Genomic DNA, 144179 nt, shown 5'->3' with positions numbered 1-144179 from the left:
GAAATAGATGGGAAAACAGTGGAAACAGTGTCAGACTTTATTTTGGGGGGCTCCAAAATCACTGCAGATGGTGACTGCAGCCATGAAATTAAAAGACGCTTACTCCTTGGAAGAAAAGTTATGACCAACCTAGATAGCATATTCAAAAGCAGAGACATTACTTTGTCAACAAAGGTCTGTCTAGCCAAGGCTATGGTTTTTCCAGTGGTCATGTATGGATGTGAAAGTTGGACTGTGAAGAAGGCTGAATGCCAAAGAATTGATGCTGTTGAACTGTGGTGTTGGAGAAGACTCTTGAGAGTCCCTTGGACTGCAAGGAGATCCAACCAGTCCATTCTGAAGGAGATCAACCCTGGGATTTCTTTGGAAGGAATGATGCTAAAGCTGAAACTGCAGTACTTTGGCCACCTCATGGGAAGAGTTGGCTCATTGGAAAAATCTCTGATGCTGGGAGGCACTAGGGGCAGGAGGAAAAGGGGACGGCCGAGGATGAGATGGCTGGATGGCATCACGGACTCGATGGACGTGAGTCTGAGTGAACTCCGGGAGATGGTGATGGACAGGAAGGCCTGGCGTGTTGCGATTCATAGGGTTGCAAAGAGTCAGACACGACTGAGCAACTGAACTGAACTGAACTGAACTGATACATAGCCCTACTTCTATTAATTTCAGTATAATAATTTTGGGGGTAAGATTGCTTAGTTGCTCAGTCATGTCTGACTCTTCATGACTCCATGAACTTCAGCCCATCAGGCTCCTCAGTCCATGGGGATTCTCAAGCCCAGAATACTGTAGGTATGGGTTGCCATACCTCTTCTAGGAGATCTTCCCAATCCAGGAATTGAACCCCGGTCTCCCACATTGCAAGTGGATTCTTTGCCATCTGAACCACCAGGGTTTCCTCCTACTCCTGCTTATTTGATCTTTTAAAAGCCCAGCAAAAGTGAACTTTCAGCACCCTTCAGTACTCTGTCTGCCATGATGTCTTGGTTCTCAAAATGTTTACTGTAAGTTTTTATAACATGTTAACAGAAATAGAAATTGAAACAAGTTCATTGTCAAAAGTCTATGTGAATGTTTAACTCATGTGTTCAATCTAAAAGTGCTTTTTAAAAAAATTTTACAGTGTAATAATTGTTTTTCAGTCACTAAATCATGTCTGAATCTTTGCAACCATGTGGTCTGCAGCACACCAGGCTCCTCTTTTCTCCACTATCTCCTGGAGTTTATTCAAATTCATGTCCATTGAGTCAGGGATACTATCTAACCATCTCATCCTCTGTCATCCCCTTTCCCTTTGCTTTCAGTCTTTCCCAGAATCATAGTCTTTCCCAGAATCATAGTCTTTTCCAATGAGTCAACTCTTCACATCAGGTGGCCAAAAGACTGGAGCTTCTGCTTCAGCAGCAATCCTTCCAATGAATATTCAGAGTTGATTTCCTTTAGGATTGACTGGTTTGATTCCCTTGCTGTCCAAGGGATTCTCAAGAGTTTTCCCCAGAACCACATTCCAAAAGCATCAATTCCTCGGTATCTAACTCTCACATTTGTACACGACTACTGGAAAAACCATAGCTTTGTCTATCTGGACCTTTGTCGGCAAAGTGATGTCTCTGCTTTTTAGTAGCTTTCTGGGTTTGTCATAGCTTTCTTTTCAAGGAATAAGCATCTTTTAATTTCATGACTGCAGTCACCACCCCAAGTGTAATGCTTGCAATGTCATTTAAAAATGACAATAAGCTAGCTGAATAAATGAATCATCTAATCAATGGACCAACCAATGTCCTTATGATTAACCAAACAATCAATGAACTGAAAGTGGAAGTGTGCTCAGTCGTGTCCGACTCTTTGTGACCTCATGGACTTTACCCTACCAGGCTCCTCTGTCCATGGGATTTTCCAGGCAACAGTACTGGAGTGGTTTGCCATTTCCTTCTCCTGGGGATCTTCCCGACCCAGGGATCGAACCCAGGTCTCCCTCATTGTAGACAGACACTTTACCGCCTGAGACTGAGGACCCTCCATTATCTGGAGACCAACTTCCGAACTTGACTTGTCACATCCCTCCTCCCTCTGTTGACATTGGTGCCTTCATTGGAATGCCTTCCATCACAATTTCTGTCAGTTCAAACCTTACCATCCTTTAAGCTGCATCTGAAAGTTGGTCTGGCAAAGTGACAAACACCCAGGCTAAGGATTCAGAAAAATCTAGTTCTCAATATCTGCTCAGTCACTTTTACAGGCTATGGGCTTGAGCATGTTTTCTATACAATTTAAGCTATGAAATATAGATAATAATTGTATTAATCTGATAGGTTTATTTAAAATTTGAAAAAATCTAATATATGAAAAATGCCTATCATGTGGTAAATTTTTGATAGTATGAGCTTAAAAAGGTTTTGGGCATTTCCTTCATGATACTTTTCTTAAGCACCACATCCCAATAGCATAGTGAAGTAGTTCCCACAATTGTTTGTTCCTCAGAATCACCTGGGTGATTTTTAAAACTCTAAATTGCTGGCTAGGCCTCAGAATAATTAATCAAAGGACGATCTCTGGGGGCGGGAAAGAAGAATTATTAGCTTTTCAAGTTCACTAGGTGATTCCAATATGCAGACAAACTTGGGAAATATGGCAGTAATGTCTACACAATCTGCCCAATCATAAAAATGATCTGGAATATTAATTAAAAATTAGAAGAACCTTCACTCCAGATCTAAGAATCTGAATCTCTAAGACAGAGACACAGGATTCTGTATTTCTAACATGTCACAGGTTAATCTCATTATCAGGCAGGTAGGGAAACAAGCTATTGGTATATTAGAGGTACTTCTGTATTAGACTCTTAATTGTTTATAAACTCCCTTTCAATGCAAGGACAGTGCTTCTTTTAACTTTGCTCCTTAACATAGTGCTTATGTATATTGGGTATGGGGAAAATGTTCTGAGTTGAACTGAATTAAGAATCATCAAAATAGAGTAATTATTATAAATGTTTCTCCAAACTGAAACCCTTACAATTTGTATTTTTTAAAAAAGTGAAGGTGGGCTATTAGTATCCAAAATATAAACCCTTGAATATAATCTCACATCTGAAAAGTGTTGCCCTTCGTTTCAGCTTTGCCACCATCTAGCTTCAGGACCTTGGAAAGCTACATCACTTCCCTGTACCTCAGTTTCCTTCTGTGTATAATGCTGTGAATGGGCCCATAGGTAACATGTTTTCAAAATTCATCCCTACTGAATACCAAACTAAGTCCAAGTTTTATTAAGACTGCATGAGGAGAAACAGAAGCTACTGTTTCTCTATTTTTAAATGCCTCTTAATTATTTCTTCCTGAAAACAATTCCGTCACTTTTCTATAACCAAACATTCTTTCACATTTTAGGTTGCTTTTTACCATCTGCAGATGAAATGTGCTCTTAGCCTTGATACCTCCGCCTTCCCATGAGGGCGACAGCCTCTGTCGGTGCACTCTGCCATCCACACACGCGTCTATCTACCCTTATCTTTATTCTGAGGCTTCTCTCCACTGTCTGGTTCGTGAATTATGTGTCTGCTTTCTGTTTCCTGCCAGAGTGTTCACTCCTCACCAGTTAGCCGTTTTTCATCAGTAGAAGTACAAAATCATCGCCCTCATTGGTAATCCTCTCACTGTACCAAATGAAAAACGTATTTATTTTTGTTCCTGTATTTAACCCCATCTCTTTTCACTTTTCAGTTAACTGGCTTTAAGATTATGATGACAAGACTAAGAGAATAGGTATAGAATGCTTATTCTCTGGTCTTATTATTATTCACTGATTATAACAGCATCATCTTCAGAAAGGGTAGAATAATTAGCTGTTAACTGCCAATTCATTTTTCACTAATTATACGGAAAAAATGTATTGATATTGAAATACATTTGATCTCAATAAACTTAAATGATTTGAACACTATGCCTAAGAAACAATGTGTTAATGAGTATAATATTTATAGAAAATTGATAGAAATAAAACTGTTATTGTTTATATTTTTTAAATATGCACTTAAAGATAAATTTTTAAATACTTAAGAAAAAGTGAATACTAAAAGAAATAATAATGACAAAAATATAATATCTGATATGAAAATAATTTTAAAAGAAAAATAACTTAAGACTACAACCATAGTGCATGTCTCTTCAATAAGAGTATGCTTTTTTCAGTACTGCCTTTTAGAATATGTGATTGAAAGAGCTATCAAAAATGAGTTAAATTTTTATTACTAAATCTAATCCTGGATTGGGACCAAGATCTGCTTCATTTTGTCAACTGATGGTCTGAATGTTAGGTACAGGTCAAATGTCCATGATCTTTCTGTAGGTCATTCAACTACCTACAGTCACAGTGAGTCATATAGCTTGACAGAACAGATGGAGATATTTAATGGTGATGCTGCTTCTGTAGCCAGATAAAACTATCAGAGAGATTTTCCAGCCAGACATCTGTAATCATTACCCTAAGTCTGAATAAATCAATAAATCTCTGTTCAGTGCTAGTAAATAATATAGATGATAAAGTAGAAGATGAAGAACAGCAAAGAATAACTGCCATTTCAATTTTTAAATGCATTTTGAGGACTGATCATACAAGAATGGTTGTTGAAGATACAGAGATAACTGGCACATGAGACAAATGGCTTTAATAAACTTTAGAAACGTAATGTAATTGAGCCCTGTTCCCACATCCATTTACTGCTGGTCCTCAGGATAATCACTTTGAACATGTTTATAATATTCTCGTTCATTGCTCTCTTTTAAAACTGTTTTGAAATATCTCTTTTGGTAGAGATATGTATTTTCCATATGACAGAATGACTTGCTTGTGATGGGTCCTAATTTTCTCATTGTCTTTGGTAAATGGATTATTAGCATATATAAATACATAGCAAAATGGTTAAGAGCATGGAATCTGAATTAAAAATGCTTGGAGTTAAATCCCAGTCCAACCAATTTCTACCTGTAAGATCTTGAACAAGTTACTTAACCCATCTATACATAGATTTCCTTTTCTCTAACTCTACACATAATTTATTGAGAGTTTATGAATTGATTGAACATATATGTCTGGATATATGTATATATCATAGGTATGTATATATGACAGACTAAGTAAGTAGTTGCTATTATTATTATTATATAATTAGAGAATATCCTTCTTTTTATTTTTTTGGTAAGAAGTTTTCTTTGAAGTTATTTATCTTTCACTTTGTAAATAATGCCTTTAACCATGCCAAGTATATTTTCAAAATACTGTAAGATTTATTAGAAATAAACTTGATATAACCATTACAATAACAATTTTGACATAGTAATCTCAGTATGATGAATAGTATTATTATGAGTTAATTTTTCCAAAACTTTTAGAATAATTTTGAAACAGCTTTAATCTTTATATAAATTTAGGAGAAAATATTTATATGATATTTAATCTTTCTATACCAGTTCATAGCCTGTATCTCCATTTTCAAGCCTTCCTTTAAATGATACTCACTAGTATTTTGCAGTTTAATTCATATTGTTACTTATAGGCATTTTATATTTTTGTTCTGATTTATTATGAATGGAATTATATTTTTCCATTATATTTTCCAATAGGTAATTGCTGGTATCTTAGGTTCATTTCCCCAAAAGCAGATGCTAAGTCAAGGATTCACATGCAATTAACTTTTGAGTGTTTCCATGGAAAGCTAGCAAGATAGTGAAAAGAAGGAGGATAGGGAAAGGGAAAGGGTAAAAGCCCAGCAAGGATACAGTCTCAGATCAAATTCTGCATAAAGTAACTTCAAGTTGATCCCACAGGGAGCAGTGATGTGTAAACTAAAACCCAAGGCACAGAAGCTAATGGCTTTCATATGCCCGAACATGTCAGAGTACGGTTACTGAGTACATGCAAGGAAGTATAAATTCCCTGACATTCCTTGATGTTCGCTCAAGCAATGTAAGGCACAATTAGCCTTAAGGCAGCTATAAAAAAATAAGGACCATAATTGCTGGTTTTTTGAAACAAAAAAGTGTAAGACTATGGCACATAAAACAGTGAAAAGTGATCTGGAAAGATCTTGGCAAAGCACCAAATGGTTCACTTTGGTCCCAGCATTGCACTTCTCTGATCTACTCCCACCACACCATTCAGTGCAGTCTATCCTATAATAGATTCTTCAAAATGATGGCTGGAATTTCTGAGGAAAAAGAACGTAGGGGAAAAATCCATATCTGGAACAGTAGCTATAATCCCAGTTATGCCTGATTAAGTTAAAATAATGCAGTCATTTCCAAAGACTCATCACCTTCTGTACAAGCCAACAGGAAGAGATAAATGGGAGTATGAACATATCACCACCGTGCATCTTTCAAACATTTCATGGTGGCACTCATGTCTGCAATTCTCTGCAGAGATGCAGTGTTGCTTTCAGTTAAATATCCTGGTGGGGAGGGAAAGTTCAGAGGCTTCCACTTGCCCTTCCTGCCATAACAGCCCTCACTTCCTGGACCACTGCAGAGATCCTGTCAAGTGCCAAGTGTGTCTGCCAGAGGTCAATTACACATTTAGGAACTGGAGAAATAACTGCAGGATGAGGCCATGGACCTTTTGGGTACTTGGTGATTCAAACTTGGAGCATAACTTCAATTATTACCTGATTATCATAAGTTCCATACGAAATATCTAAACTCTTGGGGATTGACTAAGCCTTGGGGATTCAGAGTTTAGATATTTCATTATTTCCAGTGCACAATTACTCTAGTAATTGGCCTCAGATCTCTTTTGACAAGACTGAAGGAAAGATAAATGGTAGATCCCAGTGGCGGGGTTTCAGTGGACCCCAAAGACTTTTTCAGTCTTGGTCTGTGAACTGTCTTTAGTCAGGAATTAAGAAAGAAGACATGATTTTCCTTTGCAGTTACTCAAATCATGAATTTGGCACACTGCTTGACATGTTTCCCTGAAAAATCCCCTGATTAATGGAATGGCAAACCGCTCCGATGTTCTTGCCTAGAGAATTCCATGGAGCTGGTGCACTACAGTCCATGGAGTCGCAGAGTCGGATATGACAGAGCAACTAACACTTTCACTTCGGAATTTTTATTGTTCTACATCAAGTAATGTTTTGCTAGTCTGCACATTTACCTTATTTTTAGGAAGATGAGATTTATTATCACCTGCAAAATATTTCTGTGGATTAAAACTTCAGTTTAAATATACACTTAGTCTCTGGCAGTTAAATATTGCATTATTCTCATGAGGAGCTCAGCTCAATGACAGCATCTTCCAACATTATACCTGGTCCATCAAAGATATTCCTGTATTTTAAAGATATAACTGTTCCTCTCACCTCTGTAATTTCTCAGTAATCTAGTGAAGGGAGTGCCCTTTTAGAAAAAGCAATATGGGAAGGACCCGTTGCACATGATAAATCCATTCCAACTTGCCTATTTCCTTAAGCCCTTGGATTCTTTCCTCTATATTATACCAACGAAGTTCTGATATCTCAACCTCATTGAGTAACCACTGAGTGACCACTGAGTCAAAAATTTTTACTCAACCAACCAGGGTAAAATGCTAGAGACCTTTCCACCTGCTGCAGCCAACACATTACATTCAGATTCACTGGTAGGTGCAGCCATATCAATAAATTTGACTTTTTTCCATGCACAAACATTTTGCAATTCATTTTGAAGTACGGGATATTTTCTCCCAGGTTACTGTGAGCATAACTGCTTGGAGCATGTTAAGAACTGACCCTAGTTATAATACATTTGAGGCGAATCTTGAAGAGAAAAGATGTATTTCTTATAAGATAACTGTACCAGGAAAAGTAATTAAAGAACCTTAATAAAAGAAGACTAATCAAAAACACAGAAGGGAAGGCTTCTTCCACTAGAAAAGAAACTTCTGAGTGTTCAGATATTCAACATTCTTAATATTATCCAAGTCTTCCCAAATGCTCTATTCCAAATCTCAGCAAATTTTCCTCCCCAAGTGATGCCCTGACTTCATATGAGAGATTTGATGAGGCTCTAAATTTATTTTCTGTAACCCATACAATTAAGTTTTGTTTTCGATTTTCCAGAGAGATTATCGTAGAACTTTAGGAATGAGAGATGTTGTTTAGAATCATCATAGAAGTTCTGTGACTCTCTGAATGTGAGTTGGCTGAGAGTCACATAATTCAAGAGAGTTTAAGGATCTGAGATATAATTTTCATTCTGAAAGTCTCATTGCCCTGAGGAGCAGTCATCTCACTCCACATGTATTTGGTCATCATCAGAGTCATAACAGTTAGATATGGCTACTTCCATTTTCCAAACGTGTACTTTCTTTTTTCCTGAAGTATAGTTGATGTACATTATTATATGTTACAGGTATATAATATAATGATTCACAGTTTTTAAAGATTGTACTCTATTTATAGGTCCTATCAAATATTGACTATATTCCCATGTTCTACAATATATCCTTACAGCTTACTTTATAGGTGATGGTTTGTACTTTGCAATCCCCTACCCCAGTATTGTACCTCCTTCCTTCCCTGTCCACGATGGTATCACTAGTTTTTTCTCTATGTCTGTTAATTTGCTTCATTTCTGTTTTATTCTCTTTTTGCTATTGTTGTTGTTTAGTCACTAAGTCATGTCTGACTCTTTTGCATCTCGTGGACTGTAGCCTGCCAGACTCCTCTGTCCATGGAATTTTCTAGGTAAGAATACTGGAGTGGATTGCCAATTTCCTTCTCCAGGGGAATCTTCCCAATCCAGCGATCAAACCCATGTCTCCTGTATTGGCAGGCAGATTCTTTACCACTGAGCCACCAGGGAATCTAAAAAATACAACAAGCTAGTGAATCATATATTCAGTAGGTAATTTTTAAGATTCCACATATAAGTTATATCATACACTATTTGTCTTTCTTTGTTTGACTTATTTCACTTACCATAATAATATCCTCCAAGTCCATCCATGTTGTGAAGGGCAAAATTTCATTCTCATTTGTAGCTGAGTAGTATTCCAGTGTGTGTGAGTGTGTGTGTGTGTGTGTGTGCACGCGCACGCCACATCTCCATCTATTCATTTGTTGATGTACACTTAGATTGCTTCCATATCTTGACGATTATAAACAATTCTGCTAAGAACATTGGGATGCATTTATTTTCCCTTTTCTCCACTTCCTCACCAACACTTATTATCTGTGTTCTTTATGATGATAGGCATTCTGACAGGTGTAAGGTGATATCTCATTATGGTTTTTATTTGAATTTTGCTAATGATTGACAATATTGAACATCTTTTCAAGTGCCTGGTAGCCATCTGCATTTCCACTCTTGGAAAAATGTCTATTTTGTTCTGCCTGTTTTTTAATTGGGTTGTTTATTTTTTTATGTTGATTTCTATCAGCTATTTATATAAGTTGGCTATTAACCCTTTATTGGTCACATCATTTGCAAATGTTTTCTCCCATTCAGTAAGTTCTCTATTTATTTGTAAAGATCCCTTTACCTTTGGTGATCTCTTATGAAACTGATGCATTTAGGTATGATATCATCTTCCTTTTACCTGCCTAAGATTCAGGTTTGCTTCTTGAATACAGAGATTCACGTAGTCAATTACAGAAAATCTTAAGCTTTATCTCTTTAAATAGATTTTTTTCCTTCATTGGTTCAATTCTCTTCTAAAATTCTTAATAGTGTGAATAAACATTTCATGACAAGTATGTTTGATTATATTTTTCATTGCAAATTTTGTTTCCTTCTAAAATGTTTATTCTTTTTATTATTTGTACTTCTTTCTCATATTTTCTACGTTGCAGTTGTTCTCATTCACTCTGCCTAATTTCCTTGTGTATTACTTTTAATTGCAAATTTATATTCAGTGGACTTTTTCTGTGAAATTTTCATCTTGCCTGGGATAAGTCATCCCTCTTTGGAAGACACATATCTTTTCTTACAGCATATGTAAGCCATCTTATTTCATGCTGTTTATTTTGTCCCTTTTTATGTTTTATTTGGGTTTCCCAAGTGACTCAGCTGGTAAAGAACCCACCTGCCAATGAAAGCAGGAGACACAAAAAATATGAGTTCAATCCCTGGATCAGGAAGATGCCCTGGAGAAGGAAATAACAACCCACTCCAGCATTCTCGCCTGGAAAATTCCATGGGCAGAGGAGCCTGGTGAGTTACATTCTATGAGGTTGCAAAAAGCTGGACATGACTGAGCATGTATACATGTTTATTATTTGTCTTTTGCTATGCACATTATGTTTTGCTGCTTTTGAATCAACTTAAATTCAGTTTTCAGCTTGTGGTTCTCTTAGACAGATGAGAAGCGTAAAATTAAACTCCAATGTGGCTGCACATTTGCAATGGAGACCTTTTGTTCATGGTTTGTCTTCTTTCTTTGTTCACAAGAAATGTTTCTAGATTGTTGTTTTTATTTTTTCCATCTAATCTTTTACTAATAATTACTTTAGGCCTTTTGATTCTCAGCTTTCTTCAGGAGCTTCACTTCCAAGCTCCTTCTCCATATATAGGTCCAAGGCCTGGTCTCCTAGGGGAGCTTCTAGCTTTTCTGGAACTCTTCTGCAGGAAAGTTGTGGATGTCAGTTTTATTTTCTAATCAGTTTTCTCTCTCTTCTTTTTTTAACCTCAAGGGATTCACTTCCATTACAGTGAATACATTAAAAACTGATTTGCTATATTTTATCCACATAGAAATGCATGTTTCTAGTGAGACTTTTCAGGGTATGTATTATGCATTATTGCCAAAATTACAAATCCTGAAATTTTCATTTTAAAACTTCATCTTTGATCTGAAGCCTCCTTAAAAATAATTTTTAATTTCTAGCACTTGTGAATATTTTTGCTTAATTTTGAGATTTATGGTTGAAGGGTTGAAGGGTTATTAGAAAATATGACCCAACTGAGGAATTTACTGATGTTTCCTGTGTGGCCTAGTATATCATTGATTTGATAAATGTAAGGAAAATGAAAATGTTGAAATATTTTTAAAGGAAGAAATGTCAATTATCAATTTAATAATTAAATCCACTAAATAGACTGTTTAATGTCTTTACTTTATGTCATATCACTTGTCAAAAATTGAAAGTAGTCATGTTCAAAACCATTGCACTGTCTTATTTCCTTCCCATTTCCTCTAGCAGTTTCTACTCTGTATATGTTAATATACTGTTATTTTCTGCATAGATTTTGATTCTTTGTATCTTCAGTGTGAATAGTAGCTTTTATCTTTCTTCCATTTACTGGTTTTGTTTTGTAATTATGCCTCAGTGGATATTCATAATCTCACGCCTAATATATAATAGAATTTGTTTGCTGAATATGCCTTTGCCTATCTTTGTATTGTTTATTTTTCTTCATATTTTGTTTTGGGTTCTCTCTTGTGTGTACATGTTTAGATATTTTGGAGTGTGTTTTAATGGTGACCTTAGCCTTTTTTTCATTTACGATTGTGTATGAAATATTTAGTCACATGAGTCTCACTGTGTTTCATGCTCTGTTTATTTTGTGCTTTCTTTCTGTTTCCTTTTCACTGGTCTTTCTCCATACAGATATTTTCTTCGCTTAGTTTCTATAATAATTTAGAAGCCACTCTGTTTTTATTTTTCTACTGATTACTCAAAATTTAACATTTGAAAAGTGTACTGTAATATATATAGTTAAATTTTCTACATCAGCGCAGAAGTGTCATTCACTGACTTCCTCTAGGAAAGATAACAAACTAGGAGGCTTCACTTCCATGCCTCTTGCCATCAACCTCATTCCATTACCTAGTTTTAATAAAAGATAATCTGGATTCAGCGGTTTGATTTGTTATTAGTTTTGCTATGTATCTTCCCTTAATTTTTTTATATTTACTTGAAATTTTACAGCTGTCGATAAAAAGAAGCAATGTTCAAATAGTTTCAGTGCTTACTGGTTGACATTTTATACCGCAACTTCCTCATTTTTGTGATCTCTGTTTGAATTAATCTCTTGTTTGACTGGTGAATTTCTTTCTTTTTTTCTTGAAGTGAATGTTGGCAGCCTATTTTCTGAGAGTTTGCATATGAGAAAGGAACTTTCTGTTGACAAAGCACATGACCAATAATCTGGCTGAGTATAGGATTTTTCATTGCAAACACTACCCCTCAAAAAACACTATTACTCCATTTTTTCCCTAGGCATTTAGCAATGGAGGATTAATTCTTATATCCTGATGTGGGTGTTTTGGTTTTTATTGATCTTTTAAAAATATATATTAGGTCAGAGATCCAGTTGTCCTTGGAGAAAAAGTGAGGTTATCAACTCCCTGCATAAATCAAACAGAGCCTCTGCTTCTCTTCAACAGTTTTCCCGTTGTCTTTGTCTGGAGTAGAAACAAGCCCTGACAGGATACGACTTATCATTTGCCCAGCTTCTCACACCAGACAGATGGCTCGGCCACATTGAGGTCCATCGATGTCAGGAGCCAACCTCCATGTTGTAAACTCTCTGCTTGGTTGAAAATATTCATTCCAGGAACAAATTCTACAAATCTCTAATTCTACTGATGGAGCCCAAAACCACATGTTTGAAAAGGAGAAAAGCAATTCAAGTATAATTGCTACAAGTCTACTTCACCTCCATCATTCACCTGCTGATTTAGGTAGTAAAAATTATTTTATTTCCTAGCCTCATTTTTCCATATTCATGTATATTTCCCAATCCAATCATTGCTTTTCATAAGAAGATGTATATGGCCCACAGCCTCTTAATTCTCAATATCAACACAAAACAAAAACTCCTTGGCATAAAAGTAGATTGTGCATATCCATGAAATACATACTAAATGGCCCTGCTTTGACTTTTGCTGAGCTGAACTTGATTACCTATGCCTTCTGCTTTTGTGAAGGTTATTAAAGGAAATCATCTTGACACTCATAAGTGCTTTTGGTAAAAAAGTGTACATTACATGGTACAGTAAGGCTGTCATCTATAAGTTTAGCCTTAACCTAAGTTTTCCCTAAGATGGAACATTTCTCATTTTGTTCTCAAGGTATATCTTCATCTCTAAACTAAGGCTATTGTCTTGTAGCTCAGTTTCAGTAACTGCGTTCTGCGCTAGTAAAGCTGTATCTTTTCTAATAAGTCTTTGTGCTGCCTTGCCTAGTTATTAGAGTGCTGCCCCAAGCTCTAGTCCTTGTGATTGAACAAGGTCTATCTGGCATTAGCTAAACTGCTCTGAGATAGACTCTTCCTACACAAGAATTCTCAGTCTAGTATTCTCTTTGCATTTCTTGGCCATTGCCACACCTTCTTGAGAGCCTTCTAATTTCCTTCCAATCACATACTTTAGAGGCTTTCCCAAAAAATCTCCACACATCAGTGGGCCGATGTGACCCTAAGAACCTACGTTCCTAAATTCAATCTGTCCTACCATTCCACAAGCCCACAGTTCTAGCACAATACTTCTTTTTCCTGGAAAATGTTTTGGTGCTGAAATATGAAAACTAAAGGAAAAGAAGAAAATATGCACAGGGAGAAATTTTTTCAAAAATTCTATCCAAATATCTTTTTCTTTTAACCCCAAAGAGCAGAAGCTACCATTTGTTAGGAACATAGTTTGTTCTGATTTTTTTCTTTTTTTTTTAAGTTTATTTATTTATTTTAATTGGAGGGTAGTTTCTTTACAATATTGTGGTGGTTTTTGCTGTACATCCACCTTACCTGCCTTCTGAGAAATTTGTATGCAGGTCAAGAAGCAACAGTTAGAACCCAACATGGAACAATGGATTGGTTCCAAATTGGGAAAGGAGTATATCAAAGTTGTATATTGTCACCTTGCTTATTTAACTTCTATGCAGAGTACATCATGCAAAATGCCAGGCTGGATGAAGCACAAGCTAGAATCAAGATTGCCAGGAGAAATATCAATAAACTCAGATATGCAGATAACACCACCCTTATGGCAGAAAGTGAAGAGGAACCAAGGAGTCTCTTGATGACATGGGAAAGAGGAGAGTGGAAAAGCTAGCTTAAAACTCAACATTCAAAAAACCAAGATTGTGACATTCAGTCCCATCACTTCATGGAAAATAGATGGGGAAACAATGGAAACAGTGACAAACTTTATTTTCCTAGGCTCCAAGATCACTGTAGATGGTGACTGCAGCCATGAAATTAAAAGACATTTGCTCCTTGGAAGAAAAGCTGTGAAAAACCTAGACAGCCTATTAAAAAGCAGAGACATTACTTTACTGACAAAGGTCCGTCTAATCAAAGCTGTGGTTTTTCCAGTAGTCATGTATGGATGTGAGAGTTGGACTATAAAGAAATCTGAGTGCTAAAGAACTGATGCTTTTGAACTGCAGTGCTGGAGAAGACTCTGAGAGTCCCTTGGACTGCAAGGAGATCAAAGCAGTCAATCCTAAATGAAATCAGTCCTGAATATTCATTGGAAGGGCTGATGCTGAAGCTGAAGCTCCAATCATTTGGCCACCTGATGCGAAGAACTGACTCCTTGGAAAAGACCCTGATGCTGGGAAAGACTGAAGGCAGGAAGAAAAGTGGGCAACAGAGGATGAGATAGTTGGATGGCATCACTGACTCGGTGGACATGAGTTTGAGCAAGCTCCAGGAGTTGGTGATGGAAAGGGAAGCCTGGCAGTGCTGCAGTCCATCGGGTTGCAAAGAGTTGGACACGACTGAGTGACTGAACTGAATTGAACTAACATGAATCACCCACTCTCTTTTGAAAATAGAGTGAATAGTTCTAATATGAATCTGATAAATCAAAGAACAAAACAATCTAAATATTTTAATAAATGAGTATATCATTTCTGTGATACTCATTTTATCTCCTTGAATCTTTATACAAGTTTTTGAGTTTTGCTGATGACTTTGCACATAGTTATTTCTATTTATCATGAGAATTTATTGCATGCCTATTATAGCCATAACTTTTCCCAAGCATTTCACATGTACTGCCTCACTCCATCTCTTATCAGATCTCTGAGACAAGATCATCATCACCATTTCATAGATGAGAAAATTAAAACACACAGCTCCCAAAGGCATCTTATGTCAAATGAACTTTTAATACAAACATTCTGGATGGAAAAGGAAAAGGAGACCAAATCATTAGTATAATAATGTTGACCTAGTGCATAGTGATGCTATGAAAAAATACATATGTGTTTTATTTAAACAAATGCAACTGCCAGACACTTTTCTATTATTAAATAAATACCCATAATTAACAAATATCAACTCAACCCTCAGAACAATATGCTAAATACTATTATTATCTCCATTTTACAGATGGAAAAACTGAGACAAAAAGAAATTATAGCATGTTCGAGATAACTCAGTAAGTGGTGAAGCAAAATTTCAGATCCTAGCAGTCAGGCTTCGCTGTTCCTGTACATCACCATTCTGCTAAAATTAAAGACAAGACAGCATAGGCAAGTCTGTATAGAGCAATAACCAGTAATGTAATACTTCATAATGCTTTCCATACATCTGAGATTTTTTACTTTGGCATATAGCTTATTTCATTGAAAATAACAATGCTTTATGTGTCTTTGCTCAGGTTTTTAGAAAGAAAAGGATGAAAACCAATGACTGGCAATGGGAGTTAAAATGAATGTTCATGGGATTTCTCCCTTGGGAAAGATATTTTCTAAAAATGTATTATTCATTGTGGGGGATTATAACATCTGAGCAAAACATATTCATAGAATTATTAAATTTGAAATATGAGGTGTAAAAAAGAGAATACTATCCAGAAGTATTTTTCTGCAGAAAAATTTTATCACCCTAGCTTCAAACCTTCAGCTCATGCATATTTAGCATTAGTGAAGAGCTCTTCATTTTTAAAGAAGTAAAATAAACTCCATTTCATGTGATGCACTAGTAAGATGGCACCAGAATACACATTTTGAAATTTATCATTTTCATCTTTCTACATTTTTGTAACTCCTTGCTTCTCCTTGGGAATTTGTTTCTTTAAATGCTTTATTGGTTGGTGTCTGCCCCCTGTGGTAAGCTAAGGAGGCAGCAGCCATAATACATGGGTTATGTGTATTTCAGTTCAGGTTACAGAGTATGTATCATTGGGGACCCCAGTATTTCAGCATAAAATCAATCCTGACACTTTGGGCTTTGTAAGGTGGGGCAATGCCAGTGGAGGATGAGGGGAGGGGAACATAGCACTCAGGATGCCCCAAGCTTCTGAAGGAGCTAGAATATTGTAGGGTCTGATGGTGACAGATTTCCTAGGCATCAGTGACTCTGGCTGTGTAAATGCTGGTCCAGAATTATGGGATAATCATCATGGGCCTCAGAGCTTAGTACTTTCTTGGGCACCTGGGAGAACTTATGTATTTAATATTTCACTTGATTTTCACAAACACCTTTCCAACTATATAGTTCAGTTGCAGAGCTACCCTGAAATCAAACACAATATATATTTTTTTGTCCAAAATGCTAACATTGAGGCAGTGCCATTGTTAAATCTTGTTATTGATATAGTGAATGTATTTGCAAGCATCCTTGAAGAATCTGCCTGCAATACAGGAGACCCTGGTTCAATTCCTTGGTCAGGAAGATCCACTGGAGAAGGGGTAGGCTACCCACTCCAGTCTTCTTGGACTTTCCTTGTGGCTCAGCTGGTAAAGAAACCACCTGCAATGCGGGAGACCTGGCTTAGATCCCTGGGTTGGGAAGATCCCCTGGAGAAGGGAAAGGCTACCTACTCCAGTATTCTGGCCTGGAGAATTCTATGGACTGTATGTCCATGGGGTCACAAAGAGTCGGACACGACTGAGTGACTGTCACTTCACTGGAGAGAGTAAGAGGTTAAAGGAGGTGAGTAAGGAAGACTATATCAATGCTGAATCTGAATGAATATATTTCACCACTATTCTGGGTTTGTAATTTATTTTTTTAACTTTTTATTTTATATTGAAGTATATTTGATTAGTAATGTTGTGTTAGTTTCAGTTGTACAGCAAAGTGATTCAGCTATACATGTATATCTATCTATTATTTTTCAAATTCTTTTCCCATTTATGTTGTTAGGTAATATTAGGTAATTAATTAGGTAATATGGAACAGAGTTCCCTATGCTATACAGCAGGTCCTTGTTGGTTATCCATTTTAAATACAGCAGGAATTGATTTTTTTTATAGAGACAATATGCTAGTTATGGTGGTGAAACACCATTGACTTCCACTCAGAAATGTGAATTAAAATATTTGATTCTCGGCGAGAACAAGATGGCAGAGGAGTAGGTGGACATGGAGTACATTTCTCTCCACGGATACATCAGGAACACATCTTCAGATGCAGAAGTGCATGCAGAACACCATCTGAGAGCGGACAGGAGTAACTGACCAGTGGAAAAGAATATATAGAACCACGCACAACTCAGTAGGAGGAAGGAACTAGAGGGAAAAACGGAAGTGTTGGTAGGACTGGACCTGCCCTCAGCGAGTGGGGGAACTGAAGCAGGGGTCCAATCGCCACATCAGGGCAATGGTCTGAGTCAGAGGAAGAACATTTAAGGCTGAGAGTGAAACAACTGATCTGTGACAGCTAAATGGAATGAGAATCAGACAGTCCTTGCCACAGCCCATACATACCCTGGGCAGGGACGCAGGTCCTCTGGAAGGCACAGCGGCTGGGAGCTGGAGTTTAGGGAATGTGGAGCAATCCCAGAGCGAGGGCTGCTGTTGACTGGGGAGAGACAGACTGAGGTGATGTGAGGGAGGAGATTGTGGTGGGAAATGCCTGTGGAGGAAAGCCAAGCAGCTATGGAAGCAAGGCAATACTGCTGAGTCACGCAGAGTGGGTGGAGCCATCCCCAAAGCCTTTCTTTCCACAGGCCAGCATTGGGAGCTAAACAATAGAGAGGCTGGCCCACCAAACCTCTGACGCACTGAACTACAGGGTATGGCCCCACCCAGGGTGCCCCTTTAAGTGCCTGATGCTCTGATCTACAGAGCAGGACCCCAACCAGGGGTACCCTCTATGTGCCTAACATGTGGAACAGAGAAGGACCCCAGGCAAGGGAGTCCCCTAAGTGCCTAAACAGGCAGAGCTACAGAGAAAGACTAACCAAAGAGGCCTTCTGAATGCCAGCAACAAGAGGTTCGAAAAAAAGACTCTGATAGGGCCATAAATCCTACAGCAGAGACAGTCCATGTCCCTGCACATTTGGCACCTTCAGGATCTCCACAAGCCAAGCAGCTGTGCCACCTTCACACTCAAAACTCTCACTGGGGAAGAGCTGCCACAGGCAAAAAAAGTCTTGCGCCTAAGCGCACAGGGTCGCTTTGGTCTTGTCCGACTCTTTGCGGCCCCGTAGACTGCTGCCTGCCAGACTTCTCTGTCAGGGACAGGGAATCTCCAAGCATGAATACTGGAGCATATTGGCCAATACTGGTTGCCATACCCTTCTGGAGCACTATATTTTCTGCTGCCCTAGCCGCCAACTCCCCTGAGTACCTGGTGCTAACAGAATCCCTGCAACCCAAGCAGCTGCACCACCTCCACACCTGGCTCTCACAGGGGCAAACCCAAGTCCTCCAGGGCAGCCTCAGGAGCAAACCCCAGTGGACGACCCACGTGCAGATGTGGAAGTAAAACCACACGTGAAACCCAGGGTCACTGTGGCTAAAGAAGAAGACCCAAAACTTTCCCACAGGCTGTACAAGCTGCAGATTAAATACACACAATCAACTAGGCAGACTCTCTGCCTATGGAATATATAAAAGGTCGCTGAGAGCTTCCACAAAAGAAAAAGCACTAGTTCTGATAGCTGTGGACATTGGAAGCAAGAACACACAGGAGTAGGTCCAGATTAGACTCTGAGCTGCACCCACAGCGGGTCCAGAGATCAGCACAGTGTTGGAGGACATCCGAGGGAGGTGAGGTGGACTGTGACTCCAGTGAGAAAGGACTCTGACAGCTGTGACTCTAGAAAAACGTTTATTATTCTTATGTTTTGACTTGTTCTATAGATTTTTTCTTTTTCTTTACTTTTCCCCCCTCTCTGCTGTAGTTGTCAATTTTATTGGCACTATGAAATATAATTAAGCTTTTGAGCATTTTTCCCCCCCAATCACATTTTTTATTGTTGTTAAAAATCTCTGCCTTTACATTGGGGCTTTGCAGTTCTATGGAGTTTTCCTTTTTTTCTTTCCTCTTTTTTTAATTTTAATTTTTTTAACCTATTATTACTTTTTCTACATTTATTCCTTTGTTTGCTTGTCCTACTGTTCTTTTCCCCTTGCAGTTAATCTTTAATGTATATACATCTTCTTTACCTACCTCTATTTAACTTTCCATATCTATTCTTTATTTCTTTTCTTTCTTTCCTTTCCTCTTAACATATTTGTCAGTTCTATTTTCATTGTTTTATTTCCCAATTGGCACCTTGCTTTAGTTTTGTTTTCCTGTTTGTGCTTTAGTTAGTTTTGTTCTGGGAGATACAGCTTTTGGTTTCCTTTGTTTGCCATGTCAATCTCTTGCACCTTATTTTTGTTAGACTGTTTTGATTTTGCTTATGGGTGTATATGTATGTGTGTATTCAGTCACACTTTTTTATTGTTGTTATAAAACTGCTACTATGTTGGGGTTTTGCAGTTCTGTGGAGTTTTCCTTTTTTTCCAATTTTTCTTTCCTTTTCCATTTTTTTCTTCTTTTCTCTTTTTTATAATTTTAATTTTTAACTTTTTAGGCATATTATATTTTTCTACATTTATTCTTTGTTTGCCTTTCCTACTGTTCTTTTCCTCTTGCAGTTAATCTTTAATGTATCTAAATCTTCTACATCTACCTCTATTTAACTTTGCATAGCTATGCTTTCTTTCTTTCCCTCTTAACATATATGTTAGATTCGTTTTCATTGCTTTATTCCCCACTTAGCTCCTTGCTTTAGTTTTGTTTTCCAGTTTGTGCTTTAGTTAGTTTTGTTCTTAACTGATAAATATAATTTTTTATTTCCTTTGTTTGCCGCATCAATATACTGTATTTTTGTTGGGCTGTTTTGACTTTGCTCATGGTTGTATATGTATATGTGTGTAGTCCATTATTTTAATTATTAATTGCCTGATTTTGTAACTGTCATTTGTCTGGGGTTCATGTTTGGTTTCCCAGTTTTTGGGTGTTTGTTTCAATCTCACTTAATGCCATAACAAACCACTTGTGGAATCTTCATTCCTGACCAGAGATCAAGCCCTGAGCCTTTGGAGTGGGAGCACTGACTCCAAGACCCTAGACTACCAGAGAGCTAGGGAGTATCAAATAGTGAGAACTCACACAAAGGAAACCACTTGAATACAAGACCCAGCATCACCCAACCACCAGTAGCACCCTGTGCAGGACAACCCATCTAAACAACAAGGAAAATAAACATACAAACCCAATCATCAGCAGACAGGATTACCATCTCAGCCTTGCCAATCAGAGGAAAAATAAACAAAGAAAAACTCAGCACAAATATCACCTTATATGATAGCTTACACAAACCACTGGACCAACCTTAGGAGGGCAGAAATCAAAAGGAAAAAAAGAATTCAACCTTGAAGCCTGAAAAAAGGAGACCTCAAACACAATAAGTTTAAACAAAAAAAAAAAAAAAATGAAAAGGCAGAGAAATGCTACACAAATGAAGGAACAAACTAGAAACACAGAAATCCAAATAAATGAAGAGGAAATAGGCAAACTACCTAAAAAAGAATTCAGAATAATGATAGTAATGATCAAAAACCTTAAAAACAAAATGGAGAAAATGCAAGAATCAATTAACAAAGACCTCAGAGAAGGCAATGGCAACCCACTCCAGTACTCTTGCCTAGAAAATCCCATGGGCGGAGGACCCTGGTAGACTGCAGTCCATGGAGTCGCTAAAAGTCAGACACGACCGAGCAACTTCACTTTCACTTTTCACTTTCGTGCATTGGAGAAGGAAATGGCAACCCACTCCAGTGTTCTTGCCTGGAGAATCCCAGGGATGGGGGAGCCTGATGGGCTGCCGTCTGTGGGGTCACACAGAGTTGGACACGACTGAAGCGACTTAGCAGCAGAAGAAGAATTAAAGAATAAACTTACAGAGACAAACAACACAATTACTGAAATTAAAAGGACTCTAGAAGGAATCAATAGCAGAATATCTGAAGCAGAAGAATAAATCAGTGAGCTGGAAGATAAAATGGTGGAAATAACTTCTGAAGATCAAAATAAAGTAAAAAGAATGAAAAGAACTGAGGATAGTTTCATAGACCTCTGGAACATTATCAAACACACCAACATTCGAATTATAGGGGTCCCAGAAGAAGAAGAGAAAAACAAATGGTATGAGAAAATTTTTGAAGAGATTATAGTTGAAAATGTCCCCAACATGGAAAAGGAAACAATCAATCAAGTGCAAGAGGCACAAAGAGTCCCATACAGGATAAACCCAAGGAGAAACACACCAAGACACATACTAATCAAACTAACAAAGACTAAACACAAAGTAAGAATATTAAAAGCAGCAAGGGAGAAGCAACAAGCAGCATACAAGGGAAATCACATATGTTAACCAGTTGATCCTTCAGCAGAAACTCCACAGGCCAGAAGGGAATGGCAGGATATATTTAAAGTACTGAAAGGGAAAAATCTACAGCTAAGATTGCTGTATGTGGCAAGGAAATCACTCAAAATTGATGGAGAAATAAAAAGCTTTTCAGACAAGCAAACGTTAAGAGAATTCAGTACCACCAAACCAGCCTTACAACAAATGTTAAAGGGACGTATATAGACAAGAAAGGCAAGAGAAGATCTACAAAATCAACCCCAAACAATCAAGAAAATGGCAATAGGAACATATATATCAATACTTACTTTAAGTGTAAATGGATTAAATGCTTCAACCAAAAGATACAGACTGGCTGAATGGATTCAAAAGCAAGACTGATATATATGCTGTCTACAAGAAACCCACTTCAGACCTAAAGACACATATAGAATGAAAGTGAGAGGATGGAAAAATATATTCCATGCAAATGGGAAGCAAAAGAAAGCTTGAGTAGCAATCCTCATATCAGATAAAGTTGACTTTAATATAAAGAAGGTTACAAGAGATAAGGAAGGACACTACATAACTACATCGATCAAGGGATCAATCCAAGAGGAAGACATCACAATTGTAAATATCTATGCACCCAACAAAGGAGCACCTCAATACATAAGACAAACACTAGCAGACATAAAAGGAGAAATTGACAATAACGCAATCATAGTAGGAGACTTTAACACCCCACTCACACCAATAGACAGATCATCAAAAGAGAAAATTAAGGAAATACAAGTCTTAAATGATGGATGAGATGAGATGGATCTCACTGATATCTTCAGGACATTCGATCCAAATGCAGAAGAGTACACCTTTTTCTCAAGTGCGCATGGAACATTCTCCAGGATAGAAGCACATCTTGGGTCACAAATCAAGCCTCAGTAAATTTAAGAAAATTGAAATCTTATCAAGCATCTCCTCCAACAACAACACTATGAGACTAGATACCAATTAGATGAAAAAAACTGTAAGAAATACAAACACATGGAGATTAAACAACACATTTCTACATAACCAACAGGTTACTGAAGAAATCAAAAACTTTCTAGAAACAAATGAAAACACAACAAATCAAAACCTATGGGATGCAGCAAAAGCAGTTCTAAAAGGGAAGTTTACAATCCTACCTCAAGAAACAAGAAAAACATTGAATAGACAAAACAACTTTACACCTAAAATAACTGGAAAATTATGAACAAAGGAAAAAAAATAATAGGAAAGAAATCATAAACATCTGAGCAGAAATAAATGAAAAAGAAATGAAAGAAACAATGGTAAAGATTAATAAAACTAAAAACTAGTTCTTTGAGAAGATAAACAAAATTGACAAACCTTTATCCAGACTCATCAAAGAAAAAAAAAAGAGAAGAATCAAACCAACAAAATTAGAAATGAAAAAGGAAAGGTTACAACAGACAATGCAGAAATACAAAGGATTATAAGAGACTGTTATGAACAACTATGAAAACTAAGATCATGGCATCCAGTCCCATCACTTCATGGCAAATAGATGGGGAAACAGTCAGACTTTATTTTTTGGGCTCCAGAATCACTGCAGATGGTGACTGCAGCCATGAAATTAAAAGATGCTTACTCCTTGGAAAGAAAGTTATGACCAACCTAGATAGCATCTTCAAAAGCAGAGACATTACTTTGCTGACTAAGGTCCGTCTAGTCAAGGCTATGGTTTTTCTAGTGGTTGGACTGTGAAGAAAGCTGAGCACCGAAGAATTGATGCTTTTGAACTGTGGTGTTGGAGAAGACTCTTGCGAGTCTGTTGGACTGCAAGGAGATCCAACCAGTCCATCCTAAAGGAGATCAGTCCTGGGTATTCATTGGAAGGACTGATGTTGAAGCTGAAACTCCAATACTTTGGCCACCTGATGCGAAGAGCTGACTCATTTGAAAAGACCCTGATGCTGGGACAGATTGGGGGCAGGAGGAGAAGGGGATAACAGGGGATGAGATGGCTGGATGGCATCATCGACTTGATGGACATGGGTTTGAGTGGACTCCGGGAGTTGGTGATGGACAAGGAGGCCTAGCATGCTGCAGTTAATGGAGTCGCAGAGTCAGACACGACTGAGTGACTGAACGGGACTGAACTGATGAACAACTATATGGCAATAAGATTGATAACCTGAAAGAAATGGACAGATTCCTAGAAAAGTTCAATCTTTCAAGACTGAGCCAGGAAGAAATAGAAATTATGAACAATCCAATTACAAGCAGTGAAATTGAAGCTGTGATCAAAAATCTCCCAAAAAACAAAAACCCAGGACCAGGTGGCTCCACAGGAGAATTCTGTCAAACGTTTAGAGAAAAGCTAATGCCTATCCTTCTAAAGCTCTTTCAAAACACTGCAGAGAAAGGAACACTTCCAAACTCATTCTATAAGGCCCCTATCACCCTGATACCAAACCAGACAAAGACAACACACAAGAAAAGAAAACTACAGGCCAATCTCACTGATGAACATAGATGCAAAAATCCTCAATAAAATTTTAGCAAACAGAATTCAGCAACACATCAAAAAGCTCATACACCATGATCATGTTGGGTCTATTCAAGGGATGCAAGGATTCTTTAATATACGCAGATCAATCAATGTGATACACCATATTAACAAATTGAAAGATAAAAACCATATGATCATCTCAATAGATACAGAAAAACCTTTGACAAAATTCAGCACCCATTTATGAGTAAAACTCTTCAAAAAATGGGCATAGAAGGAACCTACCTCAACATAGTAAAGGCCATATATGATAAGCCTACAGCAAGCATTATTCACAATGGTGAAAAACTGAAAGTATTCCCCATAAGATCAGGAACAAGACCAGGGTGTCCCCTTTCACCACTATTATTCAACATAGTTCTGGAAGTCCTAGCTACAGCAATCAGAGAAGAAAAAGAAGTAAAAAGAATCCAGATAGGGAAAGAAGGAGTAAAGCTCTCACTGTTTGCAGATGATGTGATACTGTACATAGAAAACCCTAAAGATAATATCAGAAAATTACTAGAGCTAATCAGTGAATTTAGCAAAGTTGAAGAATATAAAATCAATGCATAGAAGTCACTTGCATTTCTATATACTAACAATGAAAAATCAGAAAGAGAAATTAAGAAATCAATCCCACTCACCATTGCAACAAAAAGAATTAAATATCTAGGAATAGATATTTGTGTACAAAAGAACTGTACACAGATAATTATAAGACACTAATGAAAGAAATCAAAGATGACATAAACAGATGGAGAGCTATTTCATGTTCCTGTGTAGGAAGAATCAATATTGTGAAAATGACTACTACCAAATGGAGTCTACAGATTCAATGCGATCCCTATCAAATTATCAATGGCATTTTTCACAGGACTAGAACAAAACATTTCACAATTCATATGGAAACACACAAAAAAACAAATATCCAAAGCAGTCTTGAGAATGGAGTTGGAAGAATCACCCCTCCTGACTTCAGATTATACTACAGAGCTACAGTCATCAAGACAGTATGGTACTGGCACAAAAACAGAAATATAGACCAAAGGACCAAGATAGAAAGCCAAGAAATAAATCCATGCACCTATGGGTACCTTATTTTTGACAAAGGAGGCAAGAATATACAATGGGGCAAAGACAGCCTCTTCAATGAATGGTGCTGGCAGAACTGGACAGCTACATGTGAAAGAATGAAATTAGAGTACTTCCTAACACTATACACAAAGATAAACTCAAAATGGATTAAAGACCTAAATGTAAGACGAGAAACTATCAAACTTTTAAAGGAAAACATAGGCAAAACACTCAATGACAAGATCCTTTATGACTCACCTCTTGGAGTAACAGAAATAATAACAAAAGTAAACAAGTGGAATCTGATTAAACTTACAAGCTTTGGCACAGCAAAGGAAACCATAAGCAAGGTGAAAAGACAACCCTCAGAATGGGAGAAAACAATAGCAAATGAAACAACTGACAAAGGATTAATTTCCAAAATATACAGGCAGTGAAAGGGCAACCCACTCCAGTGTTCTTGCCTGGAGAATCCCAGGGACAGGGGAGACTCGTGGGCTGCTGTCTATGGGATCACGTGGAGTCAGACACGACTGAAGAGACTTAGCAGCCTCAGCATACCACTCAATGCTAGAAAAATAAGCAACTCAATCAAAAAGTGGGGAAAAGACCTAAACAGACATTTCTCCAAAGAAGACATACATATGGCTAACAAACACATGAAAAGATGCTCAACATCGCTCTTTATTAGACAATGCAAATCAAAACTACAATGAGATATTACCTCACACCTGTCAGAATGGCCGTCATCAAAAAATCTACAAACAATGAATGCTGGAGAGGGTGTGGAGAAAAAGGAACACTCTTGCACTGTTGGTGGGAATGTAAATTGATACAGCCACTATGGAAGATGGTATGGAGATTCCTTAAAACCACCATATGACCCAGAAATCCCACTCCTAGGCACCAAAACAGGAAACCGATTTTGAAAAAAATTGGTTTACCCTGAGGAAACCAAAATTGAAAAAGCACATGTATCCCATTGTTCACTGCAGCACTATTTACAATAGCTAGAATATGGAAGCAATCTGTATGTCCATCAACAAATGGATAGATAAAGAAGTTGTGGTACATACACCCAATGGAATATTACTCAGCCATAAAAAGGAACACATTTGAGTCAGTTCTGATGAGGTGGATGAACCTGGAACCTATTATACAGAGTGAAGTAAGTCAGAAAGAGAAAGAAAAATATCATATTCTAACACATATGTATGGAATCTAGAAGAATGATACTGAAGAACTTATTTACAGGGCAGCAAGGGAGAAACAGACATAGAGAATAGACACGTATATGGGGAGAGTGGAGGAGAGGGTAAGATGTATGGGAAAAGAGTAACATGGAAACTTACATTACCATGTGTAAAAGAGATAGCCCATGGGAATTTGCTGTATGGCTTAGGAAACTCAAACAAGGGCTCTGCATCAACCTAGAGGGTTGGGATGGGGAGGGAGATGGGAGGGAGGTTCAAAGGAGAGGGGATATATGTATACCTATGGCTGACTCATGTTGAGGTTTGACAGAAAACAGCAGAATTCTGTAAAGCAATTATCCTTCAATAAAAAATAATAAATTAAAAATAAAAAAAATATTTGATTCTAATTAAGCATCATTGGCAGAAGCAGGCCAGCTTGCAGCCTTGTGAAGAAGTGAAAGGCAATATACCAACCAATGCAGCTAAGAGTCTTGGATGCAACCCCAGGTCTCTCACTCATCTGCTGCATGGCTTGAGGTAAGTTGCTTGATTTCTGTGCAATTGCAGCGGCCATGTAATAGGGCTGATGGAGTCACTGTGTGTGAAAACTTGGAGAAGTTTTAAAGTCTGTGAAGAAGGCTGAGCGCCGAAGAATTGATGCTTTTGAACTGTGGTGTTGGAGAAGACTCTTGAGAGTCGCTTAGACTGCAAGATCCAACCAGTCCATTCTGAAAGAGATCAACCCTGGGATTTCTTTGGAAGGAATGATGCTAAAGCTGAAACTCCAGTACTTTGGCCACCTCATGTGAAGAGTTGACTCATTGGAAAAGACTCTGATGCTGGGAAGGATTAGGGGTAGAAGAAGAAGGGGAAGACAGAGGATGAGATGGCTGGATGGCATCACGGACTCGATGGACGTGAGTCTGAGTGAACTCTGGGAGATGGTGATGGACAGGGAGGCCTGGCGTGCTGCGATTCATGGGGTCGCAAAGAGTCGGACACGACTGAGTGACTGAACTGAACAGAGGCAACAGATAAATGCCAGGGTGCTCCCAGGAAGTGTCCCTCCTAAGAATCGTCCTACTCTAAGACACTTGGAAAGCAGCAGGGAAATGTGACTCAGAGGCTTGATATTTGAAAGGGAGGTTTTTCTGGGAGATCCAAGACCCTTCATCTCTGAAGAGCCAGTGTGGTAGGTTTGGTCTGCCTGCAGGAAACTTTTGGATAATTCCCTCTCCCATTCCACACTCGCATAGTATTTGTGGGGGGGAAAAAATACTTATAAAACTTGATTCTTCTAGGGAAATTATCCATAGCCTCTTATTGAAAAACTATTAATTAAACTAATGTGGACTCTCTAGCAGAATGAGGTTTTAGGCTTTTAATGAACCAAAGACTGAATAAGTGAGCCCACATGCCATAAAAAATAGCTGTTTGAATTGTTTATTTTCAACCATAAAATCCATAAAATTTGCTGCTCATTTATTTTAATCTCATTGCCTTTTAGAATCCATAGATTTGGGGACTCCCTCTGGTGGTTAAATAAAATATTATTTTTATATCAATAAAGTTAAACAAACAAAAAGAAAAAAGGTAACATCTATGTAAAATAACTTTCTGAAGAATATGAAAATTTTTTGATTTTTTTAAGGTATGACACCCATCAAGCTATGGTGACGATGATGGTGATGATGACAATGAATGATTTTACTCAATTCTGACTTGGGTTGATTGCCACAATCATAGATAAAAACAAACTGGCAAAAACAAGCAGAAAAGGCAAAGCAAATTATAAAATTTTTTAAATACATGTAATCCACAAATGACCAAAATTCTTGAAAACAATCCAGAAACTGAAAAAAACAATAAAACATCTTGAGGTTCACAAACACCCCAAATTCCAAAGTGCTTCAATATCACTAATGCAGATCAACAACCATACAAAAACAAATAACACTTTCACTGCTATAGCCAAAATATTGTCACTATGACTTTATTATTCTGTCCAATTTTTTTTCTGTTTATTCACCCAGAGCAAAATTATAATTGCTTTACTAATGAAGTCATCATTTGAAAGTCTATTTGATAGATGGATTTATTTCTCCCTCCTTCTTTACCAGTTCTCATAAAAGAACAGGATTTGTTTATCTGCTTTTCCTTGGCTCCTTTCTCCTTTCCACTGATTTGGGACAGAGGACTATTACTGTTATCAATCTCCTTTAGTGAATGTGAAAGAGTGACCTAACTTCTTGTAGTATAATGTGGCCAAAGAATTGATGCTTTTGAACTGTGGTGTTGGAGAAGACTCTTGAGAGTCCCTTGGACTCCAAGGAGATCCAACCAGTCCATTCTGAAGATCAACCCTGGGATTTCTTTGGAAGGAATGATGCTAAAGCTGAAACTCCAGTACTTTGGCCACCTCATGCGAAGAGTTGACTCATTAGAAAAGACCCTGATGCTGGGAGGGATTGAGGGCAGGAGGAGAAGGGGACGACAGAGGATGAGATGGCTGGATGGCATCACAGACTCAATGGACGCGAGTCTGAGTGAACTCCAGGAGTTGGTGATGGACAGGGAGGCCTGGCGTGCTGCAATTCATGGGGTTGCAAAGAGTTGGACACAACTGAGCAACTGAACTGAACTGAAATGTGGTAGCTCAGCTAAAAATTCCCTTCTGCTGAAGTTATGCTGCTGCTGCTGCTAAGTCGCTTCAGTCGTGTCCGACTCTGTGCTACCCCATAGACGGCAGCCCACCAGGCTCCCCCATCCCTGGGATTCTCCAGGCAAGAACGCTGGAGTGGGTTGCCATTTCCTTCTCCAATGCATGAAAGTGAAAAGTGAAAGTGAAGTCACTCAGTTGTGTCTGACTCTTTGGTGACCCCATGGACTGCAGCCCACCAGTCTCCTCCGTCCACGGGATTTTCCAGGCAAGAGTACTGGAGTGGGGTACCATTGCCTTCTCTGGCTGAAGTTACAGGGAGCACCAAATTTCTGCCATTGTCAAGGTTCTTTATCAAATACATTTTTTTGGATAATGACATAAATAGCACTTAATATGGTTGCATGTGGGTGTTCTAGAAGTAAAAAATGAAAGTGAGACAGTGGGTCTTACTTCTGGAAGATCTTCCAGGAATGTGAAGAACCTACCTCTTCCCAATCATCTCAGTCTTCACCAAATTCTTCATGCTTATTTTTTTCCAGTGGCATCTTAAGGGACACCATAAAGAGAACAAATTAGATCAATCTCCTCCTCTTCTGTACCTGACTGAAATGAATTTTTATTATTGTACTTTAGGAACTAAAATTTTTTTCAGAAAGAAATTATCTCAAATATAGACAAATAAACTGATTTTCTTCCAGTTTATAAGATCAGCTTTAAAAAGTTGAGCTTTTTTAGAAACCATCAAGCAAACACTCTTATCTGAGTAAAGCTTATTTGCCCCTCATCCTGAATTCATATATAGTCATATAAGTATATTCAAAGCTATGGTTTTTCCACTAGTCATGTATGGATGTGAGAGTTGGACCATAAAGAAAGCTAGTGCTGAAGAATTAATGGTTTTGAACTGTGGTGTTGGAGAAGACTCTTGAGAGTCCCTTGGACTTCAAGGAGATGAAACCAGTCCATCCTAAAGGAAATCAGTCCTTAATACTCATTGGAAGGACTGATGCTGAAGCTGAAGCTCCAATACTTTGGCCACCTGATGCAAAGAACTAACTCCTTGGAAAAGACCCTGATGCTGGGAAAGATTGAAGGCAGGAGGAGAAGGGGATGACAGAGGATGATACGGTTGGATGGCATCACCAACTTGATGGATATGAGTTTGAGCAAGCTCCGGGAGTTGGTTATGGACAGGGGAGCCTGGAATACTGCAGTCCATAGGGTCGCAAAGAGTTGGACATGACTGAGTGACTGAACTGAACTGAAGAATATCTATTTACACATCCAACTTTATGTGGCCCAGGTCATTTCTAGGGCAAAATAGCGAAAGGAAAATAAGGAAAATCTGTCTCACCAGGTCATATTACCTCAGATTCCTCCTCCCCTGGAGAAATCTACTAAGCTATCTAATATAAATGAGCAATTTGAGAAGAATCTTAAGAGATATTCATAAATTTGAGCTAAAGAGAGGCTGAGAACCACTCCTAAGATGGAAAGTTGCAAATTTATAAGGAGGCAGCCACAGGTAGCAAGGACTACCCTCCAAATGGACATTTCATCCCTTCTCTCAGCCTCTAACTATAGTGTTACATTCCCAAGTATGATGCCCCAGGATGCTGGTAGAGCAATGTTCTAAGGGAGGAAAAATACATTCAAAATCAACTGAGTTAGAAAACGTTCCATAGCGTATGATTGGAATGAAGATGAGGAAGGAAGGAAAGGGGAGGAAGAAATGTCCAGTAAGTAAAATTTATATAATATAAATCATTTTTTAATGAATCTGAAAAAAAAGAGTGAGAGAGAGAACAAAAGGGAGGAAAAAAGTCTAGGAGAAATACAACGTATTTGCCTATATATGACTGTGGTTGAAGTGAGTAGACACAGGAAGTATCATGACCAGAGTATGAAAGCATGGTGTTCCCCACTGTTAACACCAACCTATAAACATCGCATGAACTAGCATCCTACAGACCGTACTTTGGGGGAAGCTTTACAGCAGAATTCATAAAAATGTCATGCGTGTGTGCTAAGTCACTTTAATCATGTCTGACTCTGTGCAACCCTATGGACTGTAGACCACCAGGCTTGTCTGTCCTTGGTATTCTCCAAGCAAGAATAATGGATTGGGTTGCCATTCCCTTCTCCAGGGTATCTTCCTAACCCAGGGACCAAACCCATGGCTCTTATGTCTCCTTCACTGGCAGGCTGGTTCTTTACCACTAATGCCACATAGGAAGCCCCCAAAATGTCATAGCTAAGTGAAAAACTAATAAGAGGATTGATTTGTATGTATAAAGATTTCCCCCAAAGTTTTATGATTCAGGTTCTTGTGCCCAATTTATAATTCTTACATGCCTTCAAAATGCCCTCTTGATAGAAGAGTCACTAGATCTTAACCCTGGCTACATCTTATAATCACTCAAGGAGCTTTAAAAACAGTCTGGTCTTACCCCTAGAATACTGGGTGATCCAACTAATATGTTCTAAGGTGACTAACACATACAGAAGTACGCAGATAGTCAAGTTGTAAACCCAGTGTTACCAGTCAAAGGACACCTCGTTTCCTCTTGGTTACAGCTCCTTGTTTTTCTTCCCATCTTTCCTTTTCTTTTCCAACTTTGTTATTGAGGAAGCATCACCATTTCTCTCCTTCACTAAGAGCTGATTCCAAAGGTTAAGAGTAGTGGTGACAAGAGAAATAAAAACAAGGAGAAAAAGGAGGAACCCAGTGCCCTTCTGGAATAACCTCCTCCACACAACTGTCAAGGTTCTAAGCCTACAGGGTAGTCCTCCTATAATTCTTAAATGGAACCTCAGTTTCTTGATCAGTCTTGAAAGTAAGCAGAATCAGGTATACCAGTGATCTGTTTCTTCACCCTGATATATCCTGGAAAGAGCCTAATGTACACAGGTACATACTCTGCCCTTCAATGTGACTAGGTCTTGTTCTTCAATATACTTTCCTATAGGAGCCCCATCATGACTTCTGGGTTGTGGATTGTAAACAGTGATGCCAAGAAGCATTTTCCAGGGCATAGCCTTGGTGTTTGATCTCCCCAATCACAGCACCCAACTGTCTGCTGAAATGCTGATTCCTTCTCTAGTGTGGCTTGCTCTTCTACCTAATTCTCTTGCTTTCCCTCTAGGACATGAAGTCTTTCCTAGACCTCTGGCCATTCCTCTGAGTCATGCGACCTTGTGCAGTTCTTTTCAAGCCCTTCTTTTTTTGTGCCTGAACCAAGGCTTGACTCTCGAGGAGAGGCACATGCCACCTGGGCTCCAACTTTCCATCCACAATGTGAATCACAGTTGCCATGCCCCACCCTTAGGACTGCAGAGCTTGGTATGCACACCTGCAGACTTAAAACTGGGAGAGATTCATCACTATCTGACTGCCTTCCAAGAATCAGCCCCAATAGCAAGGTGAGTGTCCCCAAACCTGGTTCTGACTCACTTTGCAGCTTCCAGCTAAACCTCAGGAGGCCAAATGCCTTTTAGGATATACTTGTATCCAAGCTTATAACTTTAATTTCTCTACCACAAAAGCTTCGATAACGTGTGTAACAAAACATTCTGCAATACAAAACCCCACACACATTATGCCTTAACATCAATTAGCTTACATTTCCATTAATAGAGCAAGGCCTTCCTGGTGGCTCAGTGGTAAAGAATCCACTTGCCCATGCAGGAGATGCCAGTTCAATCCCTGATCTGGGAAGATCCCCTGGAGAAGGAAATGGCACCCCATTCCAGTATTCTTGCCTGGGAAATCCCATGGACAGAGAAGCCTGGGGGCTATATACAGTCCAAGGGGTCACAAAGAGTCAGACAACTTAGCAACTGAACAACAACATCAGATACATTGTGTATTAATTAGGATCTGTGAGTCTTCCTCATGAATATCATGAAGAGAGTTGTTTCTATGAACAACATGCATTGAGTTCTAAAGCACCCATTGGCATATTTGGTTCCCCAGATATCTAGTTAAACTACAAAATCAGTATCTCTTGGTAGATACAGGTAAAATGTGCTTTGTTGGCAACGTGGTTACCAAAAGGAATCTTGAATAATAAGATCTCTTTATTTTTTTTTTTTTTTTACTGTATCTAAACGAATATGTGCCGATCAAGATAATAATGGGCAATTCAGTGTGGAGACCTGGCAGGTAAAGGTCTATATGGCTCTGTGTTTCTGGCTCTGTCTACAAGAGGGTGTGCCCTCGTGAAATCTGCCCAAAAGGGGCTGTGCTATGTCACAGTTTTATATACTGCAGCACCAATATGCAGGTACAATGGATTTTTCTTGATGTTGGATGCCCTTAAGTTAGCAGAAGGGCAGAACCAGTCTGCCCTTAATCATAAAATCTGCTGCATTGCAACCAAGTAGGAAAGTCACTGTGCCCTTTCCCTTTAAATGCTAAGGCTGACTTATCTTCAGTGAACATGTGTGTTCAGTATCTATTTTCCAGTAAGTTTTGATTTCATCTGCTCTAACCATTAGTTCTAGTCATCTTATAATGTCTCCCCTCTAGGAAACTCTTTAGCCCCAGAAGAAAAATTTAGGATGGCAAAGTGAGGTGGTTTCTGTTAAGATCATTTTAGGCACATAAAAATTCTCCTTAAAATATTCCTACTTCACTCACAGCAAAACTGTGGTAGCCAAGCAAGTGCCTACATCCCAGGTTGTTCATAAGAATATTTGCATAATCTTTGAACTTTCTCTTGAAACATGCTTCTTTCAAGAGCTCTTAAACTCAGTCACTACCATGTGATTCATCCTCTACCACCCAGCCTCATGTGATTATGTCTCAGCAACATTTCAAGCCACTGCATCATGCATTTTGGGAATGTTCTTAATTTACCAAAATGATGAATGTCCACTATTCCCAGGACGGGGTTCTTCTGCTTCAGTTAACAGTCTTTATGTCCTATCCCCATGTGCCACATAGCAAGAACAGAGACAATCCATCCCCAAAGCAATTTCCCAAAGATGAGCTAGATCCTTTCCCTTTTTCTCCCACTTAATAAATTATGTCATAAATCAAATGAATGACACTGATGTTATTTTAAGTATAACCTGGAACACAGTATATTTTGTCTTCAAAAAGGAAACTGCATAATATTACAAATTTGGAAATATTAAGAACTAGCAACATATTTCACAGTGAAGCTCAACACATTACAACTTTACAGCACATTACAACTTTACAGCACATTACAACAGCATGTTTGAAAAGAACTGGTCCATAGGCTTCCTTGTTGGACAATCAGATTTTTATAGCACTTTACATGCATTGCTTCACTCAGTTTTCACAATATTTCTGTAAAGTGGGAGATGAACATATATTTCCTTTATATTAAAACCTCCATATATATATGACATATAAAAATTCTCCTAAAATATTGCTACTTCACTCAAGCAAGATTGTGGTATATAAATATATACATATATATATATATATATATATATATATACACACACACATATGAGAGCCTGAGCCAAGTAAGCAGTTCTGTGTTGCCTATCAGGGGCATTTAAGTATTTACTGCATGAACAGAGGGAAGGAGGGAGCAGTGAGGGAGGGAGAATGAAGAATATTTTATGATTCAATTTGCAAGGCTCAGATGCAAAGGACACTTCCTCCATTCTTAACTTCTTCACTTACAATTAGGAAATGATGTTGCTATACCAATATTTTACACATTCTGTTCTACAAATTTGTTTTTCCTTTGTGATGATTTATGGAAAAAAAGAACTGAATTTAAATAAGTTCTAGGAAAACATCGTATATTATGTCTGTCTTATATGATCACAATTTTCTTTTCACATGTTAGAGGGACTAAAATTTCCTTAGTAAAGAATCCTGTTTAATTTTGTTTCACTTGTGTTATTAACATTTATTTGATCATGAAAACCTATTCTCCTGTAACTCCTATTAACATGTGTAGAACTGGGTTTTGAGGAACATACTTTTGGAACTGCTGCAATAAGGAGTTAACTGTCTCATAGTTCAAATAATTAAGTGCCTTAGAGATGCTTTACTCACTATTATTTGAAAGAAATGACAGTGTCTGATGGAGCCCCCTTATAAAGGCCTCTACTTGGAAACTGACAAAGATAACTAAAAAGAAATAAAACATGAGAAAGAAAATGCTTATCAGTTCTGAAACTAGTAAATACTGCCAATGATAGAGTTTCACAAATTTTTGGCAGGAATTACCAGCAAATACAGTAAATTTTAATCAGTGTGAAGAAAAGCATCAAAGGTTGATGAGCAACTTCCCTTCCTGAAAATGCGGTTTCCAGAGAAATCACTATATATTCTGCCAGTTCTCACTAATAGAAAGTAAATGGAGAACAGGGCTGGAACCAGAGGAGACCTTGAAAGAAGCAGCCTTCTGCCCTAGAATGCCCCTGCCCCGAGGCTAAGCAAATTCAGAAAAACGAACAGCCACTCTTTAGCATAGCATGTTGCATGATTGATGGAACGATGATATTCTTTTGTTGTTCAGCCGCCCAGTCGTGGCCGACTCGGCGATCCCATGAACTGCAGCAGGAGAGGCTTCCCTGTCCTTCACCATCTCCCGGAGTTTGCCCGAGTTCATGATCACTGCATCGGTGATGCTCTCTAGCCCCATCTCATCCTCTGATTCCCTCTTCTCTTTCTGCCCTCGATCTTTCCCAGCATCAGGGACTTTTCCAATGAGTCGTCTCTCTGAAGAGAAGCTTTTCTTAAAAGTAACATATTTCTCCAGCAAGGCAGTGGGGAAAGAATTCTCATCGTCCAGAGACTCTAGAAGCAAGGGTGAATGATTTTTACAGATGGAAATGTGGTTATGCAAAAGAATACTAAAAAAAATGTGACCTTACCAAACTAAAAGCCCTCAGGCCATGTAGCTTTTCTCCAAGCTGATTTAGTTTGGCCTTGTAACTAAAAGCCCTTAGGCCATGCAACTTTTCTCCCAGCTGATTTAGTTCTCTGGCTTAGTTTTCTTGGGCTGCTGGAACAAAATACTATAGACTGAGTAGCTTCAATAACACACATTTATTTTCTCAGAGTCTGAAGGCTGGAAATCCAAGATTGGGGTGCTGGCAGAGTGGGTGTCACAAATGTTCCTGGTCACGGATGGTCACCTTCTCACTGTGTGCGCATATGACCTTTTCCTGGTGTGTATGCTTTCTCCTTCTTTTCTCTTCCTAAGGGCATTAATTTCTTCTCGAGGGTCCTCCCCTCAGGACCACATGGAAACCTAATCACCTTCCCCAAATCCACCTCCAAATACCTCCACATTGAGAGTTCAACATATGAATTTTGAGGTAATACAATCATTCAGTTCATAACACTTGCCTAGTAAACACAGGCGATCAGTCAAATGTCAAAAAAGTACTTCTTCATACCCTTACTGCAAAACATACACAAAATCCATCCAAACCCACCGCCACCTATCTACACACACTGGAACACACACAACACACTAGAAATGAAGTCTTCTGCTTTTTTACCCTGTCACATATAGAGAGCAAAACATTCAGAAATAAAGTTTTCTAACAAAAGAGCACAGTCTTGCCACCGAAATCAGAACAGTCTTATCAAGCATCTGAATCCAGTTGCCAACTTACAGAAAATGCACAAGATAAATTAAAAAATATGATGATTTGTAAAAAACCATTCAAGTCCAATTCCCTGGGATATTCAAGGTATTTATTATGATGGAATGAATGGGAAGGAGAAATAATGTGTAGATTAAAAAAGAAAATACTTGAAAGTAAAATAAAGTTTTAAAAAGTAGGGATGCATTATTGGGTGATAAAATCATAAAGAAAAGCAAAGAAGTACTAACTATAAAAGTCTGAATAGTGGGTAATTTGAAAGGAGAAGAGCCATGAGTAAGATGGGAAAATAAAATAAGTCCTGGAATATAATGTACAGGATGGTGATTATAGGTAATAATACTGTACAATATATTTAAAAATTACTAACAGTAGATCTTAAAAGTTATCACAAGAATTTAAAATATGCAACTTTGTGAAGCGATGGATGTTAGCTAAATTCATGGTAGTTATTTTGCAGTATGTACATCAATGCACTATATCAAATAAATTTTTTTTACCTAAAACTAATATGATACATCAGTTATATCTCAACAAAAAATAAAATTCAAAAACAACAAAAAAAGATAAGAAAATGAAGGGGTTTCTGGAATGGATACTAAAATTCTATTTTTTGATCTAAATAATGGTTATAAGACTATTAATTTTTTCAGATATGTAAGATAAGTTATTGAGATCTATATTGCACAATGCCAATAGCCACTATCCTATTGTTTTACTTAAACCTTGCTAAGAGAGTAGATCTTATAAAAGTACTCTTATCACAGATAAATAAATAAACATAATTAAAAAGGAAGTAGGAAGAAGCTTTGAGAGGTCGTGCATATGTTTATGGCCTTGAAGGCGATGATAGTTTCATGGATGCCTACCTATCCCCAAACTCAGTAAATTGTACACACTAATTATGTACAGATTTTTATATGTCAACAATACCTTAATAAAGTGGTTTTTTAAATTATTCAGCTTTTAATAATTCATTAATCTCTAAATTCCTTTTTTTGCTTTCTTTGTGGTTTATTTTACAAGAAAATATTTTTAAAATGTAGCAGAAAGCACTGCATGCAAAACATAAATGTAGTATGTTCTTTGCCAACAGAATTACTGCAGAAAGGAGAAGAATTTTTAAAGAGGAACTATGGCATTAAGAGAATTTTAAACATAGGAAATAATATAAACTATTATTTACAGTAATTCCTCTCCTTTTCAAGTTCCCAGAGATGGTATTAAATTTATATAAAGTATTCAACACTATGATTATAAGTTTGAAAATCTATGTGAAAGAAATTTTTCCTGGAAAATAAGTAAATTGTCTGAAAACAAGTCAACAGCTAAATAAGGCACTGACGAAGCTGTTAAACAACAACAAAGAATGTGTTACAATAAAATTCTTTCAGAGTTCAAGGAAGAGTTTACTTCTAGGAGCACAAAGAAAGAAAGTTTCACATTATTTTATGTAAAGTTAATTTCACTCTGAAACAAAATCTATTAAAAACAGCGATGATAAAATCATAATTACAAACAACACACATGCTCAGTGGTGTCAGACTCTTTGCAACCCTCTAGACTGTAGTCCATCAGGCTCTTCTGTCCATGGGATTTCCCAGGCAAGAATACTGGAATGGGTTGCCATTTCCTCCTCCAGTGGATCTTCCTGAGCCAGGGATTGAACCCTTGTCTCTGCTTTAGCAGGCAGATTCTTTGCCCACTGCACCATCAGGGAAGCCCAATAAAAATATAGACACATGTCAATAAAAATTTAACAGCAAAAATTGTTAATAAAATGTTAATATTTGTAACATTACTGATTGTAATTCTACTATTATATGACCAACTGATACTCATTCCCAGAATTTAAAAAAAAATGGTTTAATACTAGAAGGTTTATTAATACAATTTCTCTCAAAAAAAATAAATGAAGGAAAAAATGCTCTGTAATCATAATAGGTACCCAAGTCATTAAACAAATGTTTTACATTTTTAAACTTCTACATAAAGATCTTTAACATGATTTTTAAAAGATAGAAGGCAAGAGGAGAAGGGGATGACAGAGGACAAGATGGCTGGATGGCATCACTGACTCAGTGGAAATGAGTTTGCGCAAGCTCCTGGAGATGGTGACGGACAGGGAGGCCCAGTGTTCTGCAGTCCATGGGTTGCAAAGAGTCGGACATGACTGAGTGAACAACAACAACAGCAAAAAGACCTAACACAAGTTTTTACTCTCAACATTACCCTAATATTGTTTTAAAAAATAACAAAGGAATTGTTAAAAGTGCCTTCTAAGAATATGAAATATAAACAACTGAAAGAAGACCTTACATAGTAAGGGCTCAAAATTTGTTAAATAGTTTTGTGTTCAGATAAAAATAATTCTACATGAAGGAAAGAAAATATTAACTAAAAATAACTTACAATAAGAAAGTTTCACAAAGGTATCCAGTTACAAAATTAATATTTTTTAAAAGTATCTTTCCTATATTAGTAACTACTTTAAAGAGAATAAGTATATTCCAATCACAATAGCTATTGTTATTTGAAAGCCTTCAGTTTAATTCAGTTCAGTCACTCAGTCATGTCCAACTCTTTGTGACACCATGGACTGCAGCACGCCAGGCTTCCCTGTCCATCACCAATTCCCAGAGCTTATTCAAACTCACATAGATTGAGTTTGCGATGCCATCCAACCACCTCATCCTCTGTCGGTCCCTTCTCCTCCCGCCTTCAATCTTTCCCAACATCAGGGTCTTTCAAATGAGTCAGCTCTTTGCATCAGGTGGCCAAAGTATTGGAGTTTCAGCTTCAGCATCAGTCCTTCCAATGAATATTCAGGACTGATTTTGAAAGCCTTACAGACATCAAATGTTAATAGTGAGAGATGGGATTGCCTGTGCTTTTATTTTACAACTTTGTTAGTTTTTTGTACTGCTTTTTAAAATGACATGTATTAGTTTTACTACTGAAAAAATAAAGATCCATTTTCTTTAAAAATAAATAGGGGGGTTTGGGCGAGAATGGATACATGTATATGTATGGCTGAGTCTCTTCACCATTCACATGAAACTTCACCATTCACCTGAATTGGCTATACCCCAGTACAAAATGTTTTTGATGTTAAAGAAAATAAAAATAAATTTTTTTAAAGTGGAAAAATAGAATACATTAACAAATTCTGCAACTGTATTTTAATAGGTGATATATTTAAAGGGAGTCTTTATTAAACACTCACTGTGTAGAATTGTTTTTTAGTACTAGAAGAGTTTTTAGAAAGTATCCAACTCAAGTTCTCATTTTCAAATAGGAAACTTAGGGCCTCATAGTTTACAAGGTTTGTTTCAGGTTGCTAGTCAATGACAAAGATAGGATTAAAATCCAAGACTTCTGGTTTCAAGTCCATATTTCCTTTTCTTTTGCCTAATTTCTAGTATTCATTTCACTCACATTATATTAAGAATAAAGTCTTAGGTATTAATGGTCTTTGTTGAATTTGATTATACTTTCAAATATTAATAAAACACTTCTATCAATTCACACTGATACTTTAAGCTTGGAGCCAAAATTTATCAATGGCGATTTAGGATTCAGTCTAGCTTGATATAAAAAATCCTTGCAGGTACGTTTTCCCATTTGACACTGACCATTCTGCAACAGCCATGAGATATTTATTTTTGCTGTTTATAAAATCTAAAGATGGGAAAATTGTTCCCTCTTCCAGCGGCTTCTCTGCCCCTTGTTCTTCTTTACACTCATCTAAGAACAGAAACAGATAAAGGTAACATATCCATTCACAAAAATGCATGTCCTCTTTGACCACTTGTGAAACTCTTTAAACAGAATGAAAGGATTTGTGGTCAGATATTCTCTTAGTAACAACATGTTTATACTGATCTACAAACTTGATTCAGAAACAGATCCTCCTTGGAAATCTAGTCTTAAATTCTAGCTTAACCAAACACGGTCAATATTAATTATTCATAAAACAGTGGAAAAAGTTACAAGTTGCAAACAATTTGCCCCTAGGACCATAAGTCAGTCACAAAAGTGTGAACAGTATGGTTTAGACTAGGAAAGGAAGATTAATTATATCTCTACTGAGGTGAGGCTTCCCTGGTGGTGCAGATGGTAAAAAAAAAAAATCTGCCTGTAATTCAGGGGACCCGGGTTCAATTCTGGGTGGAGAAGATCTCCTGGAGAAGGAAATGGCTACCCACTCCAGTATTCTTGCCATGGAGAGAGGAGCCTAGTGGGCTGCTGCAGTCCATGGAGTTGCAAAGAGTCAGACATGAATGAACAAGTAGCACTTCCACTTTCTTTCACTATTGATTCAAAGAGCCAGCTCATCGAAAAAGACCCCGATGCTGGGAAAGATTAAAGGCAGGAGGAGATGGTTGGATGGCATCACTGACTCAACGGACAAGAGTTTGAGGAACCTCTGGGAGATGGTGAAGGATAGGGAAGCCTGTATGCTGTGGTCCATTGGATCGCAAAGTCAGACACGACTGAGTGTCTGAATAATGACAACTCATCAGGAAGCAGAGGCAGAAGCGGAGAGACGCTAGGGGTCAAGCAAGCTTTGACTAACTTTACAGTCCTGAATCACCCTTTGCAGTAATGGCAAGGACATCTCCCACCCACCTGTACTTGTACACTCTGATTATCTAATCCACTCTTCTACATGACTTCTTTCATAAATGTCTCCCTTCGCATACACCCCAGACACCTCTTCTGTCATCACTCTCAACTTACAGCTGTGCTTCCTTCTTTGCTGTAAAGACTGAAGCCATCTGAATGCACCCTCACAGCCTCCAGCTATATCTGCCCATAGTAAAAGTGAAAGTTGCTCAGTCATGTGACTCTGCAACCCCATGGACTATACAGCCCATGAAATTCTCCAGGCCAGAATACTAGAGTGGGCAGCCTTTCCCTTCTCCAGGGAATCTCCCCTACCCAGGGATTGAACCCAGGTCTCCTGCATTGTGGGTGGATTCTTTACCAGCTGAGTCACAGGGGAAGCCCAAGAATACTGGAGTGGGTAGCCTAGCCCTTCTCCAGTGGATCTTTCCAACCCAGGAATTGAACTGAGGTATCCCGCATTGCAGGTGGATTCTTTACCAACTGAGCTATCAGGGAAGCCCTCTTAGTTAGGCGCTAGCTCACATTCAACCTAGCTATTCAAGGCTGCTGCTGCTGCTAAGTCGCTTCAGTCGTGTCTGACTCTGTGCGACCCCATAGACAGCAGCCCACTAGGCTTCTCTGTCTCCGTGGAAATGGCGTTGAGTAGGAAATTGATGATGCAGGTCTGCATCATCAATTTCCTACTCAACGCCATTTCCATTAGTGTTTAAGCACTTTGTTATTTCTTCTGTACCAAGTTGAAACACACACACACACACACACACACGTCTCTCTTGACCTCATCTCTCTGTTCAGATGCCACAACACTGCTCTGCTCCCTGTGTATTGCTATCCAGTCTCTGTTCCTTTCCTTTCTCCAACCTTTCCCACTCCACTGAATCATATTCAAAGCAGGGTCTTCACTGACCTTCATGTTACTCAATCCTCGATCAAGTCTCAAATTTCACCTTATTTGATTAACTAGAAACATTTAAAATAGTTCTTTACTTTCAAGACGTTCTTGAAAAAGATACTCTTGTACACTGTTGGTGGGACTGTAAATTGTTGCACCCACTGCAACTCCACAGCATGGAGGTTCCTCAAAAAATTACACATAGAGTTGCCATATAAAGCAGGCACCTCTCACTCCTGGGCATATCTCCAGGCAACATTGTAATTTGAAAACATTCATGCACTCCTATGTTCATAGCATCACTACTTACAATAGTCAAGATATGGAAGCAAACTGTCTATCAATAGGTTAATGGATAAAGAAGATGTGATACACTACTCAGTGATAAAAAAGAAAGAAATAATGCCATTTTGCAGCTACATGGATGACCTAGAGATTACCATACTAAGCCAAGTAAGAAAGAGAAAGACAACACCATAGTATGTCACTCATGTGTGAAATCTAAAATACGACACAAATGAAGTTGTGTACCAAACAGAAACAGACAGACATAGAGGACAAACTTGTAACCAAAAGAGGGGTTTGGGGCAATGTAAGATTGGGAATCTGGGACTAACAGATGCAAACTGTTATATAGAGAGTGGATAAACAAAGTCCTACTGTGTAGCGCAGGGAGCTATATTTAATACCCTATAATAAGCCATCATGGAAAGAATATACATTCATATGTATATACATATATATATATGTAATTGAATCGTTTTGCTGTTCATCAGAGACTAAACACAACATTTCGAATCACCTAAACGTAAAAAAAAATCTGCTCTGATTTTCTTCCCCCTCAACGGTTACTCCTGCTCTGTTTCCTTCACAGCCTTTCCTCATCTGCTAGCCCTTTTAAGTTGTAAGAGTCTCACACTCAGTCCTTTAACCTCATTGCCTTGGGGACTTTATCTTCATTCACAGACTTCAATATTATTCTGTCATGGATGCCACACAAATTTGTATCTGAAGCTCACAATTTCCCCCTGAACTATGTGTTCATAAGTCTGACCTTTACAATTTAGATTAGCATATCCAAAACAGAGCCTTTCTTCTTTTCTAAATGCTGCTCCTTCTTCCCATCTTAGAATGGAATTACCACTTATTCAGGTACTCATATCAAAATCCTTAGGTTTATCTTTCTTCTCTTTGCTTCACACCCTATATCCAATTTGTTAACAAATTGATGACTCAACCTTCAGGTTATATACAGGACGTAACCTCTCCCTAATACTCTCACTATTGTCATCCTGGACTATCACTAACTTCTCCCACCTGGATTGTTACAACATCTTCCAAACTCGTTCTCCTGCTTTCGTCTTAACCCATTTCAGTCTGTTTTGCGATAAGACAGCAGAGTACTGTTTTAAAATGTCAGTCATATCAGCAAAAGCTAGGTTCTTAATATTGCCTACAAAGCCCTACACCTCTGGTTCCATCATTGCCTCTCTGACCTCCTCATTGCTTCACCTTGCTCCTTCTGCTTTAGCTAAAATGGGTTCATGGTGTTCCTGGAAGAAATGAGGAACACTTTCACTTCAGGGCCTTGGCACTTGCTGTTCTCACAACAGACATATACAACCTGTTAACAAATCCTGATAACTCTCCCTTCAGATTAACTCTAGAATCTGATCTTAACACAAGAATGTTCTCACATTGCCCCCCAGTAGGACGCAGTCTGCTCAGAATCAGATCTACCTTCATTGCAACCCCTAGTCCTTTAGATATTCCCTAACTCTATTTTCTTTATCATTTTCATTGTGCTTAGAGTGTTCTTACCATGCCTGTGCAATTAACTATTTATTATATTTTATTGTCTATTCCCCCTTTCCAGAATGGAAGTTCAGTAAGGGCAGGATATATAGTTTTGCTTATTGCTTTATCCCTATTACTTTTTCCTTACTGTTCAGAACTACCTCAGACACAGAATCAGTACTACATCTGACACTTAGTAAACCAATAAACTTCCCTGATGTTCCCTGGTGGATCAGGTGGTAAACAGTCTGCTTCACTGTGGGAGACCTGGTTCAATCCCTGGGTTGGGAAGATCCCCTAGAGAAGGAAATGGCAACTCACTCCAGTATTCTTGCCTAGAAAATCCCATGGACTGAAGAGCCTGGTGGGCTACATTCCATGGGGTCCCAAAGAGTTGGACATGACTGCATGACTAACAACAAATCAATAAACAATTAAATGAGTGAATGAATCTAATTGAGTAGCTCATTACCAGGATGGAATTTACAAGAAGGATTTGTGCTGTCAGAATACTCTGTTACTAATATATTAAAAAATAACATTTTACATTTGCTTGGCATTTCATTTACTGTTTACATAAAGCTTTATTCCATAGGTCTTTCTACTCATACAGTTGGCAAAATTTTTTTCCAAAAAGAGTTGATACCTAATTTAAGGCTGATATAATCAATTTGATATTTCCAAATAGCTGAAACCCAAGTTTGGCTTGTAATATCTCATGATTCAGGAGTTGTGACAGTTCCATCCTGATTGCCCCATATTCTCAGATTGTTAACTGACTCCATTCCTTCCTTTTGATTCTCATGGTATATTTATTTAAATTTAAATTAAATTAAATTTATTTAATAAAACATGTAGTTCAAGGTATTATAATTCAGTCTGTCAGCCCATCTGCTCTGTGACCCCTGGTATAGATAACTTGCCTGGTGATGCACTTGGAGATGGCAAGTATAAATTGTCCCAAGATGACTTACCACACAACACTGCAAGTATTTAGACCATCTGCTGACCTGGAGAGACATGTTGCAACTAAATTTTTATGTTAAAACAAGTATCAGTTTGTGAGAAAGGATGATAATCCTTTCTGATTTGTGGAATACACAAACCTGCCTTCAGAGACATCAAACTGGAGGAGTTAGACCACGTTATTGAAAGAATTGATCTGTATCTTGAGAAGCTTAGAAATGTGATCTGCCAAGATATGGAAGACCTATGTTAACTGCACAAGAACATCACTGATGCATATGTTTAGCTTTGTTTTCACCTTTTCGACCAGTTAAAATGCAAGAGATTAAAAAAAATAACTATTAAAACAAAAGGGAACTTCCCAGGTGGCTCAGAAGTAAAAAATCAACCTGCCAAGCAGGAGAAGTGAGTTCAGTCCCTCGGTTGGGAAGATCCCATGAGGAAGGAAATGGCAATCCACTCCAGTATCCTTGCCTGGGAAACCCCGTGGACAGAGGAGTCTGGCAGTTCATGGAGACACAAAAGAGTTGCACATGAATGAGCAACTAAATAATCAAGCAACATAAAACAAATGCCAATATTTTTTTAGTTCTTTCTAATATTAAACCCGGGCTTTCCTGATACCTCAGTTGATAAAGAATTTGCCTGCAATGCAGGAGACCCTGGTTTGATTCATGAGTTGGGAAGATCCACTGGAGAAGGGATGGCTACCCACTCCAATAGTCCTGGGCTTCCCTTGTGGCTCAGCTGGTTGAGCATCTGCCCACAATGTGGGAGACCTGAATTTGATCCCTGGGTTGGGAAGATTCCCTGGAGAAGGGAAAAGCTACCAAAATACCAGCTCTATGGAGACTTTCAATTGCAGTTTCCTGGGGAATTATAATGGACAGGAGTATGTTAATGTGGCATTGTGGGACCTGATGGTTCTACAAATGCAGAAAACTGGTAATGTGGCTGCTATCACGAGCTCTCTGTGTTGGTGGTACTAAAAAGCTTTGCCTTCCTCTTCCTAGAGCCATTATAGACTAGAGCCACCAAAAAGTCTTTGCAATGAGTCAGGCTAAGACATGGTAGGGAATCCATCTTATGAAATGTGAAGGCCAACTACTAAAGCAAAAGACTTGAGACCAACCAGGAAATAACTTGCCTCTGGCTTGGCTACATCTGATTAGGTTCTCTCTCTCTTTCTCTCTCTCTCACACACACACACACACACACACACACACCACCTTTATCCTACCACCATCACTAAGACACATTTCTGATTACAGTTTGTAGAGTCTCAGTCTTGTAAGCTCTTCTAGATCTCATGGTCCCTATCAGATCTTTGTGTTAAGGGAGGAACATCTACATGTACTTGGTTAGAGAACTGGGTATTAGTCCGTCCTAGTCTAAATCTTAGAACATGTGACATGTAGCTGAAAAAAAAAGTAGATAATTTTTCACTATCTATACCGTGCTTATCTTTAAGCATAGTGAAAGTCCCCATGATTGTAAATTACCAGACTGCTTCACTTATACAACTGAGAGAAAAAAAAAAAAGGGTGTTTCCCGTTAGTCTGGTAAAATGCTTCACAGTGCTCAATTTATATTTTACTATGACGTAAAAGGCTGAATCAATACATGAAAAAATCAAATGCTCACTATAGAAGCACCGAGGGAGAGAGCTGCTTCCTGTTCTAGTTCCAGAGTGCTTGCATCACTGGATCAGGCATTTCCCCTCATGACTGGAAACATCTCTGCTTCCTGCCCGTCCTCTGATGTGCTCTGCACCCCTGCAGTGGACAGGCCTTCAGCAAAGTGCTAAAGGGCCAACTCATCCTGAATTTGCTGAATGGGCATTCGATGTCATGAGGATGTTGTTTATGAAATAATTCAAAAGCACACCCTCAAATTATCTTTTTGATTCAGAAAAAAAGAGCGAAGTAAGTTTCAAGATGGTTGTATTTATTCAAAGCTATATCCCTACCCAATGCTGTGCATCAACATAAATCACAGTAAATGATAAAATTCATGTTTTAAAAATAGGGAAGAAGTAAACTAGAGAAATGGGTAAAGGTGGTCAGAAGGTACAAACTTTCATTTATAAAATAAGTAATTCCTGGGGATGTAACGTACAGCTTGGTGACTATAGAAAAACAGACTAACAGTACTGTTTTGTATATTCAAAGGTTTCCAAGAGAGTAGACCTTAAAAGTTCTCATTAAGAGATGAAAACTAAAATTTGAAAAATACACACATTCCAATGTTTATTTCAGTTCTATTTACATTAGGCAAGACATGGAAGCAACCTAGGTGTCCATCAGCAGATGAATAAAGAAGATGTCATACACAATGGAATATTACTCAGCCACAAAAGAAAGTGAAATGATGCCGCTTGCAGCACATGACTGGGCCTAGAGATTATCACACTAAGTGAAGAAAGTCAGACAGAGGAAGACAAATATATCACGTGGTATCACTTACATGTGGAATCTAAAAAAGTGATACAAAGGGACTTATGTACAATGCAAAAAGAGACTCATAGACATAGAAAACAAACTTATGACTACCAAAGGGGAAACGTATGAGAGGAGTAAATTAGGAGTCTGAAACTTAACAGATATGAACTACTATATATAAAATAAATAAATAACAAATATGCACTGCATAGCATAGGAAACTATATCTGACATCTTGTAATAACCTATGATAGAAAGGAATCTGAAAAATAATATAAATAGTATGTATATACATATATATATAAACAGAATCACTTTGCTGTACACCTGAAACTAACACAATATTACAAATCAACCATCCTTCAATAAAAAAAAATGTTCTCACCACAAGAAAACAATTTGAAACTACATGTGATGATGAACATTAGCTAAATTTATTGTGATAATTACTTTACAAATCAGTTCACCTAAGACTAATAAACTATTATATGCCAATTATATCTCCATTAAAAATAAACAAAACTGGAGAAAATCAACCCATCAAATTTCAGATAGCCTTTCTTATCCTAAAATGGGGACATTTTTTTCAAAGATTTGTAGATTACATATTATTTTAAAACTTTGGAACATGAAAATACATCATAAAGTCAAAAGGCAAGTAATAACCTGGAAAATTATTTCAGCACACATGACATAAAAAGGTCGATGTCTATGTTAAATATAAGTGAAAGTGAAGTGAAGTCGCTCAGTAATGTCCAACTCTTTGCCACCCCATGGAATGTAGCCTATCAGGCTCCTCCGTCCATGGGATTTTCTAGGCAAGAGTGCCGGGGTGGATTGCCATTTCCTTCCCCAGGGGATCTTCCCAACCCAGGAATCGAACCCGGGTCTCCTGCATTGCCGGCAAACGCTTTACCGTCTGAGCCACAGAGTAGCCAATCTGTGTGAATAGCCTAAACAGGCAATGGACATGGAGAGGAATTTCACCAAAGAAGAACTAATAAATACTAGGTTATGATATGGTACTTTACTAAGCCCCAAATCTCTGACACTTAGCACAAGAAAGCTGATTTCTCATTCTTGGGACAAGTTTATCACAGATTGGAGGGGAACTCTGTTTCACACCATCATTTAGGAATCTAGCCTGAGGAATGTCCACCAATTTACAGCTGTTTCATTTGGAACCATTCCTTTCTTAGCTAATGAAGAAGTGTGAGAAGAGGGAAGAGAATCACATGTAACCTCTTCTCTGCTTTGACCCAGAAGTAAAACAGGTCACTTCTGTTCCCAACTTCCTGACCTGGTACAAGTCACATACCTTTCCAATTTCTCTCAATTTGGCAGAAATTTTTAAAAGAAACAGAAGGAAGGAAGGAAGAAAGGAGGTAGGGAGGGAGGGAAGGAGGAAGGAAGGATGAAAGGAGGTAGGAAGGGAGGGAAGGAGGGAGGAAGGAACAAAAAAGAAAGAAACGATCTGTGTTGATCAAGATATTTCTTGTCAAAGAGCAGTGTGAGAAAGGGGAACTAGACATGAAAGTGTATGGCATACTTGGAATTCTGCAAGGTCTTTAGCTGAGAGAAAAAAGACAGTAAGGAACAGATTGGGAGGTAAAGAGAGGCTGCCTAATGAAGGACCTTACAGAATTTCAACTTCACTCTGAAGATAATTAGGAGTACTGAAGATTTTTAAGCAGAAAGTGCTATGATCAAATACACATTTTGAAAATTTTCTCTGGTTGCTGCAAAAAAAATGGAGGTGGAAAAACTGGAGATTGAGATCAAGGAAGACACGCTAGCAGGACTAATAAAAGTATAAATTAAGAACAGCCACTCTAACACATTTGAGGGTGTCTATCAGCTTAACTCATATTCCCGTGTCAATTTCATACAGAACCTAAGCATTATAAACCAACTTAAATAACCAAACTACAGGATTTAAAGTTCTTACTGCAGCTGGTACAAGAAGTTGCAAAACCCTTTCCCCAACTATTCATACCACCAAGATCTTATCCTTGTGACATTTTTGAATCCTGTGCTCTCTTTCCAGTTGTGGAAATGCGATGGGTTCTAACAAGCTGCAGACTCCAGTAAGCCAGCTACCTTCGACAGTATGTTTTTTCTCTTTCCAAAACCCAGAGGCTACAAGCAAACCTTTTTTTTTTTCTCTCTCTCTCTCTCTTTTAATTTCACAAAGGAATGAAGATTTTTAGTGTCTTCTTCTTGCAGTAACCTTTTTTCCCCTTCTGTGTAGCTTGTTCATTCTTTCTCTTTATAGAGTTACTTCAAAGCCCCTTTGATATCTTTTGCCTTTCTTTCTCTATCATCTCTTCAACTGATTCAATATTGTCACTCGAGAGTAAATCATAGGAGTGAAGAGCACAGACTGAAGCCAGACGGCTGGAATTCAAATAGTAGTGCCACCATCTAATTAATCTATGACCTTGAGCTGGTTACTTGGTAGCTCAGTTTCTTTTAAAATGAAGACAATAATAATAATGTCTATTTGTGGGAAAAAGTTGCATGAATGGCTCCAGTTCTTCACCAGATTCATACACTTAACACTTTGACTTTGTAGTTCTTCCCATGAAGAGGCAGAGTTTGTCCCCACCTTTTGAGCCTGGACCAGTGTTTTGATTTTCTTTATCAATAGAATGATAGAAAGCAATTGCATGAAGTATAAGCTTAGATTTCAGGAAAGATTAGGTGCTTTCACTCTTTCCCTTGAAATCTTGGTGTGACCATGGGAATACTCGCAAGGTAGCCTTTTGATTCCTATAGTCAAAGCTATGGTTTTTCCAGTAGTCATGTACAGATGTGAGAGATGGACCACGACAAGGCTGAGCACCAAAGAATTGATGCTTTTGAACTGTGGTGTTGGAGAAGACTCTTGAGAGTCCCTTGAACAGCAAGGGGATCAAATCGTCAATTCTAAAGGAAATCAACCCTGAATATCCACTGGAAGGACTGTTGCTGAAGCCAAAGCTCCAGTACATTGGCTCCCTGATGCAAAGAGCCAGCTTATTGGAAAAGACCTTGATCCTGGGAAACATTGAAGGCAAAAGGAGACAGGGAGGGCAGATGCTGTGATGGTTAGATAACATCACTGACTCAATGGACATGAATTTGAGCAAACTCTGCTACATAGTGGAGGACAGGTAAGCCTGGCATGCCACAGTCCATGGCGTCACAAAAGTCAGACATGACCCAGTGACTGAACAATAACAGCTTCTAGAAAAGTCAGCAACCACATAGAAAGAATCAGGTTGTCTTATTCAAGGCCATCTTAGACCCACAATTCCATTCAACCTGACAGTTGACTGCAAACCAATGAGCGACCAAAGCCATGATCACTCATGGCAAATAGATGGGGAATCAGTGGAAACAGTGTCAGACTTTATTTTGGGGGCTCCAAAATTACTGCAGATGGTGACTGCAGCCATGAAATTAAAAGATGCTTGCTCCTTGGAAGAAAAGTCATGACCAACCGAGACAGCATATTAAAAAGCAGACAATACTTTGCCAACAAAGGTCTGTCTAGTCAAAGCTATGGTTTTTCCAGTAGTCATGTATGGATGTGAGAGTTGGACTATAAAGAAAGCTGAGTGCTGAAGAATTGATGCTTTTGAACTGTGGTGTTGGAGAAGACTCTTGAGAGTCCCTTGGACTGCAAGGAGATCCAACCAGTCCATCCTAAAGAAAGTCAGTCCTGAATATTCATTGGAAGGACTGATGCTGAAGCTGAAACTCCAATACTTTGGCCACCTGATGCAAAGAACTGACATTTGAAAAGACCCTGATGCTGGGAAAGATTGAAGTTAAGAGGAGAAGGGGATGACAGAGGATGAGATGGTTGGATGGCATCACCAACTCAATGGACATGAATTTGAGTGAACTCTGGGAGTTGGTGATGGACAGGGAGGCCTGGTGTGCGCAGTCCATGGGGTCGCAAACAGCTGGACATGACTGAGAGACTGAACTGAACTGACTGAAGATCAGCAGAAACAGAGACTTATGAAAAATTACACATGGCTATTGTTGTAAATTGTTTTACATTTTTTAAGCCGTTTTGAGTCATTTGTCATTTTGTCATATAGCATTATTGTTGCAATAGATAACTGATAGTTATCATAGCATTGAGGTTTAAATGAGTTAAAACATGTCAAGTACCTAAAACAATGATTAACATTTAGTAAGTGTTTTATAAATTTTGATTTTATTATTATTTGTAGTAGTTTGGGCTTCCCTGTAGCTCAGATGGTAAAGCATCTGTCTGTAATGCAAGGGACCCAGGTTCTATCCTTGGGTTGGGAAGATACCCTGGAGAAGGGAATGGCAACCCACTCCAGTATTCTTGCTGGAAAATCCCATGGACAGAGGACGCTGGTAGGCTACAGTCCATGGGTTCGCAAAGAATTGAACATGACTGAGCTACTTCACTTTCTTTCTTTCTTTCTTTAATGATAGTAGTAGTAGAGAATCAGGATTTGGATTGGAAATACAGAACTAAAAACAATAATGAAAGTGGCTACAGATAACATGACAACAGATGAGGCTCACAGAAAGCATTTAAAAACCTAATTTAATTTGCATTTTAAAACTTGGCAGATTGAAAAGTACATTTATTTTGCTATGTCTAGAAGCATTCCAACAATTAAAAAACTATAAAATTACATAAAGACAATGAGAACAAAAGGTTAGCTGTTGAAAAAAATTACATCAATGAGAAGAGAAGAGGTTCTCCTTAGCAAAAATCCATTCATCAGATACTATGCATGGAAGGCAGTAGTACGAAGTGTGACTGACAATAAGGCATTGTGAGAAGCTCTATACAGTCAGCAAAACCAAGACTGAGACCTGACTGTGGCTCAGATCATGAACTCCTTATTACCAAATTAAGACTTAAATTGAACAAAGTGGGGAAACCACGAGACCATTCAGGTATGACCTAAATCAAATCCCTTATGATTATACAGTGGAAGTGAGAAATAGATTTAAGGGACTAGATCTGATAGATAGAATGCCTGATGAACTATGGACAGAGGTTCATGACATTGTACAGGAGACAGGGAACAAAACCATCCCCATGGAAAAGAAATGCAAAAAAGCAAAATGGCTGTCTGGAGAGGCCTTACAAATAGCTGTGAAAAGAAGAAAAGTGAAAAGCAAAGGAGAAAAGGAAAGATAAAAGCATCTGAATGCAGAGTTCCAAAGACTGGCAAGGAGAGATAAGAAAGCCTTCCTCAGCGATCAATGCAAAGAAATAAAGGAAAACAACAGAATGGGAAAGACCAGAGATCTCTTCAAGAAAATTAGAGATACCAAGGGAACATTTCATGCAAAGATGGGCTCAATAAAGGACAGAAATGGTAAGGACCTAAAAGAAGCAGAAAATATTAAGAAGAGGTGGCAAGAACACACAGAAGAACTGTACAAAAAAGATTTTCATGACCAAGATAATCATGATGGTGTGATCTTTCACCCAGAGCCAGACATCCTGGAATGTGAGGTCAAGTGGGCCTTAGAAAGCATCACTATGAACAAAGCTAGTGGAGGTGATGGAATTCCAGTGGAGCTATTTCAAATCCTGGAAGATGATGCTGTGAAAGTGCTGCACTCAATATGCCAGCAAATTTGGAAAACTCAGCAGTGGCCACAGGACTGGAAAAGTCAGTTTTCATTCCAATCCCAAGGAAAGGCAATGCTAAGGAAAGCTCAAACTACTGAACAATTGCACTCATCTCACACGCTAGTAAAGTAATGCTCAAAATTATCCAAGCCAGGCTTCAGCAATACGTGAACCAAGAACTTCCAGATGTTCAAGGTGGTTTTAGAAAAAGTAGAGGAACCAGAGACCAAATTGCCAACATCCACTGGATCATGTAAAAAGCAAGAGAGTTCCAGAAAGACATCTATTTCTGCTTTATTGACTATGCCAAAGCCTTTGACTGTGTGGATCACAATAAACTGTGGAAAATTCTGAGAGAGATGGGAATCCCAGACCACCTGACCTGCCTCCTGAGAAACCTATATGCAGGTCAGAATGCAACAGTTAGAACTGGACATGGAACAACAGACTGGTTCCAAATAGGGAAAGGAGTCTGTCAAGGCTGTATATTGTCACTCTGCTTATTTAACTTATATGCAGAGTACATCATGAGAAACGCTGGGCTGGATGAAGCACAAGCTGGAATCAAGACTGCCAGGAGAAATATCAATCACCTCAGATATGCAGATGACACCACCCTATGACAGAAAGTGAAGAGGAACTAAAAAGCCTCTTGATGAAAGTGAAAGAGAAGAGTGAAAAAGTTGGCTTAAAGCTCAGCATTCAGAAAACGAAGATCATGGCATCCAGTCCCATCACTTCATGGGAAATAGATGGGGAAACAGTGGAAACAGTGTCAGACTTTATTTTTGTGGCTCCAAAATCACTGGAAATGGTGACTGCAGCCATGAAATTAAAAGACGCTTACTCCTTGGAAGAAAAGTTAATACCAACCTAGATAGCATATTCAAAAGCAGAGACATTACTTTGTCAACAAAGGTCCATGTAGTCAAGGCTATGGTTTTTCCTGTGGTCATGTATGGATGTGAGTTGGACTGTGAAGAAAGCTGAGTGCCGAAGAATTGATGGTTTTGAACTGTGGTATTGGAGAACACTCTTGAGAGTCCCTTGGACTGCAAGGAGATCCAACCAGTCCATTCTAAAGATCAGTCCTGGGTGTTCTTTGGAAGGAATGATGCTAAAGCTGAAACTCCAGTACTTTGGCCACCTCATGCAAAGAGCTGACTCATTGGAAAAGACTCTGATGCTGGGAGGGATTGGGGGCAGGAGGAGAAGGGGACGACAGAGGATAAGATGGCTGGATGGCATGACTGACTCGATGGACGTGAGTTTGAGTGAACTCCGGGAGTTGGTGATGGACAAGGAGGCCTGGCGTGCTGCAATTCATGGGGTCTCAAAGAGTCAGACTTGACTGAGCGACTGAACTGAACTGAACTGAACTGAAGCAGCTTAGCCTGATTCAGTCCCACAGCTGTACCAAACAAAGACAGACTACTACTTCTTCCACCCACCCCCACAGCCCCTTCATAGGAGTCTGAAGATAATTTTCTTGGAAAACAGGACCAGAGGGACTAAACTGTGGAAGAGTAAGCAAGGAGAAGGAGGAACTATGGTAAAGAGAAGAGATAAGGAGGTTAAGGTGAAATCTGCATGCTTAAGATATCCAGACCCCTCCTTTCTGCCCTGACATTGGTAGATAGCTTTTTGCCAATTACCCTCTTCTAAGAGATAATGAAGACTTCTCAGCTTTAGGAAGATACACAGTGAATAGGAAAAAAAAAAAAAAAAAAAAAAAAAAACTCAAGTGGAAATAAAGCAAGTAAGAAATGGACATTGAAATCTCTCTCTGTCTTGCAACATAAAAGAAAATATTGTAACCACAAATCAAAAATTGGCTTCTATACAAAAAAGGGAAGAATCAGAGAATAAGAACTCAAAACTGGGTGCTCTAATTAACCACTCACTGCTTTAAAATATGACACCAAATAGGCGTACCCTTAACAGGTACTGTAAGCAACACAACATTTGATAGACTTAGATAGACAAGCTTTTCATCATTTGGATGGTCTGAGAAATCTCACACTTTGAACTCAGATTAAGATGATTGCAGACTGGAAGTGCCTTCAGTTACCTGACAAAAGAAACAAAAATCCTTTCTAGAGGATGACATCCATCATTCTAGACTTCAAATTATTCTTACAAATGAAGTTTTTAAAACAATGTCTAGCACACAAAGTAATGTGCCATCACCAGACACACAAAGAAACAAGACCCCATGAGTGAAAACAAACAGAAAAATAGGAGATAGAAACATAGCCACAAATACTTGACATACTACCCTTATGGTCAGTAGCTGGAGGTATAAGAAGACTACAAGGCATATATGCTTATGTTATTCAATAAAAAATAAAAGATCAAGCTTGATTATTTCAGCAGGCACTATAAACTATCAAAAGTGACACAGCGCATTTAAAAAGAGCCAAATATAAAGTCAAGAGCAGAAGAATATAATGAAAAAAGTTTCTATGGGATTTTTCATTTGTTTAGATATCATTAAAGAACTAGTAACCTAGAAGAAAGATTTGAGGAAACTAAACATTTGAAGCACTGAAGGACAAAGGAATGAAAAATATGGAGGAAATGGTAAGAGATTTTGTAAGTGCAGTGATAAAGTATTACACCTCAGAAATAGAACATAAAGAATGTGGCAGAGAAAATATCTGAAGAAGTAATAGGTGAGAATTTTTAGAACGGATAAAAGCAAACTACATTCAAGAAGCTCCAAAAATCTTAAACAGGATAAATAAAAAGGAATCCATATCTAGACGCACCATAGTAAAACTTTATAAAAATTAATATCAATAAGAAAAATGTTTAAAGAGCCAGAAAGAAAGGGATATATGAATTTCAGAATGGCAACATATTCTAATACCTAGCAATTCTATGTGCTGAATAAGTTTTACAATTATATCTTCAGTAAGCAGATCTCTAGAACAGACCTTAATGCCACCTGTGAGTTAGACCATTCCACTGTTAGATAGCTCTAAATGTTAAAAAGTGCTTTATTTTACTAAACCATTATCTCACAACTCATGCCAAATGGTGTACTGATAAATGATACATTTAACATTTTTATCATGCTGTCTTCTGTAGCAGAAATATTCTCACCATAGCTGATTTCAGGCAACTAATGGGACATCCCTGAATTTCACTGAATGTCATCAACTTTCCCAGGCCAGCAGAGCCAATGCCAGCACATTCTTGATTGTACTCCTGATTATGTCTTTTCTTGTCAAGGTTAAATATCCCTAATTCTTTAGTTATTTACAATTATCTGTGGAATATTCAATGAATATATATTAAGAACCTACTATTTTCCAGAAATGTTCTAGGAACTAAGTTTATGTCAGTGAACCAATAAATAAGTGAGTACAATCTTTATGAAGCTTATGTTACAGTGGAGAGAAAAAGACAATGAACAAACAAGTAAATACGCGATCTGTCAAATGTTGATAAATGACATAGGAGAAAAATATATGGGAATAAGGTAGGCGAAATTGCCATTTTATAAGGGGGAAAGCTTCATTGATAAAAGGCCTTTGCATATTTCTTCTCTGCTCTCACTCTTTACCATAGTATTATTGATTAATAAGAGAGGTAAATAGTGGGCCTGAAGAAGGCGGAATCTATGAAAACTGTAAGATGAGCTTACATAGGATATACCAAAATTGCAAGTCAAGTTTTCAAAAGAACTGAGTTGTAGTAGTAGTAGTAGTAGTAGTAGTGTCAGTCGCTCAGTCGTGTCCGACTCTTTGTGACCTTGTGGACTGTAGCCCACCAGGCTCCTCTGTCCATGGGATTCTCCAGGCAAGAATTCTGGAGTGGGCTGCCATTCCCTTATGTAGGGGACCTTCCCGACCCAGGGATCAAAGCTGGGTCTTTTGCATCGCAGGCAGATTCTTTACCATCTGAGCTACAGGGAAGCTCAAGAAGAACTGAGCCAACACTTAAAAACTGGGAGGGTCCAGCAAATATGCAAATTTCCAGCCTTGGCCACAAGACTAGAAAACCAGGCAATGCTGATCCTGCATTCTGGCCCCATCTGGACAAGGCCTGAGCTCTGCAATTAATCATCACCCTTCCAAGCAGGCTGTCTGCACATAACCTACCTGGCCTCTGTAGCCATGTAAACTTGTGATCTGGCCAAAATTAATAACTGTGTTTTTAAGAATTCCATAATTCATTAATTCCTTATATGATTTATCTTTTCACTGTTTTTGAAAACAAAACCCATAATCACAACAGAAATATTTTTTAAAGAATATACTAGAGACTCTGCAATAGACACTAAGAGGCTTTCCCAAAGACATCTTGAAGAATGACTGCATGAATAAAATAAAATAGGTGAATAAATTAATAAGGTTGCCACTTTGAAGGGGAAAAAAATAAGGAAGTAAAAATTCCAGTGTTAAATGTTCATAATATCTTATATTAGTAATGAAGGCACATAATATTATACAGACACCCTCATTGTTCAATATGTTAGTATTTCAACATAACTTGATTTTAGAACAGTTTCTTCTTATGATCACTTTATCATACCTGAATAATATCATATCATTACTGAAACATAATGAAATTTAAGCGGCATTTCATACTTTGAAAGTATTTAATATATATTGGAAAATGCAGGAGGTTACACCAAATTAATTAAAAGTATGTTTTCATCAATGAATTTACTATTAAATGTTATCAAATTATTGCCCATCCCAATCCCATTCAGATAGGATATCTTTTTCCAATTCACAATTTCAAAATGCAAATACATTTTAAAATCAACATGAAAACCAATATCTGCACTAGTTTATAAATCATATTTCATGGACTTAGTTTTTCTAATATCACCTGTCATCTGCCAAGACACATGCAAACTAAATTCTATTTACAATGCTGCCTAGAAACCACTCTTAGTCATCATAATCATTGCTATAATCAAATAATTCCCATAAACCAAACGTCACAAATAAAAACAAGTGACTCAGGAATAATTTTATTTTCAATTTAATAATATATGTAAATGGAATGCTTTAAATAAATATTTGATGTAAGAAACTATTTTAACATTTATCTCAATTCTCCTTCCTTCCATTTTGCTATATCCTTATATCTTTTTCTCAGTTATAGAACACACACAATAACACACAATACACAAGGCATTAAACCCATCTGGAGGCCATTTTTTAACAAGAAATATTTTATATTTATAATGCTGTTCTATCAAGATTATTCGAAGTTTGAGTACATTAAACTCCTTAGGGTAAGAATTCTTCCTTGCACTGCATTTTTAATATGCCAAATATGCTAGATAACATGGATGATATCAGATATGTATGATGAAATCATAACAGTGAATTTGTTGTTCGAATATATGACTAAGTTGAATGTGTCTAAAAGGTGAAGTCTGTATCTAGAATTCTGAGTCGCAAGATATTCTAATTAATCTAAACCCTAATTATCAGCAGATAATTAAATTGTTGTTTAGTCACTAAATCATGTCCAACTCTTTTGAGATCCCACGGACTGTAGCCTGCCAGGCTCCTCTGGAGTGGGCTGCCATTTCCTTCTCCAGGGGATCTTCCTGATCCAGGGGTTGAATCTGCATTTCTTGCACTGGCAGGTGGATTCTTTATCACTGAGCCACCAAGGAAGCCCCGTTGAGTAAATATCTAGCATGATGGTTGGATGGCATCATGACTCAATGGACATGAGTCTGAGCAAACTCTAACAGATAGTGAAGGAGAGGGGAACCTGGCGTGCTGCAGTTCATGGGGTCACTAAGAGTCAGACACGACTTAGTGACTGAACAACAATGATATATGCATCTAGGTCTAAGATGATATTGACTATATGTTTACTGAGTGTGATGGTCAGGGACTGTGCTAACATTAAGAATAGAATCACAAACAAGATAGACATCTGTCTTCAGGAAATTGTAAGTCTAGAGTGTAACACAAGCACCAGTAGAATTAGTCATGCATTCATTCAACAAGCTTAAATCAAACACCTAATGCAAAGCAGTCACTGTGCTGGACGCAAAAGACACTATAAGAAAAGAAAAGGCTTTGCCTTCAAGGATCTCACATGGTAGGGATAAAATTATTAAAACAAGTACAGTATAGCTGATGAACATCTGATAAAATAAGGCCTAGACCACACAAGTGACATTAAGTAGAACATCCCACTGGAAATAAAACCTGAGCTTAACTTGAAGAGTGGAGTAGGGAAGCACTTTAGGCTGAAGGACAGTTTGTGCAGAGGTTGGAAAGCCTGTAAGTCTAAATGATTTGAGGGTTCAAGATGCCAGGTGGGGCATCAAAGTGATTGGATGGCAAGAGGGTGGCACTAAATCATGCAGGACCTGGAGTTCTGTGTACAGTGCCCGTGAACACTTCTCTAAGGAAACAGGAAGCCACTGAAAACCTTCAAGCATGGATTGACTGAAGCAATTTTGTCAAAAACATCTTTCAAGGAGTTTTATAATTGAGGGGAGATGGAAAAAGAGCCTAAATAAAAGCAGCAGGAAAGGATGAAAGAGGACAGTTACAAGCAAGCACATAGCATCAAATAGGATTTAACAACTAATTTTTATCAATCCTACTTTTCCTCCAACATGGAGGATAAAAATTAAAGTCTATCTTCTAAAAGGATATAGGGTGGGAGGAATGAAGTAGAAAATCAGTATGTGTTTGTATATGTTGAGTTTGAGCTATCTTTTAGAAACTCAGAGATGCACCAGAGCCTATTGGATAACAGGGTTGGATTTTAAAGCCATATAGAATCCACCTGCCAGTGCAGGAGATGTAAGAGACACAGATTCAGTCTCTGGGTTGTGAAGATCCCCTGGAGGAGCACATGGCAACCCACTCCAGTATTCTTGCCTAGAGAATCCCATGGACAGATGGAGCCTGCACGCTGTAGTCCATAGGGGCACAAGGAATTGGACATGACTGAAGCAACTTAGCACACAGGCATGCAGGACTAGGCTGGAGATGTAAAAGGTGAGCAATGAGCATAAAACAGTGGTTAACACCATCCAAGAGGATGAGGTGACTCAGGAAATGAGAGGAGAGGGGCCAAGAACAAAGCCCTGAAGAAGAGAAATCTGTCAACAAACAAGAGGAAGTGAATACAAAGAATGAGAAGGGAAGATTGTAGGTCTATAAGATGAGAATTAGGAGAATGATGTTAGTGGATATATTGGAGGGGATAAAAACCTAAGAAAGAGTAATTAAGGGCCCAGTGCTGCTGAGTTGTCAAGTAAACTAAGAGGTGAAAAGTACCAGAAGTGCTTTTTTATGACTCTGTCCAAATGAAGTAGCCAGCAGCAGAGGTTTGGTTGACAGAATTATGAATCATTTACATATAATGCATCTATTGAAAACAAACAAAAAAAAAAACCCTTTATTTCTGACATGGGGAAAATATTACCCACTGGGTGAAGAAGACAAGGGGTATAAGAGGGAAAAGAGAACTTGTCACTCTGTACTACTCTTTCTAAACCACTAAATTTTAGAATACCCTTGAAAACAATTGAAACTATCGTAAGCTAAACTGATTAAAATAAGCATAAAATAGACTGATTTAAATGACTTTGGAATACAGCATTTTGATGTTACATATGTTCTTAGAGAGATGCATTCAAGGAACAGAAAGAGCTTGAATGTGGTCTAAAATTCCCTTAGAATTTATGTTACTTTGGTTCCATGGTGTAATGGTGAGCACTCTGGACTCTGAATTTATGTTACTTAATGTAATATTAGACTCAATATTTTGCAACTATATATTTTGTGTATATTGTTTAAAAATTAGCCATTAAGTTAATGATATTAAGAGTCAATTTCTTCAGTGGAAGGGAAAAGTGATAACATTATAAATTTAAAAATTAAGTTTAAAAAACTGAACTATTAAAATTTCATTAGAAAGAGAACACCAGTTTATAATTTTCCAGCTATGACCACCAAAGAGGCCTAGAAATAACAAGCACGTCTAGTGCTCAGATTGTGGTTCCTAATATAACCTACTGAAAGAAACAAGAACTCCAATGTAATGAATGTTTGGGGTCAGTTTTAGAAATTCGAATAGCTAGGTATTAGATTAAAATTACTGAAATATAAAAGGAGAAACAGATGGCTGAAGACAAAGCACGTTGTAGAACAATATGTATGACCTCATTCTGGTTAAAAATATATATAAACAGCAGGATTGACACAAATGTGATGGTAGATGGAGTTATGATTTTCTAAAATGTTTCTTATCACCATTTAGGATGTGGAGGAAAGGGAATCCTCTTGCCCTGTTGGTGGGAATGTAAACTGATACACCCACTGTAGAGAACAGACTTCCCTGATAGCTCACTTAGTAAAGTATCTGCCTGCAATGCAAGAGAACCCCAGTTTGATTCCTGGGTCAGGAAGATTCGCTAGAGAAGGGATAGACTACCCACTCCAGTATTCTTGAGCTTCCCTTGTGGGAAGAATGGTAAAGAATCAGCTGGTAAAGAATCCACCAGCAATGAGGGAGACCAGGGTTCAATCCCTGGGTTGGGAAGATCCCCTGGAGAAGGGAAAGCCTACCCACTCCAGTATTCTGGCCTGGAGAATTTCATGGACTGTATAGTCCGTGGGGTCGCAAAGAGTCAGACATGACTGAGCAACTTTCACTTTCACTTTCTTTCACTATAGAGAGCAGTATGAAGATTCCTTAAAAAGTTGGGAATAAATCTATCATATGAACCAGCAATCCCACTACTAGGCATATATCCTGAGAAAACCACAATTTAAAAAGACACATGTAACATGCACCCCAGTGTTCACTGCAGCACTAGTCACAATAGCCAGGACACGGAAGCAGTCTAGATGACCACTGACAAATGAATAGATAAAAAAAGTGTGGTGCATACATACATACAATGAAATATTACTCAGCCATAAAAAGGAACAAGTATGGATCAGTTTGAACTGAGGTGGATGAACCTAGAACCAGTTATATACAGTGAAGTAAGAAAGAGAAAAATATCATTTATTAACACATAAATATGTAATTTAGAAAAATGTTTTTAGGGAAGGACTAAATATGCAGACATAGAAGATGGACCTGTGTATGTATATATATATATATATATATATATATATATATATATATATATACATGTATATATATATAGTTATGACTGATTGGCACTGTTGTACATAAGAAACCTAGGCAACATTGTAAAGCATTTATCCTTAAATTAAAAATAAAAAATTTAAAAATATTTATACTTTGCATGCTCTGTTTTTATAATTTTTTTAAAAGGCAATTTAAGAAGTAACACCATCAATAAGGACTAGCCAACTAGTTCACTGATGACTGGGATGTGGTAGCCAGAAGTCAGGTTGCAGTACTAGAAAATGACCAGGAGTGCAAGCTCTTCACAATGAGTCAGGTACATAAAAATGGAAGAAGAAAGGAGAACAATTAGAAGCATTCAGCTTGAAATCCCCAGGTATTCTCTCTGCCACAGGACTTTGTGCTGGCTTTCCTCTCTCCAGAAGATTCTTCATACAGCACTCAATCACCTTTCAGGTTTTGTTCTGTCAGGTTCCCACTGAAGCCCATTTAAAATCATAGCACCCTTCCCGACTCACACTCCCCTCCACATACACAAAGTCTCTATCTTGATCCTACCCTTTTTCCATAGACCTTAATAAATTTCTAACATTTAATATAATTTTTACTTTTTATTGTTTATCTCCTCCACTAGAATGTAAGCTCAACAGAAATTATTTCTGTCTGTTTTGTGCACTGATATACTCCAAGCATCAAGAATAGTGTATGGCATATTACTTGATAATTGTGTTGAATTTTTTTAAATGGGGTTATTTAGGGTTGAGAGAGATTTCTACACATTTATGTGCTGACCTTCACTATTTCTAGGAAGATATAATGATACCTTCGAACAATGCAGTGAAGTGTTATGCATTTCTTGAGATATATAGCCTATGAAATTGCAGCTATAGGCTTTGATTTCTTTGTTTGTTTTACTATGTTACTAATTCTCTCTAATGTTTAACAGGTTTTCTAACCATGTCTTCCTCAGATTTTTTTTGACCAACTTCACTTTTCATTTGATTTGTCTTAAGTAATACATTATTTTTATTACCAGTGAACTGTGATACATTCTATTTCTTGCTATTTCCCTCCTTTCAAAATGATATTCTGTCATTTTCATTCTCTGAGCTTTCTAAACTTTTATTCAGATTAGAAAACTAAGGCTCCTTATATTCTAATTCCAAACTAACCCATTTTATAACTTTTTTATTCTAAAGTAAGCTTTATGAAATTAGGACTGTTTACCAAATACAAACACATTCTTAATGTATTAAGTTATTTCAATTTATTTTTTAAGTTTTCAGTAGATATATTTTCACTTTGTAGGACGTGCTTTATGTGGTTGGCCTACAATGAGACCTAATTAAAAAATAGGACAAAAAAATGTACATTGTGTTTACTTGTACTAATACATTGTTCATTTAAGAATCAACCTCCGAAACTAGCAGTGTTTGCAGGCATTCTCCAGTAACACCCAGATTTAAATCAGTGACTTTAAAGCAAAATCCAAAAACAATCAAAACAAAACAAAACTGAAGATTTTCAATAGCCACAAAGATCACCATCAGAAGGGAAAAAAAGAGTAGATTTTCAAAGAAATTTGGGGAAGTTGAATCTGGAAAAGTGCTAGGAGATAGCAAGTAGGTCAAATTCATACTTTGCTGGTGTTGTTATTGCTATAGTTGCTTTGTATTAATCTTGATCCACCATCTTATGATTTTAGTTTTCTCCAGGTCTTTTGAGGGCCTTAAGAAATACTTGTTTCAAATTTGTCCTATATTTGACTTTATACAATTCCTTCTTTTCTTTCTCTTGCTAACTATTTATCAAATATTAAACTGTTAAAGGGGCTTCCCAGGTGTCCCTAGTGGTCAAACACCTGCCTGCTAATGCAGAAGATGTAAGAGACTAGGGTTGAATCCCTGGGTTGGGAAGATGCCCTGGAGGAGGGCATAACAACACACTCCAGTACTGTTGCCTGGAGAATCCCATGAAGAGAGCAACCTGGCAGGATAGAGTCCATAGGGTCGCAAAGAGTCAGACACATGACTTAGCGCACACAGGCAAACTGTCAAAGGAAATCAATAACGGCAAATCTGTTCTATCAAGTAGATTTCCTTGGCAGTTCTCTTTCAGTGCTTTTCCCATTGTATAGGTACAATATACCATATCAGTAAACAGAATTGCTTGGACCTCTGATTGCTAACAACACATCCATTAGTGTACAAACGGATAGGTTAATGCAAACTACATATGCTACAGCTGCTCCTTCTGAAAGGTAATTTGGCAGCATTTTTTTATTGGAATATAATTGCTTTACAATCTTGTGTTAGTTTCTGCTGTACAATGAAGTGAACCAGCTGTAGTATACATATATCCTCTCTCTTTCGAACCTTTCTCCCACCCCACCCCCATCTCACCCATCTAGGTTACCACGGAGCACTGAACTGAGCTTCCTGTCCTTTACAGAAGGTCCTAGGAGCTATCTGTCTTACACATGGTAGTGTATATACATCAATCCTAACCTCACAATTCATTTTACCCTCCCCTCCTCCTCTACCCACCGCGTCCACATATCTGTTCTGTACATCTGCATCTCTGTTACTGCCTTGGAAACAGGTTCATCTGTACCATTTTTCTAGATTCCACAGACTAGCCAGTACTCAGTCTAGAAGAAGACAAGTGAGTATCATAGGCAATAGTTCAATAAGGAACATAAAATTAGACATAGTGGATTACAGTAGATTCTAATTGTTTAGAATTACAGAATTTAAGGAATGAGATGAAACAGGAGGGAGTGTAAGAAAAAAATTACTCTGATATCTTGGGTTTCTTTTCTACTTCTTCAGAAAAACCTAATTTGAACCATTAATATATAAATATGTTGTAGTACCTCTCATATATGAAAACTAGCACGTCCATTATGCTTTACATGCCTTTCAAGTCATTGTCAGATTTCTTTTATCTTCACCAGACATCCTAAGAAATTGTCCCCTCTCACTTTATTTGCATCTTCCCTTACGTCCCACAAACCAGAGTATTATGTCTCCCTACACTGCTTTTCTCAAACTGTTGTCATGAGGACCACAGAAATCTCTTCTACTCTGTCCAATTCAGTGGACATGCTTTTCAGTCCTCATCTTATTCAATCTCTTTGTGATATTTGGAAATACTGACTAATTAATCTGTTTCAAAAGCCTCTCTCTTTGACTTCTGGGATGCTAAGCTAACATCTCTCTTATTTCATGCTCTATCGTTCGTCAGTTTGTCGTCTGGCATCATTCTCCACCTCTCCTTAATGCCCACGTCTCAAGTTTCCTCCTGGCAATGACTGACTCTTTCCTTTCTTTGAAATTGCAGGTTGGATGATTTCATTCATTTTCATGGTTCAAGCAATCATTTACATGCTGATATGCATATTTCCAGCAGTTCCTGATATTTTGAAGTAGCCATTTTGATTAAGCCTTCAGACGAATCCTTTTCATTTTCATTCTTGCCATGCTTGAAACTGGTGGTCTCATTTTATCCTAGGTTGCATCCCACAAAATAAAATAGGTTTCATCATTGAGCTCAAAGCAGTCATATAGTGCTTAAACATTACAGTTTCTAGAAAACAACAGAATTCCCAAATCCCTTTATGAAGCTAAGAAAATTGGACAAAAATAGCCCCGGCTCAGCTGAATATGATATGAAGAACAAACACACATAAATTATGAATATAATTGAAAAATTAAAAGCAAAATGTTAGCAAATTGAATTTAGCATTATGGTAAATTTGTGGTTTATTCAGGAGCAACTGGAGAAGGAAATGGCAGCCCACTCCAGTATTCTTGCCTGGAGAATCCCAGGGACAGAGAAGCCCGGTGGGCTGCCATCTATGGGGTTGCACAGAGTTGGACACGACTGAAGTGACTTAGCAGTAGCAGTAGGAGCACAAGAAAAAACATGATCATGTAAATAAATTCTAAGTAGTCATTTGATAAAATTGAAAATACATTGTCAAGCTCAGGCTTGAAAATCAAACAGATCTGCTTTAGAATTAAAGTTTATTCACTTATAGCTGTTTTCCCATTGAATGAGTATGTTGTTATTTGTCATTCAGTCGTGTCCAACTCTTTGAGAGCCCATGGACTATAGCCCACCAGGCTCCTCCCTCTGGCTATGGAATTCTCCAGGCAAGAATACTGGAGTGGGTAGCCGTTCCCTTCTCCAGGGGATCTTCCTGACTCAGGGATTGAACTCAGGTCTCCTGGACTGCAAGCAGATTCTTTACCATATGAGCCACCAGGTAAATTAACCTATTTTGGATTCTATTTTCGCCAATTTTTAAAACAGGCCTAGACTTCCTTAAAACTCTAGTTTGAAATACATCTCAAATTTTCCTTTTCATAATATTTACTATCCTTGAAATTCTACATTTAACATCTGTTTTCTCCACTAAGCTGAAATCACCTTGATGACATGTGTTGCTGTCCACAATGTATAGCTTAATATGTTTGAGTATGCATGACCAGTCACAGAATTTGTGGGGCCCAATGCAAAGTGAAAATGAGAGTTCCTTTGTCCAAAAATAATTAAGAATTTCAAGACAGTGACTGCAGAGCATTAAACCAAATCTATAGCCCTTCTAAGCACAGGTCCCATGTGTTCTACACGAACACACACGAACACATGCCCATAAATCTGTTTTGTGCGTGTGTGTGTGTGTGTTTGAAATATGTTGAATATTATGCCTGAAAAATTAAGCTACAGGAACTTCAGAAAATACTGATAGAATGAAAGCTAGCATTCAGACCTCAGACTACAAAAAATGGTCATATTATGTTGCATAAAAATAGTTCAGATAATTATCAAGAAAAGATTTTCAGATTACCAATAATGAACTATTTAGATTGCAGATTGTGGAACATTTAAAAAGACATTCATTAACCTCAAATGATTCTCTCTTTAAGCTGACATTCATATTGTTTTATTTCCATTTTTTCAAGTACATTGTATTAATCATTCTGAGAATGTCTCCTTTCTTAATATTTATTGGTTTTAATTCATAAACTTTATATACTATTTTGTTTCCATATTGGCTTTTCTGCACCAGTTGGATCTATAAGTGAACTTGATGGTAACCACCCAGCTTTTCTAATCACAAAACATTAGCATATACAAATTCATGATATTTCTTTTATCCTTATCTATCTGTCTGATGAAAAATAATGTTCATTTTATCAAAATATCAACTACAAATTTAAGACTACATTTTGGAATTTTTTTTCCAAATGGTATTAATTCTTCCATAGACAGAAAAATAATAACTTGAAGTTAGAAAGTTCCCATTTGCATATAATGATAAAAATGCCCAATGCTTTATGAATATTTTCTTCAGAGATTCTTCACATTTAGGGTCAGAGTCTGGTGAGGAATTTACATCTCCTCTCCTCTGAATAATTTTCCTTCATGCTTCCCAAAAGTTCATTTATGCACAAGCTCTTATTCAACCAGGTTTTACAGTGATTGCATGAAAAAGGAAGATAGATTTCCTGCTGAGCAAGTTACAGATGGATGCTCTTTTATCTGTCCCTGAAAAGTTAAATCCCATCGACAGAGGAGCCTGGAAGGCTGCAGTCCATGGAGTCGCTGAGGGTCGGACATGATGAGAGACTTCACTTTCCCTTTCATGCACTGGAGAAGCAAATGGCAACCCACTCCAGTGTTCTTGCCTGGAGAATCCCAGGGACAGGGGAGCCTGGTGGGCTGCCATCTATGGGGTCGCACAGAGTCAGACACGACTGAAGTGACTTAGCAGCAGCAGCAGAAAAGTTAAAAAAATAATAACTTCAGGCTATATGCAGTTACATACCTCAATTCTGCTGTCAGGGATTTTAAATAAATCAATAACCAATATAGTCGTGTTTTAATTACAAAATTCACTTTTACCTGTCACTCCAGCCTCCTGTTTCTCCACTCCCCACCTCCACCCTAAGTTCCAGTCAGATGGAAATACTTGACATCCCTGCCCCACCCCTGCCACATTCTGCCTCCTGTTCTTATTCGTTTCCCTTGTTCTCTTCTCCTTTCCTCCTATTTTCCTCCTGCCTTCACATACTGTCTCTTCCACACGTGTTCTCATTCCCACATCTCACTCAACTGTCTTCTCTCATTCTCTTACTTTCTGCATGGCTGTGTGCTAGATACTTTTTTTTCTTTTCACATGGCATCTGGAATCTCAGTTCCCGGACCAGGGATCGAAACCATGACCCCTGTACTGGAAGGGAGCAGTCTTAACCAGCGGACCACCAGGGAAGTCCTAGATGCTCATCTACGTGGAAGTCAGCTTGGCTGGACACAGGGAGAAAAAAACTCATGGGTACCAGAGAGCGAGGGAGGGCAGCAGGAGCCCAGATCACTCAGGGCCGTGAAAGCCCCGTGTACAGCGGGAAGTGGTCAGGGGGTGGTGACAGAAAATGGCAAATGTAAATCAATATCCTGCTGCTCTGAAGAGAATGAAGAGGCTGTGGGCAAGAGTGGAACCTGAAAGGTCCCTAGATAGCAGGGTTTTAATGCTTTAACCTTAGGCAATTCGCAGAATAGATTCGGGATTTATTTTAGAGGTATTGCTGACAAGACTTCCATATGGACTGGATGTGAGAAGTGAGGCTAAAAGAGGAATAGAAATCCAAGTTTCAGCCTTAAGCAACACTGCTTCACCCTGTATTTCATTTTTTTTTTTTCCTTTTTCTCTCTGCTTTCTTTTCCTCTTTTCTTTGTTCATGCTATCAAAGAATCTGAAATGCTCACATCCTCAAGTTAATTGACCTGCTGGAGTCTCAACTGAGAACTCACAAATTCCAGAAACTTGTCCTGAGGTCCCCACACTGGGGCAAAGCGATACTCACACTACATGTGACTCTGTTTCTGTCCTGGCATCAATTTCTACATTGTTCACAGGATTTCTAACCCAAGGATTCCAAGTGAAGACTCTAGAGCTGATTTACAGTAGGTTTATGTTCCACATTTGTTTCTAACCAGGGGAGTGAACTTGGGCAGATTCTTAAGGAAGTCTTAGTTCCCACAAAATTATCTACAACAGAGAAAATTTTGCCTGAGATGACATATATAAAAGGATTAGCACAGTACTAGCACAGAACAAATGCTAGGTAAATGATAGCCATAATATTATTATCACTTATTTCTTTACATCACCCACCTTCATTTCAGCAGGGTTTCTGCAGAATATCAGAAACTGAACCAAGACAGAAAATATCTAAATAATTCCGATCTAGAAAAAAAAAAGATCTCTTCTGTAAACACACAGTCACGATGGATAATTTGATTTATTAGCCAATAAAGAAAAACGCACAAGTGGGAGACATTGTTAGGAGCTATTATTGGTCTCCACTTTCTCCACCTAATTTGGGCTTTAATTTCTTACCAGAGGAGACTGACCCACCGTTTTATTTTCCTTTGAGATCTCACCTGGGCAGGTGCATGTACAAAAGACAGAGAGGAAAGAGACCAAGAGAGGTTAGAGAGGCCGAGGGAGTGGCCCATGGCACTCTTAACCATTCATCATTCTTTACTTCCTTTTTTTTAAAAAAAAAAAAAAAAAAGGACTTGGCATCGTCCACCACCACATCCGCGGCAAGAGCTGCTACGCCTCCTCCCTGGCTCCCGCTTGCAATAGCCCAGCTCCCGCCGCACACATTTGCGGCTTCTGTGGACTCATTAGCAACCGATGCTTTTAGGTTCTAGTCGCCTAATTTTGCCAAGGCGGCTAGAGGTCATCTGGGAAGTCTCTGCCTCAAATCGCCCGGAATCAGAAGACCAACTCATTCCTCCTGCGGTGCTTTGGGAATCCGCGCGCTCCTCTGGTCTTGGTCCAGGCGCACAGGAAGCGCTCGGGGAGGACGCGGGTGACCAGGAGAAGAGAGGCGGGGTGGGGGCGGGGGGGTGTGCTGTGAAGGCGCCCCAGTGATTAACTTGGAGATCGAACCTGCAGACCAAGCGCAAAGTAGAAACTGAAAGTACACTGCCGGCTGATCCTACGGAAGTTATGGGAAAGGCAAAGCGCAGAGCCGGGCCCTGGTGTGTGCCGCCCCCCTTGGGATGGATGAAACAGCAGGCTCGGCGTGGGTAGGAGGAACCAGCGACAGAGACGGCCCTACCCGGCACGGACTCCCGGTAACTCCGCGGAAGACCAGGGTCCTGGGAGTGACTATGGGCGGTGAGAGCGTGCTCCTGCTGCAGTTGCGGTCATCATTACCACGCCCGCCTCCCGCAGACCATGTTCCATGGTAAGCGCTCCTCTCTCGGGCGCAGAAATTCGCGCGCCCGGCACTCCCGGGGACTCTGGGACGCGCTGCGGCGCCCCGCGCCCAGGCGCGTCCGGGAACAGCCTGGCCTTGCACTTTGGACCTGCGGAGAGCCCGGGCTCTGCCTCGGGGCAGCCAGCGACCGCGCCCGAGTACCCTGGCCCATTGCCACTTGCACCTGGCAGGCTGCGTGGGAGCCTCGGTCCCCGACGCCGGCCCTCTGTCCCCGAGACCCGGCGCTGCAGCCTCCGCGCGGTTCAGAGGTGGCAGCCCGCGCCCAGGTCCTGGGGTAGCAATGAGCTCCGTCCTTCTCCCCGAGCCAACGCCGCCGGCTGTCAACCGAACGCCCAACCCACCCACCCCGGGCTCCTGGCCGCGCCGAGATACTCACCGGCGCCCCGGGATCTGCGAGGATGTGGGCTCTTGCAGCTCCAAGTCCTTAGAGAAGTGAAAGCGAAGCTCCCACGGGACACGCTTTTAAACCCCAAAGGGACAGGTCTCCGGAAAACCCCGTTTTCACCCACTTACTGAGGCCGGGAGTTTCCCACTGGGGCTGTACCGGTGTCTTTTGCTGGGAAACCAAGTGCTCCGGGCTGGCACTGAGAAGGGCCACTTTGGGTTTTGTTTTGTCTTTTCTAAATGGGTGCTCCTTGACGGAGGCAGAATTAACAGGCATAATTCTACATTTTAGACCCTTGCTGAGACCGAGTAGAATTTACTTGTGTGGAATACGAATTTAAAATGGGCAAGGACAGAGTTGAAGCGACGGCGTTAGCAGCCATATGGCTAGTATAGAGTCCAAAAGTTGACTGGGGGCGGGGGAGGTGTGTTGGGGGGCTTGGGGGAAAGGGAAATGTGCTTAGGGAGAGATCGCCTGAGGAAAATTCTGCAGTTTTACAGTAAATACTTCCTCTATCAAAAGGAGATGAATGGGGAGGGGGCCAGAATAGACAGGAGGTTGTTTTCCTGTTTGATGCCTTTCCTGGCTGTACCTTTAGATTGAGGTGAGGTGAAGGTGCGGTGAAGTCGCTCAGTCGTGTCCGACTCTTTGCGACCCCGTGGACTGTAACCTACTAGGCTTCTCCGTCCATGGGATTCTCCAGGCAAGAATACTGGAGTGGACTGCCATTTCCTTCTCCAGGGGAAATTCCCAACCCAGGGATCGAACCCGGGTCTCCCTCATTGGAGGCAGACGCTTTAACCTCTGAGCCACCAGGGAAGCTGCACGTTTAGATTAGAAGAGCCTTTTGCCCACTCACAGGTATTCAAGCATCAAAAATTGACATAGCCCAGAAGTACCTGATCAGTAACAAAATAAAGGAGTAGGGTTTAGGGTGTAGAGAATTCTTCATGGGCCTCCTCTAGAAGTTTAATATAGAATTAGAAATTAGGTATATTCCTGTTTTCCTTACAATGCCCACAGAGCTCCTGCAATTGCTTCTTTCTGGATGGCTCCCAGTTCTGATCCTCCCATCACCTCTGGTCTAGAGCAGAGAGGTAAAGCAAGAGGAGGAAGCTAAGGTGTCCATTACTGACAAGGAACCTCTGTTTCCTGAATATCTACACTAATCATGTAGCATAAGTTATCAGCAACCAAAATATTAGAATTCTAAACTCCTAATAATAATTACTCTGAGTGGCTATCTGCAGTTTGTTCCAATAGATTTAATTAGAGTTTCATTACTTTTTATCCTTTCACTTTGACACTTCTTTTGGAAGTTGAAGTAGTTGAGGACCTCCTATGTGGTCCTTGATGATTGTGCTCTCTAGTTTTGATAATTTAATTATGTGAGGACCCAAAAATGGAATAGTGGTACAAATGGAGAACTGAGGAAGATTAGAAAGCCTGAAGAAGTTTAAAGAGAATTACACAGGGCATCAAAACAATGCTGAAATACCTTAGACAAAAATGGAAGAGGTTACTTTGTAGGACCACCTTACATGTTGATTTCTCTGTGATGTGAGATTTTTTTTTTTTTCCTGGCTGGACCTGTGACACATAATCTAATGTAATAAAACCAAACAGTCAATGTCTTTTTTTCCCTGAAATAGGAGTACATGGTGCAATGTTTCCGAGCTTGGCCAAGGAAGCACCAGTGAGTTTCATGTGGAGAAAGATGGGGGTTTTGCACATTTCCCTTGAGGACACACATGCAGTTATTTTTATAGGAAGCAATGTAGCTCAGTGACTAAAAGCTTCGTTTCTAGACTTTTCAACCTGACAATCTTGGATTTGAATCCTGCCTCTTACAAAACTCGCTTTATCTGGTGAAAAATTTGGGCCCCAGATTCTCCATCTGCCAAAATGTTTAGTAATTGATAGTACTTACTTCAAGAAATGGTTATGGGACTAAATGAAATACTGTATATAGTATTATAGGATGGCTTCAGAAATGTCTTTATCTGCTGTTTATCATAGGACTTATGGATAGAATTTATAATCCAATCAATATGTTTGTGGCAAATATTAGAATTGTTTGTGTGGACATAAAATTCATTTTAGAACCTTAAAAAGCTGGTTTTCAGATATGGTTATTTCCTACTGTTTATTAAATTTTTATTTATTCACTTACTTGTTTATGCCAATTGCTCATACTAAAGACAAATCTTATATATTCAGATACTGCCTTTCATTCCATCCTGAATATCTGTTGACCATGTCTTAAAAATCCCAGTGAAAATAGGTCTATGTAATGTGTACAGTAGACAGTCAATACACACTGATTGGTCTTTAACAGTAATAAAGATTAGATTTGAAGGATTGTAGAAACTAATTTGTTTACATTCACTTTGACCCCATAACTTAAGCATCTGAGGATTCAGTGTATTATTTGGCTTAATATAAAAACCAACAAGACTTTTTTAGACAGCTATCATTCTGGTTTAACCAAATTCCCTACTGAAAACAAATTCTCCAGTTTCAATCCCTTCAGGAAATCTAAAGAAAATTCCACAAGCCCATGCTTGCTTTGCATTATTCTTTATGGTTTATCTTTTTTTGTAACCTAAGGGAAAGGTCAAGGTGAGGTGGGGGTGGGGGGGATAAGGTTGGTATTCTATGCATAATCTAAAAATAAAAGCAGAGTCCTTTCCTATTGTGACAACAATGTCAAAAGCAGGCTCAAACTAGGCAATATTAATATGTTACTCTTCCCTGGTGGCTCAGATGGTTAAGCGTCTGTCTACAATGTGGGAGACCCGGGTTCGATCCCTGGGTTGGGAAGATCCCCTGGAGAAGGAAATGGCAATCCACTCCAGTACTATTGCTTGGACAATCCCATGGACAGAGGAGCCTGGTAGGCTACAGCCCATGGGGTCGCAAAGAGTCAGACACGACTAAGCGCCTTTACCTTTACCTTTACTCTCTATGTGGTATGGAGAAAAGACTTCAGTTGAAGGCAAGTCATTAATGAGAAATCTAGGAACCTCTGAGACCTGGGTTTGAAGCACTGGAATGTATTGGCAACACTGTCCATCAGGGGATTTCAAGTTTAAAGAGCTAATGTATTTGGATGGCTAAGTAGATTCTTAGAATTCAGGCTGGTGGCTCAGAGGTTAAAGCGTCTGCCTCCAATGCGGGAGACCTGGGTTTGATCCCTGGGTTGGGAAGATACCCTGGAGAAGGAAATGGCAACCCACTCCAGTATTCTTGCCTGGAGAATCCCCTGGATGGAGGAGCCTGGTAGGCTACAGTCCATGGGGTCCCAAAGAGTCGGACACGACTGAGCAACTTCACCTTCACTTTCACAAGTTGAAAGGGACATCAAGGGATCAGTTAATCTGAGGTTTTCATTTTACAAATTAGGGAAATGAAGATTTTGAGATGCTCTGTCCTTTAAGTGGTCTCTCAACCCATTTCCAGGGACTTCCCTGGTGGCTCAGAGGTTAAAGTGTCTGCCTCCAATGTGGGAGACCCAGGTTCAATCCCTGGGTTGGGAAGATCCCCTGGAGAAGGAAATGGCAATCCACTCCAGTACTATTGCTTGGAAAATCCCATGGACAGAGGAGCCTGGTAGGCTACAGCCCTTGGGGTCGCAGAGTCGGACACAACTGAGCGCCTTCACCCTTACCTTTAAGCCATTTCCACACCAAGACAAAGCTTCCAAGTCTCCCTCTGTACTTTGTGCTGCCCGAGGCTATCTAGAGCTGAGCTGCTGGAAGTGATTAAATTCCTGAGAAGTCGTGTCTGATTCTTTTGCTGCCGGTGAACTGTAGTCTGCCAGGCTCCTCTGTCCATGGGATTTCCCAAGCAAGCATAACGGAATTAGTTGACATTTTCTTCTCCAGGGGATCTTCCCAACCCAGGGATTGAACCCATGTCTCTTGCATTGCAGATTCTTTACAGCCAAGCCACCAGGGAAACCCAGGGCTGACCTGTTTAACAATTTAAGTCACTCAGTCATGTCCAACTCTCTGTGACCCCATGGGGTATAGCCCACCAGGCTCCTCCATCCATGGGATTCTCCAGGCAAGAATATTGGAGTGGGTTGCCATTTCCTTCTCCAGGGGATCTTCCCAACCCAGGGATCGAACCCAGGTCTCCCGCATTGCGAGCAGACGCTTTAACCTCTGAGCCACCAGGGAAGCCCATTTAACAACAATAGTGGCAACCAAAGACACTCTACAGATAAGGCAAATATTGTATTAGAATTGCACAAAAGACTTAATTTCCCACTAAGTCATCATTTGAAAGCACTGATAAAATACCATCCAATGACCAAATGGATCAATGTGAATTTTGAGAGCACTCATTACTGAAATTTGGAATGAAGAGGGCACAGTAAGTAGTGCTCAGAAAAACTAAAACTGCCTCCTAAATCGAAGTGTAAAATGTGGACCTTTGAAATAACATTTATGTACAATAGTAAAAATGTCTCCTTTTCATTCTAATATTTAATTGTTTTGTTATTATTCCTTTAAAGCTCATGTCAAGTTATATGGTGTATAAACTTTCCTTATCCTCTATTCCTCCTGAAGTATCCCTAACAGACACCTTTAAGATAACAGAGAAAAGAAAAAGTTTGGCTCTGCACTATCTATACAAACCTAATTACAAAGTTAGGATGCTAAATAATTAGCAATTGATCATTGTTTGAGAATCTTCAGGTGGGAGAGACAATAGTAGAAGAAAGAGAGGTGGAGATAGATAATAGAACCTGGAGGTAGTTAGACCAAAATTATGACATGTTATCAAAAGATTATGGGTGGGCTTCCCTGGTGGCTCAGTGGTAAAGAATCTGCCCCACTGATGCAGGAGACATGAGTTCAATCCCTGATCTGGGAAGATCCTACATGCCTCAGAGCAACTAAGCCCATACACCACAGCTATTGAACCTGGGCTCCAGAGCCTGGGGACCACAACTACTAAAGCCTGTATGCCCTAGATTTGGTGCTCTTCAACAAGAGAAGTCATGGCAATGAGAAACCCATGCTCCGCAACTAGAGAAAAGCCCACGCAACAAGGAAAACCCAACACAACCAAAAATAAATAGATTATTTTCTAGAAAGATTATGGGTGTTTATGATCAAATCCTGATGAAGCAATCAGCTCATCAGGATTAGAATCCAGACCTGGCACCTATTATTTATGTTTAACAAAAAGATTAACTACCTGGTAGGACCCTTTGGATCTTTAGAGACAGTAAGTATAAGGCACTGAACAGTGCTTGGTAGATGACAGGTACTCAGTTAAAGGTAACTAGCATCATCATCCGGAGAAGGCAATGGCAACCCACTCCAGCGTTCTTACCTGGAAAATCCCAGGGACAGGGGAGCCTGATGGGCTGCCATTTATGGGGTCGCACAGAGTCGGACATGACTGAAGCGACTTAGCAGCAGCAGCAGCAGCAGCAGCCGCATCATTAATCTCCTAAGTGAATTCTTGCTCATCATGCCTACAGAAACTTAGTGTCAGAGCTTTGAGTAGATCCTGCCTCTCATTTTGTTTTTCTTATCTTGTTAAATGTCAGTGACATATGAAGATTCGATGTGAGAGTCATGTTTGTTCCTCTATCTGCTATCCAGTCGACATTCTCTGTTATATGGTTCACTAACAGCACATAATTTAATGAGGAGAGCTACCCACTTTTGTATGACAGATAATATGTAATAGATTGTAACATTATCAGGAAGTTTATGATATATTTGACAGTCTTTAGTTCCTTGGGTTCCAAGCAGCATTGTTTGTAATCTTAATCAGGAGTAGGCATACATGTGAAATGTCTTGCACTCAACGAGAATAGTTAAAGTTCACTGGTGAAAGTCACAGGAAATATATTGTCATCAACACTCAATAGTTTACAGAAAGATTCAAACAAGACACTCTGGCAAGCTTGTGAAGAAATAAAATAAGTCCCCATAAAACCAGATTTTAATGCCTCAAGGAATCCCTGGCTTTCTATCAGTGTATTACTATTCCCAAAAGTGATGTCATTTATAATTTCATCCCTTTTGATTAAAAAATGCCCCTAATTAAGAAGACTTATTTAAAAACAGATATAGATAATTAGTTAACAGGGTATGAATTTATTCATTGTTTTCCTAACATGTCAAGAAGCTAAACAGGGCTGTGTTTGAAGAGAATGTGGGTCTCTGGGCATTTAGAAATAGAAGATACTGAAAAGATAAGGAGTATTATAATATAAATGTCAACTTTGTGCCAGTTCTAGGAAAGGTAAGGCTTCTAAGGTCCATTATTAAAAAGAAAGAATATAATCATAGTGCCGTACCATGGAGATAAACTTCCTGCAATGTTGCCTCCAGGAAACAGCTGGACACTTGATCAGCCACCAAGTTTTACATAAATATACAGTCACGTGCCATCGATCATAAACTTTCAAGAATTTCTAATTTTTAACCTATAGTTTACCTGTTTTTCTGTCAATGGAGCAAAGAGACTTTGCTGTCATCACACCTGTTCTGCACTATCCCAAAGAGTTATATCTGAATTAAAATGAAAGAGACCTAGACTCTGAAATATTGTCTTACTTTGGCTATTACATAATACTGAACTTTGCAGTTTTTTCCTACACTCTGCAGAAGCAAGATACATTTTAAAAATTCTTAGAAATTAGTGGTCAGGCCAATTGAAACACTGCCATCATATGATATAATATGACTTAAAACATTTGCTGATTCTTACTCACTGTTGAATTCAGTTTCTTTTAGGTATATCTTTGGAATTCCTCCCCTGATCCTTGTTCTGTTGCCAGTAGCATCATCTGATTGTGATTTTAGCGGTAAAGACGGTGGAGCATATCAGAATGTTCTAATGGTCAGCATCGATGACTTGGTATGTGTTTGTTTTCCTCACATTTTAACTCATTGGCAAAATTTTATATGTACTGTTGGTATGCAGCTTTATACTTTAGTATTACTTCTATTCAGTGAAATAACTAAAGAATAAAATGAATAGGGGCTAACAGTATTTTTTTTAGAGTTGGCATAATTATATCCTTTAAAAAGATTTCTTTCCTAGATCTCAGACCCGTCAATCCGAGTTCCCTTCACTACCAAAATTTTCCTGAACATAATTTGGCATAACTCTCTGCATCTCTTCACCTTCCATTGACAGTCCAAATAAAAGCATTATATTGTGGGGCTTCCCTGGTGGTTCAGACGGTAAAAATCTGTCTGCAATGCTGGAGACCCAGGTTTGATCCCTGGGTCGGGAAGATCCCCTGGAGAAGGAAATGGTAACCCACTCCAGTACTCTTGCCTGGAAAATCCCATGGACAGAGGAACCTGGTAGGCTACAGTCCATGGGGTTGCCAAGAGTCAGACACGATTGACAGTACATATAAAAGCATTATGTTAGAAGAAGGAAAATAACAGAATGTAATGTTTAAAATGTATCATGAAGGGATTTCCCTGGCAGTCTAGTGGTAAGACTCCATGCTTCCACTATAAGGGAATGTGTTTGATCCCTGGTCAGGGAACTAAAATTGAAAAATTATCATGAAGAGAAAGAGATGGATAGTTATTTTATTTTATCTGAATGTGTGTATTGGCATGTACTTAAGCATTTTATACATATATATATATAAAATTTGCTGTGGCATTTTTTACTTACTTTGGACATTTTTGAATAACAGCTATTATTCTTTAGGGTAGTTTTAGGTTTACAGAAAAGTTGAGGAGAATGTAGAGAATTCCCACATACCCACTCTCCCTCTGTACAATTTCCCCTGCAATTAACATCTTGCATTTCTGTGGAACATTAGTTACAATCGATGAACCAATATTGATACATTGTTATTAACTAAATCCCATAGTTGACATTAGTGTTCGCTTCTTGTGTTGCACAGTTTTATGGGTTCTGACAAATGGATACTATCCTGTATCCACCCTGACAGAATCATGCAAATAGTTTCACTATCCTTAAAAATTCCCTGTGCTCCACTGATTCATACTTCCCTCCCTCCTGTTAACCCATGGCAACCACAGATCTGTTTACGGTCTCTGCGGTTAGCCTCTTAAAAATGTCATATAGTTAGAATCATGCAGTTTGTCGCTTTTCTAGACTGGATTCTTTGATTTAGCAATGTGTATTTAAGGTTCTTCCCCGCCTTTTTGTGGCTTGATAGCTCATTTCATTTTATTGTTGAATAAAATTCCATCGAATGGATGTACTACAGTTTGTTTCTCCATTCACTGATTGAAGGATATGTCTTGGTTGCTTCTAATATTTGACAATTATGAATAAAGCTTCTACAAACATTCGTGTGCAGGGTTTTGTGTGGACATTCATTTTCAGCTCATTTGGATAAATTCCTAGGAGAATGATTGCTGGATCACATGGTAAGACTATGTTTAGCTTTGTATTAAACTGCCATGCTGTCTTCCAAAGTGACTGTACCATTTTGCATTCTTAACAGCAATGAATGAGAGCTCCTGTTGCCTTACATCCTTGCCAGCATTTGCTGTGGTCAGTGTTTTAAGTTATAGCCATTCTAATAGATGTTTCATTGTACCTCACTGTATTTTTAATTAGCAGTTCCCTAATGTCATATGATGTTGAATATCCTTCACATACTACTGCCATCTGTATATCTTCATTGGTGAGGTATCAGAACTCACATCCTACCTGACATCCTAACTATATTGAATCTTACTATCCATGATGATGGAATATCCTTCTATTTATTATTTCTTTTATCAGAGTTTTGTGCTTTTCCTCATACCAGTCTTGTTCATATTTTGTTAGAACTATACTTAAGCACAGGATATTGTATTTTGGGTAGTTTTGTAAATGGTGTTGTGTTTTGAATTTCAAGTTCCAATTATTCACTGCAGGTATATAGGAGAGCAATTGACTTTTGTATATAACCTTGTATCCTCAAATCTTGCTAGAACTGCTTTTAGTTCCAGGAGGTGGTATTGGTATCGTTGCTATTCTTTGGGATTTTCAACAGAGACAAATAATTCATTGACCAAAATTATATTTTTTACAGTTTAAGCGGTATAATAATGTAATAGGATGTGTTGATTTAACAGTAATCAGTACTTGAAACCCCAAATGACAAAGCAAACTCTCTTACATGTTCATAAGATGGAAATAATTGTCTAATCTTTCCCTTCCTTCGACTCAATCTTTCTCTGCATACTCATACTGAAGGGGCACAACTCCTTGGGAAATCAGTGTCTCACCTCTTGGGGGGATACAGGAAACTCAAGATGCTATATAACTGTATGCTGTACCACTTCAATATATAGAACGGCTGACGAAAAATGCATACTAAATAGTAACTGCCCAGTTTTTCATTTCATGAATGGAGGGCATTTTCTGCATTAAATTATGCTACTAAATTAATATTTTGAGTTAAGAAATGGATTTTACTCTTTACTAACTTTCAAAAAGATTATATATTTATTCATTTTAATTTTTGGTCGTACTGGGTCTTCATTGCTGCCTGTAGGCTTTCTCTAGTTGCAATGAGCAAGGGCTGCTCTCTAGTTGCAGTACAAGGGCTTCTCATTACAGTGGCTTCTCTCGTGGCTGAGCACAGGTTCTAGGGCATGGGGGTTTCAATAACTGTGGTGCAGGCACTTAGTGGAATCTTCCTGGATCAGAGAGATCGAACCCATGTCCCCTGCATTGGCAGAGGAGAATCCCTTTACTTAATCACTTTCATTTCCCAAAGGAAAATTCTGAGGCTCAGGGTCACCCTGTTATGTGGCAGAGCCAGGATCTGAGCTTCTGCTGTTCACCAGCACACTCTCCTGCCTTCCAGTAGCAATCACTGTGTCATTATATGCATTCAGCCAACACTTATGTGGAGCCTGTTATATGCCAGTTACTATAGAAAACCCTGTTGTGTGGTGGGGAGATGGGGGTGTGGGGGTAGATGCAAAAATAGACCAGATACAGACCTGTATTTTAAGGAGTTTACATTTGGTGATGGTTAAGTCTTGGTGTGAAGAATGCAAGTTGCAGCTTGAAAAGGAGTGGCTGCCATACTCTCATTTTAAACAAACTGCTTGTGAGTCAGATTTGGAAACAAAGAAATATAAACTGTGTGCTAGGAGGACCTCAATAGATCAGCTTGACACCAGGAAAGAAACCATACTGTGGGTTAATATGCTGATCTCCAGACCTTTTAGACAGTACACCATTTAGTAAAACTGTCTTAAGCCTGCACTCCCAGTATACATTTACTTACATGTTATAGTATTTGCATAGTAATTGTATACATGTTAGTAATGATATATTCCAAACAATAAAAATTTACAAAAGATGAAGAAAAAATGTAGATAGAATTCCTAAAACTTTTCCTTCCATGCTTGCAGTGGATTCTCCATTGTAGACTCTACTTTGAAAAGACCTCTAACACAGTGGAAGACACAAGTGTGTATGTAACAAGATTGTGAGTTATCTTGATGTGATGTTATTTAGACATAACCAAAAGTCAACAGTGATTTGGTCATAAAGTAACATTTAATTTCAATGCAAATTTTGAGAATTTACTGTGTACAACATAAGTCATTAGAAAATAAGATAGTCCTTGTTCTATAATTTATGAGGATAAGGTAAACACATGTTACTGTAATAGAAAGTAATGAGTAGTGCATTACAAAGTGGTTTCATACACATTATTTGAGCTTCATAATATCTCTATGAGATGATAATAATAATAATCAGTTCAGTTCAGTTGCTCAGTCATGTCCAACTCTTTGTGACTCCATGGACTGCAGCATGCCAGGCTTCCCTGTCCATCACCAACTCCCGGACCCTGCTCAAACTCATGTCCATCGAGTTGGTGATGCCACCCAATTGTCTTATCCTCTGTTAGTTATAATAATAATAGTAACACAAATTCAGGGTTTACTATGTGCCAGCACTGCTCTGACCACTTTCCATGTAATAATTATATAATTCTAATATAATAATTAGATAATTCCATGTAATGAGGAAAGTGAGACCTGAACCACATAGCTGGCAAGTGGCAAAGCTGGAATTTAAATCCAAACAGTCTAGTTCCAGAAAAAGTCCTCATTTTGATGAGGCAAAGCAGGCAATAGCCTGTTGTTGTTGTTGTTCTTGTTGTTGTTGTTGTTGTTGTTTTGGTGGGGGTGGGGAACACATGATAGAGAGTTATGGTAATAACATAACGAAAGAAGGGTGTCAGGAACACTAAGATGATAACTGATCTAGTTGTATTGTAGGGAAAGGTGAAGGGGAGCTGGACAGACATTTTGAATACATTTGGATGTAAATAGAAATGATGGAAGCCATGACATAGAATCCATATAAGGTTCAGGGTAAGGGTGAGAGACTCATTTTTCTACTTGGCTCAGAAGGAATGGAAGTTCATAATAAATAATAAAGGTCCTTTTTCTATATGGTCTACTAAGTAAGGAATTTAGATTCCTAAAACTAGGATGTCTAAGTTAAATAGAATCAGCACTTTAAGCTCCTTAATACATATTACCTAATTCTTTTCCAAAAAGGGCCCACAAATTTACAGTTCTTACAGCAATATATGAGGTCATCATTTTTGTCAGCATTGAGTATTTTTATTTTTGATAATATCTAGCAGGGCAATAGAGAAACAATTTGTTTTGATTTACATTTCTTTGATTGCTTGTGACATTGACTGTTTTTTTTTAACCTGTATTCATCCTTTATGTTTTTATTTTGCATTGAGATAAAATACAAAGCACTGTTAAACTGTACAATTTAAGTATAGTCACAAGTTGTGCAGTCCTCACCATTATCTACTTCCAGAACATTTCATCACCTCAAAGAATGATAAAACCATTAGCAATAGCTTTCCATTACTCATCACTAGACTCTGGTAGCTACTAATTTACCTTCTGTTTCTATGGATCTGCATTTTCTCCATGAGTCATACAAATGGAAACATACAATTTGGAGCCTTTTGTATTTGACTTCACTTACCATAATGTTTTCAAGCTTAACCCATAGTATAGTATGAATCAGTACTTCATTTCTTCTTATAGATTAATAAACTGTTGAATGGATATACTGTATTTCTGTTTATCCATTCATCAGTTGAATGGATAATTTTTTCCACTGTTTGGTTATTATGAGTAATGTTTCTTCAAATCTTGGTTATACAAGTTTTTGTGGAATACTCTTTGATATACACCTACAAATGGAATTTCTGGGTCATATGGTAACTCTGTGCTTAACTTTTTGAAGAAATGCCAAACTATTTCTCAAGTGACTGCACCATTTTACACTCACATCGGCAGTATTTGAGGATTCCAATTCTCCTTGCTGTCTGACTTTTTTATTATAGTCATCCTAGTGGTTGTGAAGTGGTATGTCGTTGTTCCTTTGATCTATATTTCACTGATGACTAATGAGGTCAAGCATCTTTTCAGTATTGACCATGCTTCTTGGCCATTTGTGTATCTTCTTTGAAGAAATTTTTTTCAAATGTTTTGCTCACTTTTAATTATGTTGTGTTTTGTTTGGCTGTGAGAGTTTTTAAAATATATTCTGGATATTAGATGTTATCAGATGTGCAATTTGCAAATATTTTCTCCCATTCTTTGCATTTATTTTCCTTTCTTTATGGTATCTTTTATAGCACAAAAGTTTATCTTGATGAAGTTCAACTTATTTATTCTTTCTTTTTTGGTAATGCCTTTGGTAGCATAGTTAAACTATTACCTAATCCAACATCACAAAGATTCACATTTATGTTTTTTCTAAGAATTTTATAGTTTTAGTTCATATTTAGGTCTTTATCTGTTTTTAGTTAATTTTTGTATATGATATGAGCTAGGGAGTCCAATTTTATTTTTTTCCAGTTGTTCTGCACCTTTTGTTGAAAAGACTATTTTCTCCCATTGAATTGTCTTAGCACCTTTATTGAAAATCAGTTGTATTAAAATGTATAGGTATACTTTAAATTTCTAATTCCACCCCATTGCTTATATGCCCATCTTTACGTCAATACCACACAGTCTTGATGACTGGAGCACAGTAGTTAGTTTTAAAATTGGAAGTGTGAGTCTCCAACTATGTTCTTTTTTGAGACTGTTTTGGCTCTTATGGATCCTCATCACTTATTTAAGTCTGTTGTTGATATTTATTCTACTTTTCTAGGGATTCTGTTGTTTAAAAGCTTTAGAATTTAAATGTAATACAAAACTCTAGTGATGCCATCCCTCTGTGCAATAATTATACAGCATAACTCCACACACCTGTAATCATGGTCATGTCAGTGGTATGGACAGAGGAGATGACAATGGACAGGATGGAGACTGGTTTAAAAATATCTTCTTCCTTATAGCCCTCAAGATCCTTTGCCATTCTCCTACTGGCTATCATTCGGTAAGAGATCATTATATAAGTATGACAACTTTATGACTAGCATTATTTGTTGAAAACATTTCCCAGTTTAATTTACTTTTTATCTTGTTTTTTTTTAATATACAGATTTTATTTTATGTAGCCACATCTATAAAAATAGGATTACCTGTAAATTAGGATATAATATGGGCACCAAAGTGGAAGCTGCCATTTCACATTTTAAGGAGAGAAGACAATCAAGTCTTCATGGAACACTTGACTTTTTTTCTCCTGATTTTTTTTTTTTAAGACAACTTTTTAGAGCAGCTTTAGGTTTACAACAAAACTGAGAAGGAGGTACATTTTTCTTATGTACCCAATCCTCCCACCTATATATATAGCCTCCCTTATTATCAACACCATTCACTTTTTATGAAACACAACTTTTATGAAGGATGCACCTACATATTGACTCATCATAATTGCCCAAAGTCCACAATTTCCCCCAGGGTTCACACTTGTGTGGTACATTCTATGGATGTGGAGAAAGCATAATGGCATATATCCATCACTGTAATATCATAGAGTACTTTCACTTTTCTAAAACTCCTTTATGCACTGCCTATTTATCCTTCCTCCCCCACCAACCTCTTTCAACCGCTCATCTTTATATTGTTTCCTTTGCTTTGCCATTTTGAGCTTTATGCCATCTTTCCCAATCTGTATACCTTTTATTTCCTTGCCTTATTGCATTAACAAGGACTTACTGAATAAGCAAGGACTTTCAATACAATTTTGAAAAGAAGTAGTATGACGGGCCATCCTTGCTTTTTACCTGATCTTTGTGGGAAAACTTCGAATGCCTCACTGCTAAGTAAGACATTATCATTGTTGTTGTTTAGTTGCTAAGTCATGTCTGACTCTCGCAACCCCATGGACTATAGCTAACCAGATTCCTCTGGCCATGGGGTTTTTCAGGCAAGGATACTGGAGCTGGTTGCCATTTCCTTTTCCAGGGGATCTTCACCACCAAGGGACCAAACCTGCATATCCTGCATTGCAGGTGGATTCTTTAATCTGCTGAGCCACCAGGGAAGCAAGCAAGCCATCAGCTGTAGTATTTTTGTGTTGTCTTTATCAAGGTGAGGAAGTTCCCTCTTTTCCTAGTATATTGAGAGATTTTTTTCTCATGAATGGGTATTAGATTTTGTCAAATGCTTTTTTTTGCATCAAGTGATATGATCATGTGATAAAAAAAAGAAGAAACTGTACTGATGTGGTAGATTAAATTAATTGATTTTCCACTGTTGAATCAGCCTTGTCTGCTTGGAATAGACCCCTCTTGGTTGTGGTATATCATTCTTTTTGTATTTTACTAGATTTGATATACCAATATTTTGTAGAGGATTTTTGCATCTGTGTTGATGGAAGAATCTGGCTTGTAGTTTTTTTTTCCCCCCTTTTTCTTGTCTTTTTCTGGTTTTGGTGTTAAAGTAATGGTAGTCTCATAGACTGACTTAGGATGTGTTCCCTCTCCTCTGTCCTCTAAAAGAGATTGTAGAGAATTGGTCTAATTTCTTTCTTAAGTGTTTGCTAGAATTTATCAGTACACCCATCTGGACTTGGTGTTTCCTGGCTTGGAATGTTATTAATTACTGATTCAGTTTCTTCAATAGACATAGGCATATTCAGATCATCTATTTCTTCTTGTGAGTTTTGGTCACACCTAATTTTTTTTCTGTTTTATATTATTTTTTAGAACTTCTTATTTTGCACTGGGGTATAGCCAATCAATCATGTTGTGCTAGTTTCAGGTGAAGAGCAAAGGGACTCAGCCACACATATACATGTATCCCCAAATCCCTCCTCTCCCATCCCCGCTGGCACATAACATTGAGCAGAGTGTCATGTGCTATGCAATAGGTCCTTTTTGGTTATCCATTTTAAAAATATCAGGGTCACAAATAATTCTTGAATGTTAAAACACATGTAGGTTTTACCAAAAGGAATAGAACATGGGTGGGGGGCTCCTCTACGGAGGGGATGGATTACCTTGCAAATGAATATAATTAAGAAATCAATTGCATGGTGTTGTTGGATTGTAGGATGTAAGACAAGAACCAAATCCTCAGAGAAAGCCTGGACCACTGAGTGCTGGGTTCATTATACAAAGGAGTTTGGACCTCTTTTCTAAGCATTCTGAAGTCCTTGGGGGAATTTGGAGGGAAATAAAAGACACTGAATATAAGCACCACAAGAATAGAGATCTTTGTCTTTTGTACTCATGGCTATTCCCTGAAGGCCTAAAACTCTCAGTAAATACTTGATGAATGAATGGAGAATGAAATAACATCATCAGATATATATCTTATAATTTTTTTCTGGCAATGTAGATAATTTGCAGGTTAGCATGGAAAGCAAGGAGAGAGTGTGGAACAACTTCAGAGAACTTTAGATAAAATTGTTGATGATTGTGGAGCAACACAGTGATTTATAACTTTAAGGTACTTGAGATGAACTGAAAGGATTGTTAAAACATAGAGTGCTGGACCTACTCCCAGAGACTTTTTAAGGAATTTTGATCTGCAAATTCCACTGGATAACTTCATTATGTCCTTGCCTTGTATGGAAAAATTTATAAACTTAAAGGAAAAATTAGAATAGTACCCTGATATTAGTCTGGTACTTAGATTCTATCGCCTCAGATCTTGAAAGGCATATTTCACTCTGTGGGTATCAGCTCCTATGAAGTTTGTTTCTTTTTCAGTGTTTAATTCAACCACAGTAACAAAAATAAGTAAATAAACAACACCACGTCATAAATTCAATTAGCTATTATTTTAAGCTTCCCTGGTGGCTCAGATGGTAAAGAATCTGCCTGCAATACAGGAGAAATACATTTGATTCCTGGGGTCAGAAGGAAATGGCAACCCACTCCAGTATTCTTGCCTGGAGAATCCCATGGACAGAGGAGCCTTTTGGGCGACAGTCCATGGGGTCGCAAAGAATCAGACATGACTAAGTAACTAACACTTCCTTCCTCATTTTATTTTAGCATCCATGATTAAGCATCTATTTTATGGATAAATCAAGCAATCTTCTGCAGCAAGAAAAAATATCCTTTCATTGATAGCCTTGAGTAGATTGCTTTTCAGTGAATTTGCATTGCAGTGCAGTTCAAGGGACATTGAGTGAAGGATCAGAAGACCTAAATGTGTTACTGGCTTTATTATTAGCAAGCATTGTGATCTTGGAGGGCTTCCCTGATAGCTCAGTATGTACCGAATCCACCTGCAATTCAGGAGACCCCAGTTCAATCTTGGACACCTCATTTAACCACTTGGGTACTTTTCAATCCCCCACAAACTATGAACACTGAATTATCTCTGGGGTCCATCATAGTGCCCGAACTTTTTGAAACAGGGAACAAAAATCACATTTTAGTTTCTTCTTTCTTTTCTTCCCTTCCTTTATTACTGGCCTGAACAATTGATTGTTTTCCTCCTTTCATAAACATGTATCAATCTTCTACTATATGGAATGTTCTGTGTCAAACATTATACCTCTAAATTAATAATATTAGTAATAATTAATAAGCTATCTGTCTCTAATCTACATATAATCAAGGACTGGAGTGAAATGTATTCAGCAATTTATAAAGCAATAAATAAACCATATTGGAGAAGAAAAGATGATCCTTTCCCCATTGACTAGTCCTAGTACTCTTGTAAAAAGCCAATCAGTTGATCACATGTGTGGCTTACATTTCATTCACAGATACGTATTTATGCTGGGCCAGTACCACACTTTTATTACCGTTGCTTTGGAGTAAGTTTTGAAAGCAGAAAGTGTGACTCCTTCTGGTTTGTCTTTCTTTTAGACAGTTTTGACTGTTCAGTCCCTTGCAATTTCATATGAATTTTAGAATCAGCTCATTAATTTCTGAGAAGTAGTCAGTTGGGATTCTGCTAGGGACTTTGCTGCACCTATAAATCAATTTAATACATAATGATGCCTCTGGCCCAAGAATATGGGATGTTCCCCATTTATTTAGATCTTTAATTTCTTTTAACAATGTTTTGCAGTTTTGAGGCTGTAAGTTTTAAACCTATTTTGTTAAAAATTATTTCTCAGTACTTTATGTATCTTTGATGCTATTGTAAGTGAGATTGTTCTCTTAATTTTATTTAAAAATTGTCTGTGAGTCTTAACTGTGCTTCTTATAACTAAGTTTTTGTCTTAGTTCCTCATACAACACTATAGGTATCGATATTTTAAGGACAGTTTGATTCATCTTTGCATTGCACAGAATGCCAGCAAAAGTATCTTTCACATTGTAGTTTTTCATATAAATAATAATATGAATTGTAATAATATATTGGGTTGACCAAAAAGTTCAGATTTTTCATAAGATGTTACAGAAAAACCCAAATGAACTTTTTGGCCAACCTTATATAATGCATAACTTATGAACTGTAAATCAACACCATAAGTTAATGGAAACTCAGAACTTGCTTCAAATATGCTAAGAAGTCTTTTTTTTTTTTGACCACCTGTTTGTTTAAAAATTTCTTATGAATCAAATGTCATGTATTTTTCTGATATCCAGTATAAGCTAGTTTTTTACATTATACAGCATTATTTTATCCATTAAAAAATTGTTTTGCCTAAACATGACTCATATGATTGAATGATGTGACTCTTAGTCACCAGAACAGCATCTGGTTAAAAATATAAAGGCTGCTAAATATGGCCAAATACTTTCTAGGAATGATTCAGTCTAACTGCAGCCATATAAAGGACTGTCCTTTAAATTATTAAATTATATAATCTAATGACTAATAATTGGCTTTTATCATTTCTAATATCGTTAACACTGTCTCTGTCTCTATTCCAGAGGCCCTCACAGATTTAAATTTCATAGATAACTCTCAAATCTACCCTCAAATCTGCACCTATCTCATGAACTTTAGAATCGTTCAATTCAAACACCATAGAAATCTCCACTGGGATATACTGTGACACAGTGGAAGACTAATTATCATTACTTTTAGCCTGCTCCCCCTTCTACATTCTCTGTCTTAGGGAACAGCATTTGCTCAATTATTTAGTCATCAAAGCCTGGAATCACTTTTAAGACCTTTGCTCCTTCATCTCATCCATCATTAAATCCTAGAGAGTAGTATATCTCCTTAACACCTGTAAAAGTCAAGTCAGTCACTCTATGATTTCCACTACCTTAGTCTTAGTTCAGGGCTTCCCTGGTGGCTCAGATAGGAAAGAATCCACCTGTAATATAGGAGACCTGGCTTAAATCCCTGGGTTGGGAAGATCCTCTGGAGGAGGGCATGGCAACCCACTCTAGTATTCTGGCCTCGAGAATCCCCAAGGAGACAGGAGCTACAGTCCATGGGGTCGCAAAGAGTCAGACAGGACTGAATGACTAAGCACAGCACAGTCCTTGCACTACTTCTATAGCATTCAGGTAGGCCCCTGGCTCATCTCACCACCCTTTGCGTGCCTCCATCATCTTCACTGCCATTTGAGTTGTCTTTCCAAAATTCAAATCTCTCTCCTTTTCAAAAACCTTAATTTTTTAAAGTCTCACTCCCCTAATACCAATCCTACAATTGATTGGTTTGCTAACAGAAGTAGCTAAGAAAATAAATGATCAAATTCTAGTCAAATATTACTTTAGAAATAGTCCAAATAGATTATGTTTGCTTGCATGCTAAGTGGTTTCAGTTGTGTGTGACTCTCTGCAGCCCCATGGACTGTAGCCCACTAGGCTCCTCTGTTCATGGGATTCCCCTGGCAAGAATACTGGAGTGGGTTGCCATTCCCTTCTCCAGGGGATCTTCCAACCCAGGGGTCCAACTTGCATCTCTGGTGTCTCCTGCATTGTCAGTTGGGTTCTTTACCACTAACACCACCTGAGAAGCCCACATTATGTTTAAATAACTATAATTAACAGAGAAGCTATTTAAATTGACTAAAGTAAAAATTAAAGTAGGTCTTTATTAATTGAGTTATTCTAGAAGATTAAAAAAAAAATTCCTGTGTATATAGTTTAGCAGCAGGACTGAATCTGTTACAATTTAACAGGAAAAGTAAACTTTTAAGAAGTAAGTTATTTTTTGTTTTATTAATGACTTTTTAAAGTTGTAAAGATGATATAAAAATACACCAATTAGAGAGGGACAGTTAGAAGTTTGGGGTTGACATATATATACTGCTATATTTAAAATGCAAAACCAGCAAGGACCTACAGCATAGCACAGAGAACTCTGCTCAATATTATGTAACAACCTAAATGGGAAGAGAATTTGAAAAACCATAGATATGTGTGTGTGTGTGTGTGTGTTAGTCACTTAGTTGTGTCTAACTCTGTGAACCCATGGACTGTAGCCCACCAGGCTCCTCTGTCCATGGAATTCTCCAGGCAAGAATACCAGAGTGGGTTGCCATTTCTTTCTCCAGGAGATCTTCCTGACCCAAGAATCGAACCCAGGTTTCCTGCATTGCAGGTAGATTCTTTACCAGCTGAGCAATAGGGGAAGTATAGATACATGTATATGTATAACTGAATCACTTTGCTGTACATCAGAAACTAACACATTGTTAATCAACTGTACTCCAATATGAAATAAAAGTAAAATAAAATACATCAATTAAAAGACTCTCTGAGTAGATAGAAAAAAAAATGAAACCCAACTATATATTGTCTACAAGAAACCCACTTTAAATGGGTAAAGACACAGATTAAAAGTGAAAAGATGGAGGATGATATGTCAACACTAATCAAAAGAAAGCTGAAGCAGCTATATTCATTTCAGACAAAGCAGATTTCAGAGCAAGGAATATTCTCAGGAATAAACAGGGCATTACATAATAATAAAGGGGTCAGTTCTCCAAGATAACATATTGATTCTTAATGTGATTGTGCCTAACAGCTGCATTGAAATCTTGGGAGCAAAAACTGATAAAATGCAAGAAGAAATAGATTCAGCAAGCAGAAAATCAGTAAGAATATAATTGAACTAAAAGCATAGAAAACTAACCAAACCTAATTGATATTTGTAAAATATTAATAATTCATTCAACAACAACACAATACACATTAAATGGAAGCTAACATGGGATTTTCAATAGGGTTGAAGACATTTTGAGTCAAAAAATACACCTTAACAAGTTTTTTAAAAATAAAAATGATGAAAATTATGCCGTCAAACCAAAATGTAATTAAACTGAAAATAATAACAGAAACAGAGATGGAAAGTACCCAAGTATTCAGAGATTAAGAAATATACTTTTAGATAGCACATGAATCAAAGAAGAGATCACAAGAGAAATTTTAAAATATTTTAATCTTAATGAAAAGAAAATACAGATTAACGAAATGTGTGGGGCACAGAAAAAACAATGCCTAGAGCACTGAATGCTAATATAGAAAGAAGAAAGATATAATCCTCTAAGCTTTCATATTAGGAAAATAGAAAAGAGAGAACAAACACAAATAGCATATGATATCACATACATGGAATTTTAAAAAAGGGTACAAATGAACTTATTTACAAAACAGAAATAGAATCATGGATGCAGAAAACAAACTCTGGCTATCAGGAGATGGGGTGGGGGGATAAACTGAGAGACTGGGACTGAAATATGCTCACTTCTACATATAAAATAAATAACTAATAAGAACCTGTTGTATAGCACAGGGCTGCTGCTGCTGCTAAGTCACTTCAGTCATGTCCGACTCTGTGCAACCCCACAGACGGCAGCCCACCAGGCTCCCCCATCCCTAGGATTCTCCAAGCAAGAACAACTGGAGTGGGTTGCCATTTCCTTCTCCAATGCATGAAAGTGAAGTTGCTCAGTCGTGTCTGACTCTTAGTGACCCCATGGACTGCAGCCTACCAGGCTCCTCCACCCATGGGATTTTCCAGGCAAGAGTACTGGAGTGGGTTGCCAGTGCCTTCTCCAGTATAGCCCAGGGAGCTCTACTCAATACTCTGTAATGGCCTATATGAGAAAAGAATATTTAAAAAAGAGCGATGTATATATATATATATATATATGTATAATTGATTCACTTTGCTGTATACCTGAAACACAACATTGTAAATCAACTATACTCCAAAAATTTATTTTTATTAAAAAATATAATCAGAAGAATTAAAATTTAGAGAAAAAAGTAAAAACAAAAAATTAATGGAGAAAAAAAACAATGAAACTGATATCTGGCTGTTTGAAATGAATAAAATTAGTAAACCACTCTCTAGTCAGGCTAACTAAAAAAATAAGAAAGAAGATGCAAATTACTAATGTTAGTAATAAGAGGGATCATTACTACTAATTCCATAGCTATTAAAAGAATAATAAAGGAACATTACTGTGCTGATTAATTTTATGGGTCAAATTGGCTAGTCTCTGGCACCCCCATCTGCTTGGTCAAGCAGCAGTCCAGATGTTGCTGTGAAAGTATAGTTTAGATGATGTTAACATTTAAATCAATAGGCTGTGAAGAAAACAGGTTAAGTTACCTTCATGGTGCAGATGATCTCATTTGTTATGGACCGAATGCCTATATTATTCCCAAAATTAATGTAGTGAAGCCCTAAACTAAACTGTGATGGTACTAGGTGGGGACATCAGGAGGTAATTTTACATGAGATTATGAGAGTAGACTACTCATGATGGGATTAGTTCCCTTAGAAGAAGAAGAAGAGGGCTTCTCAGGTGGCGCAGTGGTAAGAATCTGCCTGCCAATGCACGAGATGCAAGAGACGTGGGTTCAATCCATGAGTCAGGAAGATCCCCCCGGAGAGGGAAATGGCAACCCACTGCAGTATTCTTTCCTGGGAGACTCCCATGGACAAAGGAGCCTCAGGGGCTACTGTCCATGGGGTTGCAAAAGAGTCAGGCAAGACTGAGCTATTGAGCACACACACACAAGGAAAGAAACACCAGAGCTTTCTCTCTCCAACATGTGAGGACACAGTGAGAAGATTATCCTCTGAAAGCCAGAAAGGTTCTCACTGGGAACCAAAAGCCTCCAGAACTGTGAGAAATAAATATCTGTTGTTTAAGCCACCTATTCTGTGGTATTTTAATATTGCAACCTGAGCAGAGTAAGACATCCGTCAGTCTCTTGAAAGCTGTAAGGTAAAAACCGTGTTCTCCATGTAAGAAGGAATTCTGCTTTCAGACGCCTTCAGATTCAAGACTGAAACATTAGTTTCCTTGGACCACCAGCCTACTGACCTATCCTGCAGATTTTGAATTTCCCAGTTCCCAAAATCACATGAGCCCATTACTTAATATATATATATATATACACACATACACACATATAAATGTATATATACATACAACATATATGCATATATAAATATATATTTAAATATCATATATAAGTATATATACATATATGTGTAATATATGTATAATACATACAATAACATATATGTGTATAGATATACATGTGTGTATGTGTATATGTATACATATATATACATATATATATATACATCCCCTATTGGTTCTCTTTTTCTGGAGAATCTTGCCTAATACAAATATGAACAACTTTATGTCCATAAATTTGATAATTTAAATGAATGAACCTTAAAAGACATAAGTAACCAAAACTCACACATGAAGAAATAGATGATATGGATAGGTCTATTTTCTCTATGAAAGTAATTGAATCAACAGTTAACAACTTTCCAAAACAAAATTCCAGGCCCAGATGGTTTCACTGGTGAATTCTACCACATACTTAAGAAAGAAAGTATACGAGTTCTATACAAAGTCTTGCAAAAGTAGAAATAGAGAGACTGTTTACTAACTCATTTTATGTGGCCATCATCACCCTAAAACCAAAACCTGATGATGGCCTAACATGATAGGAAAGCTCCAGATGAATATTTCTATGAACATAGGTGGGGAAAAAACCTCAACAAAATTTTAGTAAATTAATTTCAACAATGCATTAATTATGCAACATGATTAATTGGAATTCATTTCAACTATGTATGTAAGATTGGTTTAATATTTGAAAATCAATTAATTTTCATCAATAACATCAACAGGCTAAAAACAATCAAATCAATAAATGCAGAAAAAGGATTTCACAAAATCTAACTGGGATTCATTATAAACACTTTCAGCAAACTAGGAATAGAGAGGAATTTATACAACCAATAAAGTTTATTTACAAAAATCCTACAGCTAACACCACACTTATTTGTAAGAAACTAGATGCTTTCTTTTAAGTCTAAGAACCAGTTAATGTTTACCTCTCTTATTCAACATCAATTGAGAAATCTACCTAATCCAATAAAAAGAGAAAAAAAGTAACACAGATACAGAAGGAAAAAAGGAGTTTTGTTTCTAGATGACATGACTGTATTAATAAAAAATTCAATTGAATCAACAAAAGAATTCATGAAACTATTAAGCAATTATATGAAAGGTAAGATTACAAGGTACAAGGTTAATTACAGAAGTCTATTGTTTTTTATATACCAGTAATGAACAACTGGCATTTGAAATTAAAAACACAACATCACCTACATTAGCATGAAAATGAAGTAATCAAGTAAAAAATAAGTACAATAATGAAATAGGTACTGTGTGTATATATATATATATATACACACACATATATATATTCTTCTGTATATATATATATATATATATATATAAGAATAACAATAAAACTCTGATGAAAGAAATAAAAAAGAATTAGATAGAGATATATTCCATATTTATCAATAGGAAGACTTACTATTGTTAAGATATTAATCCTTCCCAACTGCCATGCTAAAGTTTAAGAGGTTTTGTTTATTCGTAGTGCCAAAAGTGAACCGACCAAAGTGTCCTTCAGCAGGTAAATGGACAAACAAATGTGGTATATTCATTCAGTGGAATATAATCAGTGATAAAAAGAAATGAACTATGAAGCCACAAAAGGATAGGGAGGAATTTCAAATGAATATTGTGCAAAATATATATATATATATATATATATATATATATATATATATATATATATCCAGTGTTAAAGGACTACATACTGGTGATTCCAACTATATGACATTCTAGAAATGACAAAACTATGGAGATAATAAAAAGACAGGGATCGGGGAGGGAGGGAGAGAAAAAGGAATAGACGGTGCACGCTGCAGTCCATGGGGTCGCTAAGAGTTGGCCACGACTGAGCTACTTCACTTTCACTTGTCACTTTCATGCATTGGAGAAGGAAATGGCAACCCACTCCAGTGTTCTTGCCTGGAGAATCCCAGGGACGGGGGAGCCTAGTGGGCTGCCGTCTATGGGGTCGAACAGAGTCGGACAAGAATGAAGCGACATAGCAGCAACAGCTGGCAGCAGCAGCAGGATAGTTTTAGAACAGAGAAAATTCAATATGATATTTCAGTGGTAGATATATCACATACATTTTTGTGTTTTGTGTTTTGGCCCATAAAACTTTACCATACAAGAGTGAACCCAAATGGAAATGATGAACTTAAGTCAATAATAATGTAACAGTATTGATTCATGGGTTGTAACAAAGCTGCCACTAATGCAAGACATCATTAGGAAACTGGATCAAGAGGGAGGGATATATGTGAACTTTGTCCTTTTTTTCTAGTTTTCTTGAAAACCTGAAACTGTTTTTAAAAGGAAAGCTTATTTTTAGATAAACAACAAGGTCCTATAGCACACAGAACTATATTGAATATCTTGTAATAAACCATAATGGAAAAGAATATGAAAAACATGTACATATGAGTCACTTTGCTGTATACCAGAAACTGACACAACATTATAAGCCAACAACAATTTTTTAAAACAGTGAAGTTTATTTTTACAAAAGATGCAAAATAAAATAACTAAAAATAAGACTAGTAACACTTATTTTATGGTGACATAAATTCTAGAAATCCAATGTATATTTTTATATATGACTGGTTGCTAAAGAGGAAACAATTACATTTCCATAGATAGTTTCCTGGGAAGAATGAGATTAAACCCAACCTCTTTTTTTTTTTTAAGTTTCATGATATTCTTTATTAAAGAGTGAGGTTTCCCTTGACTGATATCCACTGATAGGTTGAAGTCATCATGAGAAAAAGGAATACTGACTGGTCAGGAATACTGACTGGTCACCCGGGCTCAACATCAGGTTCAAGATATTTGTTGGGGAAAGTTTACACTTGCAGATGCAAGTACCCTGACATTGCAGATCTCTTTGGAGATAATGCTGGGCATATAAATTTGCATTAGATATTTATAAACTTGGGACCCAGGCTTGACAACTAGAGCTTATACAAATATCCAGACCAGCAAGAACATCAGACTATGCTGCACTGGTTTTCTCTGTTGATACCTTTGAGCTGCAACAGAAATAAAAACAAACAGAGAAAAATGCACAAACCAAAATCTGTGGATGGTTCAGATAACCCTGTTTTCTCTGTATGGCATTTGAAAAGAAACCTAGTTTGTCCACACTGAATAAACTCGTGTGTGTGTGTGTGTGTCTGTGTATGTCTGTGTGTGTCTGTGTGTTACTCACTCAGTCATATCTGACTCTCTGCAATCCCAAGGACTGTAGCCCACCAAGGCCCTCTATGGAATTCTCCAGGCAAGAAAACTGGAGTGTGTAGCCATTCCCTTCTCCAGGGGATCTTTCCAATCCAGGGATCAAACCTGGGTTTCCTACATTGCAGGCAGATTCTTTACTGGCTGAGCCACCAAGGAAGCCTGAATAAACTGTATTCTCAGACAATTCAGTTCAGTTCAGTTCAGTTCAGTCGCTCATTTGTGTCCGACTCTTTGCGACACCATGAATCGCAGCACGCCAGGCCTCCCTGTCCATCACCATCTCCCGGAGTTCACTCAGACTCACGTCCATCAAGTCCGTGATGCCATCCAGCCATCTCATCCTTGGTCGTCCCCTTCTCCTCCTGCCCCCAATCCCTCCAAGCATCAGAGTCTTTTCCAATGAGTCAACTGTTCGCATGAGGTGTCCAAAGTACTGGAGCTTCAGCTTTAGCATCATTCCTTCCAAAGAAATCCCAGGGTTGATCTCCTTCAGAATGGACTGGTTGGATCTCCTTGCAGTCCAAGGGACTCTCAAGAGTCTTCTCCAACACCACAGTTCAAATGCATCAATTCTTCAGTGCTCAGCCTTCTTCACAGTCCAACCCTCACATCCATACATGACCACAGGAAAAACCATAGCCTTGACTAGACAGACCTTAGTTGTCAAAGTAATTTCTCTGCTTTTGAATATACTATCTAGGTTGGTCATAACTTTTCTTCCAAGGAGTAAGCGTCTTTTAATTTCATGGCTGCAGTCACCCTCTGCAGTGATTTTGGAGCCCCCAAAAATAACGTCTGACACTGTTTCCACTGTTTCTGCATCTATTTCCCATGAAGTGATGGGACCAGATGCCATGATCTTCGTTTTCTGAATGTTGAGCTTTAAGCCAACTTTTTCACTCTCCTCTTCAGATAATTCAGTAGACTGAAAAGAGATTTCTAGAAATTTAGCAGGTAGAGATAAAACTACATTAACTGGAAAAACTGAAAAGATAGGAGATCAGGAGTGCTCTCTATCTGCTGAAGTATGTCATACCTATTTTGATGGCATATCATACTCTTAAAAACTACTGTGATCTCATTATGCAAAGAGTAGTACACAACCAAGCGACTGAACAATGATCTCATGACAGCAAAGAAATGATATAACATAGATTCTGAACTTCATAATGGACTTTACCATAATTTTAATAATTACACATGCTAAGTCGCTTCAGCTGTGTATGACTCTATGGACTGCAGCCCGCCAGGCTCCTCTGTCCATGCGATTTCCCAGGCAAGAATACTGGAGTGGATTGCTGTGCCTTCCTTCAGGGGATCTTCCTGATTTAGGGATTGAACCCATGTCTCTTACATCTCCTGCATTGGCGGGTGAGTTCTTTACCACTAGCGCCACATGGGAAGCCCCACAATACAGTTTAAAGGTATCTGTATTGCTGTTATCCATAAATTAAAACATACTAGTGGGGTAAGATGACAGGTGGAAGCACATTAAAATGAGCTAAAACTGGGTGCCTAAAACCTTACAAAAGTATAAAATGGAGAATCAAACTAAGTAAAAGGGACTTCTTTATGCAAAAAAAGTCATTAAAAGCTGGCAGCCTGCAAGTGAGAGAAAACTTTCAAGGACCTACATGATGAATAACATCTAAAACAACAGCCCCTCCCCCAAATAATAATATTGGTGGTATTGTGAATTGAATGGTGGCACAAGTGATATGCACAGCTAGGACCTGTGAATGTGATCTGATGTAGAAAAAAGGCCTGTGCAGATGTATGTAATTAATTTAAGACTCTCTAAATGAGATAGCTATGGACTAGGTGGGTCCTAAATCCAAAGCATCCTTGGAAGGGAAGAAAGAGGGTAAGAGACAAACAGGAAAATGCCATGTAAAAAAGAGGCAGAAATCAAAGTTAGACAGTTACAAGCTAAGGAACACCAGCAGCCCCCAAAAGCTTGGGGAGAGGCATGGAACTCTGTCAACACTTTGATTTCAAACTTTGGCTTCCAGAACTGTGAAAGAATACATTTCTCATCTTAAGCCATCCAGTTTGTGGTCATTTGTTATGGCAGCCATAGAAAACTTCTACAGATGATCACAAAAATGGACAGAATTTTGAAAAAGATCTCAGTACTCCATATTGCAGAGAGGCAAATAACCCCCGAATATTATGGTCTCCGTCGAAAGCAAAACACTTCACTTTTACTTGGAAAGAAATCTTGAAGACCAAGTGACCACTCTCTCACTAAAAAAAAGCAAATCATCAAACCTTACAGTGGACTCAAAAAATAGTTAATAGGGAGCATAGTCCTTGCTCACCAATACAACTGACCATAATTTTGCTGTCTTCCATTTCCCTGGCACACTACCATCTCCACACGCCCTTATAAATCCACCCTGGGTTCTCAGGCTTCATGAGAACAGATAAAATGGACAATATCATGTCTTCTCCCAATTAGAAGTGCTAAGAAAAGACAGTATTCTCTGGTAGGTGAGAAGGGCATCATGAGATATGGAGTTGAATAAATATCTGCACAGAGTTGGCTACTGTAAATTTCAGATAAAAACAACATGGCAACCATATAGAAATACCATAGACAGTAATAAAGCAATGTATGGATAAATGTTCCTATAAAAAATAAACTGCAAATGGAAAAGTAAATTAACCTATGATAGGGGAAAGTTTTCCTCCAAGTGACTGAAAAAAATAGAATTTCATATACTACAAGAAACTGATTTAAAATGATTTTCAGTACATTATATCTTGGTAATGGGATTGAACTTTAAGACAAAAGAAGAATTCAAGAGTTCAGGTACACTATGGCTGATTCATGTTGATATTTGGCAGAAACCAACAAAATTCTGTAAAGCAATTATGCTAAATTAAAAAATAAATAAAGAGTTCAGGTATAAATGGTACCTCATCCAAGGGAAGGATGGGAATCAGAGTGGCTTCAAATTTTACTCATCTAAAGGCAAAAGCTACTGGAATAATAGCTACAAAATTCTGAAGGAAATAAAATGTGACTTGAAGAATCTTATACCTAGCCAAGATTTTTTTTACTCAATTTGATACACCCACATATGTGCTTAGTCACTCAGTCACATCCAACTCTGCAATCTATGGACTTTAGCCAGCCAGGAGCCTCTGTCCATGTGATTTCCCAGGCAAGAATACTGGAGTGGGTCGCCATTTCCTTCTCCAGGGGATTTTCTCAACCCAGGAATCAAACCCATGTCTTCTGCATTGCAAATGGATTCTTTACCATCTGAGCTACAGATAGCATCACTGACTCAATGGACATGAATTTGAGCAAATTCTGGGAGATAGTGAAGGACAAGGAAGCCTGGAGTGCTGTAGTGCATGGGGTTGCAAAGAGTCAGACATGACTTAGTGATTGAACAACAATGACAACAAAGATATTCTTTAAGTATAAAGTGCACAGGTAGAAAATTATGCATCCTTGTCAAAATGAACAGGGCAGAGCACTCATGAGCCTTTTCTTAAAAAAGAAGAAAATGATTACTAGCCACAAAATCCACCCAACCAAAAACAACAGAAAGGTGAATTGATGAGCATAAAATTCACTCCTATTCCTGCAATGCATTATATACTTTCATTATCTTCATGCCACTTTTATTAATGACTGTATTCTCAGCATGTATAGAATATTACCTAGCATAGAGTAGGTCCCTCAAAATCACTGAATAAATGAATTTATATACTTTACTATATTTATATTAAAAACCTGAAATGTCATTTTTAAACTTTAATATAAAGATATAAATATATATGAGTGACATTGCAAAATTTATTATATGACTTATAGTTTTTTACCATATTAGCTATACTCATGACTACCATTTTTGGTTCATGTGCTATGAATACAAGCACACATAACTTACCTAATGTCTTGCTTATTGTTGCTTGACTAGACAGTGTTTACAGTGATACTCTCAGAATAAAGTACTCCCCTTGTGATTTTGCATAATAATTTGGTCCACCATGCTTGGTTGTATTGCTTTGCTGGACACTTTTCTTCAGTAAATGTCTATCTTGTTCTATCTGTGACCATCTCACTTCAGCTCACCAGAATCTTTAAATATATTCAGTCTGATACTTGACACATATTCTCTTATTCATAAAACCCAATCAGCCCTATAGTTGGACAACTATACATAAAGTTCAGGCACGTGGTACGGCAGTTAGAGAATGGACTATATAAGCACTGGTAATTAGAATTTTATATTTGGCACATTTGTTAATTGCTGATTGCCATGCTTAGGAGATCCTGTGTAACCGTTACTGCATATTAACCTTAACACTGATAATTAAAACCTTCTAAGATGATCATTGTGCATACACTGGCAGATTTGCAATGAGGTTTTCTAGATCTCTGGAAAAATCTTAACTTCTGTTTCTTAATAGTTCAGTTAAATATTTATTAAGCATCTGCTTATTATATTCTGCCAATTCAAAGATGTATAATATACACTCCGAGAATTCTAGTGACTAGTAAAGGGAGAATTACAGTTTTAATAGTACTTTGAAAAATGGATAGGTCTTAAGGAAGTAAGATTGGAGTCCAGGGTTTTAATACAATTTGATATAATCTATAAAATGTCTGCTGGTGATTAGATGCAACCTGTTATTTTTTTCAGTTATATATATATATATATATATATATATATACACATTCTTTTTCAAATTCTTTTCCATTATAGGTTAGTACAAGATACTGAGTATAGGTCGCTGTGCTATACAGTCAGTCCTTATTGGTTATCTATTTTGCATATAGTAGTGTGTATATATTAATCCCAAACTCCTAACTTATCACTCCTCATCTCCCTCCTTACCCTTTGGTAACTGTAAGTTTGTTTTCTATGTCTGTGAATATATTCATATTTTTAAATAAGTTGATTTGTATCATTTTTTAGATTCTACATGTAAGTAATTTCAATTATTTGTCTTTGACTTATTTTGCTTCTTAAAATGATCTCTAGGTCCATCCATGTTCCTGCAAGTGACATTATTTCATTCATTTTTTATGACTCAGTGATATTCCATTGTATATATGTACCACATCTTTTTAATCCACTCATCTGTTGATGGACATTTGGGTTGCTTCCATGTCCTGGAATAATGTTGCTATGAACACTAGGCTGCATATATCTTTTTGAATTAGAGTTTTCTCCAGATACATGCCCAAGAGTGGGATTGCTGGATCCTGCTGCAACTCTAGAAGCTTTCATATTGCTCTCCATAGTGACTATACCAGTTTACCTTTCCATCGCAGTGTAAAAGTGTTCCTTTTTCTCCACAATCTCTTCAGCATTTATTATTTTTAGACTTTTTAAAGATGGCCATTCTGACTGGTGCGAGGTGATGCCTCCTTAAGGTTTTGATTTGCATGTTAATTAGTGATATTGACCATCTTTTCATGTGCCTCTTGGCCATTTGTATGCCTTCTTTAGAGAAAATGTTTATTTCGGTATGCTACTCATTTCTCATTTTTTTTTATATTAAGTTGTATGAGCTGTTTGTATATTTTGGAAATTAATCTGTTGTTAATCTATTAGATCAGTTCAGTTCAGTCGCTCAGTCGTGTCCGACTCTTTGTGACCCCATGAATCGAAGCACGCCAGGCCTCCCTGTCCATCACCACTCCCGTAGTTCACTCAGCCTCAGTCCATCGAGTCTGTGATGCCATCCAGCCATCTCATCCTCTGTCGTCCCCTTCTCCTCCTGCCCCCAATTCCTCCCAGCATCAGAGTCTCTTCCAATGAGTCAACTCTTCTCATGAGGTGGACAAAGTATTGGAGTTTCAGCTTTAGCATCATTCCTTCCAAAGAAATCCCAGGGCTGATCTCCTTCAGAATGGACAGGTTGGATCTCCTTGCAATCCAAGGGACTCTCAAGAGTCTTCTCCAACACCACAGTTCAAAAGCATCAATTCTTCGGCACTCAGCCTTCTTCACAGTCCAACTGTCACATCCATACATGACCACAGGAAAAACCATAGCCTTGACTAGATGGACCTTAGTCGGCAAAGTAATGTCTCTGCTTTTGAATATGTCATCTAGGTTGGTCATAACTTTTCTTCCAAGGAGTAAGCATCTTTTAATTTCATGGCTGCAATCACCATCTGCAGTGATTCTGGAGCCCCCAAAAATAACGTCTGACACTGTTTCCACTGTTTCCCCATCTATTTCCCATGAAGTCGTGGGACCGGATGCCATGATCTTCGTTTTCTGAATGTTGAGCCTTAAGCCAATTTTTTCACTCTCCTCTTTCACTTTCATCAAGAGGCCTTTTAGTTCCTCTTCACTTTCTGCCATAAGGGTGGTGTCATCTGCATATCTGAGGTGATTGATATTTCTCCCGGCAATCTTGATTCCAGCTTGTGTGTCTTCCAGTCCAGCGTTTCTCATGATGTACTCTGCATAGAAGCTAAATAAGCAGGGTGACAATATACAGCCTTGACATACTCCTTTTCCTATTTGGAACCAGTCTGTTGTTCCATGTCCAGTTCTAACTGTTGCTTCCTGACCTGCATACAGACTTCTCAAGAGGCAGGTCAGGTGGTCTGGTATTCCCATCTCTTTCAGAATTTTCCACAGTTTATTGTGATCCACACAGTCAAAGACTTTGGCATAGTCAATAAAGCAGAAATAGATGTGTTTCTGGAACTCTCTTGCTTTGTCCATGATCCAGTGGATGTTGGCAATTTGATCTCTGGTTCCTCTGCCTTTTCTAAAACCAGCTTGAACATCTGGAAGTTCGTGGTTCACGTATTGCTGAAGCCTGGCTTGGAGAATTTTGAGCATTACTTTACTAGCATGTGAGATGAGTGCAGTTGTGCGGTAGTTTGAGCATTCTTTGGCATTGCCTTTCTTTCGAATTGGAATGAAAACTGACCTTTTCCAGTCCTGTGACCACTGCTGAGTTTTCCAATTTGCTGACATATTGAGTGCAGCACTTTCACAGCATCATCTTTCAGGATTTGAAACAGCTCAACTGGAATTCCATCACCTCCACTAGCTTTGTTCATAGTGATGCTTTCTAAGGCCCACTTGACTTCACTTTCCAAGATGTCTGATTCTAGATTAGTGATCACATGATCATGATTATCTGGGTCATGAAGATCATTTTTGTACAGTTCTTCCGTGTATTCTTGCCACCTCTTCTTAATATCTTCTGCTTCTGTTAGGTCCATACCATTTCTGTCCTTTATCGAGCCCATCTTTGCATGAAATGTTCCCTTGGTATCTCTAATTTTCTTGAAGAGATCTCTAGTCTTTCCCATTCTGTTCTTTTCCTCTATTTCTTTGCATTGATCGCTGAAGATGGCTTTCTTATCTCTTCTTGCTATTCTTTGGAACTCTGCATTCAGATGCTTATATCTTTCCTTTTCTCCTTTGCTTTTCGCCTCTCTTCTCTTCACAGCTATTTGTAAGGCCTCCCCAGACAGCCATTTTGCTTTCTTGCATTTCTTTTCCATGGGGATGGTCTTGATCCCTGTCTCCTGTACAATGTCACGAACCTCCGTCCATAGTTCATCAGGCACTCTGTCTATCAGATCTAGGCCCTTAAATCTATTTCTCACTTCCACTGTATAATCATAAGGGATTTGATTTAGGTCATACCTGAATGGTCTAGCGGTTTTCCCTACTTTCTTCAATTTGAGTCTGAATTTGGTAATAAGGAGTTCATGATCTGCGCCACAGTCAGCTCCTGAGCTTGTTTTTGTTGACTGTATAGAGCTTCTCCATCTTTGGCTGTAGAGAATATAATCAATCTGATTTCAGTGTTGACCATCTGGTGATGTCCATGTGTAGAGTGTTCTCTTGTGTTGTTGGAAGAGGGTGTTTGCTATGACCAGTGCATTTTCTTGGCAAAACTCTATTAGTCTTTGCCCTGCTTCATTCCGCATTCCAAGGCCAAATTGGCCTGTTACTCCAGGTGTTTCTTGACTTCCTACTTTTGCATTCCAGTCCCCTATAATGAAAAGGACATCTTTTTTGGGTGTTAGTTCTAAAAGGTCTTGTAGGTCTTCATTGAACCGTTCAACTTCAGCTTCTTCAGCATTACTGGTTGGGGTATAGACTTCGATAACTGATATTGAATGGTTTGCCTTGGAGATGAACAGAGATCATTCTGTCATTTTTGAGATTGCATCCAAGTACTGCATTTTGGACTCTTTTGTGGACGATGATGGCTACTCCATTTGTTCTGAGGGATTCCTGCCTGCAGTTGTAGACATAATGGTCATCTGAGTTAAATTCACCCATTCCAGTCCATTTTAGTTTGCTGATTCCTAGAATGTCGATGTTCACTCTTGCCATCTCTTGTTTGACCACTTCCAATTTGCCTTGATTCATGGACTTGACATTCCAGGTTCCTATGCAATATTGCTCTTTACAGCATCATATCCTTGCTTCTATCACCAGTCACATCCACAACTGGGTATTGTTTTTGCTTTGGCTCCATCCCTTCATTCTTTCTAGAGTTATTTCTCCACTGATCTCCAGTAGCATTAATTTTTTTTTTCAAATGAATCCTACATAAAACTCCAATGAGGCCCTGAGTCGTGACTATTATGCATCATCTCATGCTTATTTCCAAGTGGTCCTCAAGTCATCCTGTGAAACCCTAGGATCACATGGAATACGGTGTGTGAAAACCACTGCTCAAGTTCAACAACTCATATTACAGATGAGGAAATTCAAGGAGAAGCTACTTTATGTCAGCACAGTGCTGTATTAATAGGCCCACTGGTCTGAAATGAAAATGTTAGGGTCGGAGTCCCAGCTTTGCCACTTTGGCTTTGAGACTTGGACAAGTCAGTTGACTGCTGTTTTGCCTCACTTTTCTACTATAATTCATAAGATTAGAAATTTGGCTTACATAATCTCTGTAAGTTTATTACTGCTGGAAAATTATTTAAGGCCAATAATGGAAATACTAAGATGTAGTTATCCACATCTCAGTTTCAGTGTTCTTTCCATGGTACTCAAGTAGGACTGCAGTCTATTTAGAAGACACAGAGAATGGATGCCCTGTATGAAACTTTTATATATATCTCATAACAAGAGTTCCTACATATCCAGAGTGGATATGCACAACTTCTGGATTCATGGCACTGCACCAACTATAGACAAATATGTCACCAGGTTTCAGTAACTATTATGTATTTCTATTTGACATGAACATTGATATTTACTGAAATCTGCCAACTGCTGAATCATACCATTCCTGGAACACTGTTTCTTATCTCCAAGCTTACAAAGCCATAACTTGATAACATAACTGAATAAAACATCGTTATATATCTAAGGTGTGTTTTAACACTGGAAAGGCATCCCATAAATAGAACATATATATTCACTTCTAGAAAAGGCATACAATGCATAGACAATTTTACACAAGAATGGGTTTGAAACTAAGATTTATTCATTACCCTTTTGTGGTATCCTCCTTTGTTCTGTATACATAACAGTTTAAGTGTTTCTAATGAATTCTGCTGGCTGATTGACTTTTAATGTTTTTTTATTGAGGTACAGTTGATTTACAGTGTTGCATTAGTTTCTGGCGTATAGCAAAGTGATTTCGTTATATATATATGTGTGTGTGTACATGCATGTGTGTGTGCATGCTCAGTCATGTTTGACTCTTTTCTAACTTTTCTGCATGAAAAGTATATTGAGGGTAGTTTTATATTATTTTGACACTCCATATTTGATAATATAGTCACTTTCAATATTGTTTTTGGACTGGTGATTTTTGCTTTTATTCCTGGATTGTTCTCTACAGAATGACTGTCAATATTGTTAAAGCATTTAACTCTGTATTCTGCTTTTATGTACTATGCTAGTCACTCAGTCGTGTCCAAATATTTGCAACCCTGTGGCTTATAGCCCACGAGGCTCCTCTGTCTATGGGGTTTCCCAGGAAAGAATACTGGAGTGGGTTGCCACTTCCTTCTTCAGGAGATCTTCCAGACCCAGGGACTGAACCTGAGTGTCCTGCATTGCAGGCAGATTCTCTACTGTCCGAGCCACCAGGGAAGCTCCTGGAGACATACAATATGAAACATTATTTCATGAATGTAAGTTAAATAAGAAGCAAAGTGACAATAAATTTCATTAGAATTGCTTTGCTTTGGCTACTCTTGGTCTTAGGAAGGACTGGAATGAACATAATTATATTTTGGTAACCTCAGAGCTTTGATTAATTAACTTTTGGTTGTTAATTAGTAGTACTATATATTCACCTTAGAATTTTAGCATAAAATTTAGTAGAAAACACTTTATCTGTTAAATTACTGTATTAAGTATCTTCCTTTTCTTGAATATCAGAGCTTAATTAGTTATAACAAAGAATAAACACTAAAGCCAACAACATACCAAAATTGCAAAACAGATGAAAAGGAGCACAAAATAGTAATAAATATCTGTATTATTCTAATCTCTGAACTTTAAACTAATTATATAAAAAGTATGTTATATAAAGGACACACCAGAAACAAAACAGAAAGTTATTAAAAATTCCTAATATAAAATGTAGAAACTGATCATTAAAAGAAAAACAACTTAAGAAAATGGCTAAGAAGAGGCTGTTCATAGAAAAGGAGATGCAAATTGCCAATTAAGATAAAATGATGCTTATCCTCTAGTAGTCATAGAGATGCAAATTTTAGCTATAATGAGGCACAAATTTTCACATATCAGGATTGGTAAAACTGTTAAAGGCTTATGACATCTGGTGCTGGCAAAGATGTGACAAAATGGACACATTTGCTGGTGGAAGTGTGAATCATTTGTACTGAACATAATGATTTTTAAATGGATATACTATTCCCTTCACCAAGTCTCAATTATAGAAATTAATTTTATAAAAATGCAAAAATTAATATAAAAGGAGATAATATATATATATGGGCTTCCTTAGTGGCTTAGCAGTAAAGAATCTTCCTGCCATCGCAGGAGATGCAGGTTCAATCCCTGGGTTGGGAAGATCCCCTGGAGAAGGAAATGGCAACCCACTCCAGTATTCTTGTCTGGAAAATCCCATGGACAGAGGAGCCTGGCAGGCTGCAGTGCATGGGGTGGCAAAAGAGTTGGACACAACTTAGCAACTAAATAACAACAATATACACATACAAATACACATACAAAGATGTCAGTTGTAGCACTGTTTGTTGGAACAAATATTGACTTTTTTCATCAATGAGAGAAGTGTTGAATAAACCTCAGAATACACTTAATGTAGATTATGCAGTTATTCAAAAAAGATATATTTAACTTAGAATGATAATCATAAAGATCATAATATAAAGTGAAAATAATACATAACAGATTGAAGAGTAATATATATTTTATGATCCTATATTTTAACTGGTAGAGGAACATGCTTTCATAAACCCTGTGTATCATTTATATGTGTGAATTTTGAATGCACATTACACACATGCATAGTTTTTTTTTTAAGCAAGAAGCATTGAAACATGTATATTATCATATGTAAAATTAGATAGCCAGTGGAAACTGGCCGTATGATACAGGGGGCTCAAATCCAATGCCCTGTGATAACTTAGATGAGTGGGAGCGGGTAGGAGGTGGGAGAGAGGTTCAGGAGTGAGGGGACATACATAAACCTATTCATGTTGCCTATTCATGTTGATATATGGCAGAAAATAGCATAATATTATAAAAAAGTTATCTTCCAATTAAAAGTAATTTAAAAAATATTCTTATCAAACTGCTAATTTGAATCATCTTGAGGCGGTGATTCTAGTGGGGGCAGTGGAGAAAAATTGGAAAGTTTTTCATTATACACTTTAGTATTGTTTGAATAATGACATGTAAGCAATATAGATGACACAAAAATATTTTTATGTTCAAAACAATTTAAAAAGTCAACAGACGGAAAAGCTATATCATGCCAACCAAAATCAAAATACCATAATACAAGTAGGGTGAGAAAATACTTTATTGCCCAAACTGGAAGACTTTTAAGAATGCAAGGGGGAGCTAACCAAACAAGCTGTCATTCTGGTATAAAGCAGAATGATCCCATAAAACTGGAATTCAATCTTGGGAATGTAGTCTACAGCATAGTGACTATAGTTATTAATACTGTATATATATTTTGAAAATTGCTAAGAGAGTAAATCTCAAGAGTTCTCATCATAGGAGAAAACATTTTAATTATATGTAGTGATGGATGTTCAGAGAAGCAATGGCAACCCACTCCGGTACTCTTGCCTGGAAAATCCCATGGATGGAGGAGCCTGGTAGGCTGCAGTCCATGGGGTCGCGAAGAGTCGGACACGACCGGACACGACCGAGCGACTTCACTTTCACTTTTCACTTTTATGCATTGGAGAAGGAAATGGCAACCCATTCCAGTGTTCTTGCCTGGAGAATCCCAGGGACGGAGGAGCCTGGTGGGCGGCCGTCTATGGGGTCGCACAGAGTCCGACAAGACTGAAGCGACTTAGCAGCAGCAGCAGCAGCAGCAGTGATAGATGTTAAGCTTACTGAACTAGACTTATAGTGGTGATCGTTTTGCAGTATACACAAATATCTAATTATTGAATGCTTAAACCTAACGTTATATGTCAGTTATGACTCAGTTTTTCAAATGTCTGTGGTTTAATAGAGCTAAGGCAAGAATCTATGGTTTCAGTGTATCCTGGGCCACTTAATGGGATCCTAGGTGGCAAGAGAATGTTACACTCCTGTCTTGGTATTCACCTTGTCTGGCTAAAATAACCTCTGGCTGGAATGCTGATATTAAATGACACTTTAAAACATTTAAATTCTTAAGAAATCAGATACTGTGCATGCAAGACTAATCACAGATGCAGCCATTAAATGACAGCATGTTAATTTTGTTGGTGCCCCACTTGTCTATGTAAACAAGTCCCTATAAAAAGTTTATTTTGCCAATTTTGTTTTCAAAGAGAAGTGTTTGTGTGCGCATGTGTTTGTACTATATAAAAAATATATTATGGTATGGATATGGATAGTGCTGCTATCATGTATATATTTTATATATGTAATATTTTATATTATATACTACATATATATAATATATACTTTATCAGACACCTATCCATATATGTGGATATGAATAGTGCTACTATAATTATTATAATCAGGGGAAGTATACATATGTGTATATATATATAATATGTATGTGTGTTTTGAAGTTTTAATTTTAGTGAAGTAGATTATCAGTTATATCCTTCAAGAATCATGCGTTTGGAATTTTATATAAAAAGTCAAAGCTTTACCCAAGATCACCTAGATTTTCCCCTATGTTATCTTCTAGGCTTTATTGTTATGTATTTTGGATTTAGGACTGTGATCCACTTTGAGTTATTCTGTGAAGAGTATAAGGTCTGTTTAAATTGTTTTGCATGTGGATATCCAGTTCCAGCACTGTTGAAGGGACTTTGTTCCATTGTATTTTCTCTACTCCTTTATCAAAGATCAGTTGACTGAGTTTGTGGGTTTATTTTGGGCTCTCTGTTGTGTTGCAAATAGATCTGTCTATTCTTTTGCCACTGTCACACAATCTTGATTGCTATAGTTTTTGAGTCAGTTCTGTAACTTAATCTTCTCTTTATAAATTGAGTTGGCTATTCTAGATCTTTTGCCTCTCCATATAAGTTTTAGAATTAGTTTGTTGATATTCACATAATAACTTGCTGAGATTGAGTTTATGATAAATCCATAGGACAAGTTGGAATAACAAACATCTTGACAAGGTTGTCTTCCAATCCATGAACACGGATGATCTTTCCGTTTAAGTCTCCTTTGATCTTTCACCAGAGTTGTGGTTTTCTTCATAAAGATTTTGTATATATTTTGTTAGATTTATACCTAAGTACTATAAACACTGTTGTGTTTTTAACTTCAAATTACATTTGTTCATTGCTGGTATGGAGGAAAACTATTAACTTTCGTCTTCCTTCGTACACTGCAACCTCACATAATCATTTATTAGTTCCAGGAGGGTTGTTGTTTTTGGTTTTTTCTGTTGATTCCTTAGGATTGTCTAAGTAAATTATGATGTCATATAGTAAAAAGGATGGTTATATTTCATCCTTCCTACTTTGTAAATCTTTTATTTCCTTTTTGTTTCTTATCAAATCATCTAAGATTTTTGATATAGTGTTGATAAGCAATGATGAGAGGGACATCTTTTCCTTGTTCCTAATTGTAGGAAAGTTTGGAGTTTCTCACCATTAAGTATATATTAGCAATAGGATTTTGTAGATGCTTTTATATCAAGTTAAGGAAGCTTCCCCCTATAGTCCTTACTGAGGTTTTTATAAATGAATGGGTGTTGAGTTTTTCAATTATTTTTTCCTGCTATTTATAATTTGATTTTTTTTTTTTTACCCTGTTAAAGGGATGGATTACATTCATTGATTTTTTTTTTTTTTGACTGTTGAACGAGTCGTGCATGTATGGGTAAATATCACTTGGTTATGGTGTATAATTATTTTATACATTGTCAGATTTAATTTCCTATATTTTGTTGAGGATTTTTGCATATATTTTCATAAGATATATTGATATGTGATTTACTATTTTTGTCTTATCTTCATTTCAGTTTGGTATTAGGGCAAGCCTGGTCTCATAGAACAAAATAAGAAGTATTCACTCTGCTTCTGTCTTCTGGAAGACATTATAGAGAATAGCTATGATTTCCTCCTTAAATGTTTGATAGAAATAATCAGCAAACCCATCTGGGCCTGGTGCTTTAGTTTTGTAAGGTTATTGATGGTTGAACTGCTTTGTTATTGCTGTTCTGTCACTCAGCTGTGTCCACCTCTTTGTGACCTCATGGACTGCAGCACACCGGGCTCCCTTGTTCTTCACTTTCTCCCAGAGTTTGCTCAAACTCATGTCCATTCAGTCAACTCTGCCATCCAACCACCTCATCCTCTGCTTCTCCTATTGCCCTCAATCTTTCCCAACATCAGAGTCTTTTCCAATGAGTCGGCTCTTTGTATCAGGTGGCCTAACTATTGGAGTTTCAGCCTCAGCATCAGTCTTTCCAATTAATATTCAGGGTTGATTTCCTTTAGGATTTGATCTCCTTCCAGTTCAAGGGACTCTCAAGTCTTCTCTAGAACCACAGTTCAAAAACATCAATTCTTCAGTGCTCAGCCTTCTTTATGGTCCAATTCTCACATCCATACAGGACTACTGGAAAAACCATATATGGACCTTTGTCAGCAAGGTGATATCTGCTTTTTAATACATTGTCTAGGTTTGTCAATAGCTTTTCTTCAAGAAGCAAGTATCTTTTAATTTCATGGCTGCAGTCACCATCTCTAGTGGTTTTGGAGCCCAAGAAAATAGTGAGTTTCCAAATTTTTCCCATCTATTTGCCATGAAGGATGGGACCAGATGCAAGGATCTGCATTTTTTTAATATTTAGTTTCAAGCCAGCTTTAAAGTGGGGAGATGGGGAGGGAAGCATTTTTTAGTCCGTCAATTAAGTCTCAGTCTTTTGATGTGTCTGTGCTCCTGGACTGTAAACTTTACTAGTGCTTCTTAGTGCCTACCAACTTATGTGAGAAAGGATGGACTGATCAGCAAGGATTGATATTGAGTATTTCTCTTACCCCAGATAGGTTAGACTCTGATAAAAATCACAGCAGTTTAGGTTTTGTTTTTCTAATTTCATTTTGCTTTTTTTATGGGCATAGATTTTGTACAAGACAACTTACTTGACGCCTTGGTTGGCATTGTACATTATGGATCACCACCTTCTTAAAACTATCTATTCCCCTATTTTCCCAACTTTTTGGCTTCTCTGTGTATGCCCTTGGATCTCTGAAAGTCAACTTAATGTATTTAAAAGCAAACATTTTATTCACACCATCTCTTCTACTATGCCTTATCTCAGTGAATGGCAACACAGTATATTCTGTTGCACACACCAGAGACCAAGGAATCATCCCTGGTCTGTCAGTATTCATTAACTTTAATTCTCAAATCATGTTTTAGTTTGCTTTATATATATTTCTCAAGTCAACTTAACTATCGCTACATTCTTTCCTACCACTGAGTCCAATAAACTATTATTTCAAGCACTGACTATAATAGCCTCCCATTACTTTCTTGAATCCTTCCAAACCATTTATCATGCGGGTATTAACATGACCCTTTGAAAAAGTATTTATCCATTAGTTATTAATTTGAGGATCAAGGCAAGGCTCCTTAACATGTTCTTAAGCCCCTGCATAATCTGGTATCCTCTAAATTTTCTGTTTCATATGGAACCAGTGATTTCTCTTGCTTTCTCAGCTATATACTAGCTTTCTTACTCTTTCATCCAGCAGCATATTTGCCATTGTTCCATCTCACTTACCTGAAGCCATAAATGCTGTTTTCTATATCTTTTCACCTCCTCTATTTTCTTTTTCTCTAGTTTACTCATGCTTCAGACCTCAGGTGATGTGTTCCTTTCTGAGGGAAGTCTTCACTAAAGTTCCTAAATAAAATTCTCTATAGGCTTTCATGGTAGCATATACTTTTTATGACAGTTATCAACTTGAGATTTTATTGCATTTATTGGATTGATGCCTGTCTTTAATACCAGAAGGTAAATTTCTTAAAGGAAGGAACCATCTGTAATCTTGATCACAGTTCTATCCCCAGTTACTATAAGGCACATGGTAGATGTTCAACAAGTGTTGATTGAAGAATAAATGGATGATGTTTCATTTAAGCTAGGAATTAACTACCAATTCTTAATATAATCTGACAAGCTACCTGACTAATGGTAAAATTGGTAACATTTGAAATAGGATTACAAGAACAATACAGATTACAAAACAAACTTTTCAAATTTCATACAGATTACGAATTTCATTAAAAAGAAGTTTCACTTTTCAAAGTGTCCGCCAAATGAATCTTTTTATGTCATAAGATTTGGGGGCATGAGTGGGTTGTAATAGTGATAATCAGAAATGGAAGAATATTTCTGTAGGGACCAAGTTCATGTTCAGAGTAGTAAGCCATGAGACTAACTCTTTCTTTTCTATGTCAAAACCCCAATCCTTAATCCCATATCTACAAAATAGAAGAAGAATAGAAAGGAGGGAGGCATCAGTTATGTAGCTGCCAATGAGAATCATTTCAGTTCAGTTCAGTTGCTCAGTCGTGTCCGACTCTTTGTGACACCATGAATCACAACACACCGGGCCTCCCTGTTCATCACCATCTCCCGGAGTTCACTCAGACTAACGTCCATCAAGTCCGTGATGCCATCCAGCCATCTCATCCCCGGTCGTCCACTTCTCCTCCTGCCCCCAATCCCTCCCAGCATCACAGTCTTTTCCAATGAGTCAACTCTTCTCATGAGGTGGCCAAAGTACTGCAGTTTCAGCTTTAGCATCATTCCTTCCAAAGAAATCCCAGGGTTGATCTCCTTCAGAATGGACTGGTTGGATCTTCTTGCAGTCCAAGGGACTCTCAAGAGTCTTCTCCAACACCACATTTCAAAAGCATCACTTCTTCGGCGCTCAGCCTTCTTCACAGTCCAACTCTCACATCCATACATGACCACAAGAAAAATCATAGCCTTGACTAGACGGACCTTAGTCGGCAAAGTAATGTCTCTGCTTTTGAATATGCTATCTAGGTTGGTCATAACTTTTCTTCCAAGGAGTAAGAGTCTTAATTTCATGGCTGCAGTCACCATCTGCAGTGATTCTGGAGCCCCCAAAAAATAAAGTCTGACACCGTTTCCACTGTTTCCCCATCTATTTCCCATGAAGTGATGGTATCGGATGCCATGATTTTCGTTTTCTGGATGTTGAGCTTTAGGCCAACTTTTTCGCTCTCCTCCTTCACTTTCATCAAGAGGCTTTTTAGTTCCTCTTCACTTTCTGCCATAAGGGTCGTGTCATCTGCATATCTGAGGTGATTGATATTTCTCCCGGCAATCTTGATTCCAGCTTGTGTGTCTTCCAGTCCAGCATTTCTCATGATGTACTCTGCATAGAAGTTAAATAAGCAGGGTTGACAATATACAGCCTTGACATACTCCTTTTCCTATTTGGAACCAGTCTGTTGTTCCATGTCCAGTTCTAACTGTTGCTTCCTGACCTGCATACAGACTTCTCAAGAGGCAGGTCAGGTGATCTGGTATTCCCATCTCTTTCAGAATTTTCCACAGTTTATTGTGATCCACACAGTCAAAGACTTTGGCATAGTCAATAAAGCAGAAATAGATGTGTTTCTGGAACTCTCTTGCTTTGTCCATGATCCAGCGGATGTTGGCAATTTGATCTCTGGTTCTTGTGCCTTTTCTAAAACCAGCTTGAACATCTGGAAGTTCACAGTTCATGTATTGCTGAAGCCTGGCTTGGAGAATTTTGAGCATTACTTTACTAGTGTGTGAGATGAGTGCAGTTGTGCGGTAGTTTGAGCATTCTTTGGCATTGCCTTTCTTTGGAATTGGAATGAAAACTGACCTTTTCTAGTCCTGTGGCCACTGCTGAGTTTTCCAATTTGCTGGCATATTGAGTGCAGCACTTTCACAGCATCATCTTTCAGGATTTGAAATAGCTCAACTGGAATTCCATTACCACCACTAGCTTTATTCATAGTGATGCTTTCTAAGGCCCACTTGACTTCATATTGCAGAATGTGTGGCTCTAGGTGAGTGATCATACCATCGTGATTATCCGAGTTGTAAAACTCTTTTTTGTACAGTTTTTCTGTGTCTTCTTGCCACCTCTTCTTAATATCTTCTGCTTCTGTTAGGTCCATACCATTTCTGTCCTTTATCGAGCCCATCTTTGCATGAAATATTCCCTTGGTATCTCTAATTTTCTTGAAGAGATCTCTAGTCTTTCCCATTCTGTTCTTTTCCTCTACTTCTTTGCATTGATCACTGAAGAAGGCTTTCTTATCTCTTCTTGCTATTCTTTGGAACTCTGCATTCAGATGCTTATATCTTTCCTTTTCTCCTTTGCTTTTCGCCTCTCTTCTCTTCACAGCTATTTGTAAGGCCTCCCCAGACAGCCATTTTGCTTTCTTGCATTTCTTTTCCATGCGGATCGTTGATCCCTGTCTCCTGCACAATGTCACAAACCTCATTCCATAGTTCATAGGCACTCTATCTATCAGATCTAGACCCTTAAATCTATTTCTCACTTCCACTGTATAATCATAAGGGATTTGATTTAGGTCATACCTGAATGGTCTAGCGGTTTTCCCTACTTTCTTCAATTTAAGTCTGAATTTAGCAATAAGAAGTTCATGATCTGAGCCATAGTCAGCTCCTGGGCTTGTTTTTGTTGACTGTATAGAGCTTCTCCATCTTTGGCTGTAGAGAATATAATCAATCTGATTTCAGTGTTGACCATCTAGTGATGTCCCTGTGTAATCTTCTCTTGTGTTGTTGGAAGAGGGTGTTTGCTATGACCAGTGCATTTTCTTGGCAAAACTCTATTAGTCTTTGACCTGCTTCATTCCGCATTCCAAGGACAAATTTGCCTGTTACTCCAGGTGTTTCTTGACTTCCTACTTTTGCATTCCAGTCCCTATAATGAAAAGGACATCTTTTTTGGGTGTTAGTTCTAAAAGGTCTTGTAGGTCTTCATAAAACCATTCAACTTCAACTTCTTCAGCATTTCTGGTTGGGGCATAGACTTGGACAACTGTGATACTGAATGGTTTGCCTTGGAGATGAACAGAGATCATTCTGTTGTTTTTGAGATTGCATCCAAGTACTGCATTTTGGACTCTTTTGTTGACCTTGATGGCTACTCCATTTCTTCTGAGGGATTCCTGCCCATAGTAGTAGATGTAATGGTCATCTGAGTTAAATTCACCCATTCCAGTCCATTTTAGTTCGCTGATTCCTAGAATGTCGACGTTCACCCTTGCTATCTCCTGTTTGACCACTTCCAATTTGCCTTGATTCATGGACCTGACATTCCAGGTTCCTATGCAATATTGCTCTTTACAGCATCGGATCTTGCTTCTATCACCAGTCACATCCACAACTGGGTATTGTTTTTGCTTTGGCTCCATCCCTTCGTTCTCTCTGTAGTTATTTCTCCTCTGATCTCCAGTAGCATATTGGGTACCTTATGACCTGGGGAGTGCCTCTTTTGGTATCCTATCATATTGCCTTTTCATACTGTTCATGGTGTTCTCAAGGCAAGAATACTGAGTTGGCTTGCCATTCCCTTCTCCAGTGGGCTGTAAATAGACAGTGGTTCACTTAGAGCACATGTGACCATGAGTGTCCAATTAGAATAGGCATATCGAAGGCATGTTGGCAAAAACCAGACAAAAGTGAATCTTAGGGAAAAAAAAAAATCAAAGAAAATATACAAAGAAAAAGTGAAATAGAAATCAATTTTGTAAATAGTTAGTGTTTTTGAGGAAGAGACTGATATGAATGCAACAGAAAACTTTCCAAGATAGAAGAAAACTATGCTGCAATGAAAGATGTAATTCTACAAATGGAAAGGACATTAGGTGTTTCAGGAACAACATAGATAATGTTTTTACTGGAGAATATTGAGTTCATAGTCAAGGTGATCTTGGATTGTCTCTTATTTTTCATTTCATAATAAATATGAATATTCAAATATGTCAAGATCCCTTTAATAAACTATTACTGATAAAGTAATTCTTCTATTTTCTAAATTGAAAGATGGATGTGTAAGCTTCTTTCCAACTCTATGATTCTATAAATCTTAGTCTGAACCATCTTTTTCATAGGGCTTAAATGAAAACAATTGCAGAAAGCAACTGTAGTTGTTATTTATGTTTATGTTAAATTTATTCATAAAATGCAAACTAAAGTTAACTATTCAGTTATAATTGTGACTTCTATAGGAGTCAGCCTTTTATGTCAACCTTTTAAGTAACAGTTTTATCTACTGCTGCAAACATTTGACAAACAAATCACCTGGTACAACATTACCTTTCTGTATCTGCCCAAAATGAGTCTTGTTTAATACATGGAGCAGTGGCTTAACCAATATGGCTTTTCAAATATTCATGTCTCACAATTTATTAAAATGCTCAAAGAAATAGATACTATTTCATATTATAATTTTTGGTAAATTGAAAAATGGCATACAGATTGGCTGCATATTTTTTAATCTTTTTTTTTTTTTTTGAGGCATTGCATGGCAAAAACAAGGTTTTCCCAGGTGGTTCAGTGGTAAAGAATCCACCTGCCAATGCAGGAGACGTAGGTTCAATCCCTAGGTCAGAAGATCCCCTGGAGAAGGAGACAGCAACCCACTCCAGTATTCTTGCCTGGGAAATCCTATGGATAAAAGCCCCTGGCAGACTACAGTCCATGGGGTCATGAAAGAGTTGGACATAACTTAGCAACTAAACAACAATAACATGGCAAAAACAAAATGCATGTCTTATCAGAGAGAAATGTATGAATGATTTATTGTCCTTCTTGAGGTTAAATATAAGTCATTAGGAAAATGAGAGAACGTTGGAGAACATTAATTCTCCACTATCTTTTCAGGAATGTGTATTAATATAATGGCAACATGAGGATAGTTATAGAAAATATATCTATTTGCACTTGAGGTATTTTCAGAATGACTAGGATGGTTGGTGCTAACAAATCTTGTTTATATAAGCACATTTTTACAAACATAAGAAATGATGTACAAGTGTCAAGCAATACAGCATCTGCCCTTTATATCAAATGGCACAAAAAAAATGCAACTTTTTTTTTTTAATCTTTGTTTTCCCATTAAGCTTGGCAGAGAAACTTGTACACTGATCTGTAGGAAGTGCTGAATGGTTAAACGAGTGATTACATGTTCAGGCTGTATAATTCTTACAGGCAAAATAGATTATATATATATATATATATTTAAAGTCAGGATAAACGCAGAGACTATTTATGCTTTTCACAGGTAAGAAGACTAATCCATATTTTTCTGAGAGGCAGATGAAGATTAGAAGCCCATGATTAAATCCTGCCATTACTCCAAGTTTTGTCTGTTTCTTTGATGACAACACATAGGTTAAGATTGCTTGATAGCAGCTTTGATTATCATGGAATTGCTAGTTTGCTGGACAGAGCTAGTCCAATCCTGTGCATAAAGAATCTGAATCCTTAGGAAATTCTAATATGTCAACTGTATTCTGGATTCAGGTAATCCCCACCTTCGAAAGATAAGAAATTCCTTAGATAAGAAAAATGAGAATGTGCCAGTCTGCCTTCCCACTCCTACATGACAATACACACATTCAATCTCACTTTTTCACAGCAAAATTCTACCTCAAACATTGCCAACCAGATTAAAATGTTGTAGAATGAATTTCAACTTCACTCTGTCAAGTAAATTATTCTTAATTCCCTTTGTCGCTGTTTGATTGTGTCAGGAAACTGGATCAAATAACTGCTTAAATTAATCTCAACTTCATGATTTCAAAATTTATAGTGTTTCCTATATAGTGAAAGACTCCTTTTGACCCCATGGACTGCAGTCTGCCAGGCTCCCTTGTCCATGGAATCATCCAGGCAAGAATACTGGAGTGGGTTGCCATTCCCTTCTCCCATATAGTACAACTCCTATATAGTAGAACTACTATAATAGATACTTTCATTACCCCCTTCCAAGAACCAGTTTCTCTCATTTCTTGAATTAAGCTATGGAGTCTAGGGAAGCTCTTTTTAAGGGTTTGTGTATATACTTGCTTATTCTTCAGATATAGAAAATTATTCTTCCTGCCTAGTCAGCTGAGCCAGGTTGTTTTCCTAAAAATGCACATATAAATACCAAATATCATAACATTGTTATTTTTATAATTACAACATACTAGAAAGGTCCCCAGTTTAACCATATTATTTTATATTATTTATTACAGGACAACATGATAAACTTTGATAGCAATTGCCTGAATAACGAACCTAACTTTTTTAAAAAACATTCATGTGATGATAATAAGGTAATGACAATTATTTGGAGTTTATATGTCATTTGAGCTTGATATCATAGAAGTTTATATTTCCTGTATCTGTTTATTATATTGATTATTAATGACATAGTCTTTTGGTTCTAACCTGACAATTCCCATTGATATATTGTTATATTGTGGTCTTTCATACTTTTATTTTACAAATTGCCCTATACTTATTTGACAAATATTCCTTTCAATTTTAGCATTGTGTTTTTCACCTTGAAAACAGTAGAACTGCTGAATTCAAAGATACACATCTCAGTTCTGAAACATTTATTCAGGAAAATGCTTGTCAGAATGACTGCTTGCATATACACACATAATTGATGGGCATAATTTAGTTGTACACATTTTAAAATTTTTTCTTTCAATATTTTCTTATCTTCAAATCATTACCTCCTCTATTTGGTGTAATGTTACAATTTACAGAATTTTGAATAAAAGTTTGTGTCATCTCTTTCTTCAGAAACTAGTGTGCTATTCAAGTCTTTTCGAAACTCACAATAACTGAGTTAACCTCATGGCATTTGAGTGTATCCATAAATTCCTAAAAAAAATTCCTTAAAGTATTTGAAACACTTGTTTTAGGAAAATAGGCCCTTTATTATTGCCAGTTATTCATCCATATCTCCAAAGGGGCAAATACAATAATAATAAAAATCACACATACCTTTTATTACTGCTGCTTTCAGAAGCGCTCTCCTTTAGTTATCTTGTTTAAAACTGAATAAACTTATGTGCTCACTCATAAGCGATAAGATCATACATAACAAAGAAAAGAGAGTTTAAAAAGTCACATAATCATTAAACTGAGTTCTAGGCACTTTAGGCTGTCACCTGGGAGCTAACCAGTTTCAGTTTAATTGCTCATCAGTCATGTGATTAACTGGAATAGAAGAAAAGTGGGGTGGAGGTGGGGCATTATTTGGCAATACAGTTCTGGCTTTAGGCTCTTTAGAAAAGCTTATCATTTCTTAATATTTTATTTGAACCACAGCCCTTCTGATGTTTTTTCTATAATAGGAAGCTTCATTTTTAAATCGTGCTGCTCGAAAGTTGAAGCAATTCCTTAAAATGAATATCAGTGACGATTTCAAGCTTCACCTATCAACAGTTTCACAGGGCACACTGACCCTGCTGAACTGCACCAGCAAGGTAAGCTGAGGACTATTTACTTTGAGCCAAAATATAAACTCCTCCCGTGATAGGATACTATTATTCTCTGATGATCATAAGCATTAAGAGGGAAATCCAAGTGCTTATAAGAAAACTAAAATGCATTTACTCAATTCTAGAAGAGGAAAATTTCAACTTGTAAAGTACCTATTCCTCTTTTGACTAGGGCAAAGAAATCATTTATAAAAGGGGACTAAAAATAAAAAAGGGTAACACTGTAAATCAACTATACTTCAATTAAAAAAGGAAAACAAATCAATGAAAGAAAATAATAAATAGTACTGCCATGGGCTTCCCTCATAGTTCAGTTGGTAAAGAATCTGCCTTCAATTCAGGAGACCCTGGTTTGATTCCTGGGCTGGGAAGATCCACTGGAGAAGGGATAGGCTACCCACTCCAGTATTCTGGCCTGGAGAATTCCATGGACTGCCTAATTCATGGGGTCACAAAGATCGGACACAACTGAGCAGCTTTCACTTCACATTGCCATAGTAACTTTCAAGGAGGCTAGTAATAAGTTGGACGAGGATGGTAAATTTTTATTTCTAGAATATCTTAATTTTAATCCATTTATGTACATATTTGTAAGAACTCAGAACCTATAAAAATTCATCAAACATTTAACAAATATCTTTTTATATAAAATTTGAGTGTACTTATGTCCAACAATTTTCAGTTTTTTTGCCTCAATAATTTTGATAAGTACAGGGCTAATTTTTTCTACTTCTCTATTAGCAGTTATGAAATATAAGCAATAAAACAAAATTTGGAAGACATTATCTTGGGACTAGACAATTTCTTCACCTGCAAAGTGGAGAAAAATATAGTATCTGCATTATAGGATGCTGAAAAGGTTAAGTGTTAAATGATATAATGCATATAGCATGCATGCATGAGAGCTCAGTCATGTTCAACTCTTTGCAACCCCATGCACTGTTGCTTGCCAGGCTCCTCTATCCATGGGATTATCCCATCAAGAACACTGGAGTGGGTTGCCATTTCCTCCTCTAAGGGGTCTTCCTGACCCAGGGATCAAACCCGTATCCCCTGCATTGCAGGTGGATTCTTAACCACTGAGCCATCTGGGATGCCTGCTTTATACTAAAAAGCTTCAATAAATTTTTATTATTACTTTACTCTTTCTTTAGGAATTTTACCAGCTGCCATATAAAGCCAAAATATATATTTAAAAAATTAATCTTATATTTAACAGTTTTATGATAGAAAAAGGATTGTTTTTTTAAAAAATTTAGTACCAGTAGTTGCCCACAGAAGGTAAAATGTCATGATTGTCCTTGAGCCCTACAGACAGTGATGAAAATACATGTTGGACCTTAATAAGTTGGACTATTTCATTTATCATCATGGTTATTTACTTCATGCAAGCCAGCCTCCTCCTGGTAGTGTTTTTGCCAAGCTTATTGCCAATCTTGTCCCCTTACTCATGTTAATTTCTTATATAGAATTTCTTCTGTTCTGTTTTCTATATACTTGATCTCTCCTGTTCTATCTATACATCCTTCAAGGCAAAGTTTAAAATTCATGAAGAGCTTATATTTCAGCTCTTAATCCTTACTTATAACAAATGATTTAAAGTACAGTCAGCAGGAAGAGAGGGAAGGACTAATTGAGAAAGTAATATTGACATACATATACACTATCATGTGTAAAACTGGTAATTAGTGGAAAGCTTCGATACAACACAGGGAGCCCAAGTCTGGCACTCCGTGATGACCTAGAAGGGTGGGATGGGAAGGGGTAGGGAGGCTTCTGAGAGAGGGGATATATATAAATACTTATATTTATTTATATATATATATATATATATATGACTGATTCACGTTGTTTGGCAGAAACTGATACAACATTGTAAAGCAATTATTCTACACTTAAAAAACAAAAAAATAAGGAGGATGACATAAAAAAAAGTACAGTCAGCCTGTCATAGCCATTGGTTCTGCATTCTCTTATTCAACCAACTGTAGATCAAAAATATTCAACAAAAAAAAAAATTCCAAAAACTTCCAAAAAGCAAAACTTAAAATCTGTCAAGACACATTTACAACTATTTATGCAACACCTACATTGTGTTTACAACTACTTACATAGCATTTACATTGTACTAGGTATTATAAGTAATCTAGAGATGATTTAAAGTCTACAGGAGGATGTGCCTGGTTATAAGCAAATTCAATGCTATTTTATATACGGAACTTGAGCATCTGTCCTTGGATTTTGGTATCCACCACGGTCCCAGAACCAATCCCCCTACAAATACAGAAGGGTTACTGTACTATCTTATGCAGGAATGAGAAGTTCATTTCATGTTGCTTACAAATGCAATTGCTTAGTAATGCCTTATGTTGAGTATAAGTTTCAAGTCAGGGCTTAACTGAAAAGACTGCAGAGCAAACTAGCAATCTCACCTCTTGGAATAGGAAGGGTTAAAGGTCATAGGTATGCTATATGTTTGCAATTCTTTCTCTTGTGTGAGGAACTTTGCATGGATCACCATGTTCCAAAATCAACTAATTTTAGAGAGAGAAATAACACGAAAATTTAAATCTTGATATTAAAATGGTTACAAAATTAACTGATACAATCCACTTTTTTCTTGTAATGAGAAGACAAGATATTAAAGATGGTTAACTACACTGAATTTTCTTCATGAGTCAGGCATGCTACAAGCTTTTTATTGTTGTGTATTTCATCTTGCTTCTGATGGGTAAAGTTTAATAAAATTTATGGTTAGGATTTAACAACTTAGTGCAATATCATTTTCATGTTGACTGAAATTCTAGTTTTGTCTCTGTTAGTATACCCTTCCATGTTTGTTTTTCAGATCTCACAGCAATTAACACAGTGCTGGACACATGTGCAAAATTATGAGTCTAGGTTATTTGGAGGACTAACCTTTCTTGTTTCTCCCTTTTCTCTGATATTTCATAATATTTCTAAATGAAATTAGTATTCTGCCATACTAACAATTTAGATTCTCAAGTAGATTACAGAGCTGAAGGTAATATGAAATTTAGCAGTTATAATAATGGAAGGAGTAATTAAGGACTAATAATCAATATTATAAATATGACTTTGTTTTTAAGGGTAAAGGAAGAAAACCACCTTCCCTGGGTGAAGCTCAACCCACTAAGAATTTGGTAAGAGTTACCACACCCTCCAGATGTTTGCCTTCAACAGCTTGAAATAACTCCAGCATCCTGATACAGCTCAGCCCTGTTAAGGAAACAACAAAGCAGAAGTCCTCATACATGACAAGCTTTCAAAATAAATGAATCAGGAGGGCCGTAAGGCCAGGCCTCAGAGCAGCGCTCTGTAACCTTTGGGTGGTGGGCTGGAGCCAGTGTGCACCTCTCTTCCCAACTCCATGTTCTATGTTGTCGTTTTAGTAGTTTGGTATTGTCTACAGGCATGAGGGGGCTTCTTAGGTGACATTAGTGGTAAAGAACCTGCCTGCCAATGCAGGAGACGAGACGTGGGTTCAATCCCTGGGTCAGGAAGACCCCCTGGAAGAGGGCATGGCAGCCCACTTTAGGTTCTTGCCTGAAGAATCCCATGGACAGAGGAGCCTGGCAGGCCACAGTCCCTGAGGTCGCAAGAGTTGGACACGACTAACAGCTTGTGCGCACACATGGGCTGGAGACCATGCAAACTGGCAGAGGCCAATGTGAAGGCAAACATCTTTTCTATCAGCTTTTCGCTCAACAATTTCTGAATGTTTCTCTTTGAATTGTTTCCTTTTATAAATTGTTGGTTTTGAAAATAGTCATTATAATATTGGTAAAGTGAGATACCACTTAGAAATTGGACCTCTTTAAACTGCATTTTTAAAAACCACTATTTTAAAATTAAAGAAGCTAGGGAAAATGTCAGAGCATTGATTTTTTAAAAAAGAAAATTAAAACCTCAATAGGTAATAGGCAAAGGACATGACCAAACTATATAGAAAAAAATAAAATAGAAAACAAGATACAAATAAAAAAAGTGACCTTAGTAAAGAAATGCATATTAAAAATGAGGACCCTTTTTAAATCTATTTTACTCGTACAGATTATACAATATATTAGTGTTGTTTTGTTGCTTAGTCTCCTCTGTCCATGGGATCTCCCAGGCAAGAATACTGGAGTGGGTTGTCATTTCTTTCTGCAGGGGATCTTCTTGACCCAGGAACTGAATTCATGTCTCCTTCATTGGCAGGCAGATTCTTTACTACTGAGCCACCAGGGAAGCCCATACACTATATACTGTATATGTGTAATAGTGCATGAATACTCTATATCATATGTACACACATTCTATTAGATTGTTACACAAAATTATATAGCAATGTGCAAAATATTTATGAATGAAAAAGAATATTTCACTAAATGTGACAATAATATATTAACTAGAATGAGGCATGGAAAAATACACACACCTGGTTCATGACAGCAATAGATTCTTTTTTCACATTTCCATTATTATGTTATTTGACCACTCTGTGCGTGTTAGTCATCAGTCGTGTCTGACTCTGTGTCTCGATGGACTGTAGCCCCACTAGGCTCCTATGTACATAGAATTTTACAGGCAAGGTTACTGGAGTGGGTTGCCATTCCCTTCTCCAGGAGATCTTCTCAGCCCAGGATAGGAGTATGGAAATCCCTTACTCCTCTTAGAGAAGCAGAGTGAGTCTGTACACCCTGACACTCAGGAAGCCCTAGGTATTCCAACTTAAAGTGGAATAGTTGAAATGAGTAGTGTCAATATACGGAGTGCTTCTGGCTAAGGGAATTTGGAAAGAAAGTTTAGAAAAAGGAGATAACACCTGTGTGCCTGAAATTACAGACATAAAATCATATTTGTCTTTTTAATGAATGTTTAGTCTTGGTCTACGTAGAAAAGTCATGAAATGTTCATGTCTATGTATTTCAAGTCTGCTAGTCACATAAACTTCAGTTTATACTTTTTAAAGATATTTTGGTATATGACTTTTTTACTTTACTTCCTCACACCCCTCGCTCTGTTCTGTACAGGAATCTTGCATCCAAACCCTGAGACATTAGTTAATTCTGAGACATTAATTCACTTCTCAGGCATCCAGAGTCCACATCTCTGGGACTCATGAAAATATAACTGAGGGTACGCACAGCCACTCTCTTCTACGTATGTTACATATCAGGTGTCTCTTTCTCCACTTTCTGTAGGTTGTACAGGTAGCCCATTTGAAGATTTCTGACAGAGTAGGAAAGCTAGCTTATGAGGCAGGCATCTTCCATTCTCTAGTGAAGACTAGGGAACAAACTTAATTGGGATATATATATATATTAATAAGGATATATCCTTACTAATCATCTTTGCCAAAATAAACTGAATATTTTCAGTATTATTTCTTCCATAAAAATATTTTTCCATTGGGAAAAAAAAAAACTCAGCTGAATAATGTACAGATTTGTCTCACAAAAGTTTAAACAGTGCTCTTATGTCCACTTATGTTGCACTGGTAAAAATGGTGGCCACCTGACATAGCTCTTTAATCCTAAATTTTAAATCATAACAACCTTGTATATCCTACACATCAATGACTGCAGCTAGGAACCATAATTTTTAAAAATGTCATTCAATGTTCTCCTTTTTTAAAGATTCTTTTGATGTGGACCATTTTTAAAATTTGCTACAATAATGCTTTTATGTTTTGGTTTTTTGGCCACAAGCTAAGGATCCTACAAGGCTTGTAGGATCTTAGCTCCCTAACCAGGGATTGAACCAGTACACCCTATACTAGAAGGCAAAGTCTTAACCACTGGGACTACCAGGGAAGTCCCAAGATTCTTCCTTTTAATTACGAAATTGTTAGTATAACCTAGTATAGTGGAAACAGATTGAATGTTTTGCAATGTGTCTTTTTACTAAAATGTGAACTTAAAACCTTTTTTTTTTTTATATATTTCTCTAGGAAGAGAATAAATCTTTAAAGGAACAGAGAAAACAGAATGACCTGTGTTTCCTAAAGATACTACTACAAAAGATAAAAACTTGTTGGAATAAAATTTTGAGGGGCATTACAGAACATTGAAAATATGGAGTAGCAATATAAAACCTTGAGCTTTATTTGTATCCTCCAAGAATCTATCTGCTCATGCAATTTTTGAGGGCAGAATGCCTCCTGGAAGTTACTGAATGCATCCTGGTTAAAACAGATTACAGCAACTGAGAAATCCTTACTGTAGTACCAGATGATGGACCTAAACAATGGAAACCAAATGCTGCAATCAACAAAACTATTTCACACATATGAGGACATATATTAATTCGTATTAATTCTGAACAGTTTAAGACAATCCATGTAAGGTATTAGTTGCAATAATATTTTTTAAATGTGTTTAAAATCTTCAGAAGATATATAAAAGATTTATAAATTCTGTGAAGTATATAAAGGTTATGAGGGTTAAAAATTAACATTTCATTATTACCAAAATATATAGTTTTATGCCCATTATGCATCAGTATACTGCAATGAGAGTGGAAACTGCTGTCGTCTGTGCTGGAAATGTTTCAGAGTTAACAGTGAGATATGGATAAGGCCCATGAGAATGAGTCATGTAAAGAAGCCGTAGCATAAAGGAATCCAAGATGATTGAAAGATATTAAGAGATGTAGTTAGACATGAATGTATAATACAGTGCCTTTGATAAATGATACTATAGATGTTTTAAAATTAAAATAAAGAACAGTTTCACAAAACAGAAAGTCACCTGCTCTAAGGATGCTAAACCATAGCACTGGGTTACTTTTGTCATTTATGTGTAATAAAATTTGTCTACATGAGTTTGCAATTTGGGAAGTATATTTTTAAGAGAATAATATATGTTGGCCTTTTAATTAATGGAATGTGTATATTTAATTTTGACACAGTATCTGTATATAAAAATATTTTCATACAGTATTACAATTGCTTACTTTGGATAACATTTCTCCTTTGATAATAAATGACCTATGTATTAACACTGTCAGATTCATTTAATTAATCCCAACAAGATTTTTTTTTTGGTCAAGCCATGTGGCTTATGGGATCTTAGTTCCCCCATGAGGGACTGAACCTGGGCTCCCTGCAGTGGAACTGCAGAGTCCAAACCACTGGGTCACCAGGAAAGTCCTTCAAAAGAATTTTTTAAGCCCAAGATTTTTAATACTGCACCATTATTTGACTTTTCACATCCATTGAAATATAATCTTTAATCTCTTAACTATCAAGAATGTACATGAGACTAGGACCCCCAAACTAAGTAAGAATAGGAACACTACTTTACTCCCTGTTTTTGTCACGGCCTGAAAACTAGCTTATGAGGCAGGCATCTTCCATTCTTAAAAGTGAAGACTATTGGCAAATCCTTCTAAGCTTAGATTTGCCAATAGTCTTCACTTACAAATGGAATTGAAAACACTATTCTAGGCAGATCAAGTCTTCTAAAATAGCCACTGTGGTCTCATCATCACCTGCGTCAGAGCTGACTGACTTATTTAACCTACAGACAGTGCTCAGGTGCCATCCTCAATGTGTGGAGGTAAGACCTTCCTCTCAGTTCACGTCTGTCTCTCAGCTTCTCTTTCTCTTCTCTTTCTGTTGTGCCCCCAATTCACACAGAGTTTCCTCCTCACTGGTGCAGACGGTTGTATTGAGTTGTACACAGAGTTGTACAGAGTCACTGATTATCTCAGTAATGAGGCAGTGAGCCAACTAGGTTTTCTCTTTGGTTTTTTATTAATTCCAGAAAAGGGAGTTTACTAACACTTTTTGGGAGCAACTGATTCTTCACCAAGCTTTTCCTTCAGACAGACTTTTCAAAGAAGGCTATGTTTCCTCCCACCACAAAATAGGCCAACTATGTGCCACACCTCCACCCTGAAGAACTGGTGCTGTTGGTAAACCATCAGCTATGAAGAGAGGACATTTTAAGTTTCTAAAGGGAAACTCTTAAAAAGTGTTCTTGAAAGTGTTTCCATGAAGGCTGTCTATAATGTTCCTAACAGGGTTGAGATTGTGACAAAATAAGGAGCGATTATTTAAAAATACTTCATTAAAAATTATTAAAATTTTCCTTTTTAACTACTGACTTTCATTTTTATCATTTGTTTATGATAGAATTGAATTGTACAGAAAACTCACATCCCAAAATTCTTATTCAGCATAGTGTGAAATTCATGGAAAAAACCACCAGGCTTTTATGACTGTATTTCTATTTCCTAGCTACTAGCAAGGTAAGTAAAGACATGGCAGATTGGTTAGTAATGATCTTGGATACTACATTTTTTATTATTTCTATCACCTAATTAGACTTGTTTTATTTCAATGGACACTGTCTTTCAGATATGTATGTGGATGCCTTAAATCAGCACTTTTTAAAGACTGTCACAAGAAACCCTCTATAGATTTAAAAAAAAAAACAAAACCCTGAGTTCTGAGATCAGATAATTTTCTCTTGGAGATTCAAAATTCACATATTAAAAGCTCTGTAAACTCATAAAGTGTTTTTAAAAGTTTAACATCAAGATAGCATTTCCAAAATTGATTACAGAACACTTTTATGTAAAAACCACTAACCTAGCACACTTGGAGGAATATTGCTTTGTACAAAGAGACTCGGTTAAGAGTCTTTTAAAACAAGCTCTAAAGGAATTTGGTGAAGTAAGAGATTTTCCTTTCAGGATTAAGGAGGAGCCACCCCGTGCCTGAGGCCAGGGGCAGCGGCTGGGAGGAACAACCCAGTATCCAAGGAGCGGTGGCTGCACAGGTGCAGGAGGGCCTAGAGGAGCTATCTCATGTTGAAGGTCAGGAAGGGCGGCGGTGAGGAGATACCCCTCATCCAAGCTAAGGAGCAGCGGCTGTGTTTTGCTGGAGCAGCCGTGAAGAGATACGCCACGCCCAAGGTAAGAGAAACCCAAGTAAGATGGTAGGTGTTACAAGAGGGCATCAGAGGGCAGACACACTGAAACCATACTCACAGAAAACTAGTCAATTTAATCACACTAGGACCACAGCCTTGTCTAACTCAATGAAACTAAGCATGCCCGCAGGGCAACCCAAGACGGGCGGGTCATGGTGGAGAGGTCTGACAGAACATGGTCCACTGGAGAAGGGAATGGCAAACCATTTCAGTATTCTTGCCTTGAGAACCCCATGAAAAGAAAGATGCTGGGAGGGATTGGGAGCAGGAGGAGAAGGGGACGACAGAGGATGAGATGACTGGATGGCATCACTGACTCAATGGACGTGAGTCTGAGTGAACTCCGGGAGTTAGTGATGGACAGGGAGGCCTGGCATGCTTCGATTCATGGGGTCGCAAAGAGTCGGACACGACTGAGCAACTGAACTGAACTGAACTGATCACAACTGGACGTGTTCTCTTTAGGCCATCCTTTCATTTAGTCAGTTTAAGAAGGACATTTCATCAAACCTAATGTAAATTTTTCTGTGGAAACACACATCCTCTATGCTAATTCAGATGGTCTTTATGGTACTCTATCCATGAAATCTTCATGCTTTTAGTCATTATGGTCTTACTCCTTAGGAAGTTCTTCCAAATTCTATCAGCTGTAAATAAAAATCATGTTTTCCATGAAGGTAAAAATTTCTAAAATCTCACTTTTTAAAATTCTTCATTTATCTTCAGCACAGTCCCAGTAACTAAAATTCCACCAGGCTTTACTTTTTGAGGTATTATGAAAAAACAAGTATAATGTATTTGCTTTTGTAAACTATCTATTGCTCCACTTCCATCATCACAAAATTTGGGCACATATTTCCAAGAGGTTTTTCATTCTACTGTCACTTAAAATCTTTGCACTAGATTAATACTAACAGTTATCAACAAATTTCTACATAGAACATTTCACTTCAGTTTTCAAATTTGCTACTTTGAAGGCTATACAATGGAATATTTCTCAGTCATAAAATGGAACAAATTTGAGTCAGTTGAACTGAGGTGGACAAACCTAGACCCTGTTACACAGAGTGAAGTAAGTCCAAAAGAGAAAAATAAGTATTGTGTATTAATGCATATATATGGAATCTAGAAAAATGCTACTGATCAACCCATTTGCAGGGCAGGAATAGTGTCACAGACATAGAGATAGGACTTGAGGAAACAGAGGGGAAAGGAGAGGGTAGGAAGGATTGAGAAAACAACATTGAAATTTATACATTACCATATGTAAAGAGGGCTTTCCTTGTGGCTGGGCTTCCCTTGTGGCTCAGCTGGTAAAGAATCTGCCTGCAAATACGGGAGACCTGGGTTCAGTCCCTAGGTAGGGACGATCCCCTGGAGAAGGGAAAGGCTACCCACTCCAGTATTCTGGCCTGGAGAATTCCATGGACTGTATAGTTTATGGGGTCACAAAGATTGGAAGCAACTGAGCAACTTTCACTTTCACCTTCATATGTAAAATAGCTAGCTAGTGGTAGGTTACTGTGTAACCCAGGGAGCCCAGCCTGGTGCTCTGTGAGGATTTAGAGAGGATGTGCTGGGGGTGGGTTGGGAGGGAGGCTTAAAAGGAGGGGATATATGTATACTTATGGCTGATTCACATTGTTGTACAGCAGAAACCTACACAAAGCAATTATCCTCCAATTAAAAAAAATGTTTTAAATGAAGGCTATTACAAATATAACCAAATACGTTTTCTAAATATGTCAGCCATTCCCTGACATATGCACACCTGCTGTAAGGGAGTCTGTACCAGCCATGACTTCTGCTAAGTGTTCTTAGCCGTGTGAAGTCATGCTTCTCAACCTGACCAACAGGGCCCTTTAGGGCATCTGCCCGAAGTACAGTTAACTGAGAAACTAACGATCTGTGATAAATGTCACACAGCTTGAGAAAATGAACTAGTTTAGGTGCCCTGTTCCAGAAGTTTGAGCCACAATCTCAAATAAATTTACCCAAAGTAAGACTGAAATAGAATGTTTTAAGGTTTTATTAAGTTGAGAACTGGCAAATTGAAGGAATGGGGGAACAAAGAAGTACATAGTAGTGAGTGAAGGAGATACACAATTAGAGAATGGACAGATGAGTAAGAGAAGCATAGAGCCTGGTAGAGGAACCAACCCTTACAGCTTCCTCAGGACCTAAAGACATTCCAGTTCTAATCCACATGCTTCTTTTATTAATCTTCCATCCTTCTTTTCATGGTGTCTTAGAAGGATATCTTGTCCATTATACTTGAAGGTTATATTGAGATGACTTTACATGGATGAATGAGAAAATAAGAATGAAAGGTAAGTTTATGAATATCAGGTACTATATTAGGAAGGGAAACTTAATGACTAGACCATCCAGGTAGGACCTAAATCAAATCCCTTATGATTATACAGTGGAAGTAACAAACAGATACAAGGGATTAGATATGACAGAGTGCCTGGAGATCTATGGACAGAGGGTTGTGACATTATACAGGAGGCAGTGATCAAGACCAGCCCCAAGGAAAAGAAATGCAAAAAGGCAAAATGGTCATTAGAGGAGGCCTCACAAATAGCTGAGAAAAGAACAGAAGCGAAAGGCAAAGGAGAAAAGGAAAGATATACCCATCTGAATGCAGAGTTCCAAAGAATAGCAAGGAGAGATAAGAAAGCTTTCCGCAGTGATTAGTGCAAAAATATAGAGGAAAACAATAGAATGGGAAAGGCTAGAGATTTCTTCAAGAAAATCAGAGATACCAAGGGAATATTTCGTGCAAAGATGGGCACAATTATGGACAGAAATGGTATGGACTTAACAGAAGCAGAAGATATTAAGAAGAGGGGGCAAGAATACACAGAAGAACTATACAAAAAAGATCTTCATGACCCAGATAATCACGATGGTGTGATCACTCACCTAGAGCCAGATATCCTGGAATGTGAAGTCAAGTGGGCCTTAGGAAGCATCACTATGAATAGAGCTAGTGGAGGTGATGGAATTCCAGTTGAGCTATTTTAAATCCTGGAAGATGATGCTGTGAAAGTGCTGCACTCAATATGCCAGCAATTTTGGAAAACTCAGCAGTGGCCGCAGGACTGGAAAAGGTCAGTTTTCATTTCAATCCCAAAGAAAGGCAATGCCAAAGAATGCTCAAACTGCTGCACAATTGCACTCATCTCACAACTAGCAAAGTAATGCTCAAAATTCTCCAAGCCAGGCTTCAACAGTACGTGAACCGTGAACTTCCAGATGTTCAAGGTGGTTTTAGAAAAAGCAGAGGAACCAGAGATCAAATTGCCAACATCTGTTGGATCATTAAAAAAGCAAGAGAGTTCCAGAAAACCATCTACTTCTGCTCTATTGACTACACAAAAGCCTTTGACTGTGTGGATCACAAGAAACTGTGGAAAATTCTTAAGGGGATGGGAATACCAGACCACCTGACCTGCCTCCTGAGAAATCTGTTTGTAGGTCAAGAAGCAACAGTTAGAACTGGACATGGAACAACAGACTGGTTCCAAATCATGAAAGGAGTACATCAAGGCTGCATATTGTCACCCTGCTTATTTAACTTATATGCAGAGTACATCATGAGAAATGCCAGGCCAGATGAAGTACAAGCTGGAATCAAGACTGCCAGGAGAAATATGCAGATGACACCACCCTTATGGCAGAAAGTGAAGAAGAACTAAAGAGCCTCTTGATGAAAGTGAAAGAGGAGAGTGAAAAAGTTGGTTTAAAACTCAACATTCAGAAAACTAAGATCATAGCATCCAGTCCCATCACTTCATGGCAAATAAATGAGGAAAAAAATGGACACAGTGACAGACTATTTTTTTGGGCTCCAAAATCACTGCAGATGGTGACTGCAGACATGAAATTAAAAGACAGTTGTTCCTTGGAAGAAAAGCTATGATCAATCTAGACAGCATATGAAAAAGCAGAAATACTACTTTGACAACAAAGATTCATCTAGTCAAAGCTATGGTTTTTCCAGTAGTCATGTATGGATATGATAGTCGGACTATAAAGAAAGCTGAGCGCCAAAGAATTGATACTTTTGAACTGTGGTGTTGGAGAAGAATCTTGAGAGTCCCTTGGACCACAAGGAGATCCAACCAGTTTATCCTAAAGGAAATCAGTCCTGAATATTCATTGGAGGGACTGATGCTGAAGCTGAAACTCCAAGACTTTGGCCACCTGATGCAAAGAACTGACTCACTAGAAAAGACCCTGATGCTGGGAAAGATTGAAGGTGGAGCAAGATGGGGACGACAGAGGATAAGATGGTTGGATGGCATCACCGACTCAACGGACATGAGTTTGAGTGAGCTCGGCGAGTTGGTGATGGACCAGGAAGCCTGGCGTGCTGCAGTCCATGGGGTCACAAAGAGTCTAACATGACTGAGTGACTGAACTGCACTGAAACTTAATGATTAAACTTTGCTTCCCCAAGTAGGAGAAAACAGTTGAGTCAATAAGGAAATCAGGCTTCAACTTTATAAGGAAGTCTTGCAAAATGAGGAAACTATTCCTTCTGTGTTATACTCAGGTGGGGCTGGAAAGTTTCTGTTTGTTTCAACTGCAACTTGTATCAGTTAATTCTTTTCCTGAAAGTCAAATGTTAAGGGAATTTAAAAAAAGTTTATGTGACATTTTAAGGTAGAATGTGTAACAACTCTACCTTTTATTTCTAATTAAGGGCTGTGTGTGCCTGCTGTTGCTTCAGTCGTGTCTGACTCTTTGCAACTCTAAGGACTGTAGCCCACCAGGCTCTTATGTCCTTGGGATTCTCCAGGCAAGACTACTGGAGTGGACTGCCATGCCCTTCTTCAGGGGATGTTCCCGACCCAGGGATCGAACTCACATCTGCCTGTGTCTCCTGCACTGCAGGTGGATTCTTTACCCACTAAGCCACCGGGAAAACCCACAGAACACATACTCAGAGCCAAAGAACACATTCAGATTATACGTTTAAGCCAGATCACATCACTCCCTATTCCTGTAAGTAAGCCAAAACCATTTTAGTGGCCTCCACAGCATGAACAATCTGGAGCTTTAGGTTTCTAATCTTCTGTTCTTTGCTCACACCATTCCACAGTTACAGGGTCCTACCTTACAGCCTTTGTCCTTTTTTATCTTCTGCATGAAATCTCTTTTCTCTGCTGTCCACGTACATGATTCAGTATATTAAATACTCATAACACAGAGCACTTAAACCCAGTAAACAATTTCAACAGAGTAAACAAAAAGAATAACCAATAAGGGCTCAGCCCTCTGTATGCTCAAATGTCACTTTCTCATGCCATTATCCCTCAAACCCTACTTAAAACTGTGACCCACTTCCACTCTCCAACAAGTCTCATTCTAACCACTTCTTCCCCACTTTTTCTCCATAACACTCATCACATTCTAATGTAAAATATATTGATTTATCTTCTTTATTGTCAATCTTCATCCACTAGACTGTGAACTTCAAAAGGGCAGGGGCTTTTGACTGGTTGGTTCACTGCCCCTAGATCAGTGCCTGGTACATAAATAGAAGCTAAATATTTGAGGAATATATAACATGTACATATATCTAAAATTATATAAAAAGTTCAGTGTCAGACATTTGTGGCAAAGATTTTACATACATTACTGGTAATCCTCAAATTGGGCCTGGCTGATGAATATAATTATATTAACTTAAAGTATATTTCTTAAAATTCAGTTTGTGATTATCTCACACCATACTGGGATGAAGAAAGATGTCTTAACTCAATGTATTGAAGATTTCCTGCTGTAGAACATGGTTTTAAGCACTTTTCTCATTAGTATTGGCGTTGTAAAGGCGAAGCATAAAGTCATATTAAATTTTACCATTGAAAACGGTTTGAGTTCAAATAACAGATCCCAGCCTGCTTAGTTTAAAGAAAAAGGAATTTATTAAAAGTTACTGGATAATTCACAGAAATTTCTGGAAGAGCCACCTAATCAAGTTAGGCAGTTGTTCAGCCAGAAACAATGCCCAAATCATAATGAAAGACTACTTCAGTGGAGGACAGTCAGCTAAAGAGCCACCATGGGGACATGTGACTTTAAAATTAAAACAACTTTAAATCATTTAGCATTTGGACTTAGATCAGAAGCTCTGGGCTCTAGGGCTGCTGTCACAGATACTGTGTATACAAACATAAAAAGTAAGAAGGAATCCCATTTACCTTTGAAAAAGCATCATTCAACACTCATATTTTAGTAACCCATTACCTTTAATCCATTTGATGTCATTTGACTTCTTCACATGAATCAGTGTGTTCTTCCTGCTTCTTCCCTTGGCATAGTCACTGGTTCAGAGTTAAAGAGTAACAGGTCGTATCTTGCAAAATGGGTGTCACTTCTTGATGCTGTCACAGTTCCCTTCAAAGCCCAGTGTATCACCACCATCCTCAAAACAGATGCATACTACAGTGTCTGCTTCCTCACATTATTTGTTTCAGAATCTCAGTCTGTTCCATAGTTCCAAGGTTACATATCTACTCCGTAGCTGCAAGAAAGGGTGGGAAACTAAATTCTGCCTAAGATTTGGAGGTAGTAGAATTCAGTAAAGAAAACTTACCAAACAGGGTTTTCAAAAGATGCTAGCCACAAACATGACAAATGACCCTTAGAGATAGTAAGAAAACTCAGATTTAAAATAGATCGAGACAATTTTTCACTACTAGATGTGTTTTAAGCAGTGTTTAACTTCTAGTATTGTTCCAAGTTTAGTTAAATAATGTATCTAAGGCAGTAAGTGATAAGCCCCTCCTCACATAACAGCTTTCTGGTAACTACATCAGTGATAATTTTTCTAGTAATACCAGAGGGAGAACCATAACACTGTTTATCAAAAACAAAGACCATGAGAACACAGTGCCTCACCAAGAATACAGAGCTGATCTAGAACACATGTTGCTCATTCAAATGGTGCTTCGCTTTTGTCTATAGTAAGAGCCTGGAAAACAAACTTTTAGGTTTAAATTTTCAAACTATAATAGTTAATTGAATAGCAAGTTGTTAGAGGGAAATCACCCTTGAAGAATTAGTGTTCAAAATGAAGAATTTCTGATGTTTCCTGTGTGGTCCACATGAGTTTTTTTCCTTATTAGAACTCCTAAGTTTGGGAAGATTAGTAAAAATGGAAATATATTATAAAACTTCCTGGTTCTTAAAAGTATTCCTCTTGACTAAAATAACAAAAGGGAGAAATAAGATAACTTTGAAAAATCTTTAAAGTTTTACAGTATAAGTAAGTAAACATATATATATTTGCCCCTCAAAGACCAAAAGCAGAAAGAAAAAAAAAAAACTTCTAAAACATTTAGACCAAGTTTAATTCTTGTTTTAGCTCTATAAATCAAAAATTCATTTGCATTTCTCAGACTTGTCAAAATTCTTCAAGTCATAGGTAAAACAGTTGAGTTCAGTTCTGAAGGGAGGGCTATATCAGAATATGAGTATTCAAGAAAATTCAGGAAAAATTATCTTATTAAAATTACATAGAGTTGACAGAAACCACTTTTAACAAAAGTATCACAGAAACTAGCTTAAATATATTATTAATAAATTACTATTAATATAGGGCTGCTGCTGCTTCAGCTGCTAAGTCGCTTCAGTCATGTCCAACTCTGTGCGACCCCAGAGACGGCAGCCCACCAGGCTCTCCCGTCCCTGGGATTCTCTAAGCAAGAATACTGGAGTGGCTTGACATTTCCTTCTCCAATGCATGGAAGTGAAAAGTGAAAGTGAAGTCGCTCGGTCGTGTCTGACTCTTTGCGATCCATGGACTGCAGCCTACATTTGTGAATGTCAGAAAACAAATGAAGAGAGGTAGTGATTTTCAATAAATTATCAAATGTGAGTGATTCTAAAAAACATAAATCTCTTCATTTTTTAAAGATTAAAAAGTATTAAAGTATTATATATTCATTTAAAAACTGGTAATACAAAAAATATAAAGAATATGTAACATCATAACTACTTAAGAGTAGAAATAAACATAAAGAGGAATATAAATGCTTTAAAAGCCTTTTTATCTGTCTCATCTTCTATATAACTGCAATTGTATTTTACATACATTCACTATTTTAGGCTAGCTTTTTGTTCTAATAACAAAACGTAACCTCACCATGCCTATAAAAATTATTTGAAAAATGCTTTATTAACTTACTATATTAATTTTTATCACTACAAATAATAGTATTATTAAATGTGTTCTGCATAAATATTTTTCTTCAGATTATTTCTTCAAGAAGAAATACATTTTAGGAATAAAATTACTGGATTATGAGACATGTGTATTTTAAAGGCTTTTAAAGTAAATTTAGTCAACTTCTTCAAAAAGTTATCATAAATTTTTATCTCCACCATCAGTGGATAAGGGCATTCATCTTAATGCCCCAGGCAGTCTTCAAGTGTATTATAATTTAAGATTTTAAGACTGGTGATTCAATGAATGAAAATCAGTATTTCATTGTCAAGTATACTCACCACTACTGGCAACCTCCTATCCATAGTTGCAAATTCAAAACAGGCATAGAAACAGAGGCTTTGAGCAGAGAGACGTGAAAAAAAAAAGAAAACAGGACCGTGAAAGTGAAGAGTTCTGTGAGATAAGATTGAACAGTTGCAATTATCAGTAACTTTTACTCAATGATGATTTGCCCTCAGTCCTCAGGACAATCCAAGTAGTTCACTTTTCACAGCTCTGACAGCTCCCATTTTATAGATCCCACCATACACATATTCATTAGGACTGATGCTGAAGCTCCAATCCTCTGGCCACCTAATGCGAAGAGCTGACTCATTAGAAAAGATCCTGATGCTGGGAAAGATTGAAGGCAGGAGAAGGGGATGACAGAGGACGAGATGGCTAGATGGCATCACTGACTCAATGGATGTAAGTTTGAGCAAGCTCCGGGAGATGGTGAAGGACAGGGAAGCCTGGCATGCTGCAGTCCATGGGGTCACAAAGAGTCAGACACCACTGAGCAACTGAACAACAACCATACACACAGGGCTTCCCAGGAGGCACTAGTGGTAAAGAAGCTGCCTGACAGTGCAGGAGACGTAAGAGACTCAGGTTCGATCCCTGGATCAAGAAGATCCGCTGGAGGAGGAAACGGCAACCCACTCCAGGATTCTTGTTGGGATAATCCCAGGGACAGAGAAGCCTGGCAGGCTACAATGGGGTCACAGAGTCAGACACGACTGAAATGACTTAGCGTGCTCACTCATCATTCACATACCCTCTCCACCACTTCTCCCCACTAAAAGGTGGTGCAGCTCTTTATATTTCAGCAAGTTTTCTCCTAAGCACTGGGACAAGGTAAGGGGAAGAAAAATAGGAAATGGGGAACTGTACGACTTGTGATAAGAAGCTTCAACACTTACAAAGCATTTTGTTGGTATTTTTATAATTAAGTAGTTAAATTCTTTCACAACATTGTAAATCAACTATACTTCAATTAAAAATCCTTTGTTTTCTCCTAAACTGCAAGTATCTGTTTATATAATGACTTCTCCAAATAAATTATCGACTGTAGGACAGGGACTAAATCACACCTTACGTATAACTCTTGATTCCCAGCATTTCATAGAATGAAGAACACAAAAAGCATTCATTAAAAGGTTTATAAAGTTTTAGCTTTGTGCATCTAATATGATTTGGTCTAAGCACTTATTTAGGACTTCTCAGGTGGTCCAGTGGTTAAGACTTTGTGCTCCCAATGCAGAGGGCTTGGGTTTGATCGCTGGCTGGGGAACTAAGATGATCCTTATGATTAAACAGTGGAAGTGAGAAATAGATTAAAGGGCCTAGATCTGATAGATAGAGTGCCTGATGAACTATGGAATGAGGTTCGTGACATCGTACTAGAGACAGGGATCAAGATCATCCCCATGGAAAAGAAATGCAAAAAAGCAAAATGGCTGTCTAGGGAGGCCATACTAATAGCTGAGAAAAGAAGAGAAGCGAAAAGCAAAGGAGAAAAGGAAAGATATAAGCATCTGAGAGCAGAGTTCCAGAGAATAGCAAGAAGAGATAAGAAAATAGAGGAAAAGAACAGAATGAGAAAGACTAGAGATCTCTTCAAGAAAATTAGAGATACCAAGGGAACATTTCATGCAAAGATGGGCTCGATAAAGGACAGAAATGGTATGGACCTAACAGAAGCAGAAGATATTAAGAAGAGGTGGCAAGAATACACAGAAGAACTGTACAAAAAAGATCTTCATGACCCAGATAATCAGGATGGTGTGATCACTCATCTAGAGCCAGACATCTTGGAATGTGAAGTCAAGTGGGCCTTAGAAAGCATCACTATGAACAAAGCTAATGGACGTGATGGCATTCCAGTGGAGCTATTTCAAATCCTGAAAGATGATGCTGTGAAAGTGCTGCACTCAATATGCCAGCAAATTTAAAAAACTCAGCAGTGGCCACAGGACTGGAAAAGGTCAGTTTTCATTCCAATTCCAAAGAAAGGCAATGCCAAAGAACACTCAAACTACCACACAATTGCACTCATCTCACATGCTAGTAAAGTAATGCTCAAAATTCTCCAAGCCAGGCTTCAGCAATATGTGAACCGTGAACTTCCAGATGTTCAAGGTGGTTTTAGAAAAGGCAGAGGAACCAGAGATCAAATTGCCAACATCCACTGGATCATGGACAAAGCAACAGAGTTCCAGAAAAACATCTATTTCTGCTTTATTGACTATGCCAAAGTCTTTGACTGTGTGGATCACAATAAAGTGTGGAAAATTCTGAGAGAGATGGGAATACCAGACCACCTGACCTGCCTCTTGAGAAATCTGTATGCAGGTCAGGAAGCAACAGTTAGAACTGGACATGGAACAACAGACTGGTTCCAAATAGGAAAAGGAGTACATTAAGGCTGTTTATTGTCACCCTGCTTATTTAACTTGTATGCAGAGTACATCATGAGAAACGCTGGACTGGAAGACACACAAGCTGGAATCAAGATTGCCAGGAGAAATATCAATAACCTCAGATATGCAGATGACACGACCCTTATGGGAGAAAGTGAGGAGGAACTCAAAAGCCTCTTGATGAAAGTGAAAGAGGAGAGTGAAAAAGTTGGCTTAAAGCTCAACATTCAGAAAACGAAGATCATGGCATCTGGTCCCATCACTTCATGGGAAATAGATGGGGAAACAGTGGAAACAAGTGTCAGACTTTATTTTCTGGGGCTCCAAAATCACTGCAGATGGTGATTGCAGCCATGAAATTAAAAGACGCTTACTGCTTGGAAGCAAAGTTATGACCAACCTAGATAGCATATTCAAAAGCAGAGACATTACTTTGCGACCAAGGTCCGTCTAATCAAGGCTACGGTTTTTCCAGTAGTCATGTATGGATGTGAGAGTTGGACTGTGAAGAAGGATGCAGGACAAAGAATTGATGCTTTTGAACTGTGGTGTTGGAGAAGACTCTTGAGAGTTCCTTGGACTGCAAGGAGATCCAACCAGTCCATTCTGAAGGAGATCAGCCCTGGGATTTCTTTGGAAGGAATGATGCTAAAGCTGAAACTGCAGTACTTTGGCCACCTCATGCGAAGAGTTGACTCATTGGAAAAGACTTTGAGGGACTGGGGGCAGGAGGAGAAGGGGACGACAGAGGATGAGATGGTTGGATGGCATCACTGACTCGATGGACGTGAATCTGAGAGTTCCGGGAGTTGGTGACGGACAGGGAGGCCTGGCCTGCTGCGATTCATGGCATCGCAAAGAGTCGGACACGACTGAGCGACTGAACTGAAGCACTTATTTAGCTCCTATATAAATTGATCTCACTTAAATTCATTAGATAAGGTTAGCTGATTGAAGGAAAAGAAACCCACCTTAAAGATTATAACTTTAAGCTTCCCAGTCCTAAGATGAAATGCTAAAGTAATAGTATAAGAATTATATGCTAATGTGCATGAGTAATATATTTGAGAAGCATAATTTTCTAACAAAATTATGTGAGGTGTTAATATGAAAGATTTTTTTAATCAAATACTGCCTGGCTGGTAGCTAAACTATGTTTCTTAAAAACAAACAAAAAACACATGGGCTATTAAAATCAGAGCAAAATATATAACAAAAAACTACATCTTATAAATCTCTGTCATTTAATGTCATCAAAAAAAAATACTTATTACAGTTGTTCTTGTCGTTCAGTCGCTAAGTCTGTCCGACTCCCTGTGACCCCATGGACGGCAGCACACCAGGCTTCCTTGTCCTTCACCAAATCCCAGAGCTTGCTCAAACTCATGTACGCTGAGTTGGTGATGCCATCCAACCATCTCATTCTCTGTCATCCCCTTCTCCTGCCTTCAATCTTCCTCAGATCTTATTTCCGAGAGGCCATTACCAGAGGATAGCAATCTTATATTATCCAAAAGCACCCTCTAGTGGCAAAAACGTAATTCACACATCCAAGAAAAGTATAGAAATAAACGACTATTGTGACAGTATTTAACTAAATTTTTTCTAAATGATAATAAAAATGAATATGGCTATTGTAAACTTTGTTTCAATGATTCTCCACTACTATATTCAACAGAACAATCGTTGGACAAATCAATCTATTTTTAGTACTAAAAATACACAACCATTTTAAAATTAAAAATACACTTAACATATAAAATACATATATGTGCAATGCTAATAAAGACATAAGAGCCCTGCTGACTTTCTGTAGCTATGTACTTATTTTATTATTTTTCATTCCCTGAGCTTCTACTCATGGTAGAAAGTATCTACCTCAAGCTTAAGGAAAACTGAGTTCCAATAAACATGTCTAATACTTTCACTACAGACAGCTATAGTTTAAAGCTTTAAATATGATGATCTAATTAAGTATTCATCAAAAATACTTTTTGCCACTGAAAATTATTCTAATTATTACCTAATTAGAAATGCTCATAATGTTTCCTTATTAACCTCATTTCTCTAATGTTTTCAACTGTCAAATTTTATTGCCTAAAAAAGAGAATTTCTATGCCTTAAAAATATTATGAAGTAACAGATTTATAATGCTTTGGATTTATAAAACACTTCAAAATAAAACAGTAGTAACTCCTTTTAAAAGCTGACAGCACATAAAAAAACTGCCAGTGAAAACTCATTCTCATTAAAAAAGTCTGTAATTTACTTTGAATATATTATTATTTCAGTACATTGCTATCTTTCTACCTGTGTCTGGAAAAAAGATACGACATCAATGAAAACCAACTGGCAATTTTTTGCTTCATGTCTTTATTGAATAGGTTCAAAAATGAAGACACTATTTGTAATTTAAAAAAACAGAGTGAACAAGAGACAACAGCAGCCATACTACTCTTACTTTCCAAGCTAATAACTTTCAGAATATTATATAAGCAATTTTTACAGTTTTAATTTAAGTTTAAATCATCTTTTCATTCTACCACACAGGGAAATACTTGTGAAAATAAATAGAAATAAAGTAAATGATGCATCAATCTAGGAAAATTTCTTAAAAACTGAACTATTGCACAACAAATCAACATGAAAATAATATATGTAAGTAATATAAAAATGCATTTAAATACACTGCATCAATATGTTTCATAATTCATTGATGTATTTCACCTACTTACTGTTTATAACAATTTCTGGGTTTTGGAATTAGATGATTTCTTACCAACTCATTTCCATATAGTACATTATAACATTTACTTGCTACAATAAAATTCAGTGAGAAGCAAACATGTGCCACTTTGTTTAAGATCATTTACCTATCCCTTCCTTGGGCGGACAAAAATTATGTGATCTTTAAAAATATACTTGGAAGAAAACAGTGCTCAATTCTAGATAAAGCAAGAGTTTAAAGTTCTTTCTTTGTATGGTTTCTAATAATTAGAACAGAAGAACATAAACAATTGAAATGGAACTCTAATATGTACATTATTCTCCTAAATTTATTAAAGCTTATTCTAGTTGATGGAATAAGCTGTAATATAGTTTTTTTGACCTTCTGGCCAATATGACTAAATAAAGGCAACCAGAAAAAGAATTACTGAAAGTCAGGAAAGGAACTATAATGTAAATCATAAATTTCCATTACCACTAAGTTATCCTCTGGCCAAATGAAAAACACAAACAAAACAAAACAAAAAAACTAATGAATAAAATTATAAAGTTAAGCATAAATGAATTTCAGAGAAAGCTATAGGCCACAAATTTCTACCCTGATCTTCACAATTGATCAGAAT

The 144179-nt window shown here is 37.7% G+C and overlaps 1 protein-coding gene and 1 long non-coding RNA gene across 3 annotated transcripts; one reads left to right on the top strand and one right to left on the bottom strand.

Moving 5' to 3' along the window:
• Positions 1-69414: 69414 nt before the first annotated feature.
• Positions 69415-70860, bottom strand: LOC138446225 (uncharacterized). The gene is made up of 2 exons (XR_011259235.1): positions 70265-70860; positions 69415-70092 (listed from the first exon to the last, which is right to left on the bottom strand). It is a non-coding gene; the product is annotated as an uncharacterized lncRNA (long non-coding RNA).
• On the top strand, positions 69716-127971 carry IL7 (interleukin 7). Of its 2 annotated transcripts, XM_069601074.1 has the most exons (6): positions 69716-70393; positions 77569-77702; positions 119696-119776; positions 120812-120943; positions 124069-124122; positions 126915-127971. In XM_069601074.1, the coding sequence occupies exons 1-6, from the start codon at positions 70384-70386 to the stop codon at positions 127032-127034; spliced, it is 531 nt and encodes a 176-aa protein (XP_069457175.1). In that variant the 5' UTR covers positions 69716-70383; the 3' UTR covers positions 127035-127971. The 2 variants fall into 2 exon arrangements, with proteins under 2 accessions (XP_069457175.1, XP_069457176.1); XM_069601075.1 differs by lacking the exon at positions 119696-119776 and having other exon boundaries at positions 69738-70393; positions 126915-127968.
• Positions 127972-144179: the final 16208 nt, after the last annotated feature.

This window comes from Ovis canadensis, chromosome 9 (genome assembly GCF_042477335.2).
Source record: "Ovis canadensis isolate MfBH-ARS-UI-01 breed Bighorn chromosome 9, ARS-UI_OviCan_v2, whole genome shotgun sequence".
NCBI classification, from domain to species: Eukaryota; Metazoa; Chordata; class Mammalia; order Artiodactyla; family Bovidae; genus Ovis; species Ovis canadensis.
Note: the sequence above shows the minus strand (reverse complement) of the source record. Positions and strands in the feature narration are given on the sequence as shown.

Excerpts from the sequence above, each read along its gene's own strand:
- IL7 (XM_069601074.1), top strand. Across the intron at positions 77,703-119,695 it reads TGGTCAGCATCGATGACTTG|GACAACATGATAAACTTTGA; the intron begins GTATGTGTTTGT and ends TATTTATTACAG. Across the intron at positions 124,123-126,914 it reads CTCAACCCACTAAGAATTTG|GAAGAGAATAAATCTTTAAA; the intron begins GTAAGAGTTACC and ends ATATTTCTCTAG.